The sequence below is a fragment of the Parasteatoda tepidariorum genome, chromosome 6 (assembly GCF_982258835.1).
Source record: "Parasteatoda tepidariorum strain Cologne lab strain chromosome 6, Ptep-v5.0, whole genome shotgun sequence".
Lineage (NCBI taxonomy): Eukaryota > Metazoa > Arthropoda > Arachnida > Araneae > Theridiidae > Parasteatoda > Parasteatoda tepidariorum.
The window spans coordinates 5,512,657-5,656,835 of NC_141760.1; the positions used below are offsets into that span (position 1 = coordinate 5,512,657).

At 29.7% G+C, this 144,179-nt stretch overlaps 1 protein-coding gene across 1 annotated transcript; it reads right to left on the bottom strand.

The window, feature by feature from the left end:
* Positions 1-5,737: 5,737 nt before the first annotated feature.
* Positions 5,738-117,947, bottom strand: LOC107438313 (5-hydroxytryptamine receptor 1). The gene is made up of 2 exons (XM_016050573.4): positions 117,738-117,947; positions 5,738-7,141 (listed from the first exon to the last, which is right to left on the bottom strand). The coding sequence occupies exons 1-2, from the start codon at positions 117,850-117,852 to the stop codon at positions 5,877-5,879; spliced, it is 1,380 nt and encodes a 459-aa protein (XP_015906059.1). The 5' UTR covers positions 117,853-117,947; the 3' UTR covers positions 5,738-5,876.
* Positions 117,948-144,179: the final 26,232 nt, after the last annotated feature.

Below are 144,179 nucleotides of genomic sequence, written 5' to 3' on the forward strand. Positions count from 1 at the left end.
AAAAATACCCTTTTTAGATATTATTTCTTAGTTAAATTGCAGTATCAAACTGTTTATTAGAATATTCTTAAATACTATTGTTGAAATAATTTTATTTATATACTAGGGAAATGAGCTCTTTTGTTTGTTGTTGCTAACCAACCTCGATGCTAAATTCACAAAAAAATTCTTGTTATTAGAATTAATGATTGAATTCTTTTACAAAAGGTGACATTATTCATTTAAAATATGTTTTCTAAAAAAAATTTGTTTGCATTACGCTTGTTTCCTACACTTTACAAGTTAAAACATTTTTCACATGATTCCATTCAGATCAATTAGTGAAATTTAATCAAATCAATTAGTTAATTTCAGATCAATTAACGAAATTTAAAATTAAAGGTATATTATTATAACAAATTTGGTGAGTTTGCGACTGTAATTTAATATTGCTCAACCAACAAGCGAAGAACAATATTAGGTACAGTGACTCAAAAGAAACGGACGGCATAACGGCATAACTTTTGATTTAATGATCGGATCTTCATGTTTTAAGACTCATTCTTAATGGTTCGAGGGGGTGACTTAAAATATGCTTATAATTCTGTGCAGAAGATATTTTAAGTTACGAAGTTAGACACAAAAACGCATTTTCTCTGAATAAGCATACCTTTTCTTAGACGGATTTCGTTTTCTAACTCCTTAATTATAGGGGTAGTCTCAATCTTGGAAATGTGGTCTTAAGAGTTTGGTCAGGAGAACGGTCCACCGTTCGGACCCCTTAATGTTAATTTTACTTTTTGCGTATTTCACCATATCTCGAGAAATTTTGAAGCGAATTAAAATTTTTTCCCCACAATTATAAAATTCGTATATCCAAAAATAATTCCACGCAAAAAAATAAATCTTAGTAAATATTTAGTATTTTTAATTATTTTACTTAAAAATAGCTAAAAAATTTTGAATTGTAAGGTATACAATTTTTTACGTTATTTTAAAGTTTCTAGTTTTACATGACAAAATGCAAAATTTGATGAGAAATTGAATTTTAAAAAATTTGTATAATTGAAACTCGATTTCTCAGGAACTATTCAACTGATTTCGTTCATTTCTTTTTATTTAATTTAATTTTTTTACGTTATTTATTTTTTCTCTTTATTTAAGTTTCCTACGTTTAAAAAGATAAAATAAAATAAAGTTGTCGGGGTATGCATTTTTTGAAAACGCTTTGCTTACGCCCGGCTACGCGAAAGGTAACCAATATTAAATGAAATTTGCGTATACATCGGATTGTGCACGATGCATCGGGGTGTTAAGCTCTTAATCATTTAACGAATGTCTTTAACGATAATTTATAAAAGTACATTATATCAATTTTCTCAAAAACTGATAGTTGTAGAATGGTTATTTAGTTTAGACCCCGATATAAATAAGTTTATCGTGAAATCTATCGCAATAGGGTAGTATCATGCTAATGTTATAATAAAGAAATAATTCTTTTAGTTTATTTCCAAAGTATGGTATTAAAACTGCTGAGTATTGGTGCAGTTTTAATAATCACCAAATAAATCAATATAATATTTTCTATCAGTATTAATTAAGCATTAGTGTCAATATATCAATATGACGATTTTTTACAGTTCTGTAAAACGAATAAGCATCTTTTTTTTCATTATTTTTGCTTTTTAGTACATAAATTATGTTTTTTAAATTTCAATTAATGCATATTACCAACATTAATTAAGCATCATTGATAGTATGACGATTTCTTACAAATCTTCTAGACAAATAAATACCTTTACTCCATTACTTTTGCTTTGTAGAACAAACCTTATTTCTTTTAATTCAACATGCATGCATTAACTAAATTAATTAAGCATCCTTAGCGGCAATAATAATATGGCAATTTTTATACGTTTCTCCTAAGCGAATTAGCTCCACCACATTCCAATTAATATCTGTCTTTAAATGCATAAATATTTTTTTCTACTCAATTACTGCTGATTTTAGAGAATTAATTTTTTAAGAAACACGTTTCTTGATATAATTTAAATAAGTCCCCCCTATTTGTATTAATCATTCTAATTCAGGGGCTCAACTCTAAAAGTATAAATTTGGTGAAGTTGACCACGCGTGCTGCCATGTAATGTTTTTCATTAAATTCATACGTCATAGTGAATATAAAATAATTAAATATTTAAATATCCGCAATAAACTATTTTTTGATCAAATAGGGCTGTAAGCTTGAAATTATCACTGATGTTATCTTAAAAATCTGTGAAAATTGAATCATCTGCTATGAAATTTAAACACGAAAATGGCCAACGCCTAAACAATCAAAAAATTCCGTTTCGTTTTTTGCTCATCGTGCTTGAACGGTTTGTCGTAGAATGTTCCTATGTCGACAGTGACCTTCCTCGTGCTTCAAACTACCGCCTGTATGGCAAGTTCCATCGCTTTTGGTAGGATGGTTTATGAGTGTATAAGGGACACTCTTTCGGACATTCATTCATTTGTATATGAATAGAGTAATGGTTGCAAGTAGTTTCGAATAGGCAGTAATTAATCTACAGATGTTAATTTTTTAGCACAGGAATGAAGTGCAAAAGAAAGAGTCACATCGCAATTGCAAATTAACATAGAAGTAAAGAAGAACAATTGTAGAAAATGAAAATTCTTCCGAACGTTAATCCATCATTATTCGAGCAGAGTACATGAAATAAGGGATTAAAATTAATAAAATGTAGTCCATTAGTTCAGTGGTAATAATAAAAATAATAATAAAAAAAATTTCTGATAGTATTTTGCTGGAAATCATCATTCAGCATCCCCTCCCTATTTAGGTTACGACTTGTTATTAATTCATAATAACGAATTAATAACATAGTTATTAATTCGTTCAAAAAAATTATTCGAACATATATGCTAAGAACAGCCATCACAGATCAGCCCTGCGTGTTAAGAAAGTTTCACTGTCTGTTCGAACTAAATTACTATAATTATTTGGTTTTGCTTTAAAAAATGTCAAAAATTGAAATCCGCCCTTCAGGATTGAGTACATATGATAACTGTGTATGGAGATAATGTCTATCTGAAAAGATGATTCCATGAGCGATTAAATTTCAAACTTGCCGGATCACGCTATTGGTTGAAAATGACATCACCACGAGTGCGAAGGGAGACGATACGTATCGGGTGGCATTTACTTAACTTTGGATACAGATTTCGTTTTCATGTGTGCTGCGGATTTATTTCATTCTTGTCAGGGGCTCTAATTCTTGTAAATGTTTAATTAATACCAGTATTGAGTTTTATTTCCATTACTTTTGACTCTAATGGAAATTATCACAAAATTGTGTCAATTGTAAATATACTTAAAATATGTGAAAATTGAATCATCTATCGTTAAATTTAAAAAAAAAAAAAAGAAAAAAACATGGCTAACGCTTAATAAAATGGCTTTTTATTTCGAACAATTTGAATAATTTAAAGAAATATTTATTTAGTCATATTCAATATACATTGTAACATTTGTGACAGAAAAGAAAAACAAAATACTATACACACTCTTTGTATTTACATTTATTACTTACTAGGTCATATAAAAACTTTACCCTAGTATTACTGTTACTATTTTTATTGCCATCAGTGCCTTCTTAATATTCAGTAAATTGCATTATTGTTTTTTATTGAACAGCTATTTGTTTAATTTAAATTAATTTTTCTCTTCAATATTAAGCTGAGAAACACATGCGAAAATTAATTTAGTTATATATCTTGAGACTGTAATAAAATCCATAATAGATTATTAAATAGAAATAAAAAATAAATTAACTTGTTTAAAGGCAAATTTTCAAGATCGCGTCAATGCCATCGTACCATCTCTCTTTTCAAAAGTAGTGATGCCATTTTTGTACCAATAGCAGAATATATCCGGTCACTTTGACATTTAATCGCTTGTATGATTCTTGTACTCCATAATATGTTAATGTAAATTTTTAAAATTACACTCCGTTGCAAGTTAAGAAAAGACATTTGCGGCATAGGATTTATGTAATCATCCGCGACAGCATATAGTTCCGTTTTATTTCATTATAAAATTATATAAATATGCGATCAAAACAATATAAAAGCTTTTAAAATTTAGTCTGGTCGGACAGAAGTTTAATTTGTATACCATATTTATCATACAGTTATTTATAAAGGGTTATAATTTCATAGTCTTGCTGGAATTCTTTCCATAAATAGGGAGAACTTCCGTTTTTGAAAAAGAAATAGCTGTATAACGTTGCAAGAGCATTGAATTTGATTGGACCGCTAAAAATGGCACGTCTTATGCAGACACGCTCTTAACAAATCAAATAAGAGGTATAGAATTTTTTTTACTTTGTTTCGCAGGAAAAAAAATCATTTGTGAGAAACAATATTTATTATTATTTCATCAGTTTCTTTAAATGCGAATCGAAAGACGTATATTAGTTATATTTTTAGACATCATTTTTATCAATTCTTATTAACGAAACAATTTTTTTTCAATAAGATTTAGTTTCCTCATCTAACTTGATTTAAGATCGAAAAAAAAAATAGGTTGTGCAGCGTCATTTCAAGAGTTGACGATGTTGATGTATGTTCGCGCTTGGAGCTTAGCATCCATTTGGCATGCAAACAGGTTCTCTCCTTAAGGATAATATTTTTTTCTTAACTTGCATTACATATCGACGTTCATTCGATACTGAATGTCCACATAAGTTCTTACGAATATCATCACTCACATAGTTGTTAGATATCAGTATTTATCATTTTCAATGACAAATGTCGACACTCAGCATGCACTGATGATATGATCGTTAGTGAGGAAAAAAAATATGGTATAATTAGTGTACTCTGAATAACGAAATTCACAGTTTTAAGCTAGAAAGATTACATTTAGATAAATTAGTCTTCGTGGAGGACTTTTTGATAGAACTAACCCGCATTTGAGTTGCATGTAAGGGAAATCCATGAAAACCTCCCTCGGTTAGCCTGACGGAAAAGTTATTCTTTCCCATAATCCGTCTACCACGGATGGTATTTTACGTCAGCACTGTGGTTGGTGTGAGCCGGATTCGAAATTTGTATCATTCCAGCCATTGTTAGGATTCGAACCCAATTTACTTCATAGGAAGGCGAACGCTCCATCCGGTGAGCCACCACGATTCACGAAGACCATTTTTATTTATAACCGTCGATGAACAGCCATCCTAATTTTGGGTTTGCAACTATCAATGTTCAACTGCTTAGCCTTGTAATTTTGAACTCAATCCAGAAAACAAGGGAACTCCTGGATCAAGTATCCCTCGTGGAGGACTTTTGATGGAACTAACTCGCATATGTGTTACATGGAAGGAAACCTCCCTTGGTTAGCCTGACGGCAAGAGGACTCTAACCCATGATCCGTCTACCACTGAGGATATTTGCGTCTGCACTGTGGACGGTGAGTACTGGGTGCAGAATTCGTATCGGCCAGCCATTGCTGTGATAAATGGGGAGGAAAACTACGAAAACCATTTATCAGAAATTTTGGTAACATGATAATTACCAGGCTGAAAACTTTAAGGAACAATTTACTGTAAGAAAATGACATTTGTATAAACCCCGCTCTTATCAGTACATTGCTCGAAGCTCCTCATTTCAATAATATTTTAATCTTTTAGATACTCTGTTTAACTTCAAGGCAATTTGAATGATTCATAAAAATAATAACAGTCAGACTTACTTATAGAAATAGTACAGATTTTTTTATTTTTTCATTTTTACACAGTTGGATAAAATTTATCACAATTTTGCTTCCAATTCCAAGAAGGGAATCTGGGAAATTCGTAAAATAGCACACATTTTGACACAAAATACTTTTTTTTTTACATGAATGTATTCTGTATTTGTTTATTATTGGTTCCACAACAATCGAGCTTGCGAGATGAACTGCATATTGATGTGCGGCGTGCTGTAGAAATGAAAGATTTGCAACTGGCATTTGGCCATGTTGTCTGGGGTGGTCCAGAGCACAGAGGGGTCTCACCATATTGGTCTCTGTAAGCTTCTTCGCGGAAAGTTTCATTCACTAGATGGCATCTGAAACACAACATTTCCTTGAAAGACTTTCTAAAATCTTGGTGAAATGTTACGTATATTATTGGGTTGAGCATAGAATTCGCGTAACCAAGCCACAGCACAAGGCTACGAACTGAGTGGGGGACCCAAAGATTAGTGAACAACGATCGTAAGAGTGCAACGACGAAGAAAGGAAGCCAACAAACAACAAATGCAGTCATTATAATCCCTAAAGTAATGGACGCTTTGCGATCTTTCACAATAACAGAGATTTTCGGTTTGCAAACAGCAGTCACTGCTCTGTCGCCAACTTTGTAAGCCTCTAGTGTGCACATTTTCGTACTATTACCGTCGCCAACATCCACAGAAGAATGGCGACGATGATTGTTTAGCTCTTGGGTTTTCAGCTGCACAAAAACGTTTAGTTTTTCTGGCTTGGAATCCCAAACTGAAGAGTACGGTCCAGTACTGCTGCTGTTTGATAAGTACCTTTGGGCGGCCTGCCGTCCTTTTCGATCTGACTCGACCACCCTTTTGGCGGCCAAGTATATCTTACAATACATAAAAACCATGACTAGCATGGGTATATAAAAAGAACTAAGAGTGGCGTAAAGTTGGTAGCCAAAATTTTGACTCACATCACAAGTTGGGCTCATTTCTGTGCCGTGCTCGTTGCCCAGAACAAGAAGAGGTGGGACACTCACCAAAGTGGACATGATCCAGGTGAGTCCTATGCTAAGGTATGTTCGTCTAGAACGGCGACGTACTCCGTATGTAAGAGGTTTAGTGATGGCGAGGTAGCGGTCAACGGAAATCATACACAGGTTGAGGATGGACGCCGTACAGCAGGTGATATCAAAAGCAACCCACATGTTGCATATTGTAGCACCCAGCTTCCAGTCACCCACTAGCTCATAATGCAGCGCTATGGGCATCACTAGTAGAGCCACACACAAGTCGGACACTGCTAAGGACACTAGTAAAAAATTCGAAGCTCGTCGCAGCTTGCGCACCAGACAAACTGAAAGACACACTAGCATGTTTCCAATGGCTGTAACTACAATCATAATACCTGCAAGTGAAAAAGAAGTCTGAATTAGTAAAGTTGTCATGATGGTCATTTTAATATTTTATACGAAAATTCACGATTTTTTTTTAAACATTTCAAAACTTACAAACGAAAATATTTTTACTATATTTTTAGGAATTCTTGCTTTTACTATATTTTTAGGAACTCTTGCTTTCACTACATTTTTAGGAACTCTATTACATTTTAAAATTTTATGCTTTTTCAGTGTTTTATAGAATAAAAGAAGTATGTATAACGATGTTCGTAATTAACATTGATGTTTTAAATTCCATAAGAAAACGTGATTATGAAATAACAAAAACTAATTAGAAAAATTTCTCAAAAATAATACTCAGTTGTTACTTTACATCTGTCTAGTACCCTCTATCTTTTTTTTTTGGATTCTCAATGGAGCTTGAATTGTTACAAACCAGCAAATGATATTTTTTTATTTATTTTTGTATCAATTTTGCCCTGCACAGTCAAACCTTGATCCCTTAGAAGTTAATATAATATTTGGGAAAAATAACAAAACGAGTGATGTGCGATTAAATGATTATGTCAGGTGTTCCATGATGCTGATTCTTTATTTATCCCAAAAGGACATGCGTCAATCACGTCGTTCTGATGAAAGATCTTGGTTTAATTAATTTATTAGATTCCATGAATTCACTGAAGGTTGACTTATCAAATTAACTATATTTGATAAGTCAAACGTCTAAAAAGATTTGATAAGTCAAAGATCATAGAGAGGAGAGTATGACTATATCATACACTCCTCTTTATGATATCATACACTCCACTTATATTTAAGTGTGTGTGTAAAATAAATCTTAAGACCATTTACAGCCGATTCCTATAAGGGCTGTGACTGCATTAATATCTAAATCTGTCACCACGTAATTTGGAACACAATTCAGGACAAGACACTTTTGGATCTTGGGACTTCTGGATCAAGGATCAAAATAAACTCGCATTAGTAAAGGTAAATTCATCAGTGTAGGAATTGATGTGCTAATTTGATCGTCTCTTTGGGAGGAAAGTGCTCTGTTCAATGCATAACAGTTTAATAAATTCTGTTCACCATTCCTTTCAAGGCAAAGTATCAAGTGCTCAGTTTATATCAATTTGGTTAATAAATTCTCTGGATCAATGAGGAAGATCGAAGAGAAAGTACCGCAAAAAAACATTTTGTTGTAAAGAAAAAAGACTATTTGATTCCTTTTCGTAGCTATATCTGGGAAACAAATAGTTTTAAATAAAATTTCACATGGAGTTTTTTACCAATTTACAAAAAAAATAAATAATAATAATAAATTCACAGTAGACTGATTGTAAACACACGGTTCCCAGTAGAACACCAAAGTCAAGCATAGCTGGCTACAGTTAGTAAGTGAGTGACCACTTTGATCAGCCAGTGTAGGAATCGAGAATGCGTGGTATCGGTTCTTGTTAAACTGTTCTACCGTAAATTACTCGACTTCGCGCGCAGGTCGTCGTGCTACCAAAGCAGGGGAGCCATCCCCTCTTCAAAGGTTCACAATTGCGATGGCATGTCTTCGAATCATTCTCAGGTATGTTCAACTAACCGTCGCCAATAGCCCATTGTGCAGATCTAGTGCGACGTGAATAAAGTACCCACCTACTTACCTTAACAAAATATGATTTTTTTTCTTTTTTAATCACGCATTTAATTTTATTCAAACAATCTTAGATGTTTGACAAAAAAATATATATATACGAAATTAAATTCTGATATTCAGAACAGTTTTTCGCAATTAAATATAATTTTTCCTCTTGGTCTTTGCCGAATGGCAACAGAAAATAAAGTTTTCGCCGAAAGAAATAAACTTTAGGAGATAATTTCTCAGAATTTCTTCGAAATAATAAAGCCAATTCTAAAAGGTAGATTCTGCTATTGAACGGAAAAAGAAGTAAATAGAAATATCTAAAATATTTTTGAGTTTCTGTGATGGCTTCAGTCCAAAAGATTGAACAGATGTGTTCGAAGTAGATGAAATTCGCTTATTCAAAGAATTGGACGACAGCCACTGAAAGTGTGATTTTTATTAAACTATTCTTAGAAACGGAGATGGGACAAAGTTATTGAATCGGTTGTTGGTTCAGATAAAGAGAGCTGATTTTTAGTTTGTCTCGTACATATCGTTTAAATTGAATTTTTATTTTCGTGTTCGAAAATCCTTTCGCTTATTTCTCTGAAATATATATTATTTGGATTGTATTTCAAACTGTTTCTTATGATCCCAATGAAGTTTTAAATTTAGTGAGATATTAAAAGTTCGTATAAGATCAAAATTACATAAATAAATAATTAATTAAGTTTGTCAGAGGTTTTTGATTATTCTAGACTATGAAACACTACACAATCAACCTACTAACATTAATCTAAATTACATAAATAAATAATAAAATATAATTTAATAAAACAATCGGTTCGAGTTGTTCTTGGCCACCGAAACCTGCACATTCGATAAAATACTTTTAACCTAAATGAAATAAATAATTAATTAAATAAGACAATGGCTCTTTATTGTTTTCAGCTGTTTAATATTGCACAATCGACCTACTAATATGAATCTAAATTACACAAATAAATAATTAATAAAATATACCAGTGGTTCTCAATTGTTTTTTTTTTATGGAAGGAATCCCAATCGATCTACTTTTAGTGAAACTCCAAATTGATTTTGAGTAATTGTCTTAATGATTGTCGAATGATTTTGACTAATTGTCTTAAAACTAGTTTGTATAAAAAAGCTTTCCAATTTAAAATTTTTGTTCGAGATTTAGTAAAATACGCAAAAAATCAATCAAATTTTTAGATCATGCATTCATCCTAATTTTCTACCTCTCTCCTGACCGACCATACTTTCTAGATGGAAGCTATGGAATTCGTTGTATTTGATTTCGTATCTAAAATTATCACATACACAAATTAATTAGCATAATTAGCGTTAGGCCTCTAAACTATTAAAATCGAGTTTTAGTGCGTGAAAATACGATGTTTAGTTCAAAGGCTATTCAGAGTGTTTCTTTTTTGGCTCACGGTGAAACATGTGCAATAAACACCACTCTTTTTTTTTTTTTTTTTTTTTTTGCAATTGCTGTAAAATAATAACTTTAAAATAATTTTCAGGAATAGTATAAATCTTACAGTATACGTAAATTTCCCAAGGTAATGTTGAACTAAAGAAATAAAATTGATTCATTGGTGTAAAGTAACATCCATAATACCTTTATACGGTTTTTTTAGATCATGCATTTTAGGTGTTAAAGAATATCACAAAATATTGCATATTAGTTGAGTGCATAGACGAAACTATATTTTAATAATGTAGACAAATTCAGAACACATAATTATTTCTGAGTTTCAAAGTGTGACTGCATCAACATTAATCTACAAGTGGATTTGTATTAACTGGAGACAGACCCGTCATGATATGTCCACAAATACCCAAAAATAAAATAATATGTCCACAAGCAGTGCTCCCTAACCTTTTGACAGCGGATCGGCCATTATTTAATAATAATATCGTGGCCTGCTGAAGGAGGGACATTAATTGTTTATAATTATGATTGTTTTGATTTAATAATTTTAATTTAATCGTATTTAAACATGCTTCAAAATAAAATACTATTACGTGCGTGGTATTGGTGCGGCTTCAGGTGACTCTCAGTGAAAGACTTCCCGTTAAACTCTCGGACAAACCCGAAAAAAATAAACCGCAGTAAATAAAATGGAAATAATTCTTTGCGTGGGCCGGTACCACTCGAACCATGAACCGGTCCGCAGCCAGGGGATTGGAGACCACTGCCCTAAAGGATGGATGAAAATTGGGTATTTTAAAGGGACAGAAGGACACTATGCGTTATGCTATATCCTCGCAATTCTGGATTTGCCATCGAATTGGATGCATCCAATTTGGCTTATACCAGTTATGTAATGATGGGTTAATACACTTATTTTTATTAACTTTAATACGCTAAGCAATGTTAAGAAATTATTAAAATTTGAGAAAACAGAAGAAGATAATGTAACTATTAACTCAGTTATGCCCTGTCACGAAAAATAGTTTATGTAAATACCCATCCACTACTATAGGAGATTTCCATAGTTTCGAAAAATGTTTATTTCCTGTGGTAGCAGAGTTATGAATAAATATTTTATCAAATTTGAATTATAAAACTTTAGCCCACCACTACATATAAGTAATTTAAACAGTTATACAAATGGTCTGATAGACAATTGTTCGTGATTCATTTGAAAAATAAAATTCTATTTGCGTTTGAGAGTGAAAATACTTCCGACCATCGTAAATTTTGGATGGTATGCATACATGAAAACTACCTACATAAAAATTGGCAGTGGGAATTTTTTTTTCCTCACCTCACTTTTTAGATTTTTGATTTGAATATAAATTCCAAGCGTATATGTGTATGTTACGGTTAAAGCAATAAATCCTGTAATTATTAATACTAACCGGAAAATATTAATAATAACATCTTCCTTTGGCCAGAGTGAGTAGCATCGCAAATTATTCTTTTTAACTTGTTATTATTAATAAAAACCAATGAAGTTTAGTCAATGGTTCAATGGTCAGTGGATTGAACGATTCATATAGCATTGAGACATGGGTGTGCCTCTTTGTATACGCATTACGATTAAAATGATAAATCCGGTAATTTTTAATACTAAACAGTCAAAATTAATAATAGACGGTTCTTTTGGTCAAAGTGAGAAATAAAAAGCAGAGATTTCTGATCTCCGTATCGTGATGCGCGTCAGAATAATCGCCAATCTTCCGGGCAGTGGCCCGCAAGTAAAAACTTTTTTTTAAAAATCATAGAAAGGGGCCGATTTGAAGGGTATAACTCGTAGTCGTCCCCGGGCAAACATCTACATGTTTTTTTTTTTTTTAATTTTTCCAGTTTAAAATAAATTTAGTGCCTTGGCGATTGTAGTTGGCCTGGCTGATCATGTTACGGAAATATCCCACATAAAGGGACGAAAAATAAACATTGATCAAATTTCATTGGTTATTATTAATAATAACCGGTTAATGTTATACATTCGCTTAAACTATTCGCGTTAACCGGCTTATTTGGCTATTATTAATATTGGCTGGTGAGTATTAATAATTAGCCAACTATTCACATTGGCCGTAACATATATACATTCAACCATAAACTTGTTTGCTGTTAATATATCATGATAGACAAAATTATCTTGCTTCTGCAAAGAAAAAAAATCAATAATGAGATATTTTTTTAACACTTCTTTTATGTTTTGAAAAGAAAGGACAAAAGAACCGTCCTTTCAGAAATACACTAAGCATAGATAATAAGAATTTTTACTTTAATAATTATTGATTCAAAAATGACATATATAAATGCTATTATGAAATTTTTACTTTGTTATTATTACTGAATAAAAAGATACAAAATTCTTTACAGTTCAAAATTTTCACTAATTTATAAAATAATAATATTTATATCGTACAGAAAAATAATCAGGAAGAATTTTTCAATCATAAAGTGGAAACCAAAGTTATTCTTCGGTTTTTATCGGTATTATCAATGTGTAATAAATTAAATTTCAGATAACTTTGACCACAATTTTCCTCTTAAAAATTAAAGACTTACGTGAAAGAGCTTCGATTTGAATTCTCATTACAAATTTTTTGTAACTCCATTAACAAAAAAAAAAAAACAAAAAAAAAGACAAAAATATACATATAACTATTAAAAAAAATAAAAAAATGAAAAGTTTTCTCATTATCTTTGCTTCTTCCATTTATCCTTATTATTTTATTATTTTTATTATAAAACAGAACTAAAGGAAAGGCGAGTCACTCATTTGTAACATATCACTAAAATGGGGTTGGGTTTTTGACCTTGTATCTCTTAATTGTAGCATGTTTTCTGGATTTATTTCAGTTAAAAACTCTCCTATTTAGAGTAAACAATTAATATGTTACTTTCCTATCATTAAGAATTTTTTTTTGAAGATTTCACAAGATGACATATAGTATATAGCCTAATAAATAAGTACAAGAAGAAAATGAAGAAAATTAATAAAAACAATAAGTTTTATTTACTGAGCATAAGCTGCAAGTACTCATATAATGAGTTCAAAATGTAGAGAAAACATGGAAAAAATTACAGAACAGTGAAGAAAGGGAAAAAGAATAATAATAATAATAAAAATCCGGGGAAAAAAATTCGAAAAAAAGGAAAACAAATTTAAAGATTTTGATTCGCTAAAAGGATATCGCCCCTCTGACGGTGGGAAGTTTTTGGGACTATCTTAATGCGTACTTTATCTACGAATTATTGCCCTTAACTTCTGAAAATAATCTTTTATCTGGTCTTATCTGGTTCATCTTGACTTTTTATGGCTCTTTGTGAGAGACCGACTTCTACATCTTAAACTTGATAAGAAACATAAGTTTTAAGCTCATCAGTTAATATAGAAAGACTCACATGAGAAATTCTATATTACATATATATATATATATATATATATATATTTATATATATATATATATACAGTGAATTCGCGATAACTCGAATCTGATAGGACTGACGAAAAACTTCGACATATCGGAAGTTCGACTTACCGTTAGTTTCGGTTTTGGACTTTCAAAATATTGTCGGATTATTTAATTAATGCTTATTAATTACAAATCTTCTAAATGCTTACAATATTTAAGATCATTTTTCTGACAAGCCATTTACAATAAGACTGTTTGAAGCACTTTCTGATATCCTGGTCCATCGGCTGTAACTTTGCTGTTGTGTTTGGCGGGAGAAATTGCAAGTTTACTGCTTTCAAATTAGGTAGATCACTATGCGCTGTGCATTTATCCATAAAGAGTATCACTTTTCTTTTATTAGCGAAGAATTTCCGATCCAGTTTTCTTACATAGTCTTGAAATAAAACTGATGTCATCCTAGGTTTCTTGACTGTCCTCTAACTAGGACAGTCAAACGTTCCTTGCTCATTTTACCCCCTGAACAGTTTTCATCCTTAAACATCATAGTCTTATTTGGAAGACATTTAAAAAATAAACCCATTTCATCAATATTGAAAACATCATTTTAACTGTATCCTTGAAGTAAATTTGGTAACGTTTCATTTAACCACTGTTCACATACTTCAAGAGGGACAGCTTTAGCTTCTCCATGAAGAGTGCGAAAGACATTGTGTGTGTGTTGCAAAGGAAGGGGCAAGATATCAGCTCCTAGGTTTTTTTTTCTTGCTTTAAAAGATCCAAACAAATCGAGTTAAAGGAAGTAAAATTCGAGTAATCGAGAATAATTAACATGAAATTGAAGATAAAAGGGTCGGGACCTCATAAAAAATCGAGTTATAGTAATATTCGAGTTATAGCGAATTGACTGTATATATATATATATATATATATATATATATATATATATATGTAATTATATATATATAAGTTCAAAATGTAGAGAAAACAAGGGAAAAATAATAAATAAAATAAAAATAACAAAAAACCGGAAAAAAGGACAATATATATATATATACCTTTATTAGCTGCAATTAAGAAAAATTTTAGTATTAAATATTTAAGAAAAATAAAAATCAACCAGAATTAAAAGCAATAATAACGAAAAGAGGCTTCAGCTCACGGGATTATATTCGAAAAAATAGGGTTTTGCAACACTGTAGCATAAACAAATAATTTAACCATAAAATGAACCCATCATCCTCTATTTCCACTTCTACTTAAATATTTTGTAAACTGTCAAGCTTGTTACGAAAATATTTTAAATTATTTAAATATTTTATTTATTTTAAGTTGTCGTACATATTAAAGTGGATATACATATGAATTCGCTTTATGTATTACATTTGTGTTTCATTCTGTCCTTTCTTGAACTTGTATTTTCTATTTTTTGCTTGATTTGTTTTATTTTGCGTTTTTCTTTTGCTTAATTTTTTTTATTTTGCTTTTCTTATCTTAATTTGTTCTATTTTCATTTTCATTTTTTTTTTGGTTTTCCTCACACTATTGTATTGATATATTTTGCTTTGACTATATTAATACAATATTAGAAAGCACTCTTTTTTGAGGATATAATCGTGTGAGCTGATGACTAGATTATATTTTTCCTTATTTTGTTTCCCCAAATTTTTATATTTTTAAATAAAATTTATAAAAAATTTTAAATTTTTGAGTATATTTTTAAAATATAAAAAGAAAAGCGAAGAAAATTAAGAACATTAATAAGTTTTACTTACAGCGCATAAATTTCAAGTAAATAGTACTCATAAAATAAGTCTCTTTTTAATAATCTTTATTTTTCTCTCTTGCTTTCTCTATGTTTTTAAATTATATATATATATATATATATATAACATTAACATTATAATAATATTAAAATTGAATATTCCTTAAAGAATAGACAATTATTTTTAATGTCGATCTCTGATATCTCAAAAAGAATATTATTACGATTCTATATTCACTTGAGATGTTTCTCCGAAAGGTTTTTGTGTTGTTGTTTCCTTAAAGCTTTTTATTGTGTTTCGTCTTAACGACCACCGTAGCTGTTGTTAGGCTTCTTTTAAGTTTTCGATTAAGAAAACATTGAAGCATAAGTATGAATCAGCTAATAAACATCAGGTGTATATGAAACGATCACGATTTCCCTCTAATCAATTCCTGAATATAAAAAAATTGTGGAATATATTTATTTATCAGACAATAGTAATAATATATATTTTTATTTTAATATTTAAGAAGAATTCTAAAGCCAGTTATTTGTTATGGATAACTGAATCATTTGAACAGCATAAATTTTATACTGTTCAAATGATAGACAAATTTTAAATGTTCAAATGCAGTATAAATTTTAGCAGAAAAATATCAAGTTTATGAGGAGAATTCATTTTTTAAACATTACTTTACGAACTCACTTATAAAAAGTTTTGAATGATTCGGCAAAATTAGGGCTTAGAATTCTTCATTTGAGCCCGCAGTCCAAACTTCAAAACCCATACCATAAAGGGTCCCGGAGATATTACAGACTCATGCACTAACTTTTCCAGACTTATTACGGACATATACGCAAAATTATAGATTATAAAATATTCTATATATATAGATTGCAAAATCTTCTATACATGTATATAAATTATAAAATCTTCTATATATATTGATTTTAAAATCTTCTATATATATAGATTATAAAATCTAATTAGTGATTTTATAATCTAGAGCATAAAATATTATTATAAATAAAAAAAAAACTAATTATCGAAAGATAATTCTTGACATTTTGCAACTTTTTTTTTCTCACAAAAATGCAGCAGAGTATCTTTTATTATTATAAATTATTAATTTGTTGTTTACAATTTAATATTATTTTCTTTTTATTAAGTTATATTAATGTTGCTGCTGTCATTTTGATGCTATAGAGTATATATTAGCATTAAAGCAATTTCTGTTGACGTTTTTTCTTTTTTGTCTACTCGAAATATATTGTCTGAGTTATTACAAACCAATCTATTTCCTTATATTATGATAAATTCCAGATTCATTTTTAAGAGATATTTGACACTTTGGTTGTTTCATTTTTATAACAAAAAGTTATCCGAGTGTATTACATTTTAAAGAGTATTTTTTCCGATCGAACTTTAACAAAAAAGAATTAGAACATTGTCAGAACAAGAAGAAATCGTACCAATTTTCTTATCGCCTGAAATCAGTTCCATGAAAATGAATGCGCATAATTACTACCGCAACCATAAATCAATGTGATCCGTCCATCTAACTCAATTCCAATGCAGTCAGACACTAATGATTTTTTAATTGTATTTTCTCAATTTCTTTCGAAGCTTTTCTTCTCAAGGAGATATTTTATCCGTAAAAATGGTGTCGCCTAGAATTTCACACACCTCTAATGAGAATCGAAACAGTTTTCGAGTGTTCTGGTAGAATAATTGAATGATCATTTCTCGTCTCCAGTAATTGCTTTCGATCTCACTCTTCTTATATAGCTAAATTAGAATTCATCGAAAAGAACTAAACAGCGATTAGTTATAGTCTAATTGTTTTTATATATATATGGTAAAAGGTGTCGGTTTTAAATTATTTTCTTTAGAAACAAATAAAATGAATGGTTTAGAGAAGTATTAAATCCTTTAAACCAACACATTTCGTAAAAGCCAAACAATTTTTTTATTAATTGAAATAAATGGTAAAAAATAATGTTTCCCATATGTGCTTCTGATCTCTAAATCAGTGCTCTCCAGCCTTCCTTTTGCGTCGAAGACCGGTCAACTTTTAATAATTTTACCTTGGTCCACTGACGAAAGGAGAAGGGACGTTAGTTGTTTATATTTTAGATTGTTTCGACTTCATAATTTCATTTAAACATGCTTCCTGAATGAAACATAATTACATGCGTGGTATTGGCAGATAACATCTCTGAGCTCCTGGTTAAACTCTCGTCTATGGAAAGTCGTACAAACCCGAGAAAAATACACCAGAGTGAATAAGATAGCATTTTTTTTAAAGCCAGAAAACAACAGAAGACCTTGTCGAGAGGCCGAGATCGCCGGGTTGGTAGGGTGTTAGACCCATGTCCAAGTGGTCATGAAATTGATTCCCACTGCCCGAAAACTCCCCGTGTAGTCAACGGTGACAATGGTGACTGGTATACGTTAAATCTCTCGGGTCACAGAGTATGACATGTTCCCAGAACAAATCAATACCTCTGGGAGTACTGAAATGGAGATTGATCGTTCTCTAGTTCAGATCAAAATTACTATCTGTGGATGAATGAATGGATGTATGGGTCCGCCTTATGCCGTAATCCCCCTGCAGAAGGAATGGAATCCCCGCTTCGGTAGCCCGACGACCTACTCGCGAAGTCGAGCACATTACGGTAGAACAGTTTAACGAGGACCAATACCGCACACCCTCGGTGCCTACGCTGACTGATCCAAGTGGTCACAAGCCCGCACACTGACAGCAGCCAGTGATGCTCGACTTCAGTGATCTACTGGGAACCGTTTCTTAACGATCAGTCCACTGTGGGACAACTACTCATAGAAACCTCAGTTTAATTAACAAAAAAAAAAATTATAAATTTCCAAAAATGTATTTCTGAGTGCGCCCCTAAAAAGAACCCTTGGAAAATTTAAATTATCAGTCTCAATTTTTCTCAATCGAATAAATTTTGAGTTAGATTAGTTTTTATAAATTTAAAAATGCCTGTGATTGGAAAGTTTTGGTCGAATCGTTATTTTTCAATATTCAGAAATACAACAAAAAAAATTAATTCAGAAATTGATAAAATAAAATTTTAAAAAAGTGATATTATTATAAAAAAGCGGAAAATCGTGAATCCAAACAAGAATTCCACTTCTTTAATTTGAAGTTTTATTTTAGTTAAAGACGAAATATGAGCCTAAAAATAAAAAAAGGGTAGAAATTTATTCCATTCTTATTCAATTTTCGAATTAAACTACTCATTCGTAACTACCACCTTATGTTAGCATTATTCATCTGTAGTGAAAATTTTTTATAGTAAAAAATATTAATTAAAAATTAAGTAAGTAGAAATGTGCACTATTATAAATCACTTTTGATTTAGTTTTGCTATCTTTTGTTCACAATTTCTTGTATTTTCAAGCGCACGCTCTATCACTGGTTCAATGTCTTTATTTACAAAATAAATATTTGCAAAATTTAAGGTAAAGTTAGATAGAACAATAAAATATACAGTGAAAAAAACATAAAATTTGATTTAAAATGTTTTGATTCATTAAAGAATTGCTTATATTTTTCGAACTTTTGCAGTAAAATGAAATAGAACATTTTGTAAGTCAACAAAAACAATGAAATGCGCATTGTTTAAAAATATTTTGTTACAGTTTCTTTTTGGGTCTGATGCAGGTTTTGCTTAAAAATATTGGGAAGAATTAAGACATTTAAGCAAAATATACCCTCCCCCACATAAAAAAAAAGCTCTGCTTGTATAATATTGTAGATTTACATACAGAACTTATGTTTGTTTTAAAGCACCCAACAAATTATTTTCCCCAAATATGTACTTTCGTAATTTTTTTCTTTTTGAAAACAATTTTCTCTATAAAACTTAACTGGCGTCTTGGATTGGATAATTTATCTTATCAGTTACCAAATCGTTAATGAATAACAGTTAAGCACTTGTTGTAAAATAGGAAGTTATAAATTATAAAATTTTCAATATACTAGTATCACAGAGCCGCTAAATTTAGGCAGAAATTCAGTGACGAACTAAATATTTTATCAAGGGAGTGCTTTTGTTTGAGTTTTTAACTGAAATATACTATAAAAGAATATACAGTCACAGGAAAATCAATCCCACGTTCAACCATAACATTGGCATCGTGGTTTCATTTGAAGTAATTGAAAAAAGAGTCAATTACCCCATTATGGTTCCCTATTTCGGTGAAGCACATTCTAACATTTTTAAGAATGTTTTAACAAGCAAACGTTTTTATAAAAAATAAAAACTAGAATCTGATCTACAAAACCAATTTTAAAGGCAATTAAAAAATTAATGAAATTTAGTAATTTAACATTCGCACTAATTTATAAAGTGTTAAGAGAACCCAGTACTAGTTTATTAAGTTCATACGTACAAACAAAATCAGCCTAGTTATTTAAGTAACAAAAATTTATGTCTTACACGTTAAAAAATTATGGATTTAAACAATATTATTATTCAACATTATTTAACATTTCTAAGAATGTGGGTACATTGACGCACATGCATTCACATAAAAGGTACAAACAGGTGTATTTTAAAATCATTTTTTTTAAAAAATAAAAATAAATTTACTGCATGTTAATTTTTATAAACCACCCACTTTTATGCAATAACTAGATTCAGCTGAGTTATTTTTATAAGCAAAAGTAACCCATCCAAATATTTCGATGCGAACCGTCAATTATTTTAAGACAATTGCTGTTAAATCTATGGTATGTTTTCTGATCTAGTTATATTTATTTCTTACAGCTCATTTATAAAGTTTTTTTGATGACATTTTTCAGTATTGTGGTTGTTCTCTGAGGATGTTGCTCAAAGGTTAAATAAAAGCTTGTAAGCTTTTTACAAGCTTTTTTGTGTTACAGTTGAAGAACTAGTTTTCATAAAAATAACAATTATTTAAATTATCAAAGAAGCTATTTCAGTTTCTAACTCGACCAATTGGCAAAGCGAGATAGTGCTGGAGTGTCAATACTCAAAAAGTTAAAACGGCCCTCCACTCCGCATCAGATTCATCTGCAGTGGATTCCTTCCCACGTCGATCTTGAAGGAAACGAGATTGCGGACATTTTGGCTAACGTTGGTGCTTGCGAGGCCTCTGTGCCGTCGGCACCCCCTCACCTTTTTTGGAAATCTTCTCAAAAATAAAACACAAAAACAAGACCACTCGGAATGTCCCCCCAAAGCACCGCATGGTATCAGTGTTCTCGACTGGAGGCTCCCTGGCCCAAGGTTTTAATAGACAGGAACAAACTATTTCTGCCCGCTTTCGCAGTGGTCACCTTAAATCAATGAAATTTTCGGAAGGATCCAATAACTTTGAAATTTGTACCAACTGTTCTTCAGACCAGGATTCGCCTCACTACATCCTCGCGTGCCTGGGGCTCACCAAACAGGATTTAGCAGATTTTTTGAGGGTGTATAACGTCATGGACCTAGTCTAGCACTGCTGGCCAATGGGGGCGCGCAACCACTTCTAACTAAAAATATATTCTGACAATCCTATCAGTTCAGAAGATTTTCTGTGACATCGAAACTAATGAAGTTGCAGAAAAAACTTTGGTTGTTGATATAATTCTAATCTAAGTTCCTCTCTCTTTTATACCGTAACGCGTAGCCTAATTTCAAAACTAAAGTTGCTTATTTTTTCCCGAAACGGATTCAGCGCAATCCTTTTGGAAATTCTACTGAACTAAAAAAAATTCCTAGAGATCAACTAAAAAAAAATTCCAAAAAGTCAACTTAAAAAATACCACAAATGTCGTCTGCTTTTTTAATTGATCTCGTTGTGCTGCTTTTATTATTGCTTATTTTAGCCTGATTTTTTATGACTCTCACCGTACCCTTTTCCTGATGTTTAACACAATTTTTTTTCTTTTAGTAATAAAATTTAATTACCGAGTCGTTCCATAATCTTCTTACTCGCAAAGTACAAAAAAGTTTCCTTTATTAATTCAATCACGAAGTATCACAACTACCCTGTAGGCAACAAAAATAATTCCTACAAGTGAAGCATTTTTTCCCCCTCATTCTAGATAAAAAGAGACACACACACCGAAGTCTAATGGTGTAGTCGAAGCATTTAATGATTCATAGAGCTTCATCAAAAACTACTTTTCACGATCAATTGATCCCGAGAGAGATTTTGAATGATTGAAGAACACGGTGTAATTTCTGGATGAAAAGGAAGGGAAAAAAAACTGGTAATTTCCGCATTGATCGTGGAATCGAAACAAAAACTAGACGGTTATCAAAAGTAATAAAAGATTCTTAGAAATTTCGGGTTCTGGCTGACCGGATGTTTAATATACAAGTTCTGAAGTGAATCTTCTTTCATAGATCTGTTATCAATCGCTTGAACTTATATTTCTTTCTCCTTCTCTGTTCAGTTTTTTTTTAAGTAGTGGTCTTTCTTCTATTTATATGGCTAATTTGTATAAAACCTATATATATATATATATATATATATATATATATATATATATATATATATATATATATATATATATATATATATATATATATATATATATATATATATATATATATATATATATATATATATATATATATATAATACATAAATAAATACAAGAAAACACGAAGAAAGTTAAGAAAAACAATGAGTTTCATTTATTGCGCTTAAGCTGCAAGTAAACAGAACTCATTAGATAAGTTCAAAATGAAGAATAAAACAAAGAAAAATTATAGACATATAAAAAAAGAAAGCACTCTGTTTTGCGGATATAATCGTGTGAGCTAAAGAAAAGATTATATCTTTTTTTTTTCAATTCTTTTAATAAAATTTAATTTTTTTTCTTTTCCTTTTTTTTTATATATTTATATATATAAACTATTATTTGTTATTTTTTACTTATTATCCCCCCCCCTTTCTTTTTATATGTCTATAATTTTTTTTGTTTTATTCTTCATTTTGAACTTATATATATATATATATATATATATATATATATATATATATATATATATATATATATATATATATATATATATATATATATATATATATATATATATATATATATATATATATATATATATATATATATATATATATATATATATATATATATATATATATATATATATATATATATATATATATATATATATATATATATATATATATATATATACCTTTGTATAAACCTTATTTTTTAAATTTCTGTTATCTGTATTAACCTTTTGTTTACGGGGCTTAACATGATGAATCTATCGACTCTGGTCCACTTATTGTACTAGCTGTAAGCAACTGATTTTAACATGCATACTTTTATCAACTTCCGTTCTGTTAAGCCTTTTCTAGTTCGTCTTTATGTTATTTCTCTGATTCTTATATTCTGATTTATAAACTTTCTTTTATTTTGAAAATTAGAGTATTTATTATAAATTAATGATTCTTACTTTATATTGTATCGTAATACATTTAGTGACACTTATGTGTATCTTTATTTTACTATAATAATACGTTTTAGTGCTACTGAATGTAAAAAAATGCTAAGGGCTACTTAGCAATGTAATAGAACATTTTTGGTGTAGTGGATCTCCACTATGGTGTAAAATAGTTGCCACCACTTTTGGTGTTAGGATACACGGAATTTTTTACGGGGTACAAAATATACATTAAAGACATTAACTATTTTTTTAACTAGAGTTTTTCTTCCTTCGCTTAAATATTACTGATGTTTAAATATCACTTATCCTTAATGTGCATACATTTTTATTTACATTAAAGGCTTATATTTCATAACATCTTATGTATACAAATTGAACTTAATATGGCACATTTTCGTTGTCCAAATGACGCAAGATGTTGTAACTTATTTTCTTCGTAAGTATTACAGAAGTTCAATTTAATTTAATACCTTTTATTTAAAAATAAATCTACACAACACCCTTAAAACAATAGCATTGGAAAAACCTTTTCGACCAAATGCATTACAATGATTTTGTAAAGAATAATTTATTCTATTTTATGATTGCTTATTTCTACAAAGTTCTGTGAAATATATTTAAGGAAGAAGAATATTTTCATTCCATTTGCAATTTGTAGAATCTTTATAGCTTGAGAATATATCGATTAACAGTTCCCCTAGATGAGAATTAGTTTGGAATCCGTAATATCATCTCAGTGTTGTTAGTACATTCTACAAAGGGAGTGTTCTAAACCCTCAGATATTGATTCTGACGATTTCCTGTGTTGGATATTGCAACTGTTTAGTGCAGTCGTAAAAGAGAGATACAATAAGGTGGTTTTATGGTTGTTTGGAACACACCAGACGACGATAAGCTAATGAACTTCGCTACAAAGATGCTGACTTACTTTCGTTTATTTATTTCTTCAAATGAGACAAACCTTTGCAAAACAGGAAAAATAATCCTCCTGGTTATATTCAATAATAGTTTTTGTTATTATTTATGCTTGCTATCGCTGTGAATGTAATTATATATAGTTATTATTAAGAATATATTTATTAAGTAAATTCTAAATAACAATAATAACTATATAAACTTGAACTAATATTATTCTTTCAATGTCCGTCCGGATATTAACTTTCGTCATTCTGGCATCAGATGGGTGACTTTGTTGACCACTCTCTTTGAATACTTTGGACCAAGATATCGATGTTTCTCCCACAGTAAGAAGGAGAAAAAGTATAAAGAGAAGGCAAGAACATCCATGGCTTAATTGGGATTTAAACCCGGGACCTTTCTGACTTGAGATCAGCTTCTTTACCACAATACACTCAATCGGCTGATAACTAAAATAATAATTAGTATGGCGCTGAGCCCATGTCCGAATGTTTGTGGGTTCGAACCCCGCCGGCCGAAAACTCCCCGTGTAGTAAATGGTGACTGATACACGTTAAATATGTCGAGTCGCAAAGTCTTCCATGTTTCCATAACAAATCAAGATCTCTGGGGGTACTGGATTGGAGATCGATCGTTCTCTGATTCAGGTCAAAATTACGATCTGTGGATGAATGAATGGATGTATGAATGGGTCCGCCCTATAAACAGATGTGACAGAAGTGGAATTCTTGGCCGCATATATGGCGCCACTGGAAAACAAGAACAATTGCACCCCTCTGCCTAAACAGGCATACGTCAACAACAGCATACTACTCTACTGCTAATTAAGTTTAATATACTTTTGTTTATGTTATATAGCATGTATATATTTATGTTATAGTTATGTTATTTGTGTCTAGTTATGCTATTTATGTCTAGTTATGCTATTTATGTTACGTTATGTTACAACATTGCTGTTATGGCATGCATATTTTGATGGTACAATGCAATTTTCACACTAAATCTAACTGTGAAATATTCGCATATTCCTAACCATATATGGCAACGTTACTTTTAAAAAGTAACGAGTAAAAGTACAAGTATTTTTAAAAAAAGTAACGAGTGAAAAGTAAAAAGTTCTTATTTTAAAAAGTAACGAGTAAAAAGTACAAGTAAAAGTACAAGTACTAAACAAAAAAAGTAACGATTTAAAAGTGCATTTCTAGGAAATCGAAAATTCAAAGTAACCTAAAATTTTATTGAATAATATTCTTATGTTCTTTAATGTTTTTGCAAAATTGTTGTTATTTATTTAATTATTTTTAATTTTGAAAGTTATGGATATTAATTTATTTTTTAATTCGGAAGAATATTATTATATAATTTTATAATATAATCGTATAATATAATTTTAAAATCAAATATAATTTTTTCAAACTTTTTATGGATTTGCACGAAAAAGAATTTTATCTATTGATTTTTATTTTTAGTTTCTTATTTTTATTTATTTAAATTACCATTGATTTAAAATTGTTTTACTCTTTAGAAACGCGTTTTAAAAAGCACAGTCATAAACAAAGCAAACACGGGGTTTCAGATAACTTTGTGATCTTTGAGCTAGTAAAAAATAATTGAATGTGCAGTATAAGTTGAAACAGAGGATATTTAAACAGGAAATTAGCTGTGAATGCATATATATTGCACATTAATTTTATAAATTAAAAAAACATAAGCATTTTTTTTAATGTAATTTTTTTTTTTTTTTTTTTTTTTTTTTAGAAAGCTTACCGAGTTTTAGAAAAAAGTAACGATTTCATTCGATATTTCCGTTACAAATACTTGTACTTTTTCCCTGAAAAAGTAACGAAAGTACAAATAAAAGTACTAAATTTAAAAAGTAGTGAAGTACAAGTAAAAGTACGTACTTTTTACTTGTACCGGCGGTACAAGTAGCGAAAGTAAAAGTACTGCCATATATGTTCCTAACCGTACAATCAGGACCACATTTTCCAGATTGTGGCTACCCCACCAATTCCGTCGAAAATAGGTTTACTTAAGGAAAGATCTTTTTTTTATATCGGATTTCATATCTTCCAATATCGTTTACACTAATTAAAATGTTTTGGGTTAGGACTTCAAACCAAAATCTATTAAATTCTGAAAATCTGTTCACAAAATCAAAAGTTATTGAGGGTTTTCAATTTTTTTCCCTTCATATTTTACAATTAAATTGCTCTGGTTGTTTATTGGATGTTACAATATTTTACTTAATACAAACCATCCGTTATAGAAATGGATCAGTATATTTTGAAATATATGCCATTTTATTTATTACTATTTTTATTATGACTATTTTATCATGACTATTTTATTATGACAATTCTTTTTCAATTTCAGTTTTTAATTTGTACTCTCAACGCTATAGAATAAATTGTATAAGACTAATTAAGTAAACTTCATTTTCGTACTCGTCATTTTTAAAGATATATAAATAATTTATTCAGTCTTCTTAAAAATTTACGCTAGCATTAGCGGTTAGTTGTTAAGGATTCCAGAATTAAATAACACACTTACGCTTCGTCGAAACTTATTGAAACAGCACGAAAATTTTAAGTTGGTATTTAAATCACGTATTATATTTTCTAACCGAGTTATAAGTTTCTCTCTATGGAAATCACTTATGAGCGTAAAACCAGTTGTTACATTAGAGGGATATTTAAATGACTTTTTTTTTTCTTTTATTTGATAGCAAGGGAAATAATGTGATGAAAATTACAGAGTATTGAATTATGTAGATATTTAAATACACATTTGAAAATATTACAATGATTTTTATTTATTCTCTATTCATTTTCTATTCAACAATAATTAATTTTCTCTCAAGTAAAACTATATGATAGAAATAAATTGCACGTGCATACTAGCTTATCTGACTAACTTAATACATGTAATTGACTAGGTAATGTAGTTAAATAAATAAACGAAAGAAACTGCGAAGGTAAAATATTACTTGATTTAAAAATTTCATTAGCTTCTAAAATATGCAGATGGAAATAAGAGTCTGGATGATTCAAGAGCTTAAAAGTAAGCGACCATTCTTAAGACTTGTCAAGACGTGAAAGAGAAGAAACAAAAATGATTTGAATTATAAAACGTAAAGTTGCCAACGGAAGTTAGAAAATAAAGGTGAAAAACAAAAACTAGAAAAGCCTTGAGTGAAGCAAAAGTAAAAGTGAGAAAACAGAAAAAGAAAAAACTGGCCAAAAGGGGTGAATCAGAGTTAAATGCATTTCCACGCGCCGTGGAGAGATCGTGAGGAGCTAATGTCGTTATCAAGGGAATCAGCATTCATATGAATGAAACAAGATTCCAGGTCATCAAGATAAGCTGATGAGATTGCGGTAGCAAAAAATTTTGGCATTGTCGAAATTAAACGTATGCCCAAGATTCCAACTATGTGCAGCAATTGATGATCTAAAGTCTTCTTGATTTATTTATCGTGTTCATTAAGTAAAGAGTTTAAAATGCGTCTGGTGGTTCCGATATAGCAATGGTTAGATTGGCAAGGTATGTGATCAAACCCCCAGGGATTTTCCAAATTGAGAGGATCTTTAACAAACATAAATTTAATTTTATTAAAAGGCCTACAAATGCCTTTAAACCAAAACGAGGGATATTACCAATTTTATAACAAACGGGTGAAAAAAACTGTAAAGTTCATTGTAAGGATTAGAAGAAGAGGGGCGTTTGGGTCTAGCGAATTTACCCAGAATGAATCAACTATAGAAGGGTTAAATCCTCGGTTAGCATCAAGCGAACGAAGCAGCAACTTCACTCTTGGCTACTGCGGTTTTTCCAGTTTTTGCTTCTCACCTCTATTTTCCATTTTTCGTTGGCAACTTTACGTACTTATTACGTACTTTACGCAAATCACTTCTGTCACTTCTTATTCACATTTCTTGATCACGTAATCTTGAGAATAGCCGCCTATTTTTTGAACGCTTGAAACATGTTGACTTTTATTTCCAACTGCATATTTCTGAAGCTAATGAAGTTTTTATATCAAATAAGTAATACTGCTGTTTTTATAGTTAGAACGATCATATTCTCAAAACTCACTGATAACGTCTTACCTTCCTTACGAATCTGTATGCGTTATGTAAATATAATAATGCAGGGGCATAAATAAAGAGAATTTAGTCACTGGTTCGAAGTACCAGTAGATAAAAGATATTTTATATAGATATTTTCACTGGTCTATTGACATGCCCCTATTAGATTTTTAAGAAAGAAATGTTAATGAAAGGAATATAAATGAAAAATTACAACGCAGATAATGTGTAATATATTATTTTGAGGCAAAATCACAAAACAAAATACGAAACCAAATATCAAAAAAACCAAAATAGCATATCATCCATTACATTGATTGCGGGTTTGGAAGGGCACTGATCATTTACTTTATGGTAGTCCGAGTCAAATTTTAGTGTTCCCGGTTCAACCGTTACGCCAAGCCCTGATAATGCATAGCTGTGTAGATGGATATATGTTACCGAAATCAAGAAAATGTCGACTTTCATTGGTTAACAATCTCTTTAGTGAATGTCCAAAATATTTGTTATATCCGATTTGATATCAATTTATTCGTGGATATTATTATACTTATTCGATATTTTAACATCTGCTGAGGATGAATTAGAAGAAACATCAGCGTTCGGATTACTGGTCAAATACATACTGGTCAGTAGCACTTGAAGCATTAAGAAAACATTGATGTAAGGCAAACTGGGCAATGGGACTTAACTCGACCTAGTATACATTTCCGACATTTACCAAAGCGATCACCAGTCCGATGAGATTTATTTTTCGTCTTAAGAGACTAAATTATCAAGCAAGTGATTAGTCATAATCCCGAAATAGAACCTCGGCACTATGAAACCAATATTGGGGGTTGGTGAGAGCAGCGAGTAGGTTGTGGGATCACATGATCTAAATTATAATTCGTCATTTTTATGACAAAATATTACAAAAATGAATACTGAATTATGTGATTAGGTGAGAATTATTTGAATAGGTTTTTATTTTTAGCAAAAAAATGTGAAGATCAACTCTTTAAATTAGTAATTTTTCAACGTCGGTTGAATAAAATAAATATTGAGTTATTTATTTATTTAAAAAGTAAACTTTATTATTTTAAAACGCCTATCCTCAGTCGAAACAACATATTTCATTCTCTTTTAGGAAATGATATTAATACATTATTCTTTATTTCTTTCATCATTTATTACATGATATGTAATTAGCATGCTTCAAAGATTGTAATTAACAGCACAAAAATTTTATTTTTCATAAAACACTGAATATTGCCTAGAGAAATGCGTCCTAGATTTTTCTCTCTTAATTTAGTTTTGAATTGCTGCAAAAATAACTCCTTATTAGAAGAAAATTAAGTAAGGGTCATTATTTTCAAGCACATAATTATAAGGGTTTTACAAATTCTAATTATCATTTTCTAGATTATGGAATATTTAAAAAGAGAAAAAAAATCATTCCCAGATTAGGATTCAATAATTGCTATAAATAAATAGTTTAAATTTTATGTTATTTCAATTCGTATTTTTAAATTCTATTTTAATTAGCCATGATTAAAATTATACTTTTTTTAATTCAGAAAATAATAGTTAAAAGAAAGCTTATTTTTAAACCCCTTTTTTAACAGTTATTAGTGGAAATGGAATTTAAATAGGACAGTTGAACAGATTTTTGTAGTAATTATGAAAAAGCTTGATCTAACCTAATTCAGTTATGGGGATTTTGGATTTGAATCCAGTTTTGTTCTGAAATTTACAGATTTTTTTCTCAAAAGGATATTTTTAGTTTAGTTTGTTTTTTGTCTACACTAGGGTGCAGTGCAAGCTTTTTACTGCTTATACTTCCGGTTTACTGTTTTGGTGTATTTTGAAGGCTCACAACTTGATTATGTTTTGAGACCCGTCATTCGTAAGAATCGTTATTTGAAAAAACGATTCCTAATAAAACGCTTTTTACCTTGTCAACAATATACCAACTTCAAAATTTAAACCTAATTAATAATTATAAAATTAACTTAATCTCGTTGCTCGAACAATACGCTAACACTAACGTGTGATGGCGTACAGCTTGTAACAAGAACGAACTGTTAGAAACAAGTAAAACGAGGCCAAATCTGGATTGCCAAAAAAACGAGTTCTTTCTAAATCTAGCAACCATGTCGCCTTTTTTTTAACAATACATCTACAGATATCTAAAAAAAATTTTTACTTCAAACTCACCAGAATGACTCAAAAACATTAATATCTTATGAAATACCGAAGATTTGAGCTCAGAAATTACGTAACTTATTTCTTTTATTAAAAACAAAATTATCTGTTTGAAAATATCGCCCCGCAGAATAAGCTGTAGTAAGCAGCTGTAGTCTTTTAACCGGAAGTAGAGCTGGTCAAGAGCCAAGATGTTGTTGTTTACATTTATATTAAAAGCACCATCCATAGGTTTATATACTTATATAGACACTTATTGTCTGTTCCTTTGAAAAAAACAACACTCAAGACAATAACATATATGACCTTAATGTATAGGATTATAAATTAAAATGTAATATTGCCTTCTTCCTACCACTCCCTGCGTATCAGAGAAGCGGCGACACTAAGTATTCAGTTGAGGGAATTTTAAAACATCCTGGTTAGGAATATGTTATTAAATTACATACTGTTGCTGGTGAAAGAATTCGAATTCAGATTTTAAATCAAAGATGCGAGAATACATAAGATTGATTCAAATATCTCATGAAACAGAAAACAAATAAAAATTTGTTCCCCGGTGTAATTTATGTTTGTTTAAAATAACCAAAATAGAAAAAAAATAGTGTAGTTATTTCGTGAAATATTCTTTTATTATGTAAGTCATATTTCGGCCATCTTAACAAAATCAATCAGACTAATAGCTTTTTAAAAGAAATTTCGTTGCGAAATACAGAAAAAGTAAATATAGTGGCAATCAGTCATAGTTTTTGGAAAATAAAAGTTTGCTATCTAAGTACGAAAATAGTGAAATTAATTGCTCATTATAATTATAATGGGCAATTAGTAAAATAGTTTTTAAATGAAAATTGGCTGGCGAAATATGCAAAAAGCAAAATTTATATCAATAAGAGATCAAAAATTTCGACTCTTCTTTTTATTAAGCTTTTGCTACCATATTTCCCAATTAGTGGCTACTTCCCATATTTTAGGGATAAATAATCCAAGTTTGTCAATAAATGATGTTTGTTCGGGGAAAGTACGAAAGAAAACTGATTTCGTAAAAATATTGCATTTTCCACTTTAAATTACATTTTTTAAAATGAGGTAAAAATGAATTCCTTAAAACTCAAAATTTTTTCGACTATTAATAAATAAAATAATAAAAAATAATAAATATTTTTTAAATGTTATTTTTACATGGAATTATCTTTGAATAAATTAATTTTATAATTGTGTGCAAATACTCTTCAATTTGCTTACTCATTTTTCGGGATATGGCGAAATACGCCTAAAATAAAATAAACATTAAGAGGTTTAAACTTAAAACCGCTATCCTAATCAAGCTATTGAGACTATAATTCCCAGATTGTGGCTACCTTCAATATTTTGGATGTCAGAAATCCTAATCCAGAGGGCAAAAAAGGTGTATTTAATCAGAGAAAGTAAGCATTTGTGACTGATTTCGTAACTTAAAATAGTGTCGGCACTAATTAATTGGCATATTTGAGGTCACCCTCTCGAACCATTAAAATTGAGTCCTAAAATTTGAAGACCCGATTACATCAAAAATTATTCATGGTAGTCTGTTTAATTTTTTTTTTGCGAACTGTACATTCTACCATAATATCGAAGAGATAAATAAATAATAAGTATTTCTCATTAGAAAGTATTTGTTTATATCCCAAATACTTCATTTTAGAACGTAATTTAAGTAAATATATGCTTTTTAATGGGTTTAATAAACATTTCGAAAGACGTTAGAAATCCTTTCATTTTTAAAAATAACTCAAATATTATATTATACTCAATTTAAAGAAAGTTCAACTAGGAAGGAAAAAAAATAATAATGAACCAAGAATAGTAGCCTTGTTTTAAAACGGGTTATTTTAAGCAATTAATTGGGGTTTAGTTAAACCCGAAGAAAGAGCATTCTTCTTCTTTCTAGTACAGCAGAAAATATCATTAAAGAATTGGAATAACTTTTTTTAGAAATAAAATCTGAAGAAATTGGTTCACGTTTCTTTTAAAAGTATGTACTGTTTCCTCAAAATAGATTTAAAGATTTTTTTCATAAGTTTCGGGGATATTTTAACCTAATTGCTCTAAGTTATGAAGTTTATTTTCCACGGAAATATATCTTTTTATGCCGTTTTTTAAAGTTATAACCAAATTAAACTAATTACAATCAATGTACTGTGCGAAAAAGAAAAAAAGAAGCACCCTGAATAACTTTTGTTTAATAATCGGATCTCCACGTTAATGAGATCACTCAATCTTAATGGTTTGAAGACGAGACCTCTATTCTATTTAAGTAGTGCAGACGATATTTTAAGTTACGAAATCAGACGCAAAAATGTTCTTTTTCTGAATAAATATACCATTTTTTGGCAGATTATGTTTCCTATCCCCCAAAATATAGGAAGTAGCAGCAATCTGGTAAATATGGTATCAAATACTTTTGTCAGGAAAGTGATCGAAAGTTTGCCCCTTTTAATATTTTACTTTTTGCTAATTTCACCATATCCCGAGAACTTATAAAACGATTTTGTGTTTGCAATTTTAAAATTCGTTCATGCAAAGTGCCATAACAATTTTCAATAATTATTTATTATTTTTCATTAGTTTATTTAGCAATAGTCGAAAGAAATTTTAAATCGTTAGGTATACAAATTTTTGCATCCGTTTAAAGAATGTAATTTTATATGGCAAAATACATATTTCGAACGAAATCAATCTAATAATTCGCGAGAAATCAAATTTTCAAAAAGTCAGATATTTAATAAATTGGATTAATGAATCAGACAGCGAAACAAAGGTGATGTTAGAAGGAAAAGGACAACACCAATTAAAACTACAATTCCCTCAGCTATCCTACAACATTATTTTTACATAAAATGTGTGTTTTTAAAACAAAACATATAGTCCTTATCAAAAGTATGAACACACCCCTGTTTTTCTAGGAATTTCCATACAGAGGTTAGGTAACGAAACTAAACTTCTCATTTAGTTCTTATTACATCAAATTTAAAAAGATAATTTCGATTTACTCAATATATGAATAGTCACTAGTATAAACAATTTTATCAAACTTTTCTTTTTAAACACAAAAATACAGGTTTAGAGGTTTGAGGGACGGACAATAAATTACGAACGGAAAATAGTGTTTTTAAGCATTTTTGGTTTTGCCAAAACATGTAGCAAACAATTTGTAACTTGAAACAATTATTTTGATTTTCAAATGCAATAATTGCGCAAAATTTTATTTACTTATCGAAGAATAATTTTTGTTAAATTTTTATGTAAATGAATTTTATTAATTTATTAATTTTAATAAATTAATAATTTATTAATATAGTAATTTTAATAATTAATTTTGTTGTAAATTTTTATGGAGATATGGACAGTTTTATGAAAAAACTAGTTTTTTTGTCTGATAAATTTTTGCTATAACTTTAAAAATATCCAATAAAATTAAACAAAATTTTTGTTTTAAAATTTGAAAAATTTCGTTGATAACTGCGCAATATATAAATAATTCAAGTAGTTCTTTATACTGTGCTCACGCGGGAAAAATTTTACATCTTTTTTCTTAATTTTGTAGTGAATAGTATTTGACAACTAATGTAAAAAGTCCGATTTGAATATCTTAAAAATTTAAAAAGTTTCACGCAATTTTCTAAGTAGTTTTTGTACTTTTTAAAAAGCAACTCATAATGATAAGACCATTTCTACAAATATTATCTTTTATCATAAGACAAAATTGAATAACAAATGATAATACCTTACATTAAATACTCATACAATGAAATATGATTATAAAAGGAAAGAAAACAAGCGAAAGAAAAGATACTTTTATGGAAGATTATCCCAAACAAGGCCGATGACATTTTTAATAAATCTTGTTTAATAGTACAAAATCAAATTTGTGGAGAACCCCTTATCATCTTCGAGCAATCTTTTAAAAAGTAAGAAAACTACTTAGAACATTGCATGGAACTTTTTAAAATTTCAAGATATTTGAATTGAGCTTTTTTTTTTATTTGTTGCCAAGCACGATTCACTACAATAATAAGATAAAACAAATTCCAATTTTTCCAGCTCATTTGCAGTTTAAAAGAACCATTTTAATTACTTATATCTTGCGCAGTTTTCAACAATTGTTTCTCACATTTTAAAGCAATAATTTTGAATTTGATTTTAAATTGCTCTAACAAATTTGTTTAATTTTGCTGAATATTTTTAAAGTTATTCACGAAAAAACGCAAGAATTTTTTTTTATTCATTAAAATTTGAATATCTCCATATATATTTAAGCTAAGTTCACGAAATTTGCAATTATCGCACATAAAAACCAAAATAATTGTTGCAAGTTACAAATTTATTTCTAGATTTTTTGGCATGGGGTGTTCAAAAACACTATTTTCCGTTCGTAATTCATTTTCGGTCCCTCAAATCTCTAAAAGCTTTAAATTTCATTGATAAGTATAAGAAATCGCATAGCATAAATACTTATAAGTTTATAAAGTGATTCTGTAAGTATTCTTTAAGAAAGACTTAAAAATTTGCTCCTATAGAAGTGTTTTCATTATTTTGTCCATCCCCTTGTTTAAAAATAGTATTTTTTCCTCTAAGTAATTGATTCATTGATGATGCCTAAACTAACTCATGGAAAAGTTGTTATTAATAAGTAAACAGTGAAAAATTAAGGTTCCTATATTTCAGAAAAAAGTGCATAGTTTAGGAAGTAAAAAATACAAATATCAATAGAATAAATGCACTTTTAGGAATAAGGCTCTAACTTTTGACGATTCAACAATCCGTATATTTTAAGACTCCTTTCGTCACGAAATTATGTACGAAGTTGCTACGAAAGGCGGAGTCTCAAATATATGACGAAAATATTTCCTCTACTCGAAACCTCATCGTGGTGCATTGTGGGAGATTAATTAGAATGACGAAACAAGAATGAAGACTAGACGATCGAAAATAAAGTGAAGCAACAAGCCTGTATAGTTGGCTTCATCCCGGGTTGGAACTTTTTTTTCTCTCTTTTTTTCTGAGAAAAATAATAGAATAATGATATATTTGCTTCTAATTTTGACGAAATTCGTTTCCTGATAGAAGACACGATAGTTATTCCGTCATTTTGAAGAAATGCTCGCTCGGAGCGCATACTCGGAAACGATTTCATCAAAAACGAAGAAAGTGAAGTTTGAATACCCAATTTACAGTGTAAATAAATAAATGAACAAAATAAAAAAAAATCAGGACCAGATAAATAACTCAAAAAATTCAAGATGTCATAAGCACTCGATAAACACCGTGTACCAAAGGTTAAAAATATTTTATATTTAAAATAATGAATTATATCACAAATATATTTAATTAGTTTGAGAAATTTTATGACAGAGATGCAAAATTTCATACATTTCAGCTTAACTATTGGTACTATTAAAGAATGGAATTCGTTCTTAAGAAGAAAAAAAATATGAATATAAATCTTTCTCGTTCACTTGACTTTAATTTAAATAAAATGAGAATGACACAAACGCCAGAAACAATAAAGCGTGAAAGGAAAAAAAAGTAATAGAAAAGAGCATACGTTTCAGTCTGTGATTAAAGGGCTATAAAAGAGAGAAAATATATGATAAAAATGTTTCAGAATAGTATTGTTTTCATAAAAAAAAGCGCAATTGTTGTCCCTTCTAAATCAGTAACGAAAGTGTACGTGCAAGTACGCACACATAATTTTTGTCGATTATATATTACAATTTTATTAAAAAGAAATGTTTAATTCCTAGTAATTAAAGCGCAAATATTTATCCTTAACATCAAAAAAGTATATTTTTTACTCGCATTTAATGTAATATTTGTAAATAGGCCTAGGTAAGAGCATACTATTAATTTTTACAAAGTACGTATCACTTTTTGGAGAACATACTGGTAATTGTATACTATAGATTGCAGAACATACAATATACATATTATATATTGTAGAACATACTATTAATTTTTACAAGGAGCTTTCTTTACCTTCAAAGTTCGTAAGTATTTTTACATAAAACTAATTAAGTCCAGTCTTCATTAGTTTTTGATGGTTTAGTTTGTGAATCGGATTTGTTAAGAACATACATTTTTATTTAATAGATTTTATAATATTATTAAAGAAATGTTGTATGTATTTTACAAGAATTTCCTTTAAAATAAAAGTTCGTAAATATTTTTTCCGGCTTTTAGTGTTTAATTTCTTCTTAGGTTACAATGATCTGGAACTTCTAGACTGATTATGTATATCTAGACTGATTATGTATATATTAGAAAAAATATAATATCTATTTCAAGAACAAACAGAACACTTCTACGTACTACTTTACTGAAAGTATTATAAATATTTTATACAAAAAATATGCTAACTATTTAAAATAAGCGCAATAAACCTATTAACCTACAGTAGATTAATAATTCAGTGAGATTATACTGACTGATTATATATATTCAGTTTTTACGAAATGTTTGTTTATAAGAAGTATGATTTTGAAAATCATAATTTTCGGCAAACCTTAACCATATGAATGGGTAAATTACTAGATGAATGGTTTAAATACCGTATTGTTTGGTTTTTAGTATCGTAATTAGTTTTTTTTAACTAGAAAAGTCAATACTATACAGTACGATAGTTTAACTATAATTTTTTTTTACTGAGTTGAACAGAGTTGCATTTTATATGAGCTTTTGAATTATTTATACATAGAAATGAGTAAAATAAATTTAAATCAACTTAACTAAACCAAGGATCACAAAAAAAAAAAAAAAACATGAATTTCACTATTACTAGAAAAATATTACCCACAAAGTGGAGCAATTAGCAAACTCGGGAACATTGCTAGATCTTACGTACGATTAATGCATTCAATAATCAAAATAATATTTTCTCAAAGCAAACATCCATAGAAAGAGCTAATTTAGTTATCCAATCACTGCTATGCAATCATCATCCGATAACGATATAGATATTTACGAGTATAAGAAACCTATTCAAGCATCAAATTGCGGTTTTAGATTTTAACCACGCCTCGTTTCGTAATGAAAAATAAATAACCATTCCGAACTTTTAAATACCACCCACAAACATTTCAAAATGACTTACATTTCTATAACATTAACACACAACCTTTTCTTTCATCGCGAGCAAAGAATCGTGTAAAAACATTCCGTAACAAGTTAATTAACAAGTGTGGAACCAAAAGCCGACTTATTATACGTTCTATTCGAGAACTTCGTAATACGATCTGAATTGTTTGGATTGAGATAATATGTTTTTGAAGGGGTGCAAAAGATGCTTTCAGAACGTTTGAATAATTCATTCTTTGTTTAACCCCAATTTAAAATACATTAGGCGGCAGGGCTTCGTAATGGAACACCGCAAACAGCTGACATCAATCATCCTAACAAGTTCTGAATGACATACTGTTTTAGTTCAGCAGACGAGACTTAAAATAAATCTCTAGAGTATAAGAGAGACTTTTGCGGAATTTGATATTCTTTTATTCCCAAGAATAAAGGTTAAAAGTTTTAGGAATTCACACCAAGGTCAGTTAAAATACTTACATATATTTAATAGATATAAAGGTTATAATTTTCAGGTAGGAATATATAAATGTCATTTGGAATACTTACATATATATTTAACAGTTATAAAGAATTAAAGATTTAGGAAAGAATATATCAAAGCCAGTTGGAATACTTACATACATATTTAACAGTTATAAGGAATGAATGATTTAGAAAAGAATGTACCAAAGTCACTTGGAATACTTACATATATATTTAACAGTTATAAGGAATGAATGATTTGGGAAATAATGTACCAAAGTCACTTGGAATACTTACATTCATATTTAACAGTTATAAGGAATTAAACATTTAGGAAACAATGTATCAAAGTCACTTGGAATACTTACATATATATTTAATAGTTATAAGGAATTAAGGATTTAGGAAAGAATGTATCAAAGTCACTTGGAATCCTTACACATATATTTAATAGTTATAAGGAATTAAAGATTTAGGAAAGAATGCATCAAAGCCGGTTTGAATACTCACATATATATTTAATAGTTATAAAGAATTAATGTTTTAGGAATTTGATCAAAGTCATTTAAAATACTTATGTATATCCAATAGGTATGGAAAAAAAGCTAAAGATTTCAAAAATAAATTTGCACCAAGGACAGTCAGAATACTCAAATACACTTTGTGAAGATCAAAAGTTTCAGGAATTTACATCAAATTCAGTTTAAATATTTACACACGTTTAATAAACTAAGAGCTTTAGATAGTTTTAGAAGTATGTACAACAAGGCAAATTATATTGACTTAAGAGATAAAAAAAAAAACTACAAAAGCCACCTAATTTTAGGCGGATGATATGGGAACTCTTAACTCTATTTATAATTATAGGTTTATGTAAGCATTTTGAATGGTGTAAATTGCGTCAATATGTAAAGAAAAAGAAAGAAAAAAACGGGAATAAAACACTCAAATGAAATTACAGAAATGTACATTTTTTTGGATACATTTTTGCTTTAGTACGAGGGTTGCTATTTATATTTCTGGCCTTGGCAACAGTAAGTGTTGCTAGGCAACCGCAGACGATTTTAATCGAAAGTTTGATATTTTTAAACATAAATTCAGCCGACGATTTACCATTATAGCTTCATTTGTGTTGTTGACAGTAAATTGAAAAGTTCTTCTCTTTCAAAAAATGGAATAGAATCCTGAACATTTTCGTGCCATTATTTTTCATAACTTTCGACGTGGATTGTCAAGACAAGAGTGCTTCGATAAACTTAATTCTTTATTCAGAGATAAAGCGCCATCCTACAGCACTGTAAGAAATTGGTATAACGAATTTAATCGTGGTCGTTGTTCGATCCAGGACGAATCCCGTGCAGGTCGTCCAAAATCCGTTGTTGTGCCAGAAAAGATCGATGCTGTACATGAACTGATAAAGCAGGATCGTCGTGTGACATACCGTGAGATAGAAGCGTCTTTGGACATTAGTATGACTAGCATCAATAAAATATTGCATGAACATTTGAGCGTAAAAAAAATTTGTTCGCGTTGGATCTCGCATAATCTGACAAACGCTCAAAAAAAGGCTTGTGTCGATTGGTGCAAGGACATGTTGGAAAAATACGTTCAAAGTACATCAAAGGGTGTGTATAACATCTACACAGGTGACGAATCATGGATCTATGCATATGAGCCGGAAACAAAACAGCAATCAACTGTATAGGTCTTCCAAGACGAGGCAAAACCAACAAAAGTTGTTCGAGGACGAAGCACATCGAAACAAATGATTGCCTGTTTCTTCGGCATTAACGGTCATGTGGCAACAGTGGCGTTAGAGCAACGCAGGACGGTCAATTCTGAATGGTACACGACCATTTGTTTGCCAGAAGTCATCGGAGAAATTCGAAAAAAGCAGAAGAACAGGCGAATCATTCTTCATTGTGACAATGCGAGCTCTCACACATCGACTCAAACAAAGTCATTTCTGTCGGAGCGAAAGATCGAACTGATGGGTCATCCGCCGTACAGCTCTGATTTGGCACCCAATACTTCTTCCTATTCCCACACATCAAAAATAAATTACGTGGACAACGATTTTCGACCCCCGAAGAAGCGATTGATGCATTCAAAACGCATGTTTTGGAGTTACCTCAATCGGACTGGAAAAAGTGCTTTGAAAATTGGTTCAAACGCATGCAAAAGTGTATTGATCATCATGGAGAATATTTTGAAAAACAATAAGACCAATTTCGATCCTACATATTTGTTTTTTCATTATTAGGCCAGAAATATAAATAGCAACCCTCGTATACCCTAGCAAATGACACCCCATCCTTTTAGGACAATATACTATTTTACAGACGTTATTAGGATTTGAACCTGGATCTGCTTTTTAAAATGTAAGTAAATTATAAATTTGATGCATTTGCGAACTTTAGACAAGCGTGAATATATTATGAAAGTAAAATGTTATGTTAACACATCGGAAAAATTACTTAAAAAGTTTGTAGCTTACATTGGAAAAAAAATAAATAAAAATTATATTTTGAGGTTGTTGACAAAAATAGTTTTCTTATTAAAACCATTTTATTCATTTAAGTACCTATACAAATTAATAATTTATAATTATTGCTTACCATAACAAGTTTTTACACTTGAAAAACTAAGAAATATTAGAAATGAATTAATATATCATTTAATTAAATTCCTTTTTCAAATTTGCATAATAAAAGTGCTTCCTTCCTTTAGTTCATCATTTTCTAAAAATCAAACGCAGTTTGATAGTAACGAATAGAAAGTCTATAAATTTAAAACGCATTTCATATCTATATGCATTACTTTATAACAAAAGACTTTCAGTTTAAATTTAAAACCATTCATATTGTAATTTCAGAAGCAATTTTATATTTATTATTTTAATGAGTCTGAAAAAAAAATATGATTTTGATAAGAATACACTTCCGGTTACAGCAGAAACCGTTGGATTGAACAAATACAAATATCAATGTAAACAAAAATATTAAACCAAATATAATAAAGTATTTTAATTAATTTAATTCACATACGGATGAATGAGTAGTGTTTAAGACTAAAAATGTTAAGTTGCAAATTGAAATAAACTCTCATGAGTATTTAATCTTGACTCGACGGTGGTATGAAAAGTTTAAATTTGTATGAGTTAAAAGAAAAAGAAGATTGAAATATAATTAAATATGATGAAGTTGGATTGAAGAGACAAAATTTCATCGAATTTAAATAATAAAATCAACCAATTTCTTGAGAGAACATAACTTTAAAATTTAAACAAAAGATTTGCACAACCTTTATTAATTCAAATAAACAAATATTTATGTACTGAAATTGCGCTCGATTCCTGCTATATCTTTAAATTTATTAATTAAAAAAAGTGGTATCGAATGGCGATGTTAAGCAACCATTAGTATACGACTGTGTAATTTTTAATATTGATTTATTATTGAATAGAACTAATAAATAACAATAATATCTATAAATTGTAGCAATGCGCGGTGGCTTAGGAGATAGAGCGCTCGTCTTCCAATTGGGTGAACCGGGGTCGAATCCCAGCGATGGTTGATCGATTTGAATTCCGCACCCGGGTGACTGGTCATGAGCTCTAACCCATTCTGCCTTGATATCACAGATACAGTGGGAGGTTTTCGTTGTTTTCCTCTTTATGTAACGCAGATGCAGGCTAGTTCCAATAAAAAATCCCCCGTGAAGGCAAATTTCTCCTCATACTTGATCCAAGAGTTCCTTTGTCTTCTGGATTTGGTTCAAAATAACAAGGTTACGGAGTTGAACATTAAAGTAGTCACAAACCAAAAACATTGGGTCCGCTGATCAATGCGATTATAAAACAAAATATAAATGGTAGTTGAGTCGTGGTGGTTTTGAGGATAGAGCATTCGCCTTCCAATAAGGTAAACCGGGATCGAATCCCAGCAATGGCTGGTCGTTGCGAATCCCGTGCCCGGCTCGCACTGACCACTGTGCTGGCGTAAAATATCCACAGTGGTGGACGAATCATGGGTTAGAGGTCTCTTGTCATCAGGTTTACCAAAAGGAATTTTCGTGGTTTTCTTCTCTATGTAACGTAAATGCGGGTTAGTTTCACAAATAGGCCTCCGTGAAGGCAAATTTCCCCCCATACTTGATCCAGTAGTTCCCTTGTTTTCTGTATTGGGTTCAAAATTACAAGGCTGCGAAGATGAGCATTAGTAGTTGTAACATTTTTTAAAATAATATTTTTTACTTGGTTGCCTCATACTGGTGTTTAATCCCCTTTGCATGATTTTACTTTTCTATGGTTTATTTACTATGGATTTAATTTTGTAATTGCTGCCAACCCACTTTTAGTGGTGAATCATTGAGTAACTTATTCGTTTGTATCATTGCCTATTTATTGTAATTTGTTTTTATTATTGCCTATTATGCTGTGAAACTTAATCTTTCTTGTATTGTGAATTTTAAAAAAATACGACGTATGCCCTATTGAGGGCAGGTCTGTTATTTTATTTAATTTATTAGCAGTCGTAAGTCCAAATTTGGGTCGACTGTTAAACATCGGTTATAAAATATAATATAATTTTAGTAAATGATATTTATCTATGTCTGCCGTAAAATTATTATTTTATTGCTTACAATCGAGAATTAATGTATAAAATAATTTTAATTGAATGTATATTAATGAAAATCACCGTATTAATAAATTAAAAAATATATTTTTACTTCATAAAATGTATCACAAATATCTATTATGATACTTCAGAATACAGAAAATAATCAAGACGTTTCTATGAAATTCAATTATTATTAGCTAGCCTGAATTTCAAACGAGGTTAAAAAAGTTTGTTAATTAATCGATTGCTAATAAATGTATACGCTAACATAATTATGGAATTTTAAAATAGAAACATTTTCTTTTTATTACTATTATCATTATTATTTGATACCCATCCAGATTACTTTAAATCAGTTCTCACCAAATTTTAAAGAAATGCCGATTACCAATTTTTTAAAGAAAAATAAAACTGAGGTCCACTAATCTCTCTTTATATAAAATAAAAGAAAATATAATAACAAATAGGCACCTATTACACACACACACACACGCACGGACGCACGTGGCAGTAACATGCAACAGTAACTTAGTAACTTAGGCGTGGCAGTAACTTATCAGGACAAAGGAAAAATACATATTCGACTGCACTTTAATTTGCAGAAATATATTAAGGCAAATGGATAAAAAAAAATTGTCACATTTTCTACCTGAAAGTACAAATTAAAAATTTGTGAATTTTTTTTTCCTTCTAGGATGGAGGGGTAGAATCGCTCCTTGTATCCACCCTAGCAAAAATCGTTGGAAGAAAAATAGGGATAAACTGTTTCGTATATTATTACACTGATAAAGAGGCTATGCATATATCTGGTGTGGTTCTGATGTAGTTTGTTATGCATGCTGACTGCATACATGAAAACCATTTTGCTCTACCATGTCAGGTTTGTAAGATATTGACAAAAACTCATTTTCTTGAGTCACTGCTCACTATTTTTTTGCACCACGACGATTTTATTTATTTTTTACTCAATTCCATGCAACATTTTGGCTGCCTGTGAAAATAGTCAAAAATGGATCCAGGTTTCAATTAATAACAAACCGTAGAAAACTATTTAACCAAATAAGCTTACTATTTTTTTTTGTCCATAATTTACTATTTCTTAAGTTTACCATTTTTATCTATAATTTACAACTTTTTAAGTTACAACTGCTATTTTTTTACTATTTTTTTTACAACAACAACAACTACTATTTTTTTTCAGCAAGTTACTATTTTTTATGCTATATTTTGCTATTTTTTAAGTTTACCATTTTGTTTTGTTTTGTACAAATGGGGATGATTTTACTCTTGAATTTTGATTGTTGCTGGCTGTAATTAATGCACCACTTATTAAGCCATCATTATAACTTGATCATGGGTCTTCTTTTCAAAATAAGTGTATGCTTGATGTATATATGAATATTTTTTGTTACTGCGGATTGGATAGCAAAAGGATTTGCTTGCATTTCTGCAAAATTACTCTTAAAGAATTTAAATATGATATTGGAAAAAAAGGCATGATTATTTCATGAAGCTGTTTAACGAACATTTTTTCTTATATCGCTTAAATAGTTCGTTACATATAAAAAATGGTTCGGATTATAATCCATGGAAATATGCTTCTAAGTATGAAAAAAAATAAAAAAGAGGTTTATTATTATTTTTTTAAATCTAAATTTATTAGCTTTATTAGCTTTTTTTTTACACAAATCGCAAATTTCTAATCTTCAAAAACAATTTTACGGCTACAAAAGTAATGCAATAATCATCATCATAGTTGGCCAGACAATCCAATGTGAGCCAATGCCTTCCTCTGAAGATTTCTCCATGGCGACTTCCAATTTATCTTTGATCTCCAATTCAATTCATTAATTGCGAGAAAATCAGACTCCACTGAGTCAGCCCATCTCATGAACGGCCTTCCCCGCTTTCTTGTTCCAGTGGGTCTAAAAAGCAGTATCTTTTTTATTGTATTGTTATCACTCATTCGAAACACGTGGGCCATTTACAGTTCGAAGTTAAGTCTCCTTCTCCAGTTATTGTTTTCACTTACACCACCAAGTAAACAAAAATCTCTCTCTCAAATATTGCAATGCAATTTTCTTCCAGTCTTGTCATTGTCCACGCTGCAGAAGCGTATGTCAAGACTGCCCGGACAAGAGTTTCAGATTACGAACTTTGTTTTTCTAGAAAGTTTAATAAATCTTCTCAGCATGTAGACAGCCCTATTTGCTAGATAGAGTCGGTTTCTTTATTTCAGGAGTAATTCTGCTGTGAATGGTAATAATTGATCCTTAGTAAGTAAAACTCCTTACTGTTTCAAATCTATAAGAATTTATTTCAAGTTTCTGTTTCTTGAGAATAACATACATTTGTTTTCTCTACATTTATGACTAAGCCCATTTGCCTTGCAGCCACCTCAAAGGCAAGAAATGCCTCTTTCAGGGCAGGAAGGGAACGAGCAATTATATAGATATCATCAGCATAAGCAAGTAGTTGTACTGATCTAGTAAAAATGTGACCACTTGTATTGATGCTTGAATCACGAATAACTCTCTCAAGTGCAATATTAAAAGAAGACAGGAGAGAGTATCTCCCTGTCGAACACCTGTAAATGTGTCAAGATTTTCTGACAGAGACCCCAGAAACTAAATCTTACACTTTATATCCTTCAATGTAAGTCTCATCAATTTAATGAGTTTTGAAGATATTAGTAATGCAATAAATTTAAAGCAAATTTACATATGGATGGAACAGTTTTACAACTTTTATTTTAAAGTATTCAAAATTAAATTTAAAATCATTTCCGTTTCAATTTCTTAAGCAACCTTGTATCAATTATTTTAAAGGAGAATTTATAAGACATCAGTACAGTCTCAAAAGAATTTTGTTTAAATTTTAATTGAATCCTGGGAATGAAATAAAAGGAAACAAATGTCTGTATAAACGAGTAAACATCAGCTTATTTTATTTTCTCACATCTAAAAATGACAGAAGGGATGAGATTTAAAGTGAAGGACATCACAGGGAAGTCACAGGGACATTTAGTTCTCATCTGATGTGGTGTGCCACACTTAAATTTATTTCTAATTATCAAATAGATTAAGTAAATAATAACTATGATACCCAAATGATATATGCGTGCTTAACAAGTATGATATTTAAAAGAAATAAATCTGTTTATCTTTCTCTAAATAAACCCACTTCTGAGAAATATATGTAAGTAACATACCTTGATTGTAAACATAGAGATTTACATATCTTTTTCTTTTAAATTCGTATTAAATATAATGTTTAAATTGCATCTTGATTAAAATTTAGTTTAAATTACTCAATTGTATTTAAAATTAACGCGAACTTTTGTTTAATTGTGAGACTAAACAAATAACATCTTCAATGCACGATTGTATATTTTGTATCATATTCAAGTAGAATGGCGTTTTACTTTAGAATAAATCCACTAAGTCGTAAAAATAATTCCAAAGGTGATTTTTAATGGTTCAATTTGCAATACTGAATGAGTTGATTTTACGAATATGAAAGTAAACTGGAAAAAAACATATGTACATTGCGCCAAAAATAATGAACCACCAATAACTTTTGATCTAATGATCATGCTTTCACGTTGTAGAACTAAATGTTAATGACTCGAGGAGGGGACCTCATATATGCTAATTATTAAGTGCAGACGATATTTTAAGTTACGAAATAAGACTCTCCCTGAATAAACATAGCTTCTTTTCAAAGGATTCAGATTTTTGAATCCGTAATCATCCGATTATGGTCACAGTAGTTTGGTCAGGAGAGCTGCCCAAAGTTTGAACCCCTTAATGTTAATTTTACTTTTTGCGTAATTCGACATATCTCGAAAATATTTTAAGCGAAGTGAAAATTTTTTGCGCACAATCATAAATTTTTTTATCTAAATATAGTTCTATGCAAGAATAATTTTTAACAAATATTTGTTATTTTTTATAATTTTATTTATCATCATTTTGAAGTATGTTGGCAAAAAACAAAATTTCATTTAAATCGGTTGAATAGTTTCTGAGAAATCGAAATTTAAATATACGATTTTATTAAAACTAGATTTCTCTGGAACTATTCCACCGATTTAAATGAAATTTTGTTTTTTGCCATAAAAAATTATGTACTTTAAAATGATATAAAAAATTGTATACCTCACAATTCAAAACTTTTTGAGCTATTATTAAATAAAATAACAAAAATAAAAAATAATTACTCAAATTTCTTTTTTACGTAAAATTATCTTTAGGTAAATGAATTTTATAATCGTATACAAAAATGTTTCAATTCGCATAACAATTTCTCGAGATATGGTGAAATACACAAAAAGTTAAATTAACATTTAACTTTTAATGTTAATTCATTTTTAGGTCCAAACTTCGGACCAGTCTCCTGACCAAAACAAAGGGGAGGTGCCTAGCCTATTTGAGCAATATTTTTCATTATTAAAAATTTTTAATCATATCAAATTCACATAGCATATTTTTAAATTAAATCAATTTAAATATGAGAATATGTACTAAACAAAATCTATGAATTAATCAGAAACTATATGATTCGCCCAAGATTTCGTGTTTTCTTCATATTTTACTCACCCCGTGTGAGTATGTTTTTGTAGCTAATACTTATTGACCTTTAGTAATAATCATTTTAAAACTAAAGTACTAAATTAGATTCTGTCAGTATCAAGCAATATATTAACTAGTTAAAATTGAACAATATTTTAACTAAATGTATTTTAACTATGTACTTCTTTTCATTTTTATCTCATTATCATAAGATTTTTATCTTTTAATTTTTTTGTCTTTTCCATATTTAACATAAACATGATGTTCTGTAATCGAATTTTTTAGCAAATATTTTTTTAAATTCTTTACCTAATATGAAGTATGAACATTAAAAGCCACAAATTACGTTTAAGTAATGAAAAAACGAAAACACTATACAGGAAGCGGTATTAAAATGTGAAAGCCTGTTAAGTTGCAGATAAAAAATTGAAAGTGTTTCTAATAATCGATTTAACTCTGGAGGAAACAGTTTTTGATCACTTTAATCCAGTCTTTCTTAGCAATGTTTGTCAGATTTCAATACCATTATTCATTTTCTATTGTTAAACTATTTATTTGTGGCTACTAATGCACAATATTTTTGAAATTTTAATTTCTTTGATAAGGATTCTAAACACATGTTTTAATAGTCCATTAAAAAACACTTCGTGTATAAATTTTCATGTAAACCAATTTCAAAATAATTATAAATTAATTATCGTTAAAAAAAAATTATATTTAAGAATATAATAAATAAAATTCAAACTAATCGAACTTATTTAATCAAGCACATATTAAATTATCACTTCTTCCAGAAAAATAAAATTTAAAAAAAATGATTGAAAAAAAATAAATCGATAGTTGATGTAACAAATTCATCACCATCAATGAAATGAAGCTCACTTCATTAGCATAAAAACATTACAGAAAAAAAATGTCTCCCTAATTTTTATAAGAAAGGGAAAGAATTTGTAACTACTTTGTAAGTAACAGAAATTAACTCCGTTCTAAACATTTTTTATGCTACTAATGGAAAATTTTAATTACTTACCAAGCGCGGTCACAGTTTTTAAAACTTTTTTACGTTAACTCTTAATACTCGAGTGCCTTTTTTTTTAGCACTTTTGCTTTTTATTCTCCACAGATAGCTGCACTAATGACTCACGCTATTTAATATTTTTGTTGCATAAAGCGTAAAATGCAGGATTTGTTAATAACGTAATTAACTTTCAAATAAATTAGGCGAAAAGTGTCATATTTGTGATTTTTTTAGAAAGTATATTCTTAAGGGAAAATGTCAAACGTCGAACACTAGAGCAGAGATATTTCCTTTTTTTTCCTCCTTACATTATATTCACTGACATTTGTTAGTTGAGAAAATATTTCAGTTTCAAGAACTATATACTCAATCAGATATTTAATATTTATTCAGCACAGAATTTGATTTTATTTCTGTTTATTTCTTATTTGAAATATGAAATGATATGTGTTTATTTTTTTAAAAAAGAACTAATGTGTATATAAAACAGAGGTCGTCGAGTTAAAACAAATCATTGAGCATGTTCCCTAATTTATTTTAAATGGTATTATTTTAAGGGACTGATCCCCCCCCGGCTGCAATGCAATCATTTTTATTTATTTTATTTTATAATTTCATATTTAATAATTTAATAACCATCGTTAAACAGCCCACCCAATTTTGGATTTACGAGTATTGATATTCAACCCCATAGCTTTGTAATTTTGAGCCAGACCCACAAAATAAGAAAACTCCTCTATCAAACATATGGACAAGCATATCTTGACGTGGTGAGGAAAGGCACGAAAATCTCACACTGTTAGTTAGTCTTTACCCATGACCTATTTACCACTGAGAATATTTTACGACAGGACTGTGGTTGGCTCGAGCCGGGAGCAGAATTCGTATCAACCAGCCACCGCTGGGATGTGAACCAGGAGTCGAAAAAAACAGCCCGTCCGCCCGTCCTCGACGGTCAAAAATTCTCCGCGGACAACGAATTTCTCGTATCCGACGTCCGCGCGGACGGCCATTTTCCCGTTAATGTTCGTGATACATTTTCAATTTTTGTTATCTTACAAGAGTCTTGTAAGTTACAAGGCAGCAAAATGACCCACAATACAGCAACATACTGCGCATATATTGATGTTTTCTCTGTCTTGGAGTACTGCAGCGGTTGAAAGGGGCTTTGCAGCAATAAATTTACAAAAAAAACACAATACGTACTGGTCTTAAACAAGAAGCTTTAAAAGCAATTATGAACATCTACCTAAATGGAAAACCCCTTTCAGATTTCTGTTCAGAAACCTCTGTAAATCATTGGCTTGATTGTGGAACTGGCAAACGTCATATTTGATTCATTTAAAAAACGCAGTACCATCGGATAACTTGACCCTTGTCATTTAAATTATTTCATAAAAGAAATACTAGGTTACTATTAGTAACCTAGTATTTCTTTTATTACTGTATAATGTAATCCTAGTAACGACTAATTCATTGTGCAATTTATATAAATGTTAGTAATAAATAGGAGAAAATTATATTTTTATTTATTTAAAAGCGACGGGCTAGTTTCAACGGAGAACGGGTGCTTTAATGGACAAGCCGTCCTCGGGGACGGGTAAAATTTCTGAGTTTTTTCGAGCCCTGATGTGAACACTCTATCCTCTGCGTTACAGTGGTTCAATAATCATCTTGATTTTTAGCAATTATGCTAAATTTATTCATTGAAAATGTGTTATATTTTCCGAGGCTTTTCAGTTGTCTTGTCCGATACTGTTATTTTAAAAAGAATTTCTTGAAAATCTCTGTCTTTTTAGCAGCCATTTAAAAAAAAGATACTTAAAAGGGGAAAAGCGTAAAGCTTACAATTTATTTTATGAATTTCTGCTCTTTTAAACATAATGCTAGTGGAACGCTACAATCTTCACAAAAGCAATCTTTTCATTCTTACAATCAAAGCGCCGGATATGCGGAGATTAATCTCCGCGCAAGTCTTTATCTAATTAGGTTTCGTTTCAGTCAGCAATTGTCGTCAATCCCGTCTTATTTAGATCCACTTATCCATTGATTTCGACTCAGATTGCTCCCTCGTGACTGCAATATCATTACGAATTCCTTCTGATTTATATTCATCAAGTATTTAAGAATACATTGGCGGTAAAGAGCACTCGTATCAATTAGTAGGCAGGACATTAGATAAAAGCTGAAATGGTATGTCCAAAACATTTGAAAAGACATTATGGATGCTGGTATGTATGAACGGGATTAAACTGAAAGCCTTTTCACCCTATTGATCATAAATCCTAACGAATACTACATTAAAATATCTGAATAAAAACGAAATTAATTTAAGACTACATGTTTCAAGGAATTTCCCCATACAGGGAATTTACCATGATAATTATAGTGTTATTGGAATTTCTTTGTACAATAAAATATAATTTGAGATCTCTAAATTTAACAGATATAGGGAGATTTCTATATTATTTTATAGGTTTATTGATGTTTTCGCATAATTTAACGGACGTATTTAAATTTCAATGTAATTAAACAGATGCATAGAGCTTTCTGAAACTTCATATGCATATATTGACATTTCTGTTGGCAGCTCTTGTATTAATAGTATACGGTATTATGATAGACAGAGCTTGCAGATATTAATTGACAGGACATTAGATCAATCTAAAATGGTCTGGATGGATTTATCCTAGTGATTTTCAATCTTAATGCATCTGACTAGTGCAAAAACATGATTTTGAACAAAATTTTTTAAATTAAGTTTACTATAAATTTGGAATCCCTGAACTTTTGGCTTTTTAAAAATACTTTTTAATTTTGTTTTTACTCTTAATTATTTACGAAGTTATAGCAGTTTTTGTGTGAGTGGTTTTAGGTATTTTAATGCGATAATCAGTTTTTTTTTCACATTTTACACTTTATTAAACACGGTATTTCATGTTAGTCTAATATTAAAATAATAATCTACAATTTTTAATGACTGTTTATAATTATTACTCACATATTTTGAACTATAGTCTAAGAGAAAAAAAGCAGAATTTCTTTTTTATGGATTTTTTTTCGTAAGGAAAAGAGGGGAATTTTTAAAAATTGATTTTTTTAACTACATTGATCCCTAACTCAGTAGTATAGGCACTTGTTTTTAAGATAATACAAAACATAGTTGAAAGCCTTATAAAATCCTCAAAGAATTTTGTTTTGGGTGGTAGAATTGTTTTAAAAAGTGTTATGCAAAAAAAAAAAAAAAAAAAAAGACGTATATGCGGAAAAATGACTTACCTTTACCTAAAAATGGATATTTGGAGAAAAACATTTAATAATAATTGTTTTTCCAGTCTTATAAGTTTATACACATAATAAAACATACAAACTAATTTTTAAAATTTTATATTAATATTTATTAAAAATTTGGATACCTTAAATAATACTACACAATATTGTGGCAAAAAATATAGTTCTTGTAATGCTACATGATATTGTTATGAATTCGTAAATATTTGTATAACTTTGAAAATATTAATTGTTTAGGTAGCTAACTATCTCAGACGGAGCCCAAATTATCAGTTTAATAAGAGATGCCTAATTCCAACGTGAATTAGTTAGAAAAGAAAATAATGTCTAATGTATTTCATATGGAATGCTCGACTTTGTAACAATTTTGGCGACATTCGGCATCAATTTTAGATACAGTGTGGTAATAACTGCAATAATGTTTAGATCTGAATTAGTTCATCGACCTATCTGAGGTTTAAAAGCATTGTGTTGCCATTAGCCGTTAGGGCTGACTGAGTGAATTGTTCTTGTTTTATAGTGGTGCCCTCTATGGACAAGAATTTAACTTCTGCCTCACCCATACATCCCACCCGTTTATAGGGCGGACCCATTCTTACATCCATTCATTCTTCCACAGATCGTAATTTTGACCTGAACCAGAGAACGATCCATCTCTAATTCAGTACCCCCAGAGATATTTATTTGTTACGGGAACATGGAGGACTTTTCAACTCGTCAGATTTAACGTGCATCAGTCACCATTTAATACACGGGGAGTCTTCGGCCGGGTGGATTCGAACTCCCGTTCTCACAAACGTGAGTCCAGTTCCCTGCCAACCAGGCTATCCCGGCCATTAAAACCATGTCTTTCGCTGTATTACGTTGTTATTTGAGCTGCATTTGAGTGCTTGCTCTAGAAGTTTCTGCTAATAATATTTCCAAGTCTTCAAAGACTGTCTTATTCATCTTCAATCCAAACAAACTTTTATGCTCTTTATAATACACAAGGATTTCCACACAGTGACAGCTTTGAATGATTATAAGTAAGATATTATCCGTCAAGATTTTTCTAATATTAAGCAGATAAATACCCTAGAATAATGGAAGAGACATTTTCAGTTTTTGACATTTTTTCAAGCTTCTCAAAATACTCAGAGAATTATTTTATATATTTCGAGCTGTTTAGGTCATGCGATATCTCATATTTATCAAAAAAGTTTAAAGCTGTCAGAATAGCTTACAGAGAACCATACTGAAGCAAAGAGAGTGAAAAAATCGAAATAAACAGAAATAAAGTTGAAGTATTTAGTTTGAGCTACCATTTTTGATAATTTTAAAAAGCCTGAAAGAAGTCCACTCATAAATTATATATTTTTACAATCATATTTAATTGAAATCACAATTGTGTTACGAGATTTTAGTTTAGACAAAAAAAAATTAATTGCTTACATAGATATAAATTATAAGTCTATAAATATTACATAGATCAAGTCGTGATCTTTCAAAAATTTTAACAAAAAATCAATTTATTTGAATTAAAGTTCTTGATTTGTTTTAAGAAAATTCGAAAATTTCAATTGATAGTTAGTTAAACTTTTTAAACATAACAATAATTAAGATATTATTAAAAATAAATCAATTCCATACATTTCAAACTATATTTCTGGATTAAAATTGCTTAATGCTTGAAAAAAAATAATTTAAATTTATTAAAAATGGAATATGAATATGATATTATTAATTGCTGAAAAATTAGCTCAAACAATTAGCGAATGTTTCGACCTCTGATCAAATTTAAAATCTCATATTCCATAATTGCATTAAAATTTCACTCTTCTCTCAGTTCGCATGAAATTATTATAATTAATTAATTATACTAATATAGAATGTATAAGGAAAAAAAATAGTGCGTGGAATCCTTCCGCGCGGAAGAAGTTGAACTTCGCAACCTGCGACGTTAATTGTAGAAGAATCAGCAGTCGTAGAAGGATCACTAGTTCTATTCAACGACTCTTTTTCCTGCTGCGCTCGCTTCCGTACTCTGTAATTACGGTAATATTGTGCATTTTTCCCTCGTGGACCTCTTGAATCAGTGGAAGTGCTTGTGGTTGCCTCATCGTCTCGCCCTGGAAAATGTATTTGTATTAATAATGTATGTGAATGCGTCATAATGTAATTTCAGAAGAGAAAACCTAACAATCAATTGATATTCACAAGAGACCTACCTTATTGACATAGCCTTAAATCCGTCGCATTGTCCGTGGGATTGTTTTCACTCATTTTTTTACAATTGTTATCCACTAAATTTGAAAATAAAAAATACTATCCTATTAAATTATATGTGTATCAAATCAAACTAAAAAAATATTCATAGAAAAACAGTACTTTTATGATTTTTATTATTTTTATGCTAGTGAGAACCAAAACAATATGGAAATGAATGAGGGAAAACTGGATCCTACCACGTGATTTCCCGGCCAATAAAAATGTAGCGTTAAACGTTTAGCGCAACCTTGTTGGAAGTCGCATAAGAAGTATAACTTCAAAAAAATCTCACGTTTTGATTTTTAATCCTTATAAAATTACATATTTGTTAAATTTAGTACTTTTCTTTTAGTATCTTACAAAAAATGATTGTAGGAAAAAAATTTCAGTAACAAAACATCAAAAAGACCCTTTGAAGAACTGGCTAAATGATGTAGAATTTTGTTGGTGAGAAATAACTAATTACATCATAGCGCATTATCTCTGTTCTAATGGCGGGTATTCTGTAATTCAAGGAAACTGGTAAAGGAAATAATACAGTTGATATACAGTGATAACGTATTTGTGCAATCCATGACATATTTTATTATATTTTTATGCTGATGAATAAAATCATAATCCCGGCACTTATTCTATTAGCAACCTTTGTCTTGAAAATTTGATAACTACAGTCAAATCCCGCTATAGTGAACACGGTTTATAGTGAACTCCCGGATATAGTGAACGAAATGTTCGGTCCCGTGCCTTGCTATACACGTGTAATGTTATTTTTTGTGGATATAGTGAACCAAAAAAGTGAGGAAGTTGGATATAATGAACTTTTTTGTGTCTTCAACTGATTTTTTTCTTAATTTTTTTTGTAATAATATTGAAATTTTTACTTCAAAATAAATACATATACCGATTTTTAAAACGATTTATAGAGGGGAATGTAGCGATAAGCATTTTTTCTTGTTTTCTTCTTTTATCTCACTTTCCCATCCCTAAGCAAACCAAGCAGATGTTTCCAACCTAGGCAGATGATGCACCTATAAGGTGTCAGTGGGATCCATATGCATTTTCTGTCAGAGGGAATGAGTAATTATTCATTATTGGTCAAAGGGTGGGGCACTAATATTTGTTGATAAGGCCCTCATTTCAACTCCTTTTTGCTCTCAGTTCAGTTAAAAAAATCCTGCAAACAAGTGTCTCAAATTTAACTATGGCGAGCAGTAAACGTAAAACGTTCTCCATTGATGATAAAATGATGGGCATAATCAGAAGTTGATATTTTCAGGGAATATAAACTATCCAAATACATATGTAACATATGGAAAAATAGGCAATTAATAATTTCTGCTAATGAAAAAAATTTAGATGGCTGAAAAAAGCAGATCACAAGGATGTTGAAGAAGCAAAACTGAAGTGGATCACCAATCGATGTCGATGAATTTGCTAAGCGATTGTATGAGACTACTTTTATATGCACGAATGGCAGGTTGGACAGGTTTAAAAAGCGGAATAATAGAAATTCAGGAAAAATTATCTGATAGTCAAGAAGTGTTTCCATATCTGATGTTGAGGATTGCTCATCAGCTAAAAATTACAAATTTTTTGTTGCACGCAAACGCAAGACGAAGAGTAATGGAAAAAAAACACGTTTTTTGCTATTACATAATATTTTTCAGTCATTTATTTGAATAATGTGCAATAAAAGGGAGGAGTTTGGGAGCCATTAGTTAAATTGCTTGAGTAACGGATATAGTGAACTCCCGGTTATAGTGAACCAAAATTTCGGTCTCTTGAAGGTTCACTATAGCGGAGTTTGACTAATTGTTTTTAAAAAAATTCCAAATAAAAAATAATTAATCTGTGAATTAAAAATATTATTTCTAATTCATTATATCTAATAATCCTTAATTTATTTTCTAATGTTATTTATTTGAAATAACGACGCATTATAAAGAAAGTTAAAAAAATTTGAAATAAATTCATAACTATTTTATTATAATAAAGTGATTATATAAACTTCACTTATGAAGCATAGTCTCGACAGCATTGAAAATAAAAAAAACGACCGAAGATCAATAAAAATTATATATACGACGACAGATTTTTTTTTCGATTTTAATTTTACGATATACATTTTATTATACTAAAATAATCTATACTCGAATAACAAAAAGAATAGTCAGAGCATCATAATGTTTATATAATCTAATTTATTATTCAATTTTCTTTTTGTGTGTTTAAAGATGAAAAATAAAAGCAATTAATCTTGTTATTTTTTTAAAAAAATGTATAGACAAGTTATTGCACACTAACTACTTTACATTTTCTATAAGAAAGTTAAAAACAAACACATAAATTCTTAAAAAAGTAAATTTATTTTCTAAGTAGAAATTCTTAATCGGTTTTCTTCAGTGTGACAAAAATTAATTAATTTTCTTTGAAAATAAATATAGTATCGAAAAAGGACCGAATTTGATGAACAGCTGTTTAAAAAATACCTGATAAAGAAAATTAAAAAAAAAAAGTCATATAGACATTCCAAACAAGATTACAGCTCCCGTTTACTTCCGCGACTTATTATAGATGATGCCACCATAATTTTTTCGATTAAAAATTGTAAATAAATTTTATCATTCATTTTCTTGTCATCGTTTTGCGCATAAAGGAGACATTAAATGAAGAAGAAAGCCTGTTAGACTACTGCAAACAAGAAGAAAGTATTAAATGCTTGCTTCAGGAAATATAAATATAGAAGCAAATATTATTTTCGATAAGTCGTTCTTACGTGTATCAGCTCATGTTTCGAAAGAGTGATGAAAAAAAATATGAAATTGATGACGTGTTCTTTCAAATTGGCAGAGATATTGAGTATGGGTATGGATTGTATGGGTGAGGAAATGCATTTGTATGGAATATTGAGTTTGGGTGGAGATTTTAGAAAAAAAAGCACTTTTGAGGCAATGTTTTCATACATACTTGTAGATTAAATAAAATCTAAACGCAACCTATAAACAGACATAAAAATTTCATTTTTTTTCCAAAAAATATTTAGTCTCGTGAGAACGTTTCTCAAAAGAAAAGTTGATAAAAAACTCTATTTAAAAAGAAAAAAACACACTTTTTAATGGTTTTATTATTTTTAAGAAAACGGTCATAAAAGTGCCCATTTTTTATATTATATAAAAAAGAGGTGAAATTATCTATTATATAAAATTATATAAAAATATTTTTAAAAAAAATCATATAAAATTATATAAAAAAGGTGTCTGTGCAGTAGGTGTATTAATGTTTGGAATTTTGAAACTTGAAACTCCATATATTATCCATATGTCCATGTAACTCTGGCTCCATATACACACTATTAAGAAATATTTTATCACAGAACACAAATCACTTCTGTTCACAAAGAGAATAAAGAGCTGAGCTAAGAGAAAGACATACATATCCCAATGACATATATTTGGATAGTGCTGACATCTAGTTTTAAATAAACTTAATATCTCCTATATATCCTATATGAACTAACTATATATAATTAGAAATAGTCTGGTGCAGCTCTTTAGTGAGCAAAATAGGAAATGAAAAATTTGGATAAGAGATGGAAAATAGGAAAAAAGAAATGGGTATAGTTAGAACTTTTCGTTACATTGCTTTTGAGCGCTCCATCCCGTAAATATCACGGGCACGAGAAATAGGGGAAAAAAGCTCACCCCGTGATTTTGACTGGAGCAAAAGGGAAGATATTCATTGAGATTTGTCGAGAAAAATGCATTTTATTCTTCTTAACCAGGTATTACGTAACTCTCTTTGAATTTTTTTTTTTTTTTTTTTTTGGCGCTTTGATTTGATTTGTAACGTTGCCATGAACCAGTGGCTCCCAAAATATTCTCCGTGGAAGGATCTCTGTGGAATTAAGACGATTTATTTAAATTAGTAACAAGTTTTGAAACCCTGTTATTATATTTACGACCACTAATTATTTATTTAATATTTCGGCTCAATTTTTCAACCAGAATGTCAGTAAAATAGACAGCAGTTTAGAAAAAAAAAAAGAAAAACAGTAATTGCACTTGTGTTTTCCATAAGACTTCTTAACACAATTGAATGATGTATCATGAAGCGTGTTTCTCTGATAACCAATTAAAATGTTTATTACAGTACATTTTCATTTCAATAGAACGAAAACCATAATTCAGTTTATTTTATTCAGTCTCACTTTCTCCATAAAAATACAAATTCAGAACTAGTCTAGAAGCCTATGAATACCACTATCTGACTTAAAACCAAATTTTATTTAATAATAATACCTAATAACATAAGACCTAATGACACAAGAGCTTATTAAGACCATAATTGTTAATAGAATGAAAATATTAATTGGATTCCTCACCTCAAATTGTTTCTTAGGTATTGGTAATCCTTCTTTGGTTAATATATTTACAATACCTAAAGAATTTGTTTTTTAAATCGGGGATCTGCCAAAAGACGGTCGATCATTCAGGGTTCCGTGGCCGAAGAAAAAAATTGGGAACCACTGCTCTAAGCAACTACTCTACACTACTAAAATTTTCATTCTGAAATAACGGTAAAATAACCGGCAACAGTCTGTTCATCCGATTAGATATAAAGTTTATGGTTAGGAAAATGTTTTTACTTTTACGGTTTCAAAATCGGTTAAATACTGTGGATACAAAACTAATCATTCCCGACTAGCACAACTTCTAAATCATAAAAATTAAACCTTAAGGGGCATTGGAACTCTGTGAGTACAGCGCTATTTATGCTTGAATGATAGTTTCGTATTCTCATAGTTGAGGGTCACCGATTGTAGAGTTTTGGACACTTCATGTATTTAAGGGATATCTAAATATCGTAGTATCTACGCCAGAATTCGTACCCAAAAATTACCCTGTCATAAGATTGACCGGTTAGTTCTCTCAGCTACAGTATTGGACCGAACAGAATGACATTATAAGGTAGACCTAGTCGTCGTGGATAGAATTCTGGTTGTTTTACCGTATTAGGAAAAATAAACAAAGTTTTTTTCGCACTTAACAGTTTGAATATCATCTTTTCATGGTTATTTCCCTGTTTTGGTTTAATAGGGTAAAATAGCAATAAATTAAGTTTCTATTTAACAATTTTTGCCGAGAAACTTCTAATAGTGTTGCCTCGTATACTTCTTCACTGTTGCTTCTTATGCCACTTGCCTTGTTTCTCAGTTTCTCCATTTATGGTCAAGAATACAATTTCAGCCACAGGAATACCCTTATAAAATCTATTATTTTGAAGCAAAACACCCACAATTACCACCAGACCTGAATTAATTTTCCATCAAAAGATTTCAATTCGCATGAAATTTCCACGCTAAAGTAATAACATGTGTCAGAAGAAACAGCATCACTTGCTCTGCCTGTTTTAAAAATTTATAACAAAATTTTATTCCTAATCTAGATTCTTTTAAGCTATACTAAACTCAAATACGTCAAACAGAATTTACAATAAAAAGAGAAATTACCAGCTTATTTATCTGTTATTACAGTACTCCTTTTAAACGACCGCACACAATTTCAACAAATAGAAAAACACAAACACAATATAAATTGCCCCGATTTATTGACAAATTAAGCACAACAAAGTTGATAGATGGTTTAACTTCAAAATTGGCTACTAGATGACAAAAGTTTGCAATATCACGGGATCACATGTGACATTTTAATAAAAATGCACTTTGTTTTTGATAAAACTTGAAGAACTTGAAGAATTAGCTTTGAATTCATGCTCAATAGACTATATTTAATTAATATATGACAAATATATATATATAAAAATAAATAATTACAAGAAAACACGAAGAAAGTTAAGAAAAACAATAAGTTTCATTTATTGCGCTTAAGCTGCAAGTAAACAGAACTCATTAGATAAGTACAAAATGAAGAATAAAACAAAGAAAAATTATAGACATATGAAAAAAAAGGGGGGGGGGATAATAAGTAAAAAAATAACAAACAACAGTTTAAAAAAAAAGGATGAAATTTTATTTAAAAACCCAAAAAAAAGTATTTTTTTCCGGTTTTTTAGAATTTCATCTTCTTTTTTTTTTAACTGCTGTTTGTTATTTTTTTATTTATTATTTCCCTCCCCCCTTTCTTTCTTCATATGTCTATAATTTTTCTTTGTTTTATTCTTCATTATTTTTCACAAAAAACTGTTATCCATTAGTTATGTATATAATTATAAACAATTCATCTTATTAATAATTAAAGTATGAAAGTATGTTTCTTCACTTATCATGAAAAAAAATTATAAAATCTGTTGTCTTATGTAATGTATTTCAAATTTTACAGAAGAAATTATTGATAAAATGTATGTAAAAGTATAATTCATGAGCATTTCTTAATGTAATTGCGAAAATGTCAATACGTTCAACTAATTAACAAAAATAACACAAGGAATCAGTTTAATTGTTATTTAAACTAAATATTTAGTTATAATGCTTAAAGAATTTAATTTTTCAGTTATAATTATAATTTTTAAAGAAAATACTTTTTATTATGTACGGATTTTATAGTTAAAATAAACGAACTCTGGCATTAAAAAAAGCGAATTTTACATATTACTGATTGTCGCAAATTGTAAAAAATCTTTCAAACAATATTTTATAATAAATCCCGTTTTTATACACGAGAATTAATTATAATAGATAATAAAACAATAAAATTGTAATAATTTTTTAAGTATATGTCAGTTTTAAGCTTTGAGGCACTTTGAACTTTTCAACGAATACACATTTTTATCTCTGTTATTTAGGTTTTGCTGACATTTATTTCCTGTTTAGTTACTTTTGACATTTTATAGTTTTTTTAGAGGAGAAAATATATATTTCGTTCACTAATTTTACTACTTATTCTCACGAAACTTCATCTTTCTAGGATTCATTTCTAAGCAAGAACTTTTGCGTAGGAAGACCAGGATATACTGCAAAATGAAATTTTTTATTTTATTTAAGAAATTGCTCTGATGTGCGTAAATTATATTTTTATGCGTGCAAAACAAATTGTCTAGCTGAGTCCCGTTTTTTGAGATGCATAGATACGCCTGCAACAGGGATGGGGAAAAATTGAGCAGATTTTACAAAATAACATAAATATGATAACTGTTGCATATATAGCAAATACTTTAAACACAGGGAATTTTAGGTATTTTTTAAGTCTACAAAATACAATAACTTAATTGCACTAATAAATTATCTGCAATGTTATGATCAACGTTAAATAGACTTGAATTCGAAATGCTTTTAGAATGTTTATTAATAATTTTGAATAGTAATAGGCATTTAACTGATTAAAGATATATTAATTCATTCTAAATTATTTCATTAAAGATTCAATTAATTTAAAAAGGGAGTTCTGAATAGCAATAAACTGAAAATTTTAGAACAAAAAAAAGCTTTTAACCGATTACTATTAATGAGGCTCGTTTTATTATGTATTAGTTATACTTATTTACATATCCAAGAGGGCAATAAAATGTGTGGAAGCTTTAACTGAATAAAGATTTTTTCAGGAAACGTACCCAATTTTAAGAACTTTTCAAAAATGTACAAAAACAGAAGATTTTTTAAACCAGTAGACCAGGAGAAACTGGTGAAATCTAGTAATCTACTGGAAAATTCAATAGGATTGGTAACTATGCATATTTAAAGTTTATCAAACGACGCATATTTTGTATAATTATTAACAATGATAATTGTGAGTATTTCTTACATATTGTCAAAAAAAATTAAATTGATGTAGATTATAGTAGGTCATAGTTTACAGCTCTATGCTTCACAGTAGAGAACATTTAGATCTAGGTGTCCTCCAGGAGGATGCTCTTAGAGATTTTTTACTGTACGGAAAGTTCACAGTCGGATCCATATCGAAGAAAAACAATTTTACAGTTACATCCTTCACGTTAAAGAGGTGTTTACAGCTAGATTCTTTGCGTTCAAAGCATGTTTAAAGCTATAGTGCGGCTTTCAGGAGAACTCCAGATGTCCGTCTCGCGTCGAGGCGGATACTATGGTTGCGAGGAAAGGTCACTTCGAATAGGGGTGTGGGGTGAATAGTTTTGTCTTACTCTTAGCGTAGGTCGTCATGAGTAAACCAATCGTTTCCTCCATTTCACCCCTATTAGAAATGTGCTCTCGCTTGTTACCATAGCTGCTGACAGGTCCAGACTTTCGGTCTGGATGACTTCTCCTCATACCCGCTCTTTTGATGCTATGTAATTGAATGTATTTACAGATAGTGAATGCCTTAATGTAGGAGACGTTTTCTGTCAGATCTTTTTCGAGAATTGATACCTCGGGTTAGAAACATGTTTACAACTAGATGTTACGCGATAGAATGTGTTTACAAATAGTTAAAGCCTCTGTGTAAAAGACGTTTACAGTCAGATCTATATACAGGATACATATTTGGCGTTAAAAACATGCTTACCGCCAGATGTTATGAATTTGCTTACAGTTTGTGGATGACTTTGTAGTTACAGATGTAGGAAGACGTTTATGGCCAGATTTATAAGAAAAGACGTGTAAATAGATAAACGTCTCGTGTTAAGAACAAGCAATTTAAAAAGTAATAAAAGAGAAAGAAGCATTGTTAACATTAAATTAGAGGAATGTATTTGTTTTACTCAAAACAGTTTTAAAATTATTAGTTAAGATAAAATATTTTCGTTAAATAAAAAATTAAATACATAATTTTTTTTTAGTTTTCAAACATTTGAAAATGTCTCATAAAAGATTTATAAATATCTTTGAATAATTTTTAAATAATGCAAATGCTCAAAAAATTCAATGTCTTTTTAAAACTTTAAAAATGTACAGTGAGCATTTTTGAATAAAATAATATATTAATATATTGTCTGGATAACATACTTTAAATTAGAATACATTATGATATAATCCATAACTTACGAAGATACTTATACTTCATTGAATATTTATCTACTTCATTCACTGTGGTTAAAGAATTTTCGATGTTAAAAGACGAATCATTCTAACTTTTCAAACCTCCAACTACTGAATCCTTTCATTCGTTTAGATAATATATAGCTGCCTGATATCAATTGTTTCCTATTATTTAGGAACTATAAAATAATCTTGAAAATAATTTTGATAGCTTTGAAACCCTTGGGATCTTTAAAGAATGAAAGGTATTGTGATACATATACCTTTTGCTTGAAATTAAGAGATTTATTTCGAATTCATCAGAATTTTCATTATCGGTTTCGTTGTCATTTAAATTAGAAATTTGATTCAATTGTTACGGCGTTTCCTACCGCAGGTCATCTTTAATGCAATTTTAATTTCGTATGCAAACAGATGAAAGTTCCTGCCTTTTGGGATTTCCTAAAATATATATTCTGTAAATTCATTTGGAGATCCGAAAGTCCATATTTTAACATTCTCTTTTATAAATAAGTTATAATTTTTCGATAAAATTGAAAGGATAATCTTATGGTCTGCAATAATGTATTCTAAATTTTAAAGGCTATTGCAATTCTTAAGCCGCAATATTTTAGAATTAAAACTGTGGCAGATTAAATAAATACAAAGCTATGTGCAAATTGTTTACAGCTGTGTTTATACTTTTTAAAATATGAAAAAAAAATGCTAAAACAATTATAAACATGGAAAAAATTAACATTTCTTGAGTGCTCTATAATAACAAATATTTCGGTTATTATATGCAATAACTGCACAAATATTCGTAAACATAGCTTAAAAATTTATGGAGATATGGACATTTTTATAAAAAACTAATTTGTTTGTGTTACGCTTTTTTGCTATTATTTTAAAAACATTCAATAAATTTTTGATAATCAAAAAAATTGTGACCAGTTACAAATTTATTATTACATTTTCTGACGTAGGGTGTTAAAAAAAACAATATTTTCCGTTTGCAATTTATTCTTGATCCCTCAAACCTCTAAAAGCTTTAAATTTCATTGATAAGTATAAGAAATCACATAATCCTTAAACTTATAAAAGTATTCTCTAAGTATCTTTTGAAAAAGGTTACGAAATATGTTAGTATAGAAGTATTTTCATTATTTGGCCAATCATTATATGATGAAAATGCACTTTTTTATCATATTCGTCATAAATTTCTAAATGATCATATAGATACTATCAATTTCATAATTGTTTATTAAATAATCGGAAAAAAACTATAAAATTAATAATTATTTACTATAGTTATCGTATATGCGCTATAAAATTCATCATTAGTTTTAGAACGATTGTAAATACACCACCAAAGCCATTATCAGTAACTAATAATCATAAATGCATCAAATTCATCATCATCTACTAAAAGGATCTTAAATGAGCCACAGATTAAATCATTAGTTAGTAAATGATCGTAAATGCACTATTGAATTTATCATTTTTTACTAGATGACCTAAATGCACAATCGAATTCCTCGTTGCTTACTAAATGGCAGACCGTTCTTATTTATCAAATTTATGGTTTTCAAATTAATCGTTATTGTAAATGCTTTATCCAATTATTCATTTTTTGTTAAAGGATTGTAAATGCCTACCAAATGCATTATCAATTGCTAATCATTCGTTAGTGAGCTTAATTCATCATCTTCCTCTAAATTATCGTAAATATATCGAACTGTTATTATCTACTACGCGATTGTAAATACAAGATAAAATTCCTCATTTTTTTAAAAACTGCACTGTTGAATTTATAATTCTCCATTAAATAATAGTAAGTGAACGATCGAATGTAGCACAAAGCAATAGCACATTCGACTTCATCATTATGGTGGTGCTTCTTATGATCATTTAATAAATGATCGTAAGTACATCACTGTCATTATTTACTAGATGATCATTATTTCTAAATGATCATCATCATTTACTGTGTAATAGTAAATGCATGTACTATTGTATTTATTATCATTCTCCAAATGATCGTAAATGCTTACAAAAATTATTTAATATAAATAACGGATCCAAAATTTTATTACCGAATTACTCATTTTGAGAATTTAGCTATCAGTAGCTAGGCTGCTCAGTTACTTTTAATATATATATGGAGATAAAATCTTTTAATTGCTTTGCATCCCACTAAATACTTAAAATATTAATACACTTTTCAGGATCGTGACTAAAACTCCTTTTCCAGCAAAAGTAAAGAGGCCTCTTCTTCTTCCATCGAAGATTCCTTTAATTCGCCAGTAAGCACAATTCAAAACACTCCCAAAGCAAATTACTATCGATCAATATAAACCGCTTTCGATCGAAAATTCCTTTATAAAACAGCGATGAAACGCATAACCCGAAATAACCGTGGAACCAGAAGATTTTTAATAGAATGTATTCAAGTTCAATGCGAAAGTTCGATATTATGTGCGCATAAAATTATAAAATATTTTCATTCGAGAATAAATTAAAATAGTGAAATAGGCTGTCGATCTACCCAGAAAGTGATCCCTATAGCACTGATGCGTAGTTTTTCTTTAAAATAATTTTTCCGCCTTTTTGGACGAATTGTTGGGGATCCATTTATTTTGCACATGGCGCAAATTGGCTGCCTAAAAAATTGGACAAAGTTTGAAATGCGTATTATAAAAGCGGAACGAAGCTCAAAATGCACGTTTAAAAAAAATTTCATAGCTTGAAATGTGTGGTCTAAAAAATGGACGTAGTGATTGCGTGTTTCGAAACAGTTAAGAATGCGTTTTTTTAAAAAAGGATGTTTTATTAAGATGGAAATTTTCTTAAATATGCTTTTTTGAGCTATGTTTATTTTTCTAATATGCTTTTCGAGCTATGTATATTTTTTTAAAAACACATTTCGAGCTATGTTTAAAATAAAAAGCTCACTAACGAAATGCTTAGTTTCCTTGAAATGTGATGGAATAGATGCAAAAAATAAAGGGTGTAAGATTTCAATTCCGTAAGATTACTAACTCTCCGTTTTAATAAACAAAAACAGAAATAATTTATAACAGTTAGAGAGAAGCGCGCCTATCTTGGCGAGTGGTGGTCGTTTTGGCGAGGAGATGTGGAGTTGGTTCGAAGAAGTTGAAATGAGAACACGGACTTTTGAACGTTCTCTCGCTCGAGATTTTTTATATATTATTTCATGCGTTGAATATGTGTATGTGTATTTGTTTGTGTTGTGGAAACGAAGAGTTTGAATAAATAATAGTTTCCAACCTGGACTATTTATTTGTGCCACACATTACAAGGGGATTAATTTGTAATGATATTTAATGATTGTTATCTAAATTCTTCTCGCATAAATATAGAGTTTTTTTTCGAAATTTCAGCATTTAGTGGTAATCACGAATGAATATTTAGTCCTACAGGTTTCCCTCTTAAAATCATGTTGTTTTCGAATAATATTTAGGACTCTGGGGGTCTTAGACCCCTGTTCGCTGACGCTCGCCAACCCCGATGATTGCTTTGCAATAATTGCTGTTTCTTGACATAAAATAGTTGATATTATTCAACTAAAAAGAACACTTGTGTCTTCACTTCCCACTTTCAACTATTTCCCTTCTTATGATGCTATTAAGATCAATAAGGGAGCATAAACTATTTTTTAAGTACTCATTTTTAAAACAACATTTAAAATTAAAAGTATATTGTTGTGACAAATTTGGGGAGTTCACAAGTGTAATTTAATATTTTAACACTTTATTTTAAGATGTCACAAAGAATTACATGGTATTCTAATAAAAACAATAATAAAAGCAATCTTCCTAAACTCTTAATTTAGAAATAAAACATAATAAAAAACGTAATAACAACAGTGTAGGTAATTCTAACCTTTAAATTAGAGAAAGAAGAATATTTACAGAAAAACAATAACTTTATGTCTTCTATCCATTTTTATGCTGATGACATCGTAATATTTATCGTAAAACCAAATAAATGTTGGATTAAAATCTGACAGTGAGAAAGAATTCTTTTTTAAACTTGATTGCACGACACTGTAGTTTATTTGAGTGAAAATGAAATTCAACTAAGCACTTTAGCAAAGTCTTTACCCAATTTGCACCAATTGCTTTTTAAAACCAATTTGTAAGGTAATTATTGCTCTAAGATGAATCAATTTTCACTGAAATGTAGCAAACTACTAAGGGCGCGATGGCCCAATTCTTAAAAGAACTGAGATGCCATTTCCGAAGAGCCATAGTTCTATTCTCAGCGGAGTCTTGAAGCCAGACCAACGACCTAAGGAATAAAGGCAACCCATGTCTAACGCTGACCACTCTTCCACAATCATGATGTTGGTCTTTAAATTGAGGAGTCGTAATCTCCATGACCCCTCTAGCTTACGAAGTGCAGTTCAACCCTCATATCAATACTCTTAAAATATTCTTAAAGGTGAAATATTATGGAATGATGTCTTCAGCAGTAACAAATTCAACTCTCACCTCACAATTCTGGGGGTGAAGTGGACACCAATTTCAAACTTCTGCAAAGAAAAAGTCATTTTCTATTGCAGATTTGGATTGTACAGAAAAATTGCCTAATTTGACCACCAGTTTTTAAATTTTGATTCAGAGATGGCGTTGTAATCACAAAATGAAAAAGATATGCAAATTTCTTAAATTGAAGATTTCTTAAGTAATTTCATGTTAGATCAGTGACATAAAAATAAGCACGTTTCATATATTGAAAAACCCATCTATTGACACCAAACTAATACTGAGTGTAGCCCCAATGCGTGAACAAAGCAGTTACAGTACAATTTTAGTGGAATCTCCAGGTACCAAAAAAAAAGTATGTAAAATTATGATTAATCAAAGAAAATATATTTTTTGTGTATAATTTAGTGAAAGAACGTCTGCATAAATAAATTTGTGAGCTTATTTCGCAAATTAACGTTATCCTCTCGAAGCATTAAGATTGCCTCTTAATACCAAACAATTCGATCACTGGATCAAAAGTTATTAAAGTGTTTATGATTTTTTCTCAAGCAATGTTCATTCGAAAAGAAATTGGACAAACGATGATGTTTTTGGCAACCTCAATCTAACCTTTATTATATAGTAATTTTACGCCATACAAAATTACAGCGTGAGGTTAAAAAAAATAAAGATTTAGACTTTATGAATTAAATATTTTGAACGCAGACTAATACATATCATTATTTCACTTAATATCTAGTGTCTACTGGGAATCCAATACAGTATCTTTATCGGAAGTACACTATTTTTAGCAACTTGCACTTGATAAGATACACGTAATAAATTATTTATACAGAGCAAAGCACTATTGGAAATTGGAAGCACTATTCAAAAACAAAGAAATCGCAACGGCACAGATTAGGATAAGTAGCGTAATCAACTTGACTAAATTTGTTATTATAGTATCTAAAAGAGGGAAATTTATGTATTAAATGTTAACAGAGACATATTTTTCGAGGAATATAGATATATTATCTTCAAGTAATTTAACAGATTTTTTTATGCAATTGTGTCCCGGTGAAATAATTTGGTATCATGAATTGCTAGGCTACTATAAATGTTTTTATCGATCTAAAACTAGGACTTCTATTAAACAGATCATATTCTTTTAAAATGGGTAAAATAAAAAATTGTTTAATAAGTTAGTCAAATATCATATTGTTTAAACTGGGCACGTAGCAATATTTTAAATCACGAAGTAAGCACAGTTTAATGATTTTATAAGCACTTTAAAAACATTTGTAAATATTTTTTTCTAAGAAAAAGTAGCAAAAAATTATAATTAGGGTATGCGCACTTATAAAATTTTTTATTCCTGCCTTATTATTATTTTATTATTTTTAATTGAATTTTAGAAATTCTTTGCAATCGTTTGGTTATTTGTTTTATATTAGTTCGATAAAATGCTTGGATGTTAATAAGTATGGCGTGTATTTTTGGCGACAAAAGTACATTTTTGTAAAGAAACCTACGATTTGTTTTCTCACTTTTTTATCTTTTTTTTTGTTCATAAATTTATTTCAATGTTGAATATAATACTTATTTACGCAGATGGCATACATCATTAATCCTTTTAAATAAAACAAGAATTAATACGTAAAAGCTTTATTAATGTTTTTTCTCTCTCTTTTCTCTGTTTATGTAAGCATTCATTATATGACGGAATAAAAATAGATAGGAATACCTAAGGAGGAGTAAACACTTTTTGCATATTCACCTTATTCTCGACCGCGTTTCATGTTCTCCACGGTAGGGGCAGTATTTGTAGAGGTAGTTTCAACTTCCGGTATGAGATTCAGGTAGAAGAATTTCTGCTGGTGTAAACCAAATTGCATTAATCCGCATCTTAAGTATTATATAATTTCATATAAATTTATAATAATTTCCCGAAGTACTATTTTTATATCTTTATATAATATTTTAAAGTATGAAGAACACATTTTTTCACAAAAACACGGCCCAAAAATGAAATTAAGAAAAACTAAGTACTCAGAGTACATACAAACAAATCCGGAGCGTCAAAAAAAAAGAAATAGTCACTTTAATGCTTTGACGTCAGAAGAGGACCTCAAAACTTCCGGTAGCGTTTGTTTGCTTTTTTAGGATGCATGGTGAATAATATAACTAAAATCTAAAATAAAAGATTTGGAATTGATTAGAAAATGTAATGTTTCTGAATAATCCAGCCATCAGTCATATTCATTGGTTTGTGAAAATAAGTACATGGTTCAAAACCTAACTATATTTTATTTTATTTTTGCATAGCTATGATTATCTTTCATGATAATTGGGTATACTATAGCCTACGTCACAGGTTGTGCTATTCCTACTAAATTTAACCCATGAACGGCATTTTCTGAGAGCCTAACTTCAAGCCACAAATAAACAAACGAAGTGTTTGATCGTTTAAATAGCTGCTCGCCAGATTTTATTGCATTATAAAGAAAAGTAATTGATATTCGATTTTTGATTAATAATTAATTTATGTGGATAGTGGCATTTATGTGGATAGTGGCATAGAATTTAGCATTGCGTCATGGTAAATGTTATTCCTACTAAAGGCCTGGTTTCTTAGGACAAGCGCCTTATCTGGGCGTCAGCGGCACGTCAACGTCCCGCTGACGCCAACAATATGCTGGTTTGTTAGCTCAAGGCCTGGTTTCTTAGAATTAGCGCCTTATCTGGGCGTCAGCGGAGAGTTGACGTAGAGCTGACGCCAAAAAAATACTTTTTGTTAGCTCAGCGTGAGCAGTCGGTCCAACGCAGACATTATCTCTCATTGCGCATGCGTTAATAACGTAAACAAATATTTATTTTGAATTTGTATTGATTTTGTTATTGTCGACCAATGTTTTAGAGAACAAATAATGACTTTGTCCAAGAAGAAACACATTATAGATGAACTAAATGAAGAGTGATACGTTTAATGAAGAAGCTATGTTTAATGACAAAATCAAAATCTTGGCTGATTTCATTGTGCTGTTGGATGTTGTCCGCCATTGCTTCTGTGGTTAACGTCACGTTGTAATCCAACTGCAGTTGAGTTGGAGTTCAAGATGATTGTAGTTCAAGATGAGCGTTCGATGACGCATACTATCAAACTCACAAATGGACCAATCAGAGGTTAGCGCTGATTTCCAGCTGACGGCGTCCTGTCCTAAGAAACCAAGCCTTTAGTGGAAGCAGTTGTGTTTTTTTTATATTATACCCAATAGTGACCATTTCTTGCATTTTCAGTTAACAGAAAATCATGAGATTTCTCTGGTTGGTTTTTGACTGTCATCAGCATAAAAGAAACAAAAGTTATAATGGCATTAAATATTTTTAAGAAATGTTATAATAGCATGTGAAAATATATAACAGTGTCATCAGCATAAATATCAAATGCTGAAATGACATTAAATATCTTTAGCTGTCATCCGGTTAAATTCATTGGTTTGGTAGAGTTATGTACATGGTTTAAAAGCTAACTAAGATTAGCCATTGCGGCATTAAATTTCTTTGGCTGTCATCAGCATAAAATTAACAACTGTTGAAATGGCATTAAAATTTTTGACTATCGTCAGCTCAAAAGTAACGAAAGTTATAACGACATTAAATAACTTTGGCTGTCAACTTCATAAAAATAACAAAAATTATAACTGCGTTGAATTTCGAACTTAATATTTACGATTTAAATGCATTCACCAGGAATGCTCATTACGCATCGCTTCTTCATCTTACATCTGTAAATATTAAATTTCAATTTTTATTTTAAATTACAGGCATAAAAATTAAAGTGTTGTCTTTTTTATTACATTTATTAAAATTGTCACATATGGTATCACCGTATTATACAAGACTTTGTAATAAACATTTTAATAAGTTATCGTTTTGCTATTATTTAATGGTAAATAAGTTATAGTTACTTTTAAAATAAATTTTATGTAAAGCTTTGCTCCGAAAACGTATAATAATAAAGGAGAGAAAGCTAAGTTGCTTCATGTTTAAAGTTTTTTTCGGAGCAAAATGTAATGCCCTGCAAAAGTGACCAATCCACGTGAATATTACAGATATAAATTTTGCAGAAAGCACACAAAGTGGAAAACGAAAAATTAGAAAAAAAGATGAAAAGCAAAATTAGAAATATTGCGATAGCCAAGAAGAAAATAGAAAACGTTAAGTAGCTAATTAAAAATGCAAAGAAAGAAGTCTTAAAGTTTTTTAAAAAATCTTTTTTGTTTTTCTCATTTATGTCTAGCTAGTTTTGAGAATAGACCCCATTTTTTCAGGTCTCGAAACATGTCAACTTTTACCATCGTCATAAATTTTTATACTATCACTATTTAAAGAGTTTCCATAGCACCAAAAACTACATAAAAATTTCAAAAACAATTTAGTGGGTGATGTTACAATAGTAACAGAGCAAACTAATTGAAGTTAACTTTTTTCCAAATAGAATCGGAAACTAAACTTATGAAAACAATTTTTATTTATCAAATCAAAAGTTTTAGGAACTTCTAATTGAATCGTTAATTTTGACGCGACAATCATCAAGGAAAGGGAGGAGCCAAGTGGCATAAAAATGGGTAAAATACTTCAAAGAAAATGATTATTTTGAAAAACATTTCTTCCAATCGAAAGCTATAATTAGCTCACTGAAACAAGCTTTATGTTAGTCAAAATTGTTAACTAACTCTGAAGTCACAGTTTTTTTTTTTTGAACGATTGTAAGAATGAAAAAATTAACAAGCAAAAAAATAGTTAAAAGCTTAAAAAATTATGCAAAGTTTACTGCCATTTTAAAAAGAAGAAATACCAGAAATAATTTGAACATATCAATTTTGAGTCACGATAAAAATTATAATTAAAGGTTTCAATAAAAGATTTTAACGAATAAACTGACTTCCTTTTTTTCCACGAGATTATTTACCATCTTTAACAACAGATAATAAGATATTTTAAAAATTAAAAAAAGTATATTATCCTAAAGTTTTTGAATGAGTTTTTAAAATGACTGTCATTGAAAGAAAATAAATACTCTAATATCAATAAATAAAGGATAAAATGCATTTAAAAAAAATAATGCTGAAACGCAATTATAATGTATTCCCTTTGTAAAGGAAAAAGAAATTCAAAATCGTTATTTAATGTTGACTTATCTATTAGTTTTCTAATGGCAAAAAAAAAATATTTTCATACGTTAGGTAAGATTTATGAGTTATTTGATTTTTTGAAGAATTGCTTACTTTATATCGATAATTTTTAATCGCAAAATCAATTTGCACTTTGCGGAATTCTTAAGAAGTCATAAAACCACTTAGTTTCTGTAAGCTGGGTAAATACTGTAGCTGCCAATCTTATGACAGACTGAACGGGGGTTTAAAATCTAGTAATCTCAAAATATGTCTTCCATTCCTTCATCACATGTAGAGATTCTGAGTCCAAAACTCCCCCAAATGGTGACTAAGGACTATTAAAATACGAAACTCTTATTCACGTATAGATGGCTGCTTAACCCAGTCCAGTAATTCCTATCTATCCCAAAATATGCTACCAGATAAACCAATTACGTCACACTCCATGGTTTATATGGCTGAGCACAACCTAACTCCAATATTTAGTTAAAATTCATTTGAAAGTTTTAAAACCGTGCTACTTGCAAATGGTTAAAAAAACGTATAGTTCTTTATTATCGTTTTTTAACCATATCAGCTTTAAAAGTTGGAAAGGTAAAGACAATTGTTTCAAAACTGAAAAGGTAAAGACTGTTCGTAATCGTAAACTTTATAGCTACTTGGATGGACAGACTGATTACGATTATTTTATCCTAATTTTAGAAAGTAAATTCAAACTGTGCACTCTCTACTGGGTTTGTTCACCAAATTATTTAATTTTATATTTTCATCTCCCAAGTGTACTGTATATTAATTCAGAACTGGTTCAGCAGACTTAGAATCTGATTCTTACGCGATAAATTTGAAACCGAATAATTGTGCTCAATTTCAGTTTTATCTACGAATTTCGGTAAAGTATTTATTTAATTTTTAACTTCTATACATTCTCATTCATTATTTTTCACCCAAAAAGATAATTTATCAATAAAGCAAAGAGTTTATTTTAATGAGGCGATAGAATTTTGAATCAAAATTTGTATTTTTTGGCTCAAATGCATGTCGCCAACTGAAGCTAATCAGGGGCTAAAGGCTTGTCTGATATTGATGGAAATCGATCACGAGAAAGACACCTTGAGTTGACCCTTGAGTTCAATGCAATATCAAGGATGGCAGGAAGCTGGCATAACATGAGCTTGAAAAAACTGTCGCGGTGTCTTTGAAATTTCATAAATCCAAATGGTGAATTTAAACGAAGTAAATATACAGCCTTTGAAATAAAATAATGTACAAGAAAAAACAATATTTTGCAATGGAAAAAAAATCTCCCTATTTGGATCATCTTCGTGGTATATAAAACCTGTTGAATAACTGTTAATAACCTGATGAATAACTGTTAATAAAACGAGTAACTGTTAATGAAAACTGTCGATGAGTAACAGTTAATGAATAACTGGCACATTTCACTTTTGTAGTAGGAAAACTATGCCCTTTTGTAATTGCAATACAATTAAATTTCCGTGACCAATTAAGCACATGTTTAATTCTCTTATGTAAGAGCTTATAAACTTAATTTATAATTGACTAATGATACTAATATCTATTTTAAAAGACTGTACAGTTAAGAAATGCGAAATGCAACGAAAAGTTCTGAAGAATATTTCTAATTAACTTATTATCTTATTTAATGTCTTTTAAGAAAAATGAAGAAAAAAAAGTATCTAGCTTGGTTAGAATATTGTAAGTTTAAAAAAAAATATTTTTTTACGTCTGAAGAGGAAAATATGCATGTTGTGATGTTTGCTTTTACAATACATTTAACAAAGGCGATTTATATGCACATAACAATGCAAATGATATATATTTTTTAAATAAATAATTAAGTATTTACACATTTGAGATTCCCTTTCTAATTTATTTACTTTTAAAAAACTTTTATTTTCAGCATTGCTGTAAAGTGTTTTGAATAAAATTGCATTCTCTATAAATTCTGTGAGAGGAAATTACTTGATAGCGAAAGGGATAGCTATGAACAATAAAATATTACTTTTAGCGTTATGTATTATTTCAAACCAGCATTCGAAAATGGGATTTGAACAGCTTAAAAAACAATAATATTTTCCCTTAATACAAAGTAAAAAATAATTAAATATTTAATTTTAATTTTTCGTATTAAAATTAAATATTTGATTTTTCTTAAGAATATTTTGAAATACAAACCATATATATATATTATGTGCAACACAGGCAATTCATGTTTCCTTCTCTTTTCTATTTTACATTTTTTCTTAAAAAAAATATTGATTTTCTAAAATTATTTATAGTCAACTTCTTTAAATTATCCAGTGTTGTATTACCTTGCGCACATCCATTTTCGGGCCCATCCTTGGTAACTAACCAATCCAACGCACTTTAGTAATGCAGTAAGAACGCACTTTAAAACAAAACTCCTCTAGTTACGCTCAATTTGTGCTTTTGTTTTCATATTTTGCAATCTGGCAATCTTGTTACGAAAATATTTTAAATCATTCTTGAAACATTTCCCCTTCATGTAAGTTCATTTGAATTCGCTACTCACTTTATAGATAATGCTTTATGTTTTATTCTGCTTTTTATTTATATTTATTTTTTGTTTTAGGTGTTGTTTTTGTTTATTGTGTTCTATTTTATTTGTTGTAATTTTTGTAAAAATTTTTTGAGTTCTCCTCACACTATTGTATTGATATATTTTACTTTGGCTATATTGATACAATATTAGAAAGCACTCTTTTTTGTGAATATAATCGTGTGCGCTGATGAAAAGATTATATCTTTTATTTTCCGGATTTTAAATTTTTTTTTCATATGTCTGTAATTTTTCTTTGTTTTATCTTCATTTTGAACCCAACAAGAATTGCTTTAGTTAGGGACTGAAGGTCTATCTCAACCTGTTAGTGAGAGAACATTGCGATTGGAGCTGCATGTGCATTGAACATTTGGAGTCGAACACATCGCAAGAGGGCATTGATTACACAGACACATGAAGGTGCCCAACTTCAGTGGGTTAAAAGTCACCGAACGTAGACAGTTGCTGACTGGTGGAATAAAATATGGTCTGACGAATCACATTTTTGCCTTAATTCAAATACTGCAGGTCGTCGAGTGCATCCTGCATATCTATGAGTGCACCGAAGATCATATGAAGCATTTCATCCCGACTGTGTGCAAGGTCAGGTTCAAGCTGGAGGTTGGTCTGTCATGTTTTGGGGGTGTGTTTCTTATTATGGATTGAGTCTCTACACTGAGGTCGCCCCTAACATGAACCAAAAATTTATTTGAGCATTCTAGATGATCAGGTGCTGACTTTCAGTCAAGATCTTCATGAAGACTATGCTGTCGATACCCCTCTTTTTCATTTGACTTATTTAATATATATATATATATATATATATATATATATATATATATATATATATATATATATATATATATATATATATATATATATATATATATATATATATATATATATATATATATATATATATATATATATATATATATATATATATATAATTACACAATGAAGACAAGAAGGATAAAAGAGAAATTAACGAAAAAAATAATAATAAGTATTATTATTTACTGCGCATAAGCTCCAAATGCATAGAACTCATAAAATAAGTTTAAAATATAGAGAAGAAAAAAGCAACAATATTTTTTAAAAGATAAGAAGAAAAAATTATTGAAATAATATACAGTGTACTCCCGATTATCCGGGTTAATCACCGGGACAGGTCGCACGGACAATAGAAAAACACGGATAATCCAAAAACTCCTTTTATTAAAGAAAAATTAAATATCAGTACAAAAAATATCAAAATTACTGACATTTGCATGCATAACATCAAACTAGGAATTTTCCTTTTTATAAAAATGTGTAACGCGTCTTCGCCATATATCGATGCACATATTTTACGAACCGCAGTAGTGTCACCGTAATCAAATCCTCCCATATAATCTAATAAAGTTTCCACAGAGCAGCAGAATGAGATATAGTATTTCATTCATTTACTACATCTTCTACATCAGTTACTATCATCACTATTTGATTTAACAACATAACGATGTCTTCATCAGTCAAATACTGGAAGCCAGGCTCACATAAATCACTTTGAAACCTATCTTCTAAATTTTCTTCATCAAGAATTTCGAAACCTTAGATTCTTTTGCTTGTTCGAGAATACTGTTATCATATTTTTCTTGAACATCTGAAGAGGATTGTTCATCAAGCGGTATGATCTTTCTCCAAGATCGTGATAGATGACGTAGACGATTTTACCTTTGACCATGCTGCTGATATTCCATATACCGCAATCCAATAACGAATATTGCTTCCAAATATTTGGTAGTGTTATAACTTCATAAAACGAATTTTTTTAATCTTGAAAATGTTTTTCTTTATATTTTCTGTATGACTCCGGAATGAGCACGGATAATCCGCAAACCGGATAATCCACGCACGGATAATCGAGAGTGTACTGTATATTCAAAAAAATATTTAAAGCTCAAATAATCAGAAAAATTTGAAAAAACCGGAAAACAAAATAAGGAAAGGATATAATCTCGTCATCACCTCCCATGATTATATACACAAAAAAAGAGTACTTTCTTATTATTATAACCGAAGCAAAATATATGAATACTATTAGTGTAAGGAACGTCAAGAAATTGAAACGTAACTAAAACTTACTAAGCAAACAATGTAAAATAAAATAAAAATGCAATATAAAACAATCAAGCATAAATCAGAAAATAAAAAATCAAGAAATTACAGAATAAAACTCAAAATGTAATAATGTATTCATTGGCATTTCTCAAAAATGATTTAAAAATCTTTACGTAAAATTTTTGCCAGATTACTAAGTAGGAAAATAGAAGCGCAAATGGAGGATGAAGGGATTAACTTATACGCAATCTAACTAAAGTACAGAATCGAGTTTGATTTGTCAGTTACCTTGGATTGGCTTGAATCTGGCTGTGCGCAAAGTAATAATATTATACTGGATAATCCAAAATTTATTATTAATAAGGCTAAATTTTAATGTTAATGAGGTTGAATTTCGAGAAATTATTAACATTTAATGAAAAAATGTATTATTTTAAAATATTTTATAATATATTGGAAGAATTTTAGCCACACAGATTTCCCAGAATGTCATACGCACATGGTAAAATAATATATTTAGTCAACAAAGAAACTTTTAATTATAACATACAATTAACTCAACGGTTTTATATAGAATTTAATTACATTAGTTGGATCGCCATTGTTTTTTACTAAATTTTGCTATAATTGGTATTATTTATAATTTTTTTTAGCCGTTTTTTATCTTTTAGGACAATTTTGCATAATATCTGGATTTAGTGAATGTTCAATTTTTTTTTAAGCTTTAGATTTTCTATGCTTTAAGTATCGAAAAGTAATTGAGAAATGATATTCAAATACAACGATTCAAATTAATTCGATTTAAAAGATTCAAATTCTCTTTTTTGGCAAAATTTCGAATTTGCAATGTATTTTTGGAATAAAATATAACTGCAATATGTCATTCTACTATAGCGATGTTTTTTTTTAAGCGATTATCTGTCTTGCGATGTTTGTATCTTTTCCAGTATCTCGTTCCACTTTGCATCTGGTTACAGTTTTATAACTTTGGACTATGTTCGTGTAAAGTTTTGTTAACTAAGTTTCTTTTTTTTAAATGAATCAGATATATGTCAAACCCTATGGGTATTAGTCCCGCAAACAGCAAGTTGGCCGGTTTTTTCAGTAAGGATTAAAAAATGGTTATCAGATGCACGATATAGATAACTTGGTTGCCCAACATTGTTTAACCGATAATTCATATGGCCTACTGTGACAAGTTAATTTTTCCGACATTCTATTTTCTAGACTGTGTATTTGTTCAACAAAAAAATTACTCAAACTCTAACTGATTGACAAGTATAATTGATTACAAAAAAATTTAATTTATTCAAAATACTAATCATACAATAAACACAAATAATAAATTAAATATAAATAAATTTTGTAAACATAAATAGAAAGCAAGATTATGTAAACATTAACGAATAATAAAAAAATAATTTAGTGAATAATATTTTTTTTTTTTATGAAAATGAAATTTTCATCCTAGAAATAATTCTGCAAAGTCAATGATTCTGCAATAAGTACAGGAAAGTTTACTACCTAGTGATTAAATCCTGCTTGGACTTCCTCGCCGTAAGTAGCCCAAACCTATTGAAAAGTCTGAACTGTTGCAACCAAAATCCACTATCATTTCAGAAAATACTTGCTACAGTCAGTTTTCTAACATGTCCACACTGTAAGATAAATGTACTGCAAGGAAAATGTACCTGTCTGTCAAATGAACAGTCGTAAAACGGAGTCTGGCATTTCAGTTGTCTAGACCGTTTATAACCGGTATCGTTAGAAAAATTACATAAAATCCCTAGACCATTCTTAACTATGAGCTTCGCATTTTGAGTTTGGCCTCTTATTTTTTTAATGTACTATTTTTTTAGTTTCAAGCGAGCCGCTGCCTGGTTCACCCTCAATTTAAGTAACCGCTTTCGAGTGCGATATCCGGAAATTTTCCTGATTTTGTTCTTGACATTTTATTCCTACTGCTATAATTTTTTATCGAAAGCGAATTGCTGCGTTCAACAAGTCCGCAATCTAATGAATTCCCTAAAATAAATCGATGCTAAGAGCATAAAGAGATTTATGTAAAAACAGATAAAAAATATTAATTCCTATTAGCTTATAAAACAGATGTTGAGTAGCTAAACTTCTTAACAATAAGCACCTAGAGAAATCGGGTAAACACTCAAGAGACTGAATAAGAATTTTATTACCTCACCTAGAGATGCCGAAACAATTTTGCTAATTCAACAGAAAAGCCGTAACAAATGCAACCTATAAGACAGTGGACATATTGATTAATATACCGCCAATTCAACAGCCAGCTATATTTGTAATCTTCTTTGGCGAGAAATGGCATTTCTGTCAATGCAAGCAAAGAAAGTGCGAGTTTTGTTCCTTTTTCCTCATAAATAAGCAAGATTGATTGCACCTATCTTTTAAGAGACAAAAAAGAGGCGGTCTGTTGGCTATTTCTAGTCGACTAATACATCGCTTAAACTACATAGGTTTAAGCGTGGAATAATAAAAAAAAAAAGAGGTTTGGAAAATACTTTTTTTTTTCTAAGATCTTATTAAACTTACTTCAATCAAAGTCGCTTCGCATTTTTTTCAAGAGCTCATTAAGTGATAATATTTCCTGTTTAAAGAAAAAAACTAATTCCATTTTCCTTTCTTATTTTCAGTGTGTAACATATGATCGAAAAAATGGTGATGACCACATAAATACAAAAAAATTTTTAGGGAGAGGAAAAATTTTTTTAAAAATAAAACATCATAATTTTAAAAATTATTTTAGTTTGACTCTAAGTAGAACAATTTATTTAAATGAATTTTTAGATTATTTTTTTACTTTGTGGTTAGCGTTGAAAACCATAGTTTTTCAAAGTGTTAAGCACACCAGTTTAAATTATTAATTAATAATTCAAATTGATTTACTAAATCAATAATTTAAGTATCACGTTAACAGTAAGTATTAAGTTAACAACCTTGCCCGGCCCAGGGATCGAAGGGCTAATAATTTAAATAACGAATAAATGAAATAGGATTTTTTTAATGATATATTCTACATTACAAAATTTCCCTTAAACAAACTGTTATCAATAAATTGATTTAATTAAATTTATCTGAATCCGTAATTTGAATTTATGACGAAATTGATCAATCACATTTATTGAAATCAACGAATTGTATTCAAAAATTTGATTTTTAACAAATTAGAATCCTTTATTTGAATCTGGTTCAAAGCCGATCTAAATATTTTCGACTTCAGTCAAATTTTTATCAGAATAATAATAATCCTTGCTTCAAATCAGCTTTAGAACTAATCAACAAATTTCTGACAAACTAATATTAAAAATTACCTAAACTGTTTTATTCGTAACGATTAGAATAATTGAGTCATAGTCAATTATTCTAATAATGATACAGCCACTCCCAAACTTAGGATATGCCTCTGTCAAGGACTCAGCAAAGAAGAAATCTACTTATCATCTCTGTTAGTCATTGACATGCTTAAAGTCAACGGTTTATTCGACCTGGTCTGATTCATAAGAAGAAGAATTGATTCGAATCAGTATCATAATGAATCAACGAATTTATTTCGAATGAATAAATTTTATTTGAATCAACAGATTATATTTGCATACATTATTTCCAATCAACTGATTTGATAGAAAATATTAGAATCCTTGATACAAATCTCTATTAAAATTAATCAACGGATTTTTTGAATGAATAAATTTTGATGATCAACTGATTGCGTGCTACAGTTCCTTTAATTCGAACCTGTATCAATAAATATTATTTGTATCACTATTTTCAAATAAAACTGCATCATCTTTTAAGAAAAGATAATACAATTAAATCATTAAAATATATTTTTAATACTGACGAGCGTATAACAATAACCATGGTCTTCATGAAAGGCTTAGTAATGTTAGTTTCAGGAGATAAAAGAAATAGAGTTTGTAACACAACTAAATGCATCAAATAACATATTAATAAATATTGAAATATTTATGTCATTCATGGCATGATAAATATGAGCAGAAATTTTCACCATTTTCGATTTTTTTCATGCAAATTATTAATGACAAATTATAAAATACTTAGATATAATAATATTTTTGAATGAGTTTTCCCTGCAATACAAGCACTAAAACTAAATATGCACTTTAAATGTAATTTACAAAAGAAATTTTTGAAAAACTATATCATAAAATAAATCTCGTATGAAGGTTTAACTGTAGTTGATTTTCATATCCATTATTTTGCACAAAACTAGTTATTTAATAATTTTCTCACGTTCTCTGTAAATGTTTTAACATTTACAATTATTTATTTATAAAACAATAATCAAAAAACATTAAAAAAACAAGCTATTTTGCAAGCATTACTTAGAACGTTATTAAAAATTCCTGCAGCTGCAAATTTCAAGTATCGAATTCTGCCGGGACGGATGATAAAGAACGGCATTGATCACATAAAATGAGGGAATTCTTTTTAATAAAGAAATCTTAAGGAATAGGAAATTAACAATTGCAGGGACTAATTTCCTGTTAAGCATTTTCTCCTTTATCAAAGGAATTGTTCAAATGAAATATTCTTCCATCACGGAAAATTCCTTCTCAGTTGAACATAAAACATTTACTTCAGTAATTAGTTTGTCGCGGTACTACAAAAGCTAAAAGTACGAAGGACTTGAAAAATATGCAAATTTAGACTCTTTTCAAGCGTTAGACTTTGATGTCAAATAAAGGATGGCATTTAGTCTTAATAACCTGAGCCTCCTGCGCAGTTCGTCTTGAAAATAATTAAGGTATATTGTTGGCAAGGAATTAAGTACATAAATTTTAAAGTTTTTTTTTCCTGTAACATTGCCTTTCTTAGCGTCTTAGAATTTGAAACTAATATTTGTACAATAGTTTTCCTAAAAAGAATCAAGATATTTATTCGGCAATTCAGATTATTTTTTCAAATTACTGAGAGCATCGGAGAACTTAATTTAAAATTGCTTTTAAATTTGGTTGTCCACCAATATTTAAAGTTTCAATCTACAGCCAATTGGGTTTATTGTGCCTTAGTCTAAAATTCCAATAAAATTTCACTGTACAGTGAGCAAAATATATAAAAACAAACAAATATAAATAAAAACAATGGATAATCCAAAAAAAAATTTTTTTAATGATCGGATCTTCACATTCTAGGACTCAATTTTAATGGTACGAGACAGTGACCTCAAATATACTTACCAATTAAATCAGACGATATTTTAAGATACGAAATCAGGTACGAAAACGTATTTTCTCTGAATAAACATAACTTTTCTTCGACGCATTAGGTTTTTTGACATCCAAAATATAGGAGATAGTAATCTGAAAAAATAAGCTCCCAGCAGTTTGACCAGGAGAGTGGTCCGAATTTTCCCTTACAATTAATTTTACTTTTTGCGTATTTGACATGATTTTTTTAAATTAATTTAGAAATTTTTGCTCACAATTATAAAATGTGTTTACCCATACATAATTCCCAACAAAATATAACATTACTAATTTATTAGCATATTTGAGGTTAACCTCTCGAACTTTTAAGATTGAGTCGTAAAACCTGAAGATCTGACCATCAGTTCGAAAGTTATTCTGAGTGGGTGGTTTCTTTATTTTGAGCATTCTACTTCTCCGCCAGTTATAGAAAGAAAATATTTGATTTGGTTCTGGACTTAAAGTATATACTTATAATTTTGTTATATATTTATTGCTATCTCTTTCCATAAAAATTGAAAAACGCAGAAGTCAAAGTAACCCCTATAATCGAAGTAACTTTGCTCGCAAGCTGTCTTTTATTAAAACTGGCCTTGGAGCCAACGGTCAACTTATTGTTGGGAGGATGGACAAAACTATACTTAGGAATAGTTTATACTAAAAATATTGTTAAAACTATTTATTATTTTTATCTTTTATGAATTATATTTACCTTTTATTCTTTAAAATTGTTAATTGTTAGATTCTCTTAATAACGTTTAAGTAAATAAATAACTCTTAGTAGAAATTATTATTATAAAAAAAAAGAAAAAAGAAATGTTTTGGTACATAATGCGACTCACACTGTTAAAAAAAAAATTTAAAAAATGCTCTCCAGAAAAAATTTGTCTAACGTTTTTCTGGAAATGAAGATTAAAAAACACCGGTTAGAAATACACTGGTTTTCTGCACATTTTGAGGAAATTTGACAGACTTTTCTTTTATTTGCTTCATAAATTATAAAAGGTGGCACGATGTCGCATGCTTCATGAACTTAAAAATAGAGGCATATTCTTGAGACTCATTAAACTTGAAACAAGAAAACAAAATAGATTTAGAATTAGAAAATAAAAAAATAATAAAAAGGAAATAGAAAATTGGAAAAAAAATTTAAAATTTAAGCAGAAAAAAAAAAAAAAACACAGTAGCCGAGGGGCAAAGGAAGGGACCAGAATTAACTGATTTCTTATTGACTTCTATTTACGGATATAACATAAATACCAGGTGATGCTTCAAAGAGTGGATTAATGAATGAGTGGTGCTGCCATCTGTCCGTGGGGTTCTGAGCTGAGACGTACTTTCACCCAAGCGGTGCTCTCTGGTCAAATGAAAGGAGCACTTTTCTTCCTTAATTTGCAAAAGACCAATGGCTGGCGAGCTTGGATTGTTCAAGCGTTATTAGAGGCGACAACAAAGATATAATAATAGAAAACTCAGCTACTCGTAATAAAAAGATAAATAGGTGGGTAGATAGGAGGAATCAGGATTTCTGGAATGCACATGTTCGTAAAAGTAATGCAGCGTGCCAGAAAGAGTTAATATACATTATTTAGACATTTTTTTCGTTTTATTTTCTTTATTGAAAAGTGCTTCATTAATTTATTCAAAATTCAAATTTGGAAGTGTTATCCTCTTTAAAGCTTAAAATTTTAAAATTTCAACTTTAAATAAATTTCTTTAATCTTTATTATATTAAGAGTTATATTTCAGCCTCAAAACACAACAATTTCTTTTAGCATTAATTAAAGCATTGCTTTTTGTAAAATCCAAATAAAAGATTTTAATTGCGGTTGCAGAAAAACCGACATTTTCTCGTATCAAGGAGTAAATAAGTAATATTTTTGTACACTGTTAAATTATAAAATTAATGTGTTTGCTATATTTGTAAAACTATTCATGCTGAGATGTTTGAAGTTCATGCAAATGCATTAAATCCTGATCCTTAGGTGATTTTTCGGAAAAGCCTGATGCCAGGAAGCGAGAATGTTTCCTGAATCTCGTTACAACATTCATAGAAAAGTAAAAACTCACATTTGAATAAAATTAAAGGCCGACTAAAACTGAAAATGAGACAAATTTATTTACTTGAAGTAGTTTAGTTTTCGCGTCTGTAAGGTTATGGATGAGGCAGAAAAACATCATGTATGCAAATTTTATGCATTACACTACTGATCATACATACACTGCAATATGATTACAATAATTTAGAATGCAAAAGATTAAAAGTGTATAATACAGGAACATTTAATGCTTACTATTTTTATTTTAACGCTGAAATATATTTAATGTTTAGATGCGGATGAAATATCTTTAAAGCTTAGAGATGCCATTAGAGGGTTTTACTTCATGTTGCATTTTGTTTTATTAAGCAAAAATTACAAGACTTTAAAAAATTGTCAATAGAAATTTATATATATCATATTAATTATTATGAACAAAGAATAATTAGGATAATTATACTTTATACTTTATTTTGAAATATCGGCTTGAAGAGAACCTTTACGTTTTCTCATTAAAATAATTTCTATTTTATTTTGTAATTCTTCTTTGATTTATATATATATATATATATATATATATATATATATATATATATATATATATATATATATATATATATATATATATATATATATATATATATATATATATATATATATATATATATATATATATATATATATATATATATATATATATATATATATATACACTCTATAACAGAAAATTCGATGCACTAAGACGTGCTAAATCAACGCTCGATTAGGCTGGAATGATGCCGACTGGGGATGATGTATAGTCTTCAGCGATGAATCTCGCTTCCAACTGTGTCCTTACGATCCTCGGAGACGTGTTTGGAGACGCACAGGGCAGAGGGGGGATCCTGCCTTCACTATTGCACGCCACACCGGCCCTCAACAAGGCATTATGGTCTGGGGTGCCATTTCCTTTGACAGCCGGACCCCTTTGGTCGTCATTAGAGGTACACTTACCGCACAGCGGTACGTCGACGACATCCTAAGACCTGTTTTGCTACCGTTCCTTTTGCAGCGTCCTGGGCTGGTTTTTCAGCAGGACAATGCCAGACCACATACGGCACGTGTTGCTATGAACTGTCTGCAAGCTTGTCAAACTCTTCCTTGGCCTGCCAGATCTCTCTCCCATCGAGCATGTCCAGGATATGATGGGAAGGCGATTGCATCTGGCACGGAATGTTGATGACCTCGTTCGACAATTGGATCGAATTTGGCAGGAAATACCGCAAGAGACCATCCGAAAGCTTTATCGGTCTATGCCACGCCGTGTGGCAGCTTGTATCCAGGCTAGAGGCGGGTCAACACCTTATTGAACTTGTTACTGTAACTCTGCAATAAATTATTAAATTATTCTGTAATTTTAATCATTTACTATTCTGTACATTGTCTTCCTATCCAACAATTTTCGTTTCAATCGGACAACTCCTTCTTTTTGCGTCGATTTTTTTGTTATAGAGTATATATATATATATATATATATATATATATATATATATATATATATATATATATATATATATATATATATATATATATATATATATATATATATATATATATATATATATATATATATATATATATATATTAGGACTGGGCTATAAATCGATATATCGCGACATATCGATTTAACGCCTATATCGACAAACCGATACAGCAACTTTCATTCCAAGCGATGCATCGGAAATCTGATTTAAGCCGTCGAGTGAAGAAGACGATATAACGATATAGCGATACACGCAAGGACTTTCTCTTACGTTCCGATGCCAACTCGCGCTGTGGAAGACGATATTGTTTCGTTATGTTGAGACGGCCTTGACTGATGAGCGGTAGAATCAGAATCACTTTTGAGACTTTATATCGTTATATCACATGTTCGTTTTCGCACCTTCGCGATTTGAAATCGTTTCTTGTAGATTATTTTCAATGGGATTAACTTCGTGATCGCCGTCGTAACCTTGTTCTGAACGCAATCTATTATTGAAAAGAATTTATAAAGAAAAGTTTCTTCATTAATTAGATACGTTTTTTATTTATTTTCTGACAAAACTTTTTTTATATTTTTAAATGTGAAAATTATCGGAAATCTAATTTAAGGCACCCATAAGAAATTAAATTACAAAGTAAATAAATTTGTTAGGTTATTTTTTTACTTTCTTTTAATTTATTAAAAACCTTTCGGATAAAACTTCTAATAATTTAATGGGCTTCTATTACTGATTTTAAATTTATAAATCTTGAGTTGTTTTTATTTTTAGAAATAAAGTTAAAACAAAACTTATTTTTTGGACATAAGTCAATAAACTTTATTTGCTCAAAAGAATTTGAAAAGTTTGCGAATTTTATTCATTTCTTTTTTTTTTTTTTTATCAATTACTACTTCGTTTTATTGCAGAGTAAAATCATTATTTTTTTTTAATTTTCGTTTTATATTATTAGTTAATTAGCTAAATATATTACCGAATATCACAATTCTTTTGTTTTTATTTTTAAGAATTTAATTAAGAAACTTTGCCTTACTTTGTTTTTCGTTCGTTCATTATTTAATTTGATTTAATTATTTATATGAAATAATAATAAAAATAGTGTTTAAGAAGCATTTTTTTTCTAAAATTTATTTAGCTCTTTGTTTTAAGCATACAAATAGTTTTTTAACGAACTTATTTTTTAAATTTTGTTCCTATGCTGTTAGGTAAATATATTGATAAATTTCACTTTTATTTATTTTTTTATTTTTAAACTAAGAAATCTTTTGTTATTTGCGTGATCATTTTTAGAAAATATAACAAAACTTGTGTTTACTTCTTCATTAAAAATTTGAACATTACGATCGAACTTAATAATTCTGTAATTATTTACGCATAATAGTACAAGCAAATATTGATTTGTTAAAAAAAGTTTCTTTTTTCAAAAAAAAAAAATATTTTTAACACTTTGTTTTAAGTGTATAATGAATTTCTTAACAAACTTTTTTTTTAATTTTTTAAATTTTCTTTCAATAATTTCAGCTAGATATCTTTATAAAATTCCCTTTTTATTTTTAAACTGAGAAATCTTTCAGAGAACGAAAATTTTAAGAAATTATTACAATTCTTATGTTTACTTTTTAGTTTAAAATTCGAACATTTTTAATTTTAAACTTCGTCTTTTAGTCAATCTAACTGTTATTTTAATTAAAATATATTTTGAAATTTTAAAATCAGCTTTTGTTTAATAACAATATTTTTTTTCATTAAGGGTGTTTTAGGGGTTAACTTAAATTAAGACTGTACCTTATAAACGATAAAGAAGTGCAAATATTTCATTCTGTATCTACACACATTTTTTCAATAAATATTTTAAGTAAGATTTGTACATCTTAGTCAATTTATTTAATATCTTTCTTTAGCAAAACATATATATTTTCAAATTTATAAATTGATTTAAATCAATATGCGTATGAAGTCTTGATAGAAATCTGACATTCTGTGCCTTAAAGTAAATGAAATTCAAAAATACTATATCGCGATACATCGCTATATCGCGATGCAAAACTGACGATATATCACGATATATAATTTCTAATATCGCCCAGTCCTAATATATATATATATATATATATATATATATATATATATATATATATATATAAGTTCAAAATGAAGAATAAAACAAAGAAAAATTATAGACATATAAAAAGAAAGGGGGGGGGAATAATAAGTAAAAAAATAACAAACAATAGTTTAAATAAATATATATATATATATATATATATATATATATATATATATATATATATATATATATATATATATATATATATATATATATATATATATATATATATATATAAATTAAATTTTATTCAAAAAACCGGGAGGAAAAAAAAGGATATAATCTTTTCTTCAGCTCACACGATTATATCCGCAAAACAGAGTGTTTTCTGACATTGTATCAATAAAACCAAAGCAAAATATATTAATACAATAGTGTGAGGAGCACTCAAAAAATTTTTTATAAAAATAACAATAAGTAAAATAGATCACAAAAAGTAAAAAATAACATGTAAAAACAGAAAATAAAATGAAATAAAAGGAAAAACATTAAAAAGGGGGCTATAAAGCGAGTAGCAAAATCAGATCAACTAACATGGTCGAAATATTTTTCAAGAATGATTTAAAAATGTTTTCGCAGAAAGATTGCCAGATTACAAAATATGAAAACAAAAGCGCAAATTGAGTGTAACAAGAGGGTTTTAAAGTGCCGTTCTTACTGCACAGCTGAAGTGATTTGTTATTCTGAGATTTGATTTGTTAGTTACCAAGGATGGGCCCGAAATGGATGTGCGCAAGGTAATATTATACTGGATAATTTTAAAAATTGATCATAAATAGTTTTAGAAGATAGATGTTTACTGAAGAAAAAATGCAAAATAGAAAAGAGAAACATAAAGTGCCTGTTTTGCAAATAAATTTAGCCGCGGATTTGCACGATATGGATTAACACATAGAAAAATTATTTAAATTATCAAGGAAAAAAATTTTAATAGATAATTTTAACACGGATTTACCCAAAATGGATTTGATCACGCAAATAACAAAAGATTTCTTAGTTTAAAAATAAAAAAATAAATAAAAGTGAAATTTATCAATATATTTACCTAACAGCATAGGAACAAAATTTAAAAAATAAGTTCGTTAGAAAACTATTTGTATGCTTAAAACAAAGAGCTAAATAAATTTTAGAAAAAAAATGCTTCTTAAACACTATTTTTATTATTATTTCATATAAATAATTAAATCAAATTAAATAATGAACGAACGAAAAACAAAGTAAGGCAAAGTTTCTTAATTAAATTCTTAAAAATAAAAACAAAAGAATTGTGATATTCGGTAATATATTTAGCTAATTAACTAATAATATAAAACGAAAATTAAAAAAAAATAATGATTTTACTCTGCAATAAAACGAAGTAGTAATTGATAAAAAAAAAAAAAAAGAAATGAATAAAATTCGCAAACTTTTCAAATTCTTTTGAACAAATAAAGTTTATTGACTTATGTCCAAAAAATAAGTTTTGTTTTAACTTTATTTCTAAAAATAAAAACAACTCAAGATTTATAAATTTAAAATCAGTAATAGAAGCCCATTAAATTATTAGAAGTTTTATCCGAAAGGTTTTTAATAAATTAAAAGAAAGTAAAAAAATAACCTAACAAATTTATTTACTTTGTAATTTAATTTCTTATGGGTGCCTTAAATTAGATTTCCGATAATTTTCACATTTAAAAATATAAAAAAAGTTTTGTCAGAAAATAAATAAAAAACGTATCTAATTAATGAAGAAACTTTTCTTTATAAATTCTTTTCAATAATAGATTGCGTTCAGAACAAGGTTACGACGGCGATCACGAAGTTAATCCCATTGAAAATAATCTACAAGAAACGATTTCAAATCGCGAAGGTGCGAAAACGAACATGTGATATAACGATATAAAGTCTCAAAAGTGATTCTGATTCTACCGCTCATCAGTCAAGGCCGTCTCAACATAACGAAACAATATCGTCTTCCACAGCGCGAGTTGGCATCGGAACGTAAGAGAAAGTCCTTGCGTGTATCGCTATATCGTATATATAAACTCATGTTTGTGAAAATTGCAACACCATGAAGGAATCGTCATAATTGAATGAAATTTACTACACAGTAGAGTGGTAGTGGTACAAATAAATGATTAAACTTTCAAAGCAAACAAACAATAACAAGAGATCGAAATCAGTATTTTGCGTAGCCACCACGCACCGCAATAAGCGCTGCTACACGACGTGGCATGGAGTCAAGCAAATTTTAAATGTTTGTCTGAGGAAGAGCATTCCATATAGTTTGTATGCGTACCCAAAGTTCGTCTGTAGAAGCAGCAGGACGAGGATGACGAGCGAGGTACCGACCAACGAAATGACACACATGTTCGATCGGTGACATATCTGGGGAATACGCAGGCCAAGGAAGAAGCTGTACCTGCCTCAATGCAACGAAGGATTGAACAGTCCTAGCAATATGAGGGCGGGCATTGTCTTGTTGAAATACAGCACCTGGCAAGGCTTGAAGGAAGGGAACAGCTTGGGGCTGTAAAACTTCACTGATGTACCGGTTGTTGTTCAGATTACCCACAATTCGTAGCAATTGAGATCGTCCATGATATGCTATAGCACCCCAGACCATAACTCCGGGTGTTCGTCCACTGCGGCTTTCGATAATGCACTCCGGAAGGTGGCGTTCATCGGCATAGCGTCTGACACGAATGCGGCCATCATGGTACCACAAATTAAAGCGGGATTCGTCAGAAAACACGACACGCAGCCAATCAGCACGCCAGTCCCTATGCTAATTGGCCCATTGTAGCCGCAGGAGGCTATGGTTTAGCGTGATGGTGATCCTGTATAAAGGAGTCCTTGCGCGCAGTCCACGCTGCAGTTGACGTCTTCGAATTGATGAAGCACACAATGAAACACCTGTAGCTATTGACCACTGTGCTGCCACTTGTCTAGAGGGAGCCGTACGGTCTGTCAGCGCCATGCGGACCAGGTGTCTATCATCGCGAGCTGACGTGACATATCGGGGTCCACTCCCGGATTTCGAGTTGTCTAACACTCGTCCGTCCACTGCTTCCAAACACGCATCACTGTGTTGCTGTTACGCTGCACACGAGCGGCTACTGCACGATAAGACAATTCAGCTTCACGAAGGCCGATGATTCTCCCCCTTTCAAACTCCGTAAGTTGTTGAAATCTCGCTCTCTTTCGTCGAAGAGGCATAAGTAACGTCTGAGCTAACGTTTACCACTAGCAGATAACCACCCCGATAACCATACACGCCTCGCTACAGTCGTTTATTTATTTGGATTCCTCCGCCGTTTAGAGGGCGCTGCTCAGCATACGCATGCCCTACGGGTCTGAAATTCTAATTATTTGCATATTATGTTCTACTTTGCATTTTCTGAAAATTTCAGCTCACTCGCGTAAGTCCTTCATGGTGTTGCAATTTTCACAAACATGAGTTTATATATATATATATATATATATATATATATATATATATATATATATATATATATATATATATATATATATATATATATATATATATATATATATATATATATATATATATATATATATATATATATATATATATATATATATATATATATATATATATATATATATATATATATATATATATATATATACAAATTTCTAACTGAAAATATTTTTCTCGTGTGGTCAATGAAAAGCTGGAACATGTTGAGTTATAAATTGGGAAGTGTTGAAAATTTAAAAACAACTGAATCATATCATCAAACATAGTGTTCTATATGTTTTAATTTTTTAATTGTACTTATGCAGATTCATTAATAATAATTTTATTCATTGTTATGGTAATTCATTCAAAAATGAATATTAGAACTTAAATTGCGAGAATTTTTTAAATTGTAATTGTTTTTTTTAAAGTGTACTTGTTGCTTCTATTCTACAAGTGCATTCGTACCATTTATTTCAATAGCTTATTATTGACATAAATTTTTAATTTTTTAGAGAGGAATTAGAGAGGAATTATTTTAATAATTGATTTATATTCTTCAGATTATGTACTGGATCATATTTCAAATGGGTTTTCCTTAATAGCGGGGGAAGCAAGAGCCTGGTTAATCATGATATAAGATTTCAGAACAATATTCGGGATTTGGGAAGCGCCACTGAACAGGGGGGGAGCTCACTTATTTATCTTTAGTTAAGGATAAATTAATATTAGTTAGCTTATTTAGGTAAGGGCAGCTCAATTATTTTTAGTTTAGTTATCAGGGGTTGAACTCAGTTAGTTATCTGTAGTTAACTTTAAAATTTAATTATAGTTAAATATATGTTGATAAAAATGAAATGAATAAAAAAAAATAATTATTTCAAGCAATATTATAATTAAATTATAATTGGAAAGTAAACAGTTTTAAAAATTTAAAAACTTGCAATCACTTCATACAATTTATGTAGGCTTTTAAAGCATAATGAAAAAATTCTATTATGCAAAAAAATTATGATTTTTTTTGAAATGCAAAAAGAATTTTTTTTGAAAAAGAACAATTGTTTTATTTCATAAACCAAAAAGTTTTAAATCAATAATTCCAATCTCACACAATTGAATGGTTGAATAAAACTAATTAATTTACTTCACAATACTTATTACAAAAATGCAATTCTTTCAAAACAAACCTATTAGGGAGATTATTTTCCTATGGCTAGTTTAATTATGGCAATAACATCATGAGATTCTCCTTTGCTGTAATGAATAATAAATAATAGTTCAACTTTGACATCGTTGCTAATCTATAATTCTGTAGCATAATGAAGTCTGAAACAAATGTTTCTGTCGACATTGTTCTTTGATAATATATTGTCTAATAAAAATAACTATATTCCAGAAAATATGTTTAAAAAATTATTTTTATGAAAATTGGAGTGATTTATTTTTAATCTTTATTTATTTATTATTATTTTGACTATTTCATGCGCAGATTGAATTATATATTTGAACCAGTTTTATGACAAATTAAGTTCAGTTTAAATAACGTCTAGCAATATAAATAATAAATCGAAAAGGTGGCAAGAAGTCGCATACGTCATGAGCTTAAAAATATGCACCTGTTCTTTAAACTCATAAGACTTGAATTCAGAAAACAAGATAGATTTAAAAAAGAAAAAAAAGAAGAAAAAAAAGAGGGAAAAAAGAAGAAAATTTAAACGATAAAACCTCTGTAGCCGGGTTGCATATCCAAGCGCTGTTGATTTTTGACAAAAAAAATAGATAAATAAATAAGCTTCGTTTGAGCCATATTTATTTTTTCATTTATTTTTCTTAAAAGCAAATTCATAAAGAATTAATAATAATAATAATTGTTATAATACTTTTCACACAGAGAGAGATGAAATGTGATGCTAAAAAATATTTTAATGTGTAAAAACTTTCATGGATTTTGCAGTAAAAATACAGTAAAGTTAAAATTAATGTTTTTTTTTAAAATATTTCTATTCACAGTAATTTTGAATTACGGTAACTTTAAAGTGGAAATGCTCGGAAAATTTTAATTTCACTTCAAGAAACTTATTTTATACTTAACATTGAAAATGAAAATAAAAATGTAACAGTTTTCTACACAAGTAGTGCGACTTCTATTTTAAACTTTCAAGGAAATTTCATTAAAAATAAAAAGTTTTCAGACATATGAAGGCTGCATACATCAGAAAACTTTCATGCATGCAGCACTATACAGATTGATGTAGTAGTTATTCACAATACTTTTAATACAAAATTCATAAAGAAAAATATCATTTACAACAAAATACTAATTTAAAAATTGTTTGCAAAGATAAATGAAAAAGTACTCTCCAGAACAATTTCCTCGCAAGAATATGGTCAGTGACCGGATAAAAGGGTTCCAGTCACCTGCTGTAAAAATAAAAAATATCCTCGTAAGACTATTATAGCCATGAAAATACAGGTCTGCTCGTAAATTTTTGATGCCAGTCGGGATCTAACCTGTAGTCTTGTTGTAGCACGATGTTATAACTACAATGTGAAAGGGTGCCGACTCCCGAAGTCAGTTAAGAATTGTTCAAGGTGCATAGAATGCATTTTGTAGTCAGGGTGCATTTTTTTAACAGAAATATAAGCACCTTTTAAGCACTAAAATAATTTTAAGTGCTTTTCAATAAATAAAAAAATTATAATTAGAGTATGTGGTTTTTCCGATTGTTAAAAGTTTCTCATATATGCACACACTACCACTGTCCTACAATAATCTATATTATATAAAACGCTAATACGTATGTATGTATGTATCAATAAAACCGATGATATTTCTTTTCTCGCGCTGGCAACAGTTTTCATTTTTAATTGATTGGATTCGGCGCGCAAGAGCACGTAGTGAGCAACCAGATAACAATAACCAGAGTGAGCATTATCAGGTTGTTCAATTCAGATTCATGCACTAAAAACATGACAATATTTAATTTAAACTCAATTAGGAATTGAAGTGAGAATGCTTTAAAAGGCCACAGTTGAATTGATATTTTTCTACTGGGAGCTACCTAAACGTCTAAAAAACGTTTAAGTGTTTGTATTGAATGCATTGAATTTTTTTTATATTTCGCGTTTATTTATGCATTGAATTTTCACGCTTTAAAATGCAGAATATTAGTGAAGCAATATTTGATAATTTATTTTAGTAATATGTTTCTTATTTAGCTAATGTTTTGATTTTTTCACCATGTACAATCTAAATAGCTAATATACTTTTTTAAAAGCCAATAAGAACATTGGTAGAATTCTTCTACATAAGTACAATACTATGTCTTTGATGATAAAATACTATGTCTTTGATGATACTATGCTATGTCTTTGTGCTAGAACATTGTGTTCATTGGCGAGCGAGCGCAGCGAGCCATGGTTCACGGCGTGAACCGCATAGGATTGCGTAGCAATTCTCAGGGGATGGCGAGCGTTAGCTAGCAGGGGGCGGAGCCTCCTAGTGGATGAGATACTTTGAGTCGTTAAAAATCTTTTTAAATTTCTCAAAAAACACTTCGAGAGTTATTTCATAAATTTTAGAGTGTTTAGGTCACGCGATTATCATACGTAACGTAAAATTTACAATTTTACGTTAGAAACTTAGAAAAATTACGTAAGAAATTACGTTACGTTACGTAAAAAATTACGTTACGTAAAAAATTTAGAAACATTTACGAAAAAGTAAAATTTTTGATGACTCTCGTGTTAAAACTATCGGGAACATATTTTCTAACTACTTCCAAAAATCTGAAACTGTTGAAAAAATGGCATGTTTTCTATGCGAAGGTACATTTCCTGCCTGATTTCGTGGCTTATTTAATAGTTAGCATTAATTACTTAGCATATTTAAGATGAAACTTTTGAATCGTTAAGATTAGCATTAAGGGGTGAATATCCGATGATGAGAAAAAAAAAGTTTAGCAGAATGACAAAATTTTTTTTTATCGCTGTACCACATGAAGCCATGTTAAAAAGTTTGGAAGTAATTAAAAGAACAGTTGGACACGATTTATCTGATATTAAAATAATAATAATAATGAAATTAAACTGCTTAACTGTTTTCAAGACAGATACAGATTACTATTATTAAGTCAAACACGATTTGTCAGATATGAAAATAATAATAATAAAATAATAATAATAAAATTAAACTTAGCAACTGCTTTCAAGGGTGATTAACATAAAAATTATTAAGTCTGACCATCTTTATTCGATATTTAAATAATAATAAAAAAAATTAAACTTTTTAGAGTTTAAAATTTGATACAGATAAGTATTATTAAGTCTGACGGGATTTATCCGATATTAATAAACGTAACAAAAAATTTAAACTTCATAACTCTTTTAAAAATTTTCATGCCTACTTTGTACAAAATTTTTTTTTTAATTTCGCTTCCGAACAAAAATAATGATTTTTTTTAATCTTCTTAGAGCGTAATTTAACATGAAAAATAGTAAAAACTTTAAAGAAACCAAAAATCAATTCTCAACAGCTAAATGTTCAATACTTTTAAATGAAAGCTTTGTAACATATTGTTTAAGCGTTCTTTCATGTGCTAAAAGTATAAACAAAATAAACTTTTTAAACTAAAGTTTAGTTTTTTTCGAATCATAATTACGATATGCATTTTAATTAGGAGAGAAAGATGACTAGTTTGAATTATTGCTTTTGTCAACAACAGTTACTTGCACAGTTAACAAAAGTGACGCTATAATAAAAATGAAACACTGTTACAAATTACTTGTATTCAAAATTGCTAAGACAAATATTGTTCCTAGTGCATCTTCATAATTGAATATTTTAATTACTACTTTTGCAAGCGATTGCCATTAATTATATACATTATCTTAGTTTGAAATTTTCTTAAAGAAAACATTTGTATGCGAGTTACTAAAAGAACATACCAGGAAAACGAAAACAAGATGAAAGTTCTTAAAATTTTTAACGTAATTACACTTCAAAATAAATGGGCATAAATTCGTTTAAATTTAAAAAATAACGGTTAGGGACAATTATAAACATGTTTGTGATGAAACAATCATTGATTTCGATCAGTTAAAAATCTAAAACTAATAACAAATCAAAAATAAAAATTTATTTCAAAAGTTGATATTTATCATTAAGACACCGGCAATAGCTTTTTTTGAGAATAGATGATGAAAAGTGTTTAAAAAATAAGCTCTAATAATTGTTAAATTCAAATTTCAACCATAAAGAAAAAAACTAAAATTATGTCGTGCATAAATTCGTCTGTAGTTCACGAGATAGTTTCAATAGAAATAATTCTGTTGTTTGTCGTTGTTCCTAGTGTTACCTGGCAATGCCAGCAAGCTTGCTAGGAAAGACAAGCGATTTAAAGCAGAGAGTGAGTTTTTTGATTTTCAGTGGTGCTATCTATGGCCAAAAATACGAGTTCAGCCACACAAACATCATAATCCAATCCCTCATAGATCGTAATTTTGACCTGAACCAGCGAATAATCTATCCCCAATTCAGTACCTCAGAGATATTGATTTATTATGGGAACTTGGGGGACTTTGTGACCCCGACAGATTTAACATGCACCAGTCTTCACTTAATGCATGGGGATTCTGGTGGGAGTCGAATTCTCATTCTCACGAACACGAATTCAACGTCCTACCAATTAGGCTATCCCAGCCCTAGAGATAATTTTAAACATGTTAAAGAGACAGTAATTTTGAGAAGTATTCTTCATTCTTTTCAAAAACAACAAATAGAGAATTGAAGTGAAATTTAAAACAAAATGTTTTTAAACAAAAATAGAGGACGAAAAAATAAAATCATATTTCTCATAAATTCACTTGAAATTTATAAAATAGTTTAAGAAGAAAAAAATTGTAAACAAGCTTGAGAAACCAATATTGAGAGAAATAGAGAAATCTTTTCAGAAATTACAAATCGAAGTCAAATCTTATATCAAATATACTTCAAATAGTGACACCTATAAGGAAAATAATGTCAATGTTTTGATTGACAGTTAATAAATAAGATAAAAATAATTTACAATTATTGTTCTTAAATTTGAATTCAAACAGAGAAGAAAGAAACTAAAATGATAAATTATATCTCAGATATATGGGTGATTATTAGGAAACATGACAATTCGGACCAAAGAATTTCTTCCAATTTAATATCTTCAACACAATCTAAACTTTTTTTGTATATTTATTTAGTTACATTTATTAATATCTTACAGACGGCAGTGTAGCTTATTGACATTTGCTCCAGAAAAAAATACAGTAGAAATTCACCATATTTTGAATGCCAGGAAAAATACATATTAGCTTAGAATTTTGAAAAAACAGTCATTTTAAGCTATTAGTAAGTAACAAAATCTAAGCCTTTATGTTGGATGGACCATGAGTAACTTAAATTAATTATTTTATCTACTGTAGAAGGAATCAAAAATTTTTTTGCTGCTGATACGTACAGAATAAAATTATGTAAAATAATCAATCATTAAATAAATAAATAACTTTGATTACATTCAATCTTATTACAACCATACATAAACTTGGTATTAGGTTGGTATTTGCTTTCCCTCTTTACAGTATTAGCAGTTAAAAGAATTTCTGGTAACACTTCAGTGTCCTGGCATTCATAAGCCAGGATAATGACAAATTTGTCATTTTATAGCATATAACTTTACTTTAATTTAATATTTTGGCCCAAGACGTTTATATTCTGCAGAAAACAACAGGATTTCTTAAAAGAACTCAGATAAATCTATGTAGTTTATGTTATTAATGATTTCAAGAAGCCAGGAAAATGACAACATAAAAACCAACTCACAAATAAAAATCTTTTGAAATAGATTTTGAACCAGAAAGTTGGTTCTTTATTCATGCAACAAGACATGTTCAGATAGGAGGGTATCTAATCAATCTATTAACATAAGATATTGATAAGATGAGATCTATCTATTTTGGTTATAAACCACTAAATAATAGTCCAGGAAAATGACAGATTTTCTTGTGACAAACAAATTATTGACAGAAAAAAATATTTTAAACAAAGTTTTCGTAAATAATACCCTCTGAGTATATTCTGGAAATGCTTACACCGGTTGAGATTTAAAAAAATTAGATATTGAAAAATTTATGGGAAGTTTTGAAGCTAGTTATTATTGGAAACATTGTTTGAGACATGCCAGAAACATGAAATTTTGAAGTTCAATTCAATTTTTTAAATATACAAAATAGTCGATGCTAGTACTAGGTTATTTTAAAATGCTAACAACAATGCTTTTGATTAAATTAAAGAAAAAATTCTTTTAGTAGTATAGTATTAGATCTTGGAGCAAGGGACTGTGAATTGTCATATTTCGTGAGAATCACCCATATACCGTTTACAGTTTGAGAAAAAGCAATTGTTATCGCGTCAAAAAATTTAAAATGGTGAGAAAAAGGGTGTTCAAACATAACAAATCAAGAATGGGGTACTTGCAGTTCAAGATGAAGAAGACACGGATACTTTCCCACATGTCGTTAGCGCCATCTGATCATTTATAAACAAAATTGCGTGTTAAAGTTTCTCCACGTAAGTTATAATATTTATTAATGTGAATGAATTAAACACACCACCGTATCGACATCGAATTTGTTGAAATATAATTCTTTCTAGTCTACTTTTTTTGCTTGGATTTATTATTTGTATATGTATTTTATTGTAATCGTGATTTATTTTTGCTTCGCGTACCTGAAAACTTCGATGTATAATTAGTTTATTTATGTTCAACATGGTTCCATTCTACCTGTGAATTTCAGCAAACAAATAAATTTTACGGACACCTTTTAGTATTATTCAAATGAACTACGAGCTCTACAGTTGAATGAATAGGTACGAATTAAAACATAACAGACATTTATTAACTCTAAAACAACTTAAATTTAGCGACATTTATAAATCTTAGTTAATCGAAAACTAAAAATCCAACATTAAACATTTCAACAACGTTGCCATAAGCAAAACTAAAGTAAAGCAATAGAAATTAAGTGGAAGTAGTAGTAGTTACAGTCACGTGATATTAACTATAACGACATATTCAATCTCTAACACTACCTTTGTGTTAAGAAATATATAGTAAAAGAATTAAAATCTTTGTAAAAGAATCTTTGTGTAAGAATATTTTTTTTAATGGCGGGCACTTGGAACTATTGTCCATTGGCCACAGAAAGTGCCAGAACTGCTAACTCTCTTTTTGTTACCCAGTGGGCACCTGTGGCGAAGCCACGGCGGTGGAGCAGCGTCGCCCACGTCACACGACCACAACCCGTTTATAGGGCGGGTCACATTCACACACAAAGGAGAAAGGACATAGAACACAGATAGAGAGAAAGAAACATTCATGCCTTGCCCGGGATTCGAACCCAGAGCCTTTCTGATGCAAGGACAGTTCCCTGCCCCTACACAGGCCGGTCGGCTGTTGTGTAGGGATATAGAATGCGTCACTTAAAAGAATTGATACTAGATAGGCTTGGCTTACTCTAAGAGGAATGGAAAGAAAAGTTGCTAACGTAAGCAATTTCAATAACCAATCGATCGAGATACCCACAATAATGTCACTTGAAGGTATTCCATTGAAGTCGAATCTAAAATTCACATATATATCAGATATTGACACAAACAAATTAAATGCTGCAGTTGGCAAGGCTGTCTGTTGATAAGTAAGATATACTGTTTAAAAAATAGCTTATAATGAATATTTCTTAGATGTGAAATCAATACTAAATTACTAAATTTAAGTCTGATAAAGTTCATTGAGAAAACGCTCCAATCCAAGTAATTCTAAGCACGTAAAAATTCGAAAAATGTGAAGTATTAGAAATTCCTTTCAAAAAAAAGAAAAGAAAAAAGTCAAACGAATCTAGAATTGAAATCAAATCTGAAAATGAAATGCATTTCGAATATTGATAACAATTAGTAGGATATTGCCAAGTGCCTGATTGATAGTTGTTGACAGTTACAACATCGTTGAAAAACAAGTAAAATTTTTAAAAAAATTAAGTCAATTCCTACTTAGTCAACAAAGAAAATTTTAATTTTAGTTACATTTTATTAAATAAATGCAACTTTTTCTCCCATATAAAACTAAAATTAATTAATGAAATTTAATAAATGAATTAATATTTGAAAAAAAAACTGTATTAATACCAAGTGTCATCCACTACAAGTTTAAAAAAATGTATTCAAACTTGAGTGAATGAATAAAAGTGTTTTATTAATGACTAGGAGGCTCCGCCCCCTGCTCGATAACGCTCGCCAACCCCCGAGAATTGCTACGCAATCCTATGTGGTTCACGCCGTGAACCATGGCTCGCTGCGTTCACTCGCAAATGATCACAATGTTCTAGCACAAAGACATAATATATTATCATCAAAGACATAGTATTTTATCATCAAAGACATAGTATTGTACTTAAGTAGAAGAATTCTACCAATGTTCTTATTGGCTTTTAAAAAAGTATATTAGCTATTTAAATTGTACATGGTGAAAAAATCAAAACATTAGCTAAATAAGAAACATATTAGCAAAATAAATTATCAGATATTGCTTCACTAATATTCTGCATTTTAAAGCGTGAAAATTCAATGCGTAAATAAACGCGAAATATAAAAAAAATTCAATGCATTCAATACAAACACTTAAACGTTTTTTAGACGTTTAGGTAGCTCCCAGTAGAAAAATATCAATTCAACAGCGGCCTTTTAAAGCATTCTCACTTCAATTAATTAATTAATTCCTAATTGAGTTTAAATCAAATATTGTCATGTTTTTAGTGCATGAATCTGAATTGAACAACCTGATAATGCTCACTCTGGTTATTGTTATCTGGTTGCTCACTACGTGCTCTTGCGCGCCGAATCCAATCAATTAAAAATGAAAAATGTTGCCAGCGCGAGAAAAGAATTATCATCGGTTTTATTGATACATACATACGTACGTATTAGCGTTTTATATAATATAGATTGCAACTTTTTCTCCCATATAAAACTAAAATTAATTAATGAAGTTTAATTAATGAATTAATATTTGAAAAAAAACTGTATTAACAGCAAGTGTCATCCACTACAAGTTTAAAAAAAATGTATTCAAAGTTGAGTGAATGAATAAAAGTGTTTTATTAATGATTGAAAATGTGAACAAGATATATAAATATATACAGGGAGAATAGTAGGAATTGAAAAAAAAGGCGCTTTTTATAAGACAACTATAAAAGTACATACAGTCAATTCGCTATAACTCGAAGTACGATAACTCGAATATTACTATAACTCGATTTTTTTATGAGGTCCCGACCCTTTTATCTTCAATTTCATGTTAATTATCCTCGATTACTCGAATTTTACTCCCTTTAACTCTATTTTTTTGGGATCTTTTAAAGCAAGAAAGAAAACCTAGGAGCTGATATCTTGCCCCTTCCTTTGCAACACACACACAATGTCTTTTGCACTCTTCATGGAGAAGCTAAAGCTGTCCCTCTTGAAGTATTGAACAGTGGTTAAATGAAACGTAACCAAATTTACTTTAAGAATGCAGTGAAAATGATGTTTTCAATATTGATGAAATGGGTTTATTTTTTAAATGTCTTCCAAATAAGACTATGATGTTTAAGGATGAAAACTGCTCAGGGGGTAAAATGAGCAAGGAACGTTTGACTGTCCTAGTTGGAGGAAATGCGTCTGGGACAGAGAAACTGCCCTTACTTGCTATCGGAAAAAACCGAAATCCCCGATGTTTGAAGAATGTAAAAACGTATCCTTTGGATTACAAGTCTAACAAAAAGTTTTGGATGACGTAGGCTTTATTTGAAGACTATGTAAGAAAATTGGATCGGAAATTCTTCGCTAAAAAAAAGAAAGTTATACTTTTTATGAATAAATGCACAGCATAAAGTGATCTACCTAATTTGAAAGTATTAAACTTGCAGTTTCTCCCGTCAAACACAACAGCAAAGTTGCAGCCGATGGACAAGGGTATCATAAAGTGCTTCAAGCAGTCTTATCGTAAATGGCTTGCCAGAAAAATGATCTTAAATATTGTAAGCAATTAAAAGATTTGTAATTAATAAGCATTAATTAAATAATCCGACAATATTTTGAAAGTCCAAAACCGAAACTAACGGTAAGTCGAACTTCCGATATGTCGAAGTTTTTCGTCAGTCCTATCAGATTCGAGTTATCGCGAATTAACTGTATTTGGTGATATGGACCACACGTCCTACCGCGTAATGTTCATTATTGAACTCAGCGAATATTTTATAAGTGAGTATTGAGTATAGTAAAGTGCGGGGTGCTCTCTGCTTTCGCTTACAGCACTGCGTTTCAGTAGGTAAGGCTTAATTTAGCCTAATAAGATTTATTTGAGCTCTGAGGCTCTTCTTCAAATTTCTTACATCCAAAGCAGAAGGTCGAAAAACTACATAATATAGAATATATAATACTTCAATATTTAAATGTGGGCAATAAACTATTTTTTTGTTCAAATAGAACTATAAGTTAGAAATTATCACTGATGCTTGCTCTCTCATTGTAAATTTAAAACAATGACTAACACTTAACCAATCAGAAAATTTATGATTCAATATTTGAAAAAAACTGTATTAACATTATCCACTGCAAGTTTTAAAAAATTTATTTGAACTTGGGTGAATGAATTAAAGGTACGATTAGTTAACGGTTGAAAATTTGAGCAAGACATGGGGAGAGTGTTGAACTAATATTAGGAATTGAATAACTTAAACAATAATTGTACTTTGGAATTGAATTCAAATTCAACAGAAGAAACGAAAATTTCACCTAGCATAAATAACTCTGAAGAGTAAGAACTAGGTTCAAGAGATAATTCTAAACCAGTTAAAGAGCCCGAAATTCTCTGATTTCGGATTTAAATAAATAAAGAAATTGAACATAAACAAGTAAAATTGTTATTTGTTTCAAAACCTTTAATCAATGAATAAGACACTAACGATGACTATTAGACAAAGCATAAATAAGCCATGAATTAAAAATATTCATAAAGTTTATATTCAAACACACATATTCAAAAAGGGTGGAAACTAAAATTAATTCTAGCATAAATTCTACTCCGTCCAGTTCTACTGCTTACTCACTAAATTCTTCTTTCAACCCCCAAGTTGGCAAGTCATTGATTTAAAAACTAATTTCAAGAAGAGATAATTGCCCTTGTCTCACTTACTCAATTATTAGCCTCATTTCGCTGGCGATAATACGTTGGCGACAGTTGAAATTATCTCCGAAAGGTGTATTAACTAAATAAAGCTTCAGCTCCTACAAAATGTGCAAAGACTTATCGCAGTCATTTAACTCTATTGATTACAGTTTCGAATATCGCTGAGTATCTCTCATTAGAATAATTTATAATTTCAATTAACGCCAAAATATAAATGAAGTAACGAGACATTTTAACACTTAGCACGGTTAGTGTACAATCCAATTAAAAAAATACTGGACTATAAATATCAACTTAAATGTATTGGATTTAAATAATAAAGTGATTTTAGATTAAGAAAATCTATTTTTACACTAAAATAAATTTTTTGTACTGGCAAAACATGAGAAAAAAATATTATTTTAGATTATTGATTACAATAAAATCTTCAGTACAGATACAGATAGAATACAGGTACGGATTATAAGATAGATCAGATTTCAGATAATAGATTATAAGTGCTATAAGAGATCGAATTAAAAAAGTTTTTTTTAAGTATATATTAATGCTTTATTTATGGAAAATCAGTGAGTAAGAATGAAAAAGAGAATATAAATTTATTTTTTGTCTGACCCGAAAAGGAAGGAAAAGTAGGGCACATCACTTGGGAATGACGTGGGGGACTTTTGGTGACGATAGGAATATATTTTACAAGTGTAAACCCTGTGTTTCAGATTCGATAAAAATAATAATAATTATTTTTCAGTTCACTTGAAAAGTATAGCTTCTAAATGTTTCATTGTAATTTTTTTCTTTGTTTTCTGTCAGTTTGTATAGGTCGGAAAATTGTCGAAACAGTTAACACTGGTTTCATCACATGGGCGTCAATATATAAATATATACTTTATTTACAAATCTATATATGGGTCATTCTCACAAAAGCAGTCATTTTCATGTCCCCAGTATGTTTTATGTTTGTTTTACAGCTTACGAATTCAGGGAAACTGTCCTTCGGAATGCAAGCTAACAAAAGAATAAAAATAAAATTATAATTTTTTATTTTTTAATTATTTTAGGCAATTAAAATATACCAATATGTCATTCTCTCACTTGTCCCCACTGCTGATTTAAAAAAAGAAAAAAATTGTTTCTGAAATAAAAAAATTTTTTTTACAAACTCGTGTATTTTATTTCAGAATACTGAAATATAGAATTCAGAAAATCAATTTTATATTTAATTTCTGATAAAAATATTAACACAGCACTATTTTAAACTTTGTCCCCAGTGTTTCGCGTCATTCCCTCACAACAATGTTCTTATCACCTGCAATCTTCTTAGAATAAAAATATTTTAATAAAAACTTCAGAAGTTAACAACTGGCATCATAAAACAAAATTGCAGTATGTTTCCATCTTCAACTTAAAGAAGCTTTGCTGTGAAATAAATTTGAATGAATCAAACCAGGTAAAATTTTTTACATTTGTCATTCCCTCATGTCATTTTTTAGAGTAAAATAAAATACAACTTCATCCAGAAAGTGGATAATTATATGTTGCTTTCTTGTATGAATATAATTGTATGTGACTGACTTCAGAAATTAATTAGGCCTAACTGTTATTTTTAAATTTTATTGAATTCGTCATTCCCTCACTAGTGTATAAAGTGAGAGAATGACGCTGAAGTGAGGGAATGATTCAAGATGAGTATATTATCAAATTTTTTTTGTTCAAAATGGTATCTCCTTTTTTTTAGAGAAAGAACATCCAAAACCATTGGAAAATATTTGTAAATAAACAGAAAAAAATATGTATCTTCTTATTATAGTTAAAACCTAATGCCTGGGAAATAGTTTTACTAAATTTAATGATATAACATGAAAGGCCCAATTAAACTTTTCATTCCATAGTTTTAAGAATCATATTGCTTCAAAAATTAAAGTGAGCAAAAAGTAGGACATAAGGCCTCATAATTTTATGTAATTTAATTTTGTCAACAAAGTTTTTTTACAACAATTTATATAAAAAATTTTACAACTGAATGACTGTTCATATAGAAATGGCAGGTATTCGTCTCATACAACAGCGCCCCCTATAGTTCGTTGCGATCGCGGATTGTGAAAACTGTTTAATAAAAATAAAGGCAAAAGCAAATTCCATTCAAATTGCACGTTTTCAGTAATTACTTATATTTAGTATGCAATTTTAGGTTAGCACAATTAAATATAGTTTTTGAAGGTTTCATTGCTAACAGTTGTCATTTGAAAGCTATTAGATTGTTTATAATTGGGTATAATATAGCCTACGTCACAGGTTGTGTTGTTCCTACTAAATTTAACCCATGAACGGCATTTTCTGCGAGCCTAACTTCAAGTCACAAATAAACAAACGAAGTGTTCGATCATTTAAATAGCTGCTCGCCAAATTTTATTGCATTATAAAGAAAAGTTATTGAAACTAAATACAACTAAATAAACAACAACAACTAAAACAAATAACAGCAACTACTAATAACAATAACTAAATAAACAACAACTAAATTCCATTCGTTTAGCATTGCGTCATATGTTGTTCCTACTAAATCGAAGTAGTTGTGTTTTTTTCATATTATACCCAATTACAAAGTTTTCGAATTCACATTCATTTTATTTATTTTATTTAAAAAATAGATTTTTGTTTTAAATTTTATCATTTTTATATTCCTTATTTAATTTATTTCATTTTTATTGCTTTTTTATTATTTAAAATAAATAAGTGAATTTTTGATTTAGAAAATTTGCGACCACTGTCAACTTTTACATTTCTTTTTATCCGAGAGAGAATATTTGCAAAAATATGCAGCCTAAACGAATCGCTCTTAGTCGATCAACATCTCAAGCACGCAAAAAGAGAACTACCAGTGTTTCAGAAGCATCGGAGAAACAGGAAAAAAGACTTGAACTACTAATCGAGAACACAATGATTTAGCCCGTTCCTTAGAAAAGTCTGAGCGATAGGAAAGAAGACTGCTAACAAATCAACTACGCACTACTCAAGCCCGTTCGTCGGAAACATCAGAAGCAACGGGAAGCAAGAAAGAAATCCGATCGAGAACGCACTACTCAAGTCTGCTCATCGGAAACATCAGAGCAACGGGAAGTAAGAATGGAAGTCAATCAAGAACGCACCTCGCTATTCAGACGTTGCCATTACTCTGATTTGAATCTCAGTGCATTTCACCATGATCCGACAGCCAACTATAGTCTTCACCCAAGCGTCATCATCGGAAAAATGGATCAATTATGTATGTTTTGTCGTGCTCTCAAATTTAAGAATGAAACAGCTGGAATTTGCTGTTCTGGAGGCAAAGGGAAACTACCAGATTTAACTTCGCCAGCCGAGTCATTGTTATCGGGTCAAGCAAATCACTAGAAACTTTTCTTGGCGAATAAATGTCGGTACATTCGTATTTCCAAATGACTTCATTCGGTGCTACAAGTATAGGTGCGCATATGTCAGCCAGGGTTATTTATTACATTCACATGCAATCCTGCTTGACCTGAAATGAAAGAGCTTTTGTAACCTAGGCAAACATCATCGGATCTTCGTGATATTACCGCACTTGAGTTAAAACAAATATTAAGCTCTATACTTGGTTTCATTGCGAAGTCTCATGTTTTTGGAGAGACACGGTGTTTGATGTATTCTATTGAATGGCAAAAAAGAGGATTGCCCCATGATTTGGCTTATTGAAAAATGCCAAATTGGTCAGCTCATATCAGCAAAAATACCTGACGTCGCCATTGATCCGGACTTATTTCAGATCATCATCCAAAATACGTTTCATGGTCCGTGTGCATCACCATACATGTCTGTAAAAAATGCACTAACGATATCCTAGAGAATTAACTGCTGAGACTATCACTGGTTTCTTCACCATTAAACAAAATTCTCATTTCAAATCATAATCGCAAATCTCATTTACACCCTTAAATACAAAATTAAAATTCAAACTGAAAACGCTGCAGTGGACGCAGTGTACAGCCAGTATTTTATAAAAACAGTTGAAGTTCATTATTTTACAATTTTTATACTTTTCCATTTAGCACATTAATTGAAATTGTAATGAATTGTAGGATGTATTGATAATAAGCATTTTTTTTTTACATCCTATTTCTAATTTTTATGTATGATTATTGTAGAATCCTAATTACATTTTGCTAAAAATGTATAAAAATATGTTGTGGGTTATTTTAATAACTTATTTCAGCAAAAATTAATAGGTTACAAAAGAAAATACAATCTTTCATTTACAATTATTCCCTGAAAATGTTTGAAATTTATTCTTTAACACTTTTTTTTCCACTTTGCTCATCAATCTAAAGTGTAATGAATTACAGAATTAAAGCATCAATTGTAGACAGAAAGTTTAAAACATAATTCGAGTTAGTAGAAAAAATAATTTTGCAATAATCTCTCCAACCAATAAAAATTTAATGGTTCTTTTTCATTACATTTTGTTTGTCTTCATTCAAGGTTTTATTAGCATTTAATGCAAAAACTATTTTATTTTAAAATGTTAGTCAGTTATTATAATTTGACAAACCTAATTAGACAGATAAGGGATCAAAAATGTCAAAACTCGTTTCGAAACAAATTAGAGTTTCCTTAAAATCAACTTTTATTATCAAAAACTATTTTCATTTTCTCCTGTTATTTAACTTTAACAAATAGCTTCTTAAAACTATATTTGATTCTCAAATTTGAGAAAGAGTTTTCTCTCATCCTTTAGAAATTCTTCATTAATTTTAAAACGTTTAGTAGTTCATTTGATTTGCATTGTTCAATTTAATTCATTAAATCCTGTTCTCTTTTCAGCGGCTATTGAAAATAAGAAAGAATTTCCTTGTCAATATAATTTAAGATTTTGTAAGACATTTGAGATTACTTTTTCATTTTGGTTAACAAATCAGTTATCCTTTCATTTTATAAACCAAAAACGTTTTGATAAGAACTTAATTTTTGTATGACATAATACAAGTTTTATCACTCCAGCTAGTTCGAAGTATAGAGCCTGTCACTAAATGAATTTAATTGCAATGATAATAATCAAATAAAGTTCATGTTTGAACTCACAATTTATTTTTAAAAAAAATTCTTTTTTCATTGATTTGAAAGTGGACATTTTAAATGGATGTTAGTTGTGTTCAAACATCTATTTTTTTTAATGCGGTTTTAAGTTAAGTAAAATAATTGATAAGTATTATTATACCTGAAATATATTTATTAAAAAAGTCATTAATTAATAATTACATTAGAAATAAAAAAAAATAAAATCACATTTTTTATGGAACTGAAGAGTAACTCATTTTCAACCTTTGTCAATCAAATAGAAAAATAAGCAACATACCATCATGGGTCAAATGTGGTGGGATTTCAAACAACGATAGAAGTTATGCGTAAATCTCTCACCTTTTTTTCGTTTAAATGTGATTAACATTCAAAATTATTTAAACTTTTGAATCTGACTTGGAAACTATTTTTATTAATTACTAGCCGCCTAAGGCGGCCAGCTGTCCGCCACTCTAAAGGTTTTCACAAATAAAGTTTTTTTAAACATAGCAGGAAATCTGAAGATTAGTGGACAATTAAAGTGGTCTTGTCCTGCAATTTTGTCTTCATATCCTTGGGCCCTAGCACTGCTAGTAGAGACACGATCCTCTTCCAATCTTCTTTGACGTTTCTCTGATGTTTCTCGGGCCCTAGCATTGCTAATTGAGACACGATCCTCTTCCAATCTTCTTTGACGTTCCTTAGGTGTTTCTCGGGCCCTAGCATTGCTAGTTGAGACACGATCCTCTTCCAATCTTCTTTGACGTTTCTCTGATGTTTCTCGGGCCCTAGCATTGCTAATTGAGACACGATCCTCTTCCAATCTTCTTTGACGTTCCTTAGGTGTTTCTCGGGCCCTAGCACTGCTAGTTGAGACACGATTCTCTTCTAATCTTTGACGTTTCTCTGATACTTCTTGGGTTCTAGAATTGCTTGTCGAAATTCGGTCATGTTCCATCCGTCTTTCACGTTCCACAGATGTTTCTTGGGCCCTTCTTCTTTGAGAATCTCTTAATATCTTTTTCTTTGACAAAATACAAAGTTTTTTGGAAGGTGGTTCTGCCATGTCAGTAATCGGGTTTTTAAGAAGTCAACGAATACTTTAGAACAACAATTACTATGAAAGCAAATCATGAAACTTCAATATTAAAATCTAAGTGCTTACCTGCAAACTGAAACTTTTCTGAAAATAACTAATTACATTTAATAAAAACTGTTAAAATAAAGAATAAAAAAACCAAAGAGATCCAAGGTAAGTGTGATCGTTCCTTCAAAAATAATTAAATTCCTATTTTATATAGCTACAACGCTTAAGAAGAAAAAAACTAAAATGCTAAATACATGAAAAGAACACGGAAACGAATTAATTTTTTATGGTATCAATTTCTATTTCTATATAATTTTTATGGTATCAATTTCTATTTCTATATCGCTACAAAAATTATCGTCTTCGCTTAAGAAAAAAAAATAGAGCGTGGAAAGAAGAAAAAAAACTTATTATAACAATTATGCACAGCGACAAATAAATCAAAGCGAAGCGTTCTATTTACGTATCGAATATGTTGCCACATTTTTAATACAAAAGTTAAACTTTTATCCACTTAAACTAATGCGAACCTTACAATTAAATTATTAATTCCTTCGTATATTATTGGTTTAAGTTGTCGAAAATTAATATTTCAATTGTAAGGTTCGCATTAGCATACGTTTATAAGAGTGGAGAAAAGTATATGCTTTTTTTAAGGGTTTTCTGAATATGGCTCTTTGAAGAAGAAAAAGCATAGATTTTCTTACAAAATGACTGATAACTAAAAAACTAATCCAAATTTTTGAAAAAGAAAAGAAAATACTTCTTCATTATGTCAAAACACAATTATGTGCCGAGTTTCGTGCCTGGGCGAGGCTTCTGGGGCGATATATTGTGATTACAGACACACACACACACAGCCGCGTTTATTATTATGTATAGATTTTCATTTTAGTTTTGTATCTGTTATTTGATCTGTCCGAAAATAGCCGGAATTTTTATTTGTTGTGAAATTTATGAAATAAATTCAGCTCGTGTATGAAGGAGAATTGCCTACCAGCACGTGTCTGAGTTTGATCAAGGTCGAATTGTGGGCTTTCGGGATTGCGGTTTATCCTACCGAAGTATTGCTGCTCGCGTTGGTTGAGATGCCGTGACAGTTAGCAGAATATAGAATCGATGGGTTCATGACGATCATATGGAACGCCGTGCAGGATCTCAGCGGCCCCCCATCACTAACAGCCGAGAAGACAGACATGTTATAAACATGGACTTAAAGGATCGTACAGCTACGTCACGAACCCTGAGTCAACAAATGGGGTCATTTGCAAGACAACAAGTTCCTGTACGAACAGTTCGACGACGTTTGCAGCAGCATGGACAGTCAGCACAGCGACCATGGCTTTGGCTTCCCTTGACGATGCATCACAGGCAGGAGCGCCTCCAATGGTGTGATCAACGACGAACCTGGACGCATTAATGACATGGCGTCATCTTTACAGATGAATCCAGGTTCTCTATACAGCATCATGATCACCACATCGTGGAGAACGCCCATTAGCAGCTTGCATTCGACATACTGGCTCATCACCTGGAGTTATGATATGGGGTGCCAGTGGATACACTTCTCGATCACCTCTTGTTCGCATTGCCGGCACTTTGAACAGCTCTGATGTGTTAGGGCCTGTTGCTCTGCCTTATCTTCGAGGCCTCCATAACGCTACGTTTCAGCAGGACAATGCATGACAGCATGTTGCCCGCAATGTCCTGATCTACCTAGACACAGAACATGTTCGCCTGTTGCCCTGGCCAGCACGTTCTCCTGATTTTTCACCAACTTAAAACGCCTGGTTAAAGGTTACCGAACGGCAGGCACGCCACCACTTGTCAGTCACTACGGTCGATTAATTGTGGCATCATGTTGAAGCTGCATTGAATGCTGTACCCGTCCATGCTATCCAATCTCTGTTCGACTCGATGCCTTGGAGAATAACTGCCGTTATTGCTACCAGGGGAGGCTGCTCTGAGTACTGATTCCTCGGGATCTTTACATCCAAATATCCAGAAAATTTAATCACTTGTTCTTCCAACTGTAATGTATGTTCTCATTAAATATCATTATATTATTTGCATTCATTCTTGGTATAGCAATTTCAATGTTCAGCTCTATGTCGCTGTTGATATCGCCCAAGATATTCACGGCGATCCATTTTTTATAAAAGATATAAGTTTTTTAAAATAAACTCTATTCGATATATTTTGATAATTTGGAATGTAAATAGTTTCTTTAGAGAGTGTTGATTCGTGCTTCCAATAACTCTATCAGATTTATCAAGGCTATTAAATTATATTGGAATTCTAAAATAAATAACTGCTTTCTATCAAAACAAACATTCTATTATAAAACTTCAGAGCAACTCTCTTTTTACATTGCCACTCAAAATTATTAATAAACACTGGATAATAATGCGTTAACGACACTTTTATCTAATAACGTCATAAACAATCGTTTGCATAAAGTTTAGTTCATAATAATCATACATAATCGCTTGCATAAATAATCGTTCAGTCTTTTTATAGCTTTACGTAACAAGTGTGAGATTTGTTTTTGTTTTTTTCGGAATGGCGATGTTATAATTTTGCTATTGAGTTAATAAATCCTCTTTTTTCTAAGCATAATAGTAGAGTTATCTTAATTATTTGATTCGAAGTCTTCTGAGTTTTATTTGAGGTCAGTTTGCATTTTGTATTTTTTGACAGCATTATTAAAAATTATTACCTTTTCACATACATGCGTTCTCAATTTTGATTGGCTGTTTTGTGCGTTACTAACCAGAAGTCTTCTGTGATTGGCTATGTGTTATCATTCCACTCTCTTCTTATATATAAAGATATATATATACTGGGTTATGGTCGAAGCAGGAATCAGGGCAAGAAGATGCACTTTATTTAAACATATTTAAATATATGGGAGAACAAGAAACCAAATCATATAAAATCGAAGTTCTTTACTATAAATGCTGTGGAAAATCATGCATGCTTTTCCTGATGATCGCTTAACAAACATGCAAAAAGTGAATTATTATTTCTTTTAACTTGTTCAAAAAATAGGTCGTGAGATTTCTCCGGTTCTGTTACAGTAAAACCTTAAAACACAGTACAAGAGTTGAAAAAAAGTTAAATGATTACTGTTGAAAGTATTTTGTTCTTGAGATTACAAGTAATCCTGATTACCATAAATGAAAATCACAATTGTAATTATGAATATATGTAATCAGTACTGTTTGCATTCATACATCATTATAACAAGTTCAGTATTAGTTTTATTTCTGGTTACGATTGCAATTGCATATTAATATTACCTTTAATTAGGATTAAAATTATAAATATAAATTTTGGTTTGCTTGTTTTAAATAATCAATTAACTACAATCTATTGCACTTTAGTTTACTCTGCAGTGTATTGATGCTAGAAAAATTCATGTAGCTTTATACAGTTCGTATTTATAATTCTGATTACAATTTCTTAAAGAAATGAGTTGCAATATTTACGAGAAATTAGTAAGAGATGAATTTAAAACCATTCATTCTTCCGAATGTTGCCCCTCAGATAATCTCTATGTTGCTCCTCAGTATGCTTGAAATAAAATCGTCATTTTTTAGAATTATTATGCAGATTCCCATCTGACTTTAAAGCTAAAAGGAAGGTTAATTATTTCCCAAAAGGATTGCAACGACCGTAGTGTTTATAAATATTCTAAACAAATTTTGAAAAAATGGGCCAAAAATTCATGAACTCGATTGTTTGCAATAATTATTACATTCCCTTAGGCATCTAAATATTCTTAATTAGACTTGTAGTCAGGTCCTTGAGCAGGCCGTACTTTGACATGTACTTTAAGTATTAGTGATTGCATTCAGGGTAACTACTAAAGTGTGTTTATCGATATGACTCAATAAGTAATACACCGAAAATGATGACAGCAAACATGCATTGATCATGCAAAAAAATAAATAATATATCTTTGATTAATTGGCATTTATTACTCTTAATCACTATATATATATATATATATATATATATATATATATATATATATATATATATATATATATATATATATATATATATATATATATATATATATATATATATATATATATATATATATATATATATATATACATAACGATATTTAGCTCGCAATACTTTTCAAATTTTCAAAGTTTATTTCATTGATTGGTCAATATTTTAGTTACCCAACATAAAATGTATCAATACTCACAATAATATTGTATTCCGTAATTATCATTAAGTATAATATTCGTGTTATTATGTTCTTTAATATAAATTATCGATAATGATAGTGATATTATCTGAGGCGACTCTCATTTTTGGTGTTAATTATCTCTATAGTGTCGTATTTGAAGCATTCATGTGTATTATCAGTAATTAAATTACCTGTGTAAACCAGACTATGGCATCGTTTTTACGCGCTTCATTCTCCCTATATCCCATAAGTACCCAATTAAAGATTTTTATTTATCTTTTTTAAATTCAATAAGCCACAATAAAGAAGGAACGTTACAATGCAACACGCTACATTAAAGACGTCTCTAGAGTAACTGCATGACTGTTCATATAGAAATCGCAGGTAATCGTCTCATACAACAACGCCCCCTATAGATCGTTGCGATTGCGAATTGTCTAACGGAGTCAGACAAGATCCAATAGGTTGTTGACCCTCAAAAAGTCGATGACAAGAATTAAGATTTTTTATTTTCTCATAAGAGGAAAGCATTTGAGAAATTCAATTTTGACTTTTTTTTTATTAGTGCATTAATATCTGTAACAGGAATGCTTTATTTTGTAAATGAAATCCTCATTAATATTGTAAGATGAAATTTCTTTGTCAAAAACTCATATCCATATGTTTTTTTTTTAACTTATACAAAATTGTAAACGGAAATTTTTGCAGTATTATATTTTTTGAATATGAATTCATTTCGATTAACACTTTGATACTCGTATAAATGCATTTTTCGAAACTCCAAGGATGTGTGGGTCATTGCTCGGTATTCCTTACTCTGATGTTTTTCCGGATTATACATAAATAATAATGCTTTTCGTTCATTACCGGTAACAAAATCTGTTTGTCTATAACAATTCAACGATTCAATAAACTACCACGCCAAAATCATCCGGACACACAGAGATAAGGACTTAGAAAGTCTTGAAGCATATATTTATATCATGTTCTTTTGCATCACAAACACCATGTTTCTACAATTCCACATGTTTTAAATAGTTGACCATGGGAATAGGCGACCATCCAGTTTCCAGGCGACCATCAATGATGAAATGGGCGCTGGCGGTCAATTGAATTTGCGTTCGAATTCGTCCCAAAGTTCAAAATGAAGATAAAACAAATGAGAATTATAGACATATGAAGAAAAAAAGGGGGGGAATAATAATGAGAAAAAAATAACAAACAACTGATTTAAAAAAGAAATGATGAAATTTTTTTAAAAAAACCGGAAAATAAAAGATATAATCTTTTCATCAGCCCACACGATTATATATATATATATATATATATATATATATATATATATATATATATATATATATATATATATATATATATATATATATATATATCTTTCTTATTTTCCTCCACTGCGCAGTTTATGTTCGTTACGCTGTACTACTAAATTGATCCGTGCTGAGGCCTTCTCTCTTCTAGGATTATAATTTTGAGAATCAGAATTTCTGGTAAACCACCATGCATTACCACATGAACGGAAAAACTACCAAATGAATGATTTGAATACTGTATATAATTTGTTCTGCTTCGCCAGAATGATATATTTGAATCAGAATTGTCATTTTCATTCAGTACGATAATTTTACCAGTATCGTTTTTCCGTGTAATATCGAGCATTTGACACAAAAACTATATTGAATACTGACTGTTTAATTCATTCGATATTAAATATTTCAAATTGTTCATATTTAGTTCAAAGATAGCCAAACTTACTGAATCTTTAAGACTATTTACTAACAAGAAAACTTAATTTTCAATTTAAGTTTTTTTTTTTTTTAAAATTTCAGTTCCATTTTATATGAGGAAATATACTATTTGCCTAATAATTTCATAATCATAAATACACTAGTGGGCGACCTTTATGCTAAAATACAAACTAAAGGCAAACAACGTTAAAGAGCACAAAAAACTCTTTTTGTGCTCTTTAACGTTGTTTGCCTTTAGTTTGAATTCCATAATCAGCCTGTAAAGGTTTTTTTTATCTTCTTATTATTTTCAGTACATTGGCAAAATTTTTAATTTTAGTATTTTTAGTTTTCCGTAGACTTTGGAAGTCTTTACAAAAATATTGCCCACCTTAGATTTACATACATCCTCATGCAAGAGCAATAAGCATCATATAAAAACAATAAGTTTATGATAGCATGATGACGTATTAAATTTCTTTTGTTGTAAAATGAACATAACATTTCTAAACAATTTATACTTAATACTGATGCAATGCACTACAAAAGGAAATTGCGCTAAACACGTAAACAAACAACAGAAAATTCAATTCTGAACAGCAATCAAGTAAATAGTTGCTTGCTAAATTTTTAAAAAGAAGTCAATAAAGTTTAACAAAATTTAAAAAAAAAGGAAACAATGCTTTAAAAACAATTTTAATATTATCGATGATAATATATAATGCTTGAAATAAAAATTTCCAGGTTGGCGCATGATTACAAAAAAAAAGAAGAAATTTTTTTAGATGCATTAATGATTTCTATTAATGTTATGATCGTAACTGATAATTTTGTTGGTTATAAACATAGAGAAATTGTTCAGAAAATGAAAAATAAAATTAAAATTCAGTGCATATTTCAATAAAATTAAATTATTTGCCCACATCTCACCTTACCTATATGCAATCTTTAAATGCCAACTGAATTTAATATTTAAGCGAAAGTTTAGTTTCTCTATTGTTGAGTAAAAAATAAGTATGGAAACGATGAAATAGATACACAATACAAAAATGTATTTTTCTTCACAAAAATACTCTCTTCAACTACATGGTAAAATAATTCCAGTAAAACTATCGTACAGTACGGTAATTACATTTCTGGTAAAAAGAACATAATTATGTTTAATAAAATCCAAATATTTTATTCATTTGATATTTTTTCTGTTAGTATGTTAAAGGTTTACCGGAAGCTCTGATTTTCAAAATTATAGTTCTCATATTATCACAAATTTAGAAAAAATACAAAACATTATTTAATAATATGTTTTGTATATTTTGTATATTGTATGTGTCGTAAATTAAACCGAATAAATTGTTTTTATGCAATGCTCTTAAGTATTATGATAAAATTACCAAATTATATGAAATTTTCCAAATTTTATCACTTTTCATGAAACCATATTGTTAATTTTATCAAAATCATTCCCTAAGTACTTCGGAAAAATTATTCAGATTTTTATATTTTCCATAAAAGCAGAAGCGTGGTAAAATTTACCATATTTTGGTAATTTTAGCCGTACTTTTCTCAGTGCAGAGATAATTTTTACAAAAAGTATTCGTTATATATTTTTAAACAGTTTAAATTTATTGTAAGAAACATTCTTCTTTCAATTTTCCTAAATGCAATTCTTTATTTATAGGCCACACGAAGATGAATAAAAATAATTACCAAATGAAAAGAATAATTATAAAAAAGTTAAGATATAAGCTAAAAACCATTACGAAAATGAAAAAAAAATTATTTTATGCAGGAAATTTTATACAGTTAAACTCGTTTCCAGCTAAGCTTTGAAATGCAGTTATAATAAGACGCGTCTATTATACGAATTGGAAAATAGTAAGGGAAAAAAAATGAACGAAAATATACCATTTTGAGTTTCAGATTACATCTGAAATGCAAATTGTAGTTATGCAAAGTAGAAACATCCTTGCTCAGTAAAATTAATATGCTACTTACATTGCAAGAAAATCGATAATTTAAAATAAAATCTAAAGTTTTGCACAAAACAATAACGAAAATTCATAATTCTGCGCAAGTTGCAAACCATTTGCGAAAATTCTAGATGAACTTTAAGTTTGCACTCTGAATTTTTCTTGCAATTCCTAAATATCCTCAAAACAGACCTCATTTAATTTAAAAATTAAAGTTTTTGCTAAATAAACATTAAATAATTTTTATTATTTCAATTGCAAAATTAATATTGAATAGTCCTATTTAGCTCATTTATTGAATAAGCATTTTTAATATTTTTGAGGTAGAAAAATATTAAATTTTAGAACAGTTTAGTACTTACTAAGAGAAATTAGAAGAAGAACGGAAGTCCAGAACGGATAAGGCGGGTCGGCCGGCGAAAACCCCTCGGTCGCCCCCTCACCGGTAGCGACCGTATCGTTCCGGCGCCAGTCCATACCCCGCGCCACTGAACGCCCCCACTGCCGCTTCTTCCATAAAACTCTACGACACCTGCCCTTCGTCTGCCGGCGTCAGCGCCACCCCTGCGCCACTGTTAAAAGGATGACAAAACGTGCAAGTGCGAAAACAGCATGTTAGATTCGTTTTCTTTTCGAATTTTATTTTTGAGATCGCGACCCCCGTATAAATAGATTTTTCAGAACATTTTATTCTTGATGTCAGTCTTTTCTTGGAAGGGAAAATGGTTGGATTCCGGAAGTTCCGGGAAGCTCCGGATGGGATCACAGAAGCGTATAATAAGCTAATTTAACAACAGAAATTCCAAAAATCTGGGTTATATAGTCAGAGACAATATCTAAAGGGTATTTCACTTTTATTGATGATGAGCTTTAGTTTTGAAAAACATTGACAAGCGATGATTTTCTTGCTCGATGGAACTAATTTATAACAATAGTTTCAATTCTGTACAATTCCGAGAATTGCTTTTTATGAACTCCTTATAGATGATTCACAGAATTACCCTTTCTAAACTCTGGTGAAGGAAGAAAAAGCAAGATTGTGAGCTGAAGAGCAAGATTTTATGAAAATTTAGCAAATCAGGCGAGTATTGTTATTGGACATTTTTGAATTCGACGAAATTTTCAGAATATGCCCTTTATATAGCACTATATTAGACACATGCTTTGTAATTTTATTTTTCCGAAAAAATAAATAACTTTGCTCGAAGTTTTGGGGGATCAAAATTGAAGGTCATCAAGGATTTTATACTAGGTCATTCTTTGAGTCAAAAAAAAAAAAAAAACACACACACACAACTGTATATATTTCCGTGAATTCATAATTATGAGTAATGCCTAAAAGATATATGTGTGGTGTACAGTGCACAAAATTGAAACGATACCACCCTGATTAACTTTTCATTTAATGAACGGATCCTATCTGGGACTCCATGACTAAAAGAGGTGACCTCAAATATGCTACTTAATTAGTGGAGGCGATATTTCAAGTTACAAATAAAACTTACTTTCTCTTAATAAACATAAATTTTTTTTTATCGGATTCGGATTTCTGACAGCCAAGGTATGGGGGATAGCTACAATGTCTAGAATAGGGTCCTAATAGTTTCGTTTGGAGAGATCTCCAGAGTTAAACCCCAGCGTTTTTATGAATTTTTAAGGCATTTAAAATTACTATCTTTTTTCTAGAATTTGATTTCTTAGGAACTATTCGACAAATTTCGCCTCATAAAATTACATTCTTTAAAATGATATTAAAAATACTCTATGCCTTGCAATTCAAAATGTTCTCGACTATTATTAAATAAATGAATAAATATTTACGAAAAGTTATTTTTTGCATGGAATTATCTTCGAATAAACGATTTTTATAATTGTATGCAGAAAAGTATTTAATTTGTTGAAATTTTTCTGGAGATATGGTAAAATATGCAAAAAGTAAAATTAACATTAAGGGGTCCAAACTTTGGACCGCCTTCCTGACCAAATTTTTCGAACCATATTTCCCAAATTGCGGATATCCCCGATATTTTGAGAACTTGAGAATTCTCAGAAATCTTGAGAACTTTTTAAGTGAATTAGAGAGATAAAAGCGAGAGAGAGAGAGCAAAATTATAAAAATCGCATATCCAAAAATAATTCCATACGAAAATAAATTTTGGAAAATATTTTTGAATAGTAAGGTTTGAAATTTTTACATCATTTTAATTCAGGTAATTTTTCATGGTAAAACACAAAATTTGTGCGAAATCAGTTTTATAGTTCGAGGAATCGAATATTCTCATTTGATCATTAATATCATACTCTCTCTCTCTCTCTCTCTCTCTCCCTCTCCCTCTCCCTCTCTCTCTCTCTCTCTCTCTCTCTCATGCATCCATTCATTCATCCACAGATTGTGACTTTGACCGAACGATCAGAGAACGATCACTCTCCAATCCAGTACCCTCAGAGGTATTGATTTGTTATGGGAACATGGAGGACTTTGCAACTCGACAGATTTAACGTGCATCAGTCACCATTCACTACACGGGGAGTCTTCGGCCGGCTGGGTTAAAACCCACGAACTTTCAAACATGGGCCAACTCCCCTACCGACCAGGCTATCCCGGCCCATTAAGACCATTAATAATATTATTAGACTGAGAAGATCACATCATTTAGAACATTAATTAAATTATAATTCATAATTTTTCAAAATATGCAATAATTTCCAGAAGTCAAGGTCGGCAGATGAGGGCAGTGTTAAACGATTTTAGTAGAAGAATACTCAAGCGTGTGATTAAAACTCTTACCAAATCATTCCCTTGGGATTAGAATTTCAACTATGTAGTTCCAATATGATAAGAATTTTAACTATGCACATAGTTGGAATGGAAGTTCATAGTTTAAATTAAAACATATTCACTGCATTTTTTAATTAATTATTAAAAAGCAAATCTCCGAAAAGGAACAAAATATACTTATATTATCTAGAAATTAAAAAATTCCCGTTCCAGAGAATTTTTATTTAAGAGACAATTCTCGAGAATATTATTAAAACTAAACATAATTATATCCTGATTGAAGTACATTGATTTTATCTTAATTTAATTTATATACTCCTTTCAATAAGATTTTAGAATTTTGGTATAGAATAGGTATAAATTGTATCATTTCTTAAAACTAAATATAATTTTATATTTTAATAATGTTTGCAAACATTATTATTAGTATTATTTTTCTTAATTTTTGAATTACAAAAAAGGATCAATATGAAGATAACTGATGCAAGTAAATGAATAATACCATGTAATTTCATTATACATATGTACATAAATATAGATAGATATAGTCATTTAGTACATTCATTAAAGTGTAGATAAATACTTAAGTACATAAAATAATTAAAAACACATAAAATATTTAGTATATGAAAGCATTTGAAATATGCGCTGAAGTATATACTAAATAATTGCTCAATTTACTTTGAAGCTTTGGAAAACAAAGTATGCATAAGGTTACGTTGCATTTCTTATTCGTGATTTTTAAGTACAATTTTCCATCTGACAACATGTTTGTCTCTCCCTTTTTGCTATTGTATGTCCAATAGGCTTCACCGCAGCAGTAGAGGTTGATTTTATCACTTACCGTCTACTCGATCTGACTGGCCTTTTTTTCAAACATGCTACGACAATCTCACTTAACATGCTTTATTGAAATCTGCTTCTTACTCTCTTTTTTCTTAAGAGTTCGATACAAAATGTAAACATTCAATACTTACATGTCTATCATTCTTGTAAATAAACATCAATACCATTTTTGCCCCTTACTGATTTAGTGTGCTTTTCTAAGAAACAGGCATGTTGATCCCCCCCCCCCCATGAAAGTATTGTACTCACGTTTGGTTTTTTATTGCGGCGGAGGTACTCTTTCCTTTTGTACTTCGCACCACCACATTGTTTTCCACCACAGAATTTATTTATTCGAAATTCGTTGCAATTGTAATTGATTTATTGTCATTCCATCCGAATCCTGCTCATCAATCTCAGGAGGAATAGAAATGATAACTGCCTAAATTTGTTTGAGAACAAATATTCCTGAGTTATTGGAAAAAATCATATCCCATTGCAAGATATTTGCGGGATATAGTATTGCATTGAATTCTTGAAAAAGAATACAAAGATTAAAAAAACACGTACAAGGTGAAGTAATTTCGTAAAATAAAGGAAATAATATGTAAAAAAATGTCTGCTAACTCTATAATTGACTTATTCTATCAAAATACAAACACGTATGCATAATTAAATGAATGAAAACAAATTCTGGAAAATTCTTTAAAATTTGCTTGTAACGCCCAGTGTCCTCAATTGAGGACAGTAAAATATAATGTTATATAAAAAGAAAAGAAATTGTCAAAAACAAATTTATTTAGCTTTGTATGCTTAAATGTACTCTTAAGAGACAAACTGCAATAAATAAAATAATTTGCCTTTATTTTATTTGATATGACTGCATAAAAAGAAGAGACTCGTGTGACGCAAGAAAAATCACAAGTGGCGATACTAATAACAAACCAAATATAGCAGCATATTTATAAAAAATATTGCGGATGTGTTGATAGTGCTGCCAACTATCTTCCCAGAAAAAAAAAATTCGTTTTAAAATTGAAATAAAAATTTTACATAATATTTTATTGACTGTCCTCAATTGAGGACAGTGGGCGTTAATGGGTTAATTTCTTAAAGGAAATGAAAGAGCATGAAACTTTTAACGAAATTACAAATATTTGACAATTTTCTAGCATCTTTTAAATTAAATATTAGCTGTCATGAAGGGCATAAAAAGCTGAAGACTAAATGAACAAATTCGAAAGAGATGTTTTAGAATTTCAAACTGGCTCATGTAAACATGAATAAATATTTCTAAATAATTCTTCCTATTTATTATAATTTCTTTTATTTGAAGCCATCTTGAACATTAATTTCTCCAGCAGTGCAAATTATACAGGTGTAAATTAATTTCTAGAGGAAAAGTTCAGTTCTTTAAAGTAGTGAAGTAGTCACGACAATTCCGAAGTAGTTTAAGAGTCACTACATTTAAAAAAAAAGTAGTTGTAGTTTAAGTCAACTACATTTGTAACGATGTAGTTGTAGTAAACTACAAAAATAATGCAGTTTTTCCGACCACTATATAATATCCAACTGATATTTTTTTTTCTCATCTTTATTTGACAGCGACTAAAATTCAGATAAACTGAATACCAAAGATTAAATTTTCTCTACTCCTTAAATCAAGCTGCTAGAAAATCTTCAAAAAATAAAATAAAGTTCTTATGACTAGATATTGAACTCTCCAGGCTGGTCGTCTTCTGGTATCGATTACCTGTCGTCAACTATTTTGAACCTTTCCTCTCCTCTGGTTTGTTCACAATGTGTTCAATTGAATAACCTCCACACACCCTTCCACTTCCTCCATCTTCGACAGTATATCTCGAAAATTGAACACCAAAGATATTCTTTTTTTAGATCAAGTTTAGTGGTGTACCTCAGGAAGAAAATATTTCCCTTTTCACTTCACTTCCATCTATCGGAATCGTTTGAATTCACCAGTTGAAGGAAATGAGGCTCATTTAAAATAAATATGAAGATGAGTTCGGAATAAAGGGATTTTTTTTCAGGTGATTGGATCAATAAGGCTAAGTTCGAGAAGAATTTTTCATCACAGAGTATGTGATAAAAAGTTTTATGTCCAACCAAAATGTTTAAAAAAGTTTTTGGATGATTGTTGACTCTATTTTTTATTTACGAAAGTAGTTCAATTTTTTTAATTGAATGTAGTATAGAACAGCGGTTTCCACTCTTTTCGGCCATGGAACTCTAAGTAATTAATAAAATTTTCGGCTTAAATAAAGCTATATATAAAATAAATAAAGTTTATAAAAAATAAAATATATAAATAAAGTTCATTGAGGTAATAGGAAACGATATAACATCTAGAAGATTTTTAAAATATTTAATTAGAGGATTGATTTAATCACTGATAATCTTAAATTATGTTTTATGTCCGACGGTTCAATTTGCAGTTCTTGTGATACATTTAAAGTTATAAATTTGTTTTTGGTGTATATATACTAGCTGCAAATGAATAAAATAAACCGGATTATTAGTTCTTCTCTGAAATGAAAGCTTAAAAAAACTGCTATAAATGTCAAAAATGGCTATTATGAGATCACATTCATTTATTTAAGAATTAAGATATTTCATTTTTATTTCAAAAGCGTGATAGGAAATAATAATGTAATATTTTATAAATGCTTGTTTTATTTTCATAATTTGTCCAGCATATTGTTATTAGACACATTATATTTTCCTTTAAAAAGATGCCATTTTTATTTCATTAACATTTAACTTGAAATAATTTCATAAAAGCAACCAAAAGATTAAATAAATTGCGAATTATAGGTTGGATGTAACTTTATAATCAGAGCTTTCAAAACTCACCATTGGTTGAAAAAAGCGCTAAGTCGCGGAACCCCTTTAACTTTTCCGCGGAACACCATTTGGGAACCGCTGGGGTAGAGTGGAGTACAGAGAATCCCATAACAAGTAAATTTGTTTCAATTTAATATTGTGATTAAATATTGTTTTATAACTTAATATTATTTAATTTAATATCGTGATATTTTCAATGATTAATTAAGTATACGGTCTACAGATTCATGCATGAAACAGTATATCAAGGATAGTACGGCTTTCAGGATAACTCCTCCAGACACCCGTCTCGCGTCGTGGCGGGTACTATGGTTACGAGGAAAGGTCACTTCGAATAGGGGTGTGGGGTGAATAGTTTTGTCTTAATCTTAGCGTAGGTCGTCGTAAGTGAACCACTCGACACCTTCTTTGCTCCATTTCACTCCCATTGGAAATGCGCTCTCGCTTGTTATCATAGCAGCAGACAGCCCCAGACTTTGAGCATGGAAGAGTTCTCCTCAAAACCGCATTAACAGTTTTGTTGAGACACATGTACTCTTTTTTTGCCAAAAGTTTTCAGTTACCACTTCACTAAAATATGGCTGAATTTTGTTGATACAAAGTTCAATTTCCTCTCTAAAAGCGTGAATTGTTTTAAACTTGTCGCCATAAAACCCGACTCAAAAAATAAATTTAAAAAAAAGTTAAAATAAAAAGAATTTGAGTACGCTGCATATGCATCTAAATGGTTACGCTGACACACCTTCACTCTTTTGTTAAAATTTTTAATGATAGTTTTTAATAATTTGGTTGAATTTTGTTGATACAGAGCTCTTATAACCTAATTTAAGACATGAATTGCAGTAATTTTGTTGACGTAACTTCAAATAAATAAATAATATTAATAATGAAACAAAACGAAATTGAGTACTCCTACGCATCTGTGGTTTTACTGACACATATGCACTCATTTATCAGCATTTTTAATTTACCTTTTTGTTTAAATGTGGCCGAATTTTGTGGATGCAGCGCTCAGTTTCTTCCGTCAGTTATTATAATCGTGTTGGCATTAGCATCAGATTTCTATAAGTAAGTAAATAGTAAATATATGAAGGTGTTAAATTATGTGTAACTGTTAAATTGCATAAGCCCAATTCTGATCTCTAAACGGGAAATTTATAAGGGAAATTTTCACGCATGCGCTTTGAGTCTCAAATAATTTAAACGCTATAGAATAAAGGGGGACCATAATCCTTTGCAAAATTCCTCTATCTCCAGCAATAAAAGACGTTGTATAGCATAAAACAGCGCATCATTGCTACTAAGCCTGAACTATTATTTGTCCCGCTGCTGTCCTTTTTTTTCCTTGACAATTTTTTGACAAATAGAACAAATTTAATTAATAAATTTATTAATATATTTATTTAAGAAGTAAATTTGCACATCATTTAATTGATAAATTTAGAAATAAATTATTAATTTTTTACTTTATGAAAGATTGTTTTATTTTATTTTATTTTATTTTATGAAAGATTATTTTTTGAAAGACACATTTTGAAAGATTGTTTATGGAATTGAGGAAAAAATGCTATGCAATTAAATTTAACATTTTCAGTTCAAATAACTGTAATTTTTTGAAATATAATATTTTTAAAAATAATTTATTTAAATAAAATGAGAAACAGAAAAGATATTAATAATATTTTTTTAAATTAACATCTTAAATTAATTTTAATTAAACCTATTTCAGTCTCAGCATCATTATGAAATACATTAAACTTCTCCTTAACTAACTTAGATTTCCCGCAAAACTCAGAGACCGAGAAACATCTTAACAATTTAAAATTTCTACAGCAAATGTTTTTGAATATCTTTTATAGTAATAAAATGAACAGTTTATGTGTCTGTCGCTTATACGTGAATCCCGTTTGTGTGTCTGTATGTGTGCTTCTCTTGTAACTCCAGAACCGTTTTTTCGAGAGTCCTGAAATTTGAACAGCGACTTCAAGGGAATTTTTTTTTTTAAGGAAACATGGATGACTTTGTGACCCAACATATTTAACGTACAGCAGTCCGCCTTTACTATGTCTTCGGCCGGCTGGATTCAAACTCCTGTTCTCATGAACGTAAGTCCAGTGCCCTACCAACCAGCCTATCCCGGCCCCACTATCATGAGTTGTCAGCAAGAAGTGATGCTGAATATAGTTAATCTTTATTTCGATAGGATGATCTAAGAAAACGTGTTTTGCTTAGTAATGTTCTTCAATAATGTAAAGCCACAAGGGAAGAACAACAAATAAGGATAAAAAAGTGAATAACTGGAATTAAGCTTGAATGATTGTGATGATAAGTGAATGATTGTGTCGGTAAATGTCTTTCAGTTTTGTGCTGCTCAGTACTGATTTACTAAGTCTTATTTTTTACTCAAAACATACGAAGGATGGGTATTCAACTGGTTATGAAAAAAAAAATTTTGTTTATAATATATAGAAACTAAACAATATTTAACTATTGTTTGTTAAAGTTTTGGAGATGGTCGAATGTCAGACTGAAGACTTTTTCTCACGAATGTTTGGCTAGGATTTAATTATTAAAGATACTATAGCATAAGTCTCTGATTATTATGAACAAAATAATTTGCTCATAGTACAAAAAAATATCGTTTTTAACTATTTCCGTTTTCTAGTTTTTAGCTTAATGCTATTATTATATGTTAATGCTACATTAGACTTGTACTTTTCCTTATGAATGTTTGGCTTGATTTTATTGTCTTTTTCATTCATAGACTTTTAATTATTCAAGTCTTATAATAAACTTGAGAATACTATAGGGTGCTAAATGTCTTCTAAGACAAGTTAGTTGCTTAACAATCTTGGAGAAGAATCGGTTTCTACGGAGGAAAAAAATGAAATTCACAGTTACAAAATGCCGCATCTGTGATAGGTATTAAATAAATAATCAGAAGAAACTGAAGCGGTGAGATATTACTTGATTAAAATTTTTTACTCGCTTCAAAAATATGCAAATATGAAATAACAGTCGACATGTTTTAAGCGTTTTAAAAATAAGCTCCTATTTTCAACACTTGTCGAACGTGAGTGAAAAGAAAGAAAAGTAATTTGAAATAAGAAATGAAAAGTTGGCAACGATAAATGGAAAAATGAAAGTGAGAAGCAAAACTAGAAAAATCACTGTAGCTTAGACTGAAGAAAAATGAAAAACAGAACAAGAAAAACCACAGTAGCCAAGAGGGGCAAATCAGGGAAAATGCATTTCAATCCCTATGAAGAAGTGATAAGGGACTAATGCCTTTAACAAGGGAATTAGCTTTTATATGAATAAAAGGACATTAAGATGAGTTGAAGAGAGTGGGGTAGAACTAATTTTGGCATTGTCGAAATGGGATTTATACCCAATGTTCCATCAATGAGTACCAATTAATAATTAAAGAAAATGAATTTTTATTTTTCGTTGGCAACCTTACGCTTTGTATTTCAAATCACGTGTGTTTCTTTTCATTCACGTCGGACTAGTCTTAAAAATAGGCGCCTATTTTTGAAATGCTCAATGCATGTCGACTGTTTTTCTTTTCTATTGGCATATTTTTGAAGCGAATGAAGTTTTTTAATCAGGTAATATGATAGGTACTATCTTGCAATCACAAGAAGAGCCCAGTCCTCATTTGCAGAAACCTCACAGAGAGACCAACTCGATATTGGTAAATTAATCGCCTTTAACTCTTTATTTCTTGCTACTAATAGGAGATACTTCACGGCTCTAAGAGAAAATATCTTTTCAGACTAGTTAGTTCCTTTTGCCATCTTGTTGAGAAAAATGGCTTTAACAGAAAAAAAAATTAAAGAAATTTATTAAACTTGTCTCATTTACGAATGGAAATTAATAAAGCTGTTTTGGAACCGAGAGTAAGTTTTCCCTAAATACCGAAGATTATTTTTTTTGTTGTAAAATGTTTAGACGTTCCGTACAGCCAGAAGGTTTACTAATGTTAGAACAACAAAGTATTTTTAATCTTCGTCAAAAAATGCTTCATATGTCTTAAGTGTGATTCGTGTGACATTCATCTTAAGCTAGAATAAAATACAAGCTAAAAAAAGGGATCAAATATTTGTTTTAGAGATCAGGAAATATTTCAAGAATGTGGGAAAGAAGATTTAATATCTTTGTCAGTCTGTGTTAAATCAAATATATCATATCTCTCTTTAAGCAAAAACAGTTGCAGATATAGTTTATATTTAATTTATATTGCTAGCATTCAAGTTAATTTATATTTCACATTCAATTCTTATGAACTTCACAGTAGCCCTTAATTCTCACATTGGATCTGAATGAGAATGGATCATTCCATTTATTTCAAAGGTGGGAAAAGTAGAATTTACTGCGCATCATTTCGGCGCAGGAACTATACAGTGAATCCGATTGCAATATTTTCTTTGAAGACACATAAGCTCCTATTCTTTCTGCAAACAGATTTTTAAAATTAATACTATGGCGCCATTTACCAATTTGGATTTATATATACATTAACTTATACATTTCTAATAAGTTTTAAATTAATCGGATGTTTTTAAAGATAATATTTTTTACACTCTGATTACATTTTTTAAAAATCGTAACTGATTTCATATAGTGTCTGAAATATTTTTTTATATCTCTTTATGTATTTTTATGAAGTTGAGGTAAGAAAATCTAAGTAAAATCTAGAAAGATTAATCATAGTATAGAATTGCCCTGCCCGGTATACATTTGCCCGGTATACCCTACACTGATGTTTTTTTAAGGTCAAGGGCCACTGCCCGGTATACATTTGCCCGGTAAACCCTACACTGATGATTTTTTAAGGTCAAGGGCCACTGCCCGGTATACATTTGCCCGGTAAACCCTACACTGATGTTTTTTTTAAGGTGAAAATTCATTTCTGCGTGGATAACAGAAAACTGAAGCATACTGAGTGATAAGTATTGGAAGCTTAAAAGCGAATAGTTCCTATCAACAAACGAAGTGCTCTATATTATATTTTAATTATACTTATGCGGGTTAATAATAATACCTTTATTCATTGTTTTTGCTATTCATTGAAAAATGAGTATTAGTTATGCTGTTACGCTTAAGTGTAACAAAAGGAACATTCTCGAAGAGCAGAGAAAGAAGCATTGACAACAGTGATGAAAAACGAAACATTGAAGGAATGCGTAGATGCTCCAGCATACTTGTTATTTTTGAAAAGCATGATTATTGCTTAGTTTTCGTAAGCTTTTCAATGAGACGCTTGCAAGTGGCGTAGTATGGGTATCTCTATTCTGATTGGTTGCTGAAACGTGATATTTGTTTACGTTAACAACTGTACTTTCCATTCTGTTTCGAGTAAGCAAGAGTTCGCCAAGTATTAGTTCTGTTAAGTGACACATTCTATATTCTTTAAGAAAGATTCTTTCACAAAGATTTCAATTCTTACGCTATATATTTCCTACTTAACACAAAGACATGCACAAAACCATGTAGAACATAAACAAACTAATTATGCATCGAAGTTGCCAGGTACACAAAGCAAAAATATATTACGGTTACAATATAAAACATAAATAAATAATAAATTCAAGATAAGTAAAACATGTAGACGAGAAAGAATTATATTTCAACAAATTGGTTGTGCGATGTGGTGCTATAGTAATTAACTTCACGTTAATCAACATTCTCACTTATGTGGAGAAACTTAGCTCAACTGTAACGCGCCATCTTGCTTATAAGAGATCAGCTTGAGCTGACGTCATTGGTCACATCCGTGGGTATCTGTGATCTTCTTCTTATTGAAGTCCAAGTACTCAATTGCATTTAATTCCGATTAAAAACTTTCATTTAATTAAATTTAAAAAATCTTGTTTCTATAGCCTGTTATTGACTAAAAAGTATTAATAATTTTACGCTAAACACATTTCAAATGAGTTTTACTTAAAAGCGAGTAAATCAAGCATGGTCTGCAAGGAAAACCATATAGAAGCAATTTTCTGGGAGCCGTAGCGAACAACGGGCGGAGGCCTAGATTTATATGTCTAGACTTGTAATATTGAAGTTCACAGAATGTTTCGTAATTTATACAGATTTTTAAATTCTTTTCAAAAATTTCAATTAATAAATTAATGTAATAAAGGCTTTAAAATTAAAATTTAAAATTAAAATTAAATAAAAGGAGCGAAATATTGTATCAAAATCAAACAACTTAGAATACAAGAAGACGAGGTGAAAAAAGAAAACCAAAACCTCTTCTGATAATTCTGATCCTCGGAGGAAATTGAAAACATGATAAATAATTAGTTACAAAACATCTTCACTATGAAATTAGTTTTAAAACTTTTTAATATTGCTATCCTCAATCGCGATTCATCTAATTTTATTTCAATTTTGTTTATTTCCCTTTACTTATTGCATCCCGTATTATTACAAGAAGTAGCCTAAGGTGCCTATTCTATTCAGGGGCTAAGGCTCTTATATTGTCTAATTCAGGGGCTCTAGAGTAACCTAATAAGGAATTACCTAACGAGGAATAACCGCCAAGGATAATATTACAAAGAATAACCCTAATTATAACAAGGAATAATAAAATGTAAAAACTGAATTGACTTATACATATATTCAATATTCAGAGTAAAATTCATTTAAATTTCAATATAAATTTTACAAAAGTATTTAGATAGTTAAATGCAGGTATTATTAATTAAAGCGATATTAAATTTATTACAAGTGCATTGGAAAATGTTTGTTATGTCAATACACTATTTTTTTTTTTCGTTTTAAAAGAGATTTATGTAGTTTTTTTAAACATTGTTTCTTATTTTATAATTCATAAATCTTAAAACTCGAGTACATAAGCCAAACAAATTTATGTTTATAATATAATATATAAAATAATATTTAAAATTGTATCTTATGGGTTTTTAATTTTGAGAATATTTTAATTTAGTTTCAAATCTAGATGCTATGGATTATATCTTTGAAACATAATCAAAAAATAATCTAAGAATGCTTAACTATTACCTGGTATGGAATTTAGAGACATGAGCAAATGTTTTTTTTTCTCCCCTCGACTTATCTAACTCGAATGTTAAGTAGTTTGATAAAAAGCAGAATATCAATTCTTAATAAATAGCTATGTAAGGATATTTACATTCTATTGCAAATAAATTGAAATGTTATTTGCATATGAAAATTTGAGAGTAAAAAAAATCGGAATACGTAAATGAATGATAAATTGGAATCGCATTTCATTCAATTGACATCATGCATAATAAATGCATATGATAATTTTTAATGCTTTGTTACCTCATATTCTTTTAGAGAGCACTAAATCTTTGTAAGCATTGTTTTGCTAAATCTTTATAATCTTAAATGCCCTCATGAATATTAAATAGTATCGAATTTTGTCGTTAATCGCTAAATGCAAGTAAAAAACTTGAAAAATGCTTGCTTATTAAATATTTTTGCTATTAAACTAATGTAAGATACAGTAAGTATATTCGCTATTAATGAAGGTAAAATAAACTAATATGAATGACAAAAATATTGTTTTATAGGCTGATGTTTTCAAATAATCTACATCAATTCTTATATTGTTCAATATGTCAATAGCTCAAGTTTTTTTTTTTAAATGAATGAGTAGTGCACCGAGAAAAAAAAAGTCTGATCAAAACTATCACACTGTAATAAGAAAAGCCATTGTTTTATCGGAATTTTAGTTCAAAGTCGTTTTATTGGCTAAATGGTTTCTCACCGTTTTTGACGCTACTCACAAACGGATTATAAACGCAAGTTGAAGCTTTAGTTTTTGCTATGCAGTTTCGTGTTCCGTTTTGTAACTTAAACTTTTCTCTAATCATTGTGCGATCATTTTCTATACTTGCTTTTACTTTTTAGTAACATCGCATGCATCATATAAATAAAACTGCGATACTACTATATTGTCAAGTTGATGCAATATTGAATTCTCACTATCACAATTTCTTCATAATAAAACATTTGAGCAGCAGAAGCTCAAGAGACGAGCTCAATAAAATGAGTCTGTTTCGAAACTCAGTGATGAGCAGACGATACAAATTCTGCCGACATGAAATATGCACATTTCGTGTGAGTACAGATTTACTTCATAATTTTCACAGAGAAAACATATTTCCATGTGGTGAAAGTGTTTTTAGACAACAGATTTAAATTTGTTGAAAAAGCTTTATTAGTATTGTTACGCGACAAAAAACCAGTTGAATTACGGATTTTCTTCATTATTTTCACGGAAGAAACTTGTTCTTGCATGGTAAAAAAAGTTGTAGGTGCGAATTTGCGACAACGTTGCAAATTTACAACCGTTCCAAAACCGTGAATTTTACGGTTTTGCACAACCAACCCAGCTGCCAGTTTAAAACCGAAACTTTTATGGACTTTTTTTTACAGTTCATAATATATTAAATTTAATCATATTTGGGGTTTATGGGATCACCGAAAAGCTTGGTATTTTTTACCGAAGTGCTTTGGTAATGATTTTAGTAAAATAAGCAATAAATATGGTTTTATAATATGTAATAAAACTTGGTAAATGTGGTAAGATTTAGTAATTTTTATCATGATGCCTTACAGCATGGCATAAAAAACATTTGTTAGGCTAAATTTGTATTTCAGTTTCGTATTTGTCACTAAATAAGAACTATAATTTTGATAATCATAATTTACCGTAAACCGTTACCACCTGAATAGAAAAATTACTAAATGAGTGGTTTAAGTATCGTATACTTTTGTTTTATTAAACATAATTGATTTCTTTTTTAATTTGTTTTAAAAATGATTCATTGCATTGGCCTACCTAGTGGGCTTCACCCCATTGTCACTGATTCTCCCCAACCCCTAAAGATTGTTTTACAAGCCATGCTCGCTGCCATTGCTGCAAAATTAAACCCATTTGAAATTCGGCCTATCGTAAGATCCAAAGATTTTAAATTATTGATTCAAATCTTTAAAACTAAATCCACGTTAAAAAATATAAAAAATTGTCTATACTAAATTATTGAACTACAATTTTTTTACTGAAATAAATGACAGGCAATTGGAAATAGGCATAGTAATTAAACATTAATTCTGCTATTTTAAAACAATTTCCAATAAAGATTAAGGTCATTGAACCTGCATAAGAATAATTAAAATATAATATAGAACGATTTATTTGTTGATTTCATCTATTCGCTTCAAACCTTTCAATTCTTCTCAACTTAGTTAAGTTTGTTTCAGATTTTCGTTGACCACGAGACAAAAGAATTTTCATCCAGAAATTGGTAAACTTGTTAGTTTATGTTTTCATACTTATGGCAGCTCACACGTCTAATATTTCAATTCGTTGTTGCCAACGCGAAAAAGAAATGAGAATTTTCTTTGTCGCCGTGTAAGAGAAATATGTCTGTTGATACATTTTAAAAACTACGTTTTTCAAGTATACTGGACAGTAGAAAATTATTTTATTTTTATCAGATTGAAATCAATCACGTTAGGGTCTTTTCGGAAAACGTGTCTGGAATTTTTGGTAAAGTTTGAAGTTTATTTTAAGAAAAAGATGCTTCATCTACTTTTTCCTCTTTCGATAGGAATAAAATCTTCTCTTGCTTTCGGTCCATTTGATTCCATTATTTTTTTTTTTAGATTTATATTAATTGTTTTTGTTATTTGTTTTATTTCATAGTTTTGTATTAGTTTTGTGTCTGCTAGTTTTGCATCTGCTAGTAAAATTTTGATAGCCACGAAATTTGACTTTCACCACCATTAATTTATTAAACACAAATGACACAATTTTATAGTTATCGCATCGCCCTCAGGCAAGCGTTTTGAGACATATTTGCACCATCAAGTAAGGCAAGGATGCTCGATAGAGATTTGAGGACATGAGAGGAAAAATGATCAAAATTTCGAATTCATAAACAGCTTTCAAAAGCCTTTTTATGCTATTTATTTACCTAAATTCTCTTTTTTACTTTTTTATTCACCACGAAACGCATTTATTATTCCTTTCCGTTATTTTAGATCTAAATTTAGATTATAGATTACTGGAATTAGCATGTTAAGTTTTTCCCTAAACCAAGCGTGAGAACAGGAGGAATCCCTTGTTCTTTTTGTTAAAATAATTATAAGAAGTAATAATTCGCTTTTTGTTTGAAATTTCAAATGCAAACATTATAAGAAAAAAGCAAGCCAATAAAAATATAACGAAATATTTTTTTCCAATGCTCACCTGGAGAATGAACTTTCGTCATACAGGCATCTGAAGGGCAGATTTGTTGGTCACTCTTTCAGGGGTACCCTATTAGATGGACCAACGTTGCTCCCACAGTAAGGGCAGATAGTACAGAGAATGAAAGAACATCTATTACGTGCCCGGGTTTCGAACCCAGAGCCTTTCTGATTCAAGTTCAGTTCCCGGACCCATGCGCAGGCCGGTCGCACTAAACAAAATATTATACTATGTCTTTCTTTTCGCATGTCAGAGACATTAAAAAATAATATTTTTACTGCCAAGAAGCATAACGAAAATAGGAGCATAACGAATAGGAGTATAGGAGCATAGGAGAAGCATAACGAAAATAGGAGCAATAGGAGAAATAGCATACGTTCTGAATAGGGTGTTCCGAAATTCTACGACAAGCAGCGCTATGAGATCCTCCAGCGAGCCCAAAGTCTCCCTTTTGCAATTTTTTCTCTCACAAAGTGATTTAAGATCCGTGTTCTATGGTAAGTTTTAATTTTCCTTATATTTTTGATCACCCCTTTTAATATGCCGATCGAAGCACCCTGTGTGTCATGCTAAATGGATATTCCTACAAATCCTATTTTTAGGTTGTCTAATGGATAAAAATAGCATAATTTGTATATTATTTTCGTCTCGCAAAAAGAATGCAAATGGTATGATATTTTGTTAAGTTTTAATTAGCTTGCTTTCTTTTGAGTTAAATTGGGATCTTCTATTCGAAATGACAATCTTTTTTTCTGCCCAGCTAGAGCCCTTAAATGTCTATCGAAAATTCTTGCCTTCGAAAGGAAAATTTTCTTACCGAATATTCTTGAGTCGTCTTTCATTCACATTTTGCCTTCCTTCCGACAAGCTCAAACTTCATTTTGTTGATAGTGTTTAATGTAAATACAAGTTATAATTGTTTCCTGAATGTTTTGAGAAAAATTTTTCGGTGATCAAAATTGTTACTATTTTTTGACGATAAAAACAAAATAGCAGACTCACAACTAAAAGGAAAAAAATAATGAAATAAAAGGAAGAAAATAATAAAATAAAATGAAGAGAAATATAAAATAAAATGAAAGAAAGAATTAAATAATATGAAGAAAAGTAAAAACTCTCTTCTTCAAATAGATCCGTTTTATTTCTATCGGCCTAATTTTATCTCTAACAAACTGATTTTATATTTATTTTGCTTTGCATGTCAGAGGAATTAGTACAGATATGTTTTGAACTTCTGCTGAAAATGTAGTATACAGCATGCAATTATTAGAACATCAGAATGGTTGTCAAGTTTAATCACGTTTGTAAATTACAAATAAATACTCTTTGTTATTATAAAAAAATTCAGCTCACAAATATGAATTCATTTATTACACGTATTATGCTCGAAAAACCGAATTTTCCCCTGTAGGCAACTTTTAGATTTTTTTCTTTTTCCTTTTAGAAATTAAAACCCCCCTATCTGCTGAGTATACGTGTGAATTTTTTTAGCAATCTAACCATTACATCTCGAGTTATTTAAAACGACGTGCGAATATCATGAACGTGTTATGTAAGAGGGAAGCTCTAAACACCTAAAGTTATTTTATGTGCATCCTGTACATATATTATTTTCACTCAATTTGTTTCTATTTTTATCATTTCTAAATTGATTGACTTTCAATTTTCGAAAACTGTTTCTAAGCGGTTCGACTTTTTCACCCTAAATGGGTTTTTTTCTCCTATAAAATGAGAGTCATTTGAATCCCATTAAAAACCTTTTCATTTTAACTTTTTGCACAAGAAGTTTGAATAGTTTAATACTCATTCACAACTGCAAATGTTTCTTCTAATAGCCGAATGATCTGAATACTGTCAAGATAACGTAATGGTTACTGCCTTTCCTATCATTTGGAATAGCCATTAACATTTATCACAAATAATGCTACCACGTATTTTTGTATGTTAAAAGGAATAAAATAGATATTATTTTGCTTCCCGCAAAAGTGGTTTTTGCAGCCTTTTTTTTTTACTTTCAAATATTGATGTTGAGAAAATTTAAACCTTTTTTCAATATAATCACAGGTAGTTAGTATTTCGCATAATAATTAGAAATTAAAACAACATACAATTGCAAATTATAACTATAATTCTTTCCAAGCATTCAAATCTTCCATTAATGCAACTGCCAAAGTTTAGGATGAAAGTTGGTCTTCTATTTTAAAAGCAAATTTTTCAAATATAGGATCAAAAATTAAGGAGTATTAAGTTGTTTTATTTATAAATTGATTCGCTAATTCACTGAATATTTGATAGAGTATTTTACCCAGTTACTGATTCGTTTATTTATTTGTTCATTGATAAACTGTTTTAATTATTATAACCATTTACTGATAATTTTCTTCATTGATTCGCGCATTTTTTTTATTTAAGGATTCTTTCTTTCAATGCATTTTCGTTGCAATTCTATATTCGGTAATTCAATGCAAGCATTCAAATCTTCTATTTATACAACTTCCAAAGTTTAGGACGAAGGTCTATCTTCTGTTTTAAAAGCAATTTTTTTTAAAAAAATGATCTAAAATCAAAGAATATTAAGTAATTTTACTTATAAATTGATCATTTAATTCCCTGAATATCTCATTCACTATTTCACCCATTTACAGATTCATTTAATTACTTATACACTTATAAACTTTTTTATTATTTCGCTCATTTACTGATAAATACATTTATTGATTCACACATTTATTTATTTAAAAAGTTTTTCATTCAATGATTCGCTTTTTCTTCGATAATTCCATTCATTTATTTTTTTACTGTGAATTAGAAGACGAGCCTAGAATTATAAAATAAATATAAGAAAAGTATTTTTTATTCAATCTTAAGATAGATTTTATTTTTATTTAATAACCGTCGTTGAACAACCGACTCAGTTTGTGGGTTTGCGACTATTAATATTCAACAACGCAGCCTTATAATTTTGAACCCAATCCAGAAGACAAGTTAACTCCTGGATCAAGTATTGGGAGAAATTTGCCTTGTGGAGGATTTTTTGATGGAACTAACCCGCATTTGCGTTACATGCAGAGGAAGATCACGAGAGCCTCCAACGGTTAGCCTGATGCCAAGGGGACTCTTACTCATGATCCGTCTACCACTGAGGATATTTCACGTCATCATTTCGTCTGTGCAAGCCGGATGCGAAATTTGTATCGACCAACCATCACTGGGATTCGATCTCATTTCTCCTCATTGGGAGGCGAGAACTCTGCTCTATCCCCTCAGCCATAAGATAGAATATCCAATCATGATATATGTAACCTAATGAAATTTATCAATAAACCCTTCATCAGCATTTTTTTTAAAAAATAAATGAAGCATTTACCACCTAATAATATTTCTCAATTTATCATTTATAAAATGCTTTCACTAATTCGTATAATCTTGAGGAAAAGTTTGATTTTTTTTTTAATCAAAAAACTAAGATAATACAAGATTTTTTGTAAGAAATTCGAGATAAAGTTTTGATTTTTTGCCAAAAAATTGCCTATTCCTCATTTGATTTGTCCCCTCAACAAACAATGCCTTAGTGTTTTAAATAAATCATGTAATCCTGATAAAACTGTTTACTTTTCTCACTAAACTACAAATCACCGAATGAAGTTTCTATAATTATATCATTACTAATTATATAATTTATTATATACATTTCTATAATTATATCATTACTAATTATATAATTTATTATATACATTTCTATAATTATATCATTATCATTTATATTTTAATTTTTTCTCAATAAATCGCCGCATCTCACCTAATGAAATTCCTAAATGAATAATTTATTATATTTTCTCAATAAACCAAACTGTAAGAAATTCCAAATTAAATTACGGTATAAAGTACCGGCACTTTGGATGCATCATCCGTAAAATAATACACCACAATTTTTACTGTAATATTTGATTTATACGAATGATTGAGTGTTTTTACAGTAATTCTTACTGTAAAAATTACGGTACATGAAATTTTTTATTCCGTAACTTGTCCGTTAAAGATGGATTTTACGGTAACTGCACTCTGAGTGCCGGCACTTTTATCCGGATTTTTTAACAGTGCAGCACCCTATCTCGAAGTTTAAAAAAAGTGGAAAATCCGAATTTATCATAATCCACAATATAATATGAAGCTGATTCCCTAAAAACAAATCTAAAAGAATTTCGTATATGAAACTTGGAGATTTTCCACTAAATTTCTTTAAACCTTACGTTACAAATATTGATGATTTAAACCATTTTCAAGACAGTTTAACACTTTAAACGTATTAAAATAAATATTTTCCAACACGTTTCATCGGACCTATCACCCACACTGAATTTTCTAAGCGATGTTTTATTTACTCTCTCTATTTCTTCGAAGAACTTTATCCTTCCAAATCCATCTTAAGTTCTGACGTGTTCGCTGTGCCAATTGTATGTTTCAGCATTCAGAAACCATCGCCAACCGCTTTTGAGTGAAAAATATTCTGAGTGCTTGGCGGAGATTCCGCTCACTGGTTCTAGAAAAAAATAAATGTTCGACTTGAGGAATTTTTCAGAAATATCGACGGTCATTCATTTCATTATTTTGTATATGTTATACATACAACATTCCTATGTTTATGCATTTAGTCGATCCATTTTATAAAATTTAATTATTCTTCATTGTATGAATTTATCATTTTAGAAGATGCATGTTAGATTAAATGTATGAGTGTACTTGGATATAGCAATATTATTTATAATTTAATAGTTTGTAAATCTATACTAGTGTAGAAAGAAAGGGAGAGAATCTTGACTTTAATGAGTGTTTTTCAACAAACAACATTTAAAGTTTTCCGTTACAGTGACGACCGTTCGTTTTTTTTATAAAAAAATTTTATATTTGATAATTTTTGATTTTTTTAGTGTTAATTTTAATTACTTTACATTTCAAGTGATTATAGTTAAAATTCGACCTTTTTAATTTTAAAAACACATTGTTTTAATATTTATTCTTTGCTATGTCAGGTGTTAATATGAATGATCATTGATTTAGAGATTGAATAAGAAAGCGATGCAGATAATTCAAAATAATTCATCATATATTGTGAATAAGTGGAAAATAATTTGTGAATAAATGGAAAGGCGCGTCAGTTAATGGACGAAATAATGATCCAAGAAATCAGTTAATGGGTGTATAAGTTTATAACTATAAAAATAAAAATGTTTATTCATTATTAGTTAACTTTTAATGCTGATATTTCTTTTCCTATTAAAAGAGTCTACAAAGCCAATTCTTTGCCGACCATACAGTCGGTACGCTTCAATCGTCAATTTATTTTAATTTTTTCAGTCTGTATTCCAGTTTCGGCATTCTAGTAGACTATCTCCCACAATGCACTAAGATGAGGTTTCGAATCGAGGAAACATTTTCATCATACATTTGAAAATTCTTGTTTTGTCACAAGCCACGTGATTTTTCAAAATTAAGTGACATAAGTTAAGATTCCTCAAAATTAAGTTAGGTTATTTAAGATTCCTCAAAATTAAGCCTCGTGAAAGGATTTTCAAAATTAACGAAATACCGCTCTAGAATTGATGGATCATCAAAAATGAGAGTTTTATTTCTGAGAGTGTTAAGAAAAGAATTCGAAATATTTAAAGCAATTGAAAATAACACTTCCAGTGGAAAAACGAGCTAAGAAGTTGTGAATCCAAAAGGAATTGAAACAAAAGAAACAATGAAATGTGAAAAAAAGAATAAATATGACAACCGAAGCTGACGTCTTCATTGGGTACCAGCTCCGTAAGTCATAAAAGCAAAATCTTTTCTATCGAGATAGCACGACAAATGTTTAAAATTGCTCTCTCTGTACCCCAAGGGTTTTGCCAAAGTCCAGGAAGAGAATACAATACAAAATATTAAATACATAAAGCAAATACAGAAGTATAAAAACAAAGGCAAATACATAAGAATAGTACGCACAAAAGCTTACTTGAAACAAAATGTCCAATCACCAAATTACACTACTGACTGCGAGACACTACTAAATTGAAATAAATATAAAAACAACGCCCCCTAATTTGCGCAGCAGAATATACTATTTTATTATTTTGTATTGTATTCTCTTCCTGGAGCAATTTTAGACATTAGTCGTGCTCTCTCGATCGAAAAGATTTTGCTTTTATGACTTCCGGAGCTGGTACCGACTGAAGACGTCAGCTTCGGTTGTCATATTTATTCATTTTTTCATATTTCATTGTTTCTTTTATTCCTGAGAGTGTAAGCACGCCTGAGGACTCTCTGAGTCCGTCCGTACCACAGAGGTTTCCCCTACATTTGGCAAAACTCTGAACAAAACATTTGAACTGTATCATCTCAATAGATATCTATATCTCTGACGAACACTTTGCTAAGTTCCTAAGTTCCTTGCATTTAAATAGCTCTTAAGTTTAGAGAATAGCTAAATCTAACACAATTTAAACCTATACAATTCATAATATATTTGCAAATTTTAAAGGAAATAGTATCTCCTTACAAAAAATAAGGTGTTTTTGAGGTTGACAGATGTAAAAAAACACATCTGAGGTAGAAAATGTGTATATGTTTTATTAGTAATATTAATAAACTTTATTAATTATAAAAACTTCCCTAGAAATAATTTTATCTTGTCCCCAGCTGGGATCAAAATTGGCAGAATATGGGTCTTATAAGAACATACACCGATGGACCAACATCGGGATGCCTAGATTTTTTAATATTGGTCCTATTTATAGCCAATATCGGCCTATATACAACAAATATAGGGCTTATATTGGCTAAAGAATGATTATAAAATATCGGGTGAATCTAACAGTTCTATATAGGGCCGATATTGGTTGTGAAGTAACTATAAAATATCGGATCAATATGACAATTTTATATAAGGCCAATATAGGAAAACAACGGCCATTTGACCTTATTTAGCCAAGATTCGTGAATATTGGTACAGTAAGGGCCCAATTTATTTTGCTACTAGGGTTATTATTATTAATAAACTTTAATTTCAACCTCATTTACAACTCATAAAATCAACCTCATGTCATTGATACTATTAGTTAAGATCGAGTGAAATTATTCACAACCTAAATATACTTATTTGCTTGAAGTGCAAGAAAATATAACATGCGCACCTTTAAAAACAACTTCTCTAATCGGGTTCGGGTTGCTCTAAAGTAGATTTCCATCATCCTCAAAAATGAATAAAACAACTTTTATACATACACACCTTGAGTGATTGATTTTGTAAGGTTGTCTTTGAAGTCAACTTCAAATGAAGCTCGAACCAATTTTAACATCTCTAAACAACCTCAAATAAGCATCAAAAGCACCTTACATTTTTGTAAGGGACAGTGCAATAGTGAAAGAAGGAAATTTGAATCATATAGAATTGTTTTTCTTGTTGTTTTTATTCATTTCACAATGAAGTCTTACTCTTGATAACTAATTGCTGTCAGAATAACAGAGCATCATAATGCTCTCTTTTTATATTAACTAAACTTTTCATATTAAATAACTTCTAATTTAAGTATTTTATTTGTGATTACGATTTTCACCTTAATAAAAAATAAATGAAAACATTCAAAATAAAATATACTTTATAAATTTAACTTCGCTTAAAGAAAATTATCTCTTCATTACAGCGTTGTCACAAAGGTAATAATACTGTCTAGACTTATATATTCATAGTTCATTAAGACAATAAATGAGAGTAATAATACTTTTGAAGATTTAACATTGTCTTTATGACTCTCTCATTCGGAGTCTCTTTCTACAAGATACATTATATTTGTTTACAACGAAATCTATATAATTCACTAGATTCACTTAACTCTTTATGTAAATTGAATTTATCATAATAGTACTTATCTTACGAAATTGCATCTTTCTCGTTTCTTAATACTGGCAAGAAATCATTTTGAATTGACATCTCAGATCTAAAAGAAAAAGAGAAATAAGCTAGATTATCTCTAAACACGTTTAAAAAAAAGAAAAAAACGAGTGAAGCTAAGTTATAATTTTTGTTGTCCAATTTAAAAATACAATTTGTTGTGCTGCATGTGAAATGATTAAGGTCCAAAGTGCAGGGATGACGGGAGATTAAAAAAAATACAAAGCTGATAATTAGCTTGAGAATTATTAATTCTTGTTGTAGTTTCTCGAATTAATTCAAAAACAGAGATTTGGGGTAACTCAGATGCAGTGAAAGAATTCGTTCTGAAAGGGAAATTTTTGCCGAAAAATTTTACATCTTTTTTATTTCAATTTTTGTCGAAATGTATTGCAATTCTAACTACTTTTTTTCGGTAATTTATTCTGAATTATTGCTTCATATAATAACTGTGAACCATTTATTTCAGGGGGGGGAGGAATTGACTTATCTGCCAAAGTAAATAATTGTTATTTTTTAACTTCTCAGTCATAAAAACTTGAAACTCTCGGAACAGTCAGAAAAACTTATTCAATAGTAGTTATTATACAAATTGCATAATCGAACCATAGGAAATGATTCTTCATGGAAGGCGAATCAATAAAGAATCAAATTAAAATCTGAGAATGCAGTAGCTTTTTGTTTAATTTTTATACATGGTTACAGTACAAATTGCATATAAATGGCTAGAATACCAGTGATTTGATTACACAAATCACATTATCAAATGAAATCAATGAATATGTGGATAAAATTTGTATAATAACATTTGTATTGGCGTTAAAAATTTGAATTTTGATTATCTGATACCTTATTCGTTTTAAGCGATTCCTAAAATTCGTCGAATAGGATTTCGTAAGAAAAACCCATGGAATTTATCTCAAATGATTCAAGAATGATGGACGTTATGAACGATGTTTGAAGCACTATTTTATTCCAAGGATAGCGCTTAAAATATTTTCAAACTATTGAGCTGATTAGATCTTAACCTTATTACACATTTAAATCTAATAATCGAGTAACTCTTTTATTTCATTTTTATGAATGGTTACAATACAAATGGTTTGATATTACAAATTGCATTATCAAGCGAAATGGTGTTTGCTTGTAGAGGACGATAAAATTCGTATAACTATATTTGTATTGATGATAAAAACTTGAATTTGGATCATTTGATACTGTATTCTTTTTCAGTGATTCCGTCGAGTAATATGTTCGTAAAAATAAACATGGAATTGATTTGAAATAATACAAGTATGATGGACATAAAAAACATGCTTAAAGTACTATTTTTTTCCAAGGATAGTTCTTAAAATACCTTTAAGACCATCAGGCTGATTACATCGCAACCTTATTACACATTAAAATCTGAGAATCGAGTAGCTTTTTCTTCAATTTTTATAAATGGTTAGTGGCAATGAAGGAAATATCGGAATTGCTTACAACGTGAAATGTAAAGAACGGCTAATAAAGCTTTGCTAATGTAAATAACGGCTTTTAAACTCTGGTCAAATCGATAGATAGCTCAAATTGATAAATAGAAGAGTTGATAGCACAAATTAAAGAAAAACAGCTCAAAGATTCAGCTAGGCTTATAGCAAGATTCTGAAGCGTTTTAAAGCTTCACCTTACGATCCCTTATTAATATGAAACAACATCATTTTCTGCATTTAAATGTAAAAATGGAGTCCGTATAAGTATCCATATATCCATGTCCTAAGCTTCGATATTTTAATCATTTTTTGGTAAGTGTTTTTTTCTTTTCTTAAATTCACTTACTTCTTCAACTTGTTGCTTAGTTTAATCAATATCGAAGCATTCACTAATTTGACAAAATATCTAAAATCTAAGAAGGGAATTTCTCTTGTTTTCTCGAAATGGTTTTCCTTTATTTTAAAACTTAAATTACAAAGGTAACAAAAATTAAAATTTCCTTTCTTCAAGAACAGTGAACATACAACGTATAAAGATATTCCTCGCACAACAGTCTTAATGATCTACAAAACAATCTCTGTAAATTGCGTGAACTATTCACAAAAATGCTTTACTAAAAGTCAACTCTGGGGAATTTTAAAAAAGACTTTCATACTCGTAGTCATTAAGTTCAAAAATGC

Bases quoted from the DNA above. Each gene is read 5' to 3' on its own strand.
- LOC107438313 (XM_016050573.4), bottom strand. From the start codon at position 117,852: ATGGACTGGCGCCGGAACGATACGGTCGCTACCGGTGAGGGGGCGACC. The intron at 7,142-117,737 runs GTAAGTACTAAA...TTTCACTTGCAG, and splicing joins TCTTCTTCTAATTTCTCTTA to GTATTATGATTGTAGTTACA.